Source organism: Molothrus ater, chromosome 5, assembly GCF_012460135.2.
Source record: "Molothrus ater isolate BHLD 08-10-18 breed brown headed cowbird chromosome 5, BPBGC_Mater_1.1, whole genome shotgun sequence".
NCBI classification, from domain to species: domain Eukaryota; kingdom Metazoa; phylum Chordata; class Aves; order Passeriformes; family Icteridae; genus Molothrus; species Molothrus ater.
Genome location: NC_050482.2, coordinates 44,076,909 through 44,221,087, shown reverse-complemented (window position 1 = coordinate 44,221,087; position 144,179 = coordinate 44,076,909). Strand labels below are relative to the sequence as shown.

Here is a 144,179-nt window from a genome sequence, read left to right as displayed (position 1 = left end):
AAAAAACCCCCAACCAACCAGTGTTCCTGACAGTTCCTCTTGCTGCTGAAGGGGTTCCATCTTGTCTCACAGATGGCTGCCACCCTCTGCCCAAAGTAAGGGAAAGAGAGGAGAAAAAGAAAATATGAAAGCAAGGATGAGCAGAACAGTCCCAGGTATGACCACAGCATTAGTACTTGGCATCCTACAGCCAGTCCCTGGGAGGACCAGGGATGTGGGTGATGAGGCCATTCCCATGGGAAAGGACTGACATTGCCTCCTGCTTTTTCAGAGCCTCCTGGAGCCCAAGCACCAGGAGCTTCTACTTCCTTCACGTACCAAGAGCAATTGCTCCTCCCTGAGCAGACAATTTGCAATTGTGCAATACAAAATAGGCAGATGGTGACATGGGTGGTGGTGCAGGAACACGCCCCTGAGGTGGCCTTGCCGCAATGAAGAGGGTGGTGGGAAGAGAAAAGCCAAGGGAAGCTGCTTGGTCTGCTGGTGCCCAAGGCCAGCCCTTGATGCACAGACACCAAAGCAAGCCTCATGGACAAGCATTGGTAGAAACATTTGGTGGTTTTGTTTCCTGAGGCAAGGAACGTCTTTCTCAGGATGTCCTGCCAGCTTCCAAGAATGGTGTTCCATGTCACCATGATTGCCCTGGGACAGAAGATTATTGTGCTCTAGGTTAATTATAATTGACATTTGAATAAAAAATCCTCCATTCGTCACCCTACCGATCCCTTTGCTATTTGATTCCAGTGTGCACATCTAAAATTAGGCTTTTGAGAGTACTTCATAGTAGGGGTTGTAAATGGTATATTTTCATAAGCCTGCTGCTCTTGAGGCTTATGTTCTGCCATCTTATGACTTGGCTAATGGCCAGAAATGCATCTGCGTAAATTTGGGACTTGAAGGCTTGGTAATATGCTGTGACTTCAATAACAAAAGGGCTGAAAAAATTCCACTAAAGTGTATCAAGTTCACTTAAACAAAGAGCATTGTTATTTAGCCCTTACACTTGTACTAGTAAGAATATGGGAAACAAATCGGAGCAGTCAATAATCTACCAGGGTTTCAGTGTGGCATTATCCCCTCCTGAAGTTCCCTTGAAGCATCTATGTGGACATTTCCACACATGGCATGTGATCTCAGTTCAGCACTGAGCAGACATTGGGGCCTGCTGCCACTGTGTGCACTGGGCAGGAGGGAAGTTGCCTTCTCCTTCACTGCTAACAGCCCAAGCACTCTGCATTGACAGCCTCTTCAGATCATGGCAGCTTATTTTTATACATTTTTTAATGATCATCTATTACATAAAAATAAAAAATAAGTCACTAAATCATCTGCACAAATAGGACAACTTTTACGTAGTCAAAGATTTGGCATTTGATCACATTTCAGTGGGGTGCTCCCTAAAGAGTATCTCAAAACAAAACTAGGCTATTAAAAGAAACACCCTTCTATTTTTGTAATGGGTTTCTAATTTTAGTCCCCACTGAGGGGCCCCAGGATTCTTCAGAGTTTTGGACCAGGGATATGCTGATAATAGGGGTTGAGATTCCCCATGCAATCTGCTTCCTCTGATTCAGAGCTTGTTTACTCGAAGAAGGTAGAATGTGCATACTATGGGTGAATGCAAAGGGCAGCTCCCGATCCTTTGGCATTCATCGTGTGTGTGTCTGTAATACATTCCTTTGTGCAGTTTGTGCTGCTCTGTCTGGCAGCAGATTGCCACAAACTGTGAAAAAGCACTTGCAGCGAGGAATAAAGGTGAGGTACACTTGCTCTTGTTTTCTCACTCCCTCACATTCCTGCCTGTGCTCTATCCTGCTTTTCTCTTGACGTCAGGGTAACACCACATTCATTTAATCTCTCTGGTGTGTGGCATGCAACAATGTCTTCTGTGATGCTATATGAGCCTTCTCCAAGCCTGCCTTTTTAGGTCTTCACTCTGCTCCCTGCTTTTCAGCAGCCCTTTACTGTGGCACCATTCTCGTCATTCCTTCTGATATTTTTGTCTTTGAGTTTCTCCACATCCTGTCATTAAGTGATTTCTTGAAGCCACACTACGCACCCCTGTTATTTTCTTTCCTTCTGAGCGTTTGTCTTTGTCCACCATCTCAGCTAAGATAACCAGGATAGTGATTTGGTGTTTACAATTGCTAAAAAAAGTGAAAACCGTAGAGGATTTGGGCATAGCAGTGCTGTGATTTCACTACCAAATCACTGATGGAAGTAGCATGGCCCAAGGGACAAGGGCTGGACAGAAGGGCAGGACATTTACCCTCCAGTTCTGGTGAGAACCAAAGCAATCACTTAACTCACTTTCCTCTGGTTTCCCCAGCTGTCACATGAAGCTGATGGGGTGCCACTAGGCTGTGCAGGAAAGAGGCACTGTAAGTGGCAGATAATTATTAGAATTGCTTGCTTGATTTCAGGCCATGACATTTTGTCTCTCTGGAGACAGAGGTCAGGGAGGGGGTTCACGAGAAGGAAATTCCACATTGCTTGAAGGCATAGATGGCATTTCCATTACTGATGGAGAAGTGTGTAAAATAAATAAATCACACATGAATGGTGTTATATATAATAATTTTCTCCCTTTCTATCCTACTGGTTTGAATTGTTCTCATGTGTTTACTTTGTTAGGTAGAAATCCCCTCAGATTTGCAAATGCAGCTTTTGGTTGTGAATAACTTGTATTGCTCCACTTCAAAGGAAGGCTGAGCTTTTGACTGTATCTCTTCACCAGCTTTAGCCCTGCTGATACCCTTCCCTACAGCTTTGGAAAATGTCACCAGACCAGATGGGCTCTGTGCATGTCCTATGGTCTGGAGGAGACCTCATGTCCTCCTGGGCACCCCCTGTCTGGGGTCCTACCAGCACCTCTTGGTCTGACAAGGGTGAGCTATCCCTGCTTTTGGGCTCTCCAGGTTTGCACTGTGGAGATTCCAGGCCCCTGCTCCCATGAGGTTGAGTGTCACCATGTTCCTGCCTGTCCCACCTGCTGCACCAGCCCTCCATATCTCCACACACTTGTAGGCAGACAAATTCACACATGTGGAAAACCTCACTCCAGTGCTTCCGGCATGAAGACAAGATCATATAAAAGCACTAAAAGAGTCCAAAAAGAGGGGGCCTGCTGTGATGGGGAAATCAGGGATCCTTTTAGCTGCTGGTGTTCAGAAGTGCTGTTGTTGTTTTCTCATCACCATGAAGCATGTCATAGCTTGTGGGCTGGTCCATCATGCTCCTGCTACAACGCACCATGTGCATTCCCATCCCAAAGTCTCTGAGCTGACCCGGCACATTGATAGCAAGATGCCCATGAACAGCTCTCCCCACAGAGGGGGTGTGCCTCACTTCTGCAGCACGGGGTGACCAAAGTCCCTCTTCCAGCCCAGGATCCACTGTCAGATTGATCTGGGCCAATTTTACCTCCTACAGTGTTTGCAGTGCTGGGAGCCCCAAGGCTTCTCCATGCTTCATGTTGAGGGATAGAAAAGGCTTTTGGGATTTTTTACCTTTCTTGGATACATCCAGGTTTGTGCATGCACATGGAATGATGTTTCTGCTCTGACTGAGCTGCTTTATATTTGGCCAGATTTATCTTTTCCCATCTGGACAAGATTTTCATGCAGAAGAAAAGGATATTTCTTAGAAACTCTTGATACAAAGTCAGTATTGGATGAGGGAATGGGTATGTGCCTCATGGGCCTCTGAGGAAAAGTGCCACGAAGAGGTGAATGGATAAACACCATTGGTGAGGGTGAGCAGGAAAAGAGGAAAAGAGCCTTTGCAGAAACCCTGCAGAGCCAAGAGCCAAACACTGGATTTGGAAAGGAGAACTGAAAGCTTGCATGACTGGGGAGGCTGCATCATTTCAGGAATCCTATGGAAGGGTCCTCCTTGTCTGGTGGTTCGGCAGGTAAAGACACAGTGCATTCCCCTGGGACTAGGGGAGATGACTTCCCTTCAGGAGAGTGTCATTGCCTGGCTAGCTCTCATCTAAGCATCTGCACGGAGAGGAACAGGAGATCAGTCATAGCTGGAGACATCCTGCTGCAGGATACAGAAGTCTCTGCCTGCCAACCTGATGTATGCTTGCATTTGGCACTTGGCAGGGATGACCTAGGGTTGTCTGGCATCCGATTGTTACCTTAGCTGCTCTTCCACATGGGCACAAATATTGCTGACAGGGACTTCAAGCATATCTGGAGAGAATACATGGATTTTGGCGTGCTAGCTAAGAGCATGGAGGCCCAGGTGGTTGTGTCTCCTCAGTCTGGCTGGTGAAGAGGAACTGCACCACTATTGAGTAGCTGGGACTTGTTGGAACAACTCACACAACTGGAGTGCTGTGATGGGTGATCAGCTCGTCAGTGATAACAGGCAATGGGACAAGGGGGTGTGGATATGTGACAGAGCAGTTCTGATATAAGGAGTTCTTCAATGGGCAGACAGCAGGCCAGGGGAGAACTTGTGGTTTGGGACAAGTAATCAGTATTTGCTTCAGTCTGGTGGCAGTTTGTTAATGACCACTTAGCTGGCTTGAGGAAGAAGGTGAAGGCTTCCTTGAAGAACTTGAAGATATATCTGGATCACATGCTCTGCTTCTTTTGGGAGATTTTAACTTCCCTGATGTACACTGGAAGAGCACTAGAAAGGGATACAGGCAAGCCAGGAGGTTTTCAGAAGATGTCAGTGCCAGCTGCTTCACACAGGTACTAGATAAGCCAAGCTGGGATCATACACACCCTAGACCTGTATTAGCAAAGCAGGTTTGGTCATTGAGACACTGAAAGAGTGGACCTAAAGAAATTGAAGAAAATGAAGAAGACAAGTAGCAGATTAAAGACCATGGCATGCAACAATGTCTTCTGTGATGCTGGACTTCGGGAGAGCACAGACTTCAGATTCTTCAAATCACTGAGGTCTGTATCATGTAGAAACCAGCTCTGAAGACAAAAAAGCTTAGGCAAACTGACAGGTCTTTACTGACAAACTCTTTAAAGCACAAAATAGTCCCTAGTGTGTGGAAAAAACAAACAGGTATAACAAGAAATTAACCTGACTAATCAGAAAACTCACGACTGAGCTACAATGCAAAGACTGGATGTAGGAAGAAATTTCTTCATCAGAACAGTCAAGAAGTGGCTGCCCAGAGAAATTGTGCAGTCTCCATCCATGAAAGTTTAAAGGTCCCAAGTGGCTGAATTCCTGAGCAAGCTGATTCAATCTTAGATGAAATCTTGCTTTGAACAGAGGGTTAGACTGGAGGCCTTCTGAGATCCTTTGCAGCCTGCATGGCTGCAGTACTGTCATTATTTGAAAGAATTAACTTGGTAAGACTACCTGGTTCTTTATCATCTATTTCATTATGACCATTGAAGCCAAGTGAATTTCCATCATAACACGCTGAGTAAGTGTGAGTCTAAGGCTCTCTTTTTAGCCTTTTTATGTGCACATTCAGGAAGGCAGCAGCTTTGGAAAGTCTGGATGTTGCAGATACCAATAACACTGCCAAAGAATGCTGGAGTGATATACAAATGCCGATGTACATCTACTAATTCTCTGTCTTTGTACAGAAGTAGTTATAAGACCTACCAATAGGTTAAAGGGATATTTTGGTTTAAAAATACAGAATCATGGCATCACTTATAAAGTCAAATGAAAGGTTTCTATTACTGCCCTCAGATTCTGTATCAAAAATCAGGTCTTATTTTTCCAAGAACAGCCCTTTATGGAGTGGTGAGTATTGTTGATTTTTCCAGGATTATGGAGTAAAGCTTCACATCAGTCCGATCTCTTTAATATTTGGAGATCAGCTTATCTTCTTGGGCAGGTTGCCAAAAGTGATCACGACTGCAGAAACTCTACATTTGAACAAGGATTTTATCAAATCAATCATATCTGGACAAAGGCCAAGAAAAACACTGACTGGAGAGAATGGAAATCATGCCTCAAAAATGGGATGAGAAGATGTGGAATTATTCAAAAGCTATGTGAACTTATATATACATCTGCCGGGTGACCAAATTTGCCATCTGAATAAGGCATTATCCCCAGTGAGACCAGGTTTAGCTAAACAAACCGTTCCACAAGGCATAATTTGACATTTTCCATCCTTATAGCTTTTCTATCACGTGTGGATACCCCAAGAGCACTGTAAATTCATACCCTAACTTAATGCACACTAGCCTCTCCTTTGCAGACAAGCCCTTAGCAGCAGAGGTACCTCCTCCAGTATGAATGCAGAGCTGCTTATTTAAATGCTGCAAGATCAGGAAGCAATTCATGGTCACTGCAAACAAATGGGGGTAAATACACCACTGGCTATTGGAGTAGATTACTTAATTTAGTAATTAAGGCATCCATTACATTTGGATTGTTTAGCCAAAAACCGCAGAAATAAATCCATAGGCATCCACTTCATGTATCAGTGTGTGCTCTCCACAGCCTGTGAGAGCACTGAGTGGAGAAGTACTTTCTCAAGCACTTACTCAAGGCTCTTTTTCCACTAATGTGAGAAAAAGGGGAAAAGGAGAGATTTTTTGCATCCCAGCTGTGCCCCACAAAGCAGCTGTGCCCAGTCACAATCACCAGTCCTGCAGAACCCCTGGGGCACCAATGCCAGCTGGGCAGGGTGGGAGGTGTGCCAGCACCAGTGGTAGCAGGAGTGGCTCCAACAGCACCAGGGGAGCACTCGCTGAGGATGGCGTGAGACCACTGCTCCAGCCTGCCTTCTGTAATACTCCAGCAGGAAGTCTGCACCAGCCAGAGGTTCCCCAAGGATTCAGGGGCAGCAAGGGCTGTAAAAAAACACATTACTTGGTTTCAGGCCATGGTCTGCATCTGCATAGCAAGCTGCTGTTTGCACATGGATAAATTCAGGATCTGTATTCCCTTTGCTCATTTCAATACAGTCTGTGAGTTCAGAGAGTGAACATTAAATTCAGATGTAGCTGGAAAAGACTGCCTTTTGAACTAAAACTTCTCTTTTGTTGATTCCTTCTGGAGTATATTGCCTGGATTAAAGCATTTACAAGTGCCAGCTTTTCAATTAATTTCACTTACATCACAATTCACGAATTAGAGATGGAACGTGTGGCCAGGTCATCTATTTTATCTGCCAGTATATCATTCCAGAAAGAGAGGATATAGGCTGCTTTTCATTTGCTTCCCCAATTAGAAAGGAGAGTTTTTTATAGGCAAAAAAAATTCATGTGATATCTTTGTGCCCCTTTGGTTCCTGTGGATTGTAATAGGTATACATAATGGGCTGTGCACACACATTTATGTGCATCAGGAGTAACAACCACCAGGAGGAAGTGAACCAGAATTTAGTGCTTTATATGCATAAGGCATGTCTACACAGATCAGTGCAGACAGATGTGGGCTCCTCTGCAGGGTATGTTAGCTTGGGCAAAGAGCTGCAGGAAAATGGCTCAATGACTTCCAGATCAGAACCGGCTCCCATTTGATCAAATCAAATCAGGGCAGATGTGTGTACTTGTCTGGGCTCATCCATGTAGGCATGCCCAAACTCACCTCCAGACTTTCAAAATATCCCTGGAATGGAAAGGAACTTTTCCAGTTAGGACCTAAAATAAATATTTGCTGGGCTAACAAGCATGCTTGATAAAGTGTTTGAAGTGGAGAGAGACAAAAAGGACAGTAGAAACCAAAATTAGATGATGATGAAACAGGTTGTTTAAGCAGGACCAATTTATCAGGAAGCCATGGCAGGTGTCCAGCTCAGGGTCAGGTATTTATTTCCAAAAATGAAGAGGAACATGAAATTTAAAGAGTAAAATTTGGCAGAGTTCAAGGAAAAAGAGTGCAGAAGGAGGAGAAATAGCAAAAATTAATTCCCTTTACGGGGCTTACAGACTGAGCTATGCTTTGGGTACCTTCGATGCCATTGGCAGTCTTTGTCTCCTTTTCTGCTCTCTGACTTTTTGGGAAAAGAAAGTGTAGAGTGATCATGAACATTAGCATGATCATTGATCAAATTTACCTTAAGCCACCTAATCAGAACTACTGTCTGAAGTCAGTGAAGGGGACATGTCACTCCAAGGAGCTGCATTTAGGGTGGTGAGAAAGGAAATTTAGCATAAGTGACATGAATTACACCCTATAGTTGGTGTCTCTTTCCTTCTTTTGATCTAAATCATGTGAAGTCAGGGGAGATGAATCTCATCTTAAAGGGAGTACAGAAGGAAGAACAGTAAACAGTTCACAAAGGATTCTGCACACACCAGATCCATCTTCATCTCTGGTGTAAGCCTAGGAGTAACTCAGTCATCAGTGAGTGTCAACATAACTGCAAATTTTGTAGATAATGAAAGGCCTCAAATGAATGTCCTTGATTAAAGCAGAATTCAGAGGTAGCACTGTTGGAAGAGGCAGACTCACTTTTGACTATCTCCCCACCCCACAGACCACATGCCTTGTATCTCAGTCTATTGAGATACTTCAAAGTCACTATTTTTTTATGATGGTGTTACAACTCTGAGGTTTAATAAAAAATCACAATGTGTATCATGTGTTTCCTCTGTTTATACAGCTATTGCCAGATCAAATGACTCCATTTAAGAGTCTTAATTTGGGCTTTTTCCCCTATCCAGTTTACTAAAGGTTTAAGGTCAGATGCACCTCCAGGTTTCCTTTAACAAACACAATCCATCTGTGATGTAATCAGAGACACACTGGTACATGCAGTACTGCATATTCAAAAATTTCTTGGTGAAAAAAGCTATTGCTTGCTGGTTCTCTGTTTCTCACCACTTAGCTGACCAAATCTGTCCAAAAGAGTGGCAGATGTAGCAGCATCCATGATCATCCCTACACAGGCTGTGAGCAAGGGCTGGACCCAACACAGGAGGACCAAGGCACACTATAGATCTGTTTGCCTCCCTACTGCTCTTGCTGCTCTGACAAATGAACTCCTTATGCTAGAGAAAATGAACAATAATAAGTGTGCTTAAAACAAAGGCTTTAATAATGTGGTAGAGGGGCCATACTTTCCCCTTCACCCCACAGGTGAGATTAAAAAATGTCAGTGCTGTCATGCCCTTTCAGGTAAAGAAAAAGCCAGTGAGGCTTCCTTGGTAAACAGACTAGCCTGGAAAGGAAGGAAATTTGCTGTGTACCATAAAGATGGAAAGTATTCAAATACCTGGCTGAAAATGCCAGTAAAGCACAGCAAACACAAGAAAGGGCAATCACATGTTTAGCAGCTGCAGCTAATTAAGGCTGCTTGGCTGTAAAGACCTGAGAGCATCACTGTGCTGAGGGATTGAGCTGTCCAGGCCTGTGTTATGGCTCGTTGTGCTTGTGATTGGTAAAGACTGGCCATGGCTAATCCCAGTACTTATCCCCTGCTCTAACTGAGGTCACTCACAGTGCTCTTTGGGAATGAAGTAAACATCCAACAGTGAAACACTTCTTCACAGTGGCTGTCCACCCTTCTTCCCAGAGCAACCTCTGTGAAAAGTCAAAAAGGGGTAACAATTTGGCATCAGGAGTATTTTAAATGGGGACATACTGTGATTAGGAGATGGCTGTCACCTGAAAATCTGTGATTATTAGAATAACTATTGTTAATGTATTCCACTTGGGCTAGACGAGCCATGTCAGAGATTATTGCAGTTTAAAAAAATAAAACAAGAAATCTGAAGCAGTTGTGTTTCTCCAGGAATTTTATTCTTTTTTAATGAGTGTTTCATTTATAAAGTCCAGATTTTAGTATCCTGCACAGCCACAAGTCGACTAGGCCTACCTCAAACTGATCAAAATGGAATTTTTCCATTGGGTTCAGTTGACTATCCAAACATCTGTTTTGTGGTTCACTCAACCTTATACGTCAATATGATGTTAATCTCCTTTATACAGAAAAGCTGAAGCAGTGCCAATGATTTAACTTCCTAGGAAGATGGAAGATCCTTTCTCAAGCTGTAAATCCTTCTGGCCTATGCCCAAAGTGAAAAATGTAAATCACCAGAGTGGAAACATGGCAAACATGATTTTCTGTCTAAACAAGGGCAGTCTTAACTTTGGAAATTAATCAGGCTCTTTATTAAAAACACCTTTAATGACAGTGAAGACAAATCTCCCAGAAAATTACTTTGGAAATTAATCAGTGTCTTCTTTACATATTTTTTCCAGTAGTTTTCTAGATTTGTCTTCATTGCCATTGTAGGTGTTTTTAGGCCATAAAACATTCTCTTCTTCATGAACAGAGCCAGCAAAAGCAATTTTAATGCATTCTAAGCTTTCTTTCTCTATGGTATTTTCTAAATAATCCCATTCCTTTCTTTCCCTGAAACCAAATTTTTACTCTTTGCAGAGGTGGACCTAGTGAGGGGGTAGGAGCGAGAAGCCTTATAGGCACCATCCCTGCCCCCATGGCCATCATTGTCCCACTCAGGAAGAAACTGCTTGCATTTAGATCCAGTCCTACAGATATGAGTCATTACAGCAAAATTCCCAATAAATTATCAAATGTAGCTCTCCATCCCCATAGCTTCTTCATTCCCTGCAGTTTTCTTGAGTGATCCAGGAAAATCCCAGCTTCCTTTGACAGGAACTTCTTCACCTCTTGAAATCTGAGGACTGTCACAAGCAAGTTTTGTCATAGATGATACAGTGCAATGCCAAAGCAGAGTTGGACAGTTTAGCAGCACACACTGAGGGATATGGGACTGAGGCAAACAGAAATCTAGAAGGACTCTGAAAATGCAGCAAAAGTTTCACAGAGTTTTGGTGGGGAGATGAGGTACCTGAAGCAAACAGAAATTTTAAAAGTGTGGCAGCATCTGGAGGGCAGAGGAGAGGAACAGATAAAAGGAGCAGACTGAGAGCTCTGGAGAAGGAGGGACAGGAGTGGCAGGGTGAGGTAGGAGTACAGGAAGATGTGGATGCAGAGGAAGGGAATGTGGAGAGCACATGATGCCATAAACCAGCAGTTTCGGCAGAAGAGCTCTTGAGTCCAGAAGGGCAAACAAAAGTAGATGAATGACACAGGAAATGGGATTGTAAGTAAAATGGTTTGGAAACCGCTGCCAACACATTATTGAAGTTTAGCAACAGGAGAGCAGCTCCTGCTCTGTTTCAGTCTGAAAATCTTGTCATGTCCTCCATAAATTCTGGCAGCAAATGCTTCAGGGGAAGGTGTAAGAGCTGTAAATGGGTGCAGCGGCAATTGCAGCTGTGCTCAGGTTGGGAGGAACAGGCCATTGCATTGCCCCACATGTGGTAGAGTTGCTTGAGGGAGCTCAGAAAGGTTCCTTAGCTCCTGCATAAGAAATGCTTGGGAGACTAAGCCACTTCAGCACCACATGAGTCACCCTGGTACTGTATTGTTAGAGACTGACAGGAGTTTTGGAGAATAAGGTATAGCTGCTCAATTCAATGCTGTTTTCAGTACGTATACTCTCTAGAAATGTACTCTATCCACATCCATACCCCATGTGGCTGTTTGAATCTTATATCCCAGCTAAAACGTGTTCCCATGGCAATGAATGGTCTAATAATAAGTCTGTGGAAGAAAAGGTTTCCTTTTATTCATCTCAGATTTCTTGCTTTTTATGAGTCAGTGACCTATTATTAGAAGGGAGAAAGAACTACTCACATCTTCTACCTAATGTAAATAATCCAGATCTCAGTTTTACTTTCACAGACATCAAGTTTCAGAGTAAATAGAAAAGGAGAAGATTTACTGAAGCATGAGCACAGTAGGATTTTGCAATAGCAGGAATGCATTAATGCAACTTCTTAGCAACTAATAGAACCACCCAAAACACAAAAGGTGGTATTAATGAGATTAACTCCCGCACAGAAATTTGATAGAAAAGGAGCAGTACAGAGACAGTCCTCAAGATTTTGGGCTGTTCCACAAATAGCATTGCATTGTTAATGCAGAGAATGAGGATAGCAACTAGAAGAGAGGATCTTCTTCATTTGCTTGTACATAAGAACATGGAAGGGAAGAAGACCTGTGCAAGTGTGACCATGATATGACATATCCTATAACTCTTAGAAAAAATGAATGAAAAAAGACCAAAATAAAGAGCATGGGTTTAAAAAAGCAGTCTTCAAATTACTCAGAGATCTAGCAGGCAAGATCAACAAAGAAAACAAATGTAAGAGAGGAAAGATTAGGGAAGGTAGAGAGTCCCTGAATGTTACAGTAAAATTCTGATCTATCTTAGTGAGGAGCACGTCTAGAATTAAGTGTCAGAGGAAAACGTGGATAAATCACAAGGCTAAAAAAAGGTCAGTGTATTTCCCATCATTATAAGGGAACAGGGGAATTACAAGGCAATTAACTTTTCTTCAGTTCATAGAAAAATGCTGGAACAAGAAATCACAGATTTTGGGGCACCTGGAAGATAAAAAACAGATAAATGACACCTAACAAGGATCTGTCATGTCAAAATAATGTAATTTTTTTTCTGTGTCAAGGCAACAGGAGGCTTGTGACTTAGAAGGAGGAGGTTAATGGCACGTACCTTTATTTTATTAAGGTTTTCAACACGCCTTGCATGACATTCCCACAAACAAGCCCAGAAAAAAAAGGAGTAGATAAATGTTAGGAAGAACCATTACTGGTTAAAAGCATGTAATCAGAGGTAAGTGCTCAACACTTCATTCTCAAATTCACAAAAAGTATCTGTTGAGGTTCAGCAATATCTGTACTACATCCAGCACTATTCCAGATTTTCAACACTTTCATGGAGAGCAGGCATATGCTTTTTAATTATATGAATGACTAAACTGGGAGAAGCTGCAGTGATGACAGAAGACAAGATGGGAAGGTAGAAAGATCTTGACAAATTGAAGAAATTGTTTGGAAGAAATAGGGTGCAACTGGAAAAGGCTAAATTAAAGGTTTTAATAATTAAATAGTTATAGCAAACTCCAGAAACATAGGAAGAGAATGCCCAATTAATGCAGGGTAATGCAGCTTGGGGGTATAATAGTCTGCAAATTCACTACTAGTGAAGAATTCAGACACAAAATAAGCAACAGCTGTGTTATGATGGATACAAATGACCAGTCCATGAAATATGATGTAATTATTTTGCTATATGTGGTGTTGGTTAGGTTGTGCTCCACTTAGGTCACAGTGACTCAAGATGGATTTTTCCTTTAGGGGTTGTTAGGGAGAAGGGTTGGAGGAATTTGGGATAGTTTGGAGGAGGCTCCTGTGAAAGATGATGAATGCTTAAATATCTCAAAATGACACACTCAAGTTACTAATCGTAAAAATAATTCTTTAAGTATACAAAAGCTAAGTCATTGGAAAGGAATAAACTTCTCAATGTCTGCAAAGGGGTGGATGAAAAGTAATGTCAGACATCACAGCAAGGAAAAGAGGTTACTGCTTACCAGGAAAATTTCTGCAAAGCAAGGACTGTGCAGCACTGAAGCAGACTGGAAAAGGGGAACAGTGAAATTTCCACGATTTGGGCTTTTAGAAATGGATCAGGTAAGCAATTGCCAAGAATCTACTGTATTTAACTCTGTCTACTTCCTTCTTTGAATCACCCATAATTTTGCTATCATACAACTCACACTGATTCCCAAATTATTCATAAACATTGTGAGTAATACAGGCACCAGTTCAGGATCTTCTGTGTTTCACCACATATTTGTAATGAAAATAAGCCTGTAGTCCTACCCACTGCTTTCTGCCTCCTGTCATGATAGTACTCTGACTCTTACTTTCTCACTGTTTATCTGCAGGGGTGATACCTGACTAGAAATTCAAACAACTTACTTTGCCTTCAGATGTTACATTGCTCTAGTTACAATGATAGTTTCAACCAGTTCTGAGACATGAATGCAGCAATTACTGATCATTGCCATATCTTAACCCCTATGTGTGTTCATACTGGATAAGCTTTCCATTTGAAGTCCTGAGGCACACAGTGAGTTTACTTTCTTTCAGCCCATCAGCCTGCTTGAGGAGTGGAGCACCTTCCCACTTGGATAGACTATCTCAAATTAGCAGCTCCCACCTTCTTCAGTTTGCTCCAACACCGCAGTTGTGATATTTTCCCAACAGCTTCATCTTCTCTTTGGGAACAGGTCCAAAATTAACACAGGTGAAGACTTACACTGAAATATAACTTGCCTTGTGCTCCTTCAGTTGCTTCCTTTGGACCCTGGTGCTCCCACAGTCCTGTGGATTCTTTCCAATGACTATCACATTTGACAGACTTAAGAAAACTTCTTTTTATCTGTAGTGGTTTTTTTTTTTTAGTTATATCCCTTTGAAGCCTTTGTTGATCCTTCTGATTTCCTGGTAATTTATCACCTACCATAATTTATAATCCTGTTTATTGCCCTCAGTAGGGTCAGATTTCTAAATGCTGAAGGACTGGCTCAAATTACCTCTTAAATCTTGGGACTTGGCATTCCTGTGCTGTGCCTGGTTCCCTTTACTCAATCCCATGCATATCTTCTGACTGTTTTGAGTACTATAACTGTTTTGAATAGGTGACATTTTAGGGATTTTATTTTAATTTTAAAGCCTTTTAAACTAAATTGCTTACCTGTTCATCATATGTTTTAATGTTTACCAGAGCACTGTCATTTTCCAGTGTTTCATATTTTCCTCTCAGTCCAATTGTATGGTTGTCCCAAATTAGTTAATACTCAGCTACTGTTGTTTTCTTTGAATTAACTGCTGTGTGTTAATTAAGACTGAATGGAGATTAGCCTTCCCTCTGATGTGCAAGCTCTTGGCCTAGTTGCTCTAAGATCCAAAACTTGCATCCAGGAAACTGTCTCTCTGGGGCTGATGTAAGCTCTCCAGCCTGTGGGTAGGCTGCTGAACTCCCCTGCCACTGCCTCTCTCCTGCTGCTGGGCTCTTTTCTCTCTGTACTCACTTTCCTTCCTTTTCATCTGCAGATGTGTATTTTTGCTGAGAGCTTGCCATCAATCTGGCAATGTCACTTTTCTTGGCATTCATAAGCATCCTCTTTCTCCCCAAAGGCTGTGCATATCTGGGTTTTGCTCAGGTTGGCATTTTGTCAGCAGCAGTATTGAGTTGTGTCTGCATCACCCACAGCCACTAATTCCCCTCTTGGCTGAGGGGACCCATAGACCTTGGCAGCAAGGGCACTGTGGCCATGGTATGCTGCTGGCCAGAATGGAACCCCTTCTTCCCCTGTAAGCTCTGGAAAAGCTTTCACTTCCCACCTCAGCCTTGCAGAGGTGAGGAGAGCCTGTGCTCCAGGAGGACCTTTATGGCTGTGTCCTGCTCTGGCACAGGGGTGAGGAAGGACAACAGCTCAACTCACAGTGTTTAACTTGGAAAACAAAGAGTTCTTCAGAGAAACAGTTCCCTGTGTCAGTGGTGCTGGGGCTGGCAGGGCTGGGGTGCCTCTATTTCCATTCCAAGCAGATGATGTGTCTCATTAAGAGGAGAACACAGGCAATTGTTAGTACATCTCTTTTAAAGAGAGTTAATCTCATTAAACCCATCTGCAGCAGCCTGGGCAGTCACAAATGCCTGCTCAAGAGGCTGCCACAATGAGGCACAGCCTTCTCCCTGCTCAGCTTCCCCCAGGCGCGGCCGCAGCACCCCACACTGTCCGTCACGCTGCCAGGGCCGCACGTCCGTCTGTCTGTCCTCAGCAGGAACACACCACACACCGCTCAGCACTGGTCATGGGATGTGCTGGGGGCATGGACACACAAACCCTCCCGTGCCAGGTTATGGGTTACACAGCTCTGTGAATTGTTGGGAGGCTTTCCCTCGGTGGTTCCTTTATATGGTTTATATGGTGTGAAGAGACCATTACTCTTGAGGGGACTTAAAGACCTTGGCCCGGTCTGTCTGTGGTCTTTAAAGATCCCATGACGCTTCTGGAAAGAGCTGGAGAATTAATCTCTTTGTGCTGCTTAAATTTCAACAGGGAGAATTATGTTTTGCTTTTCTATCCTTTCTCTTTCTGTGTTCTGCTTTGTAGATTCAGGCATTATTAATATCTTTTATAGCATTTTAAATGTGCACTGTGTGTGGCAATGTGAATGGAAATCTGAGGGGTTAAAGTCAAAGGAAAATCCCATTGTGAACAGTTTCTGTGCTGGGTGAAGATTGTGGTAACAGGCAAGAGGCAGTGCTGCCAGATAATATATGGGCATTGTGAATATTGAATTAAAAATCACAGGGCTGTTAAGTACATAAAATATTTTTAAATTCTGATATGATTTTAAAAATATTTTTTACTTGGAAAAAATTGATGTTTTCTTCAAAAGCATATTTCTTTGACATTATGATGGAATTCAGAGGATAACTGACCTCACATCTGATATAGAGAATACCATGACTACATGTCATAAACCAACTTGATTTATGTCAGTGTAAGTGAAAGCAGAATCTGTCCTGCAGCAGCACCCACACAACAGAGTGTGTTAGTTGGTCTGCTGTCTCACGCTCAGGTTCTTTCCCAACATTAGAAACAATCAAATGCCAAATTTGTGGAAATCATCTGGCTTTGTGTAACAGGTACACAATATCCATTAAGGAAGAGATGATGAAATGAGAGGAAATTAAATGGAAAGACTTTTTCAGAAATAGAGGAAGGAAAATGGGCAATGAGAAAGAAATAACTTCAAAGACAGGATTTTAAAGTCCTCAATTAATTTCTAAAAGCAATCAGAGGACATGCCTGAAGGTTTTCTACAGTAATTGACAACACTAATTAGGTTACTGAGAAAAGAAAGTACATCAACACCACAGGCTGTGTCTGCCCCTAAAATGGACTTTACCAGAAGTGATGGTACCTTCCAAACCACACTGTAGTTGCTGTCTACACCAGTCCTAACAGCTACATTGTGCCCAAAACATCACATCCCAGAGGATGCTCTCTTGCAGGCAAGCCAGCCAGTGAGCCACCAGCTGCCCACCACCCACCTCTGCTGCCTCACAGCTCCCCAGCACAGGCTGCTCTCCTCTCCAGACTCTGCTCAGCCCCAGGGACCCTCCCCATTGTGTCCACCATGGCTGAGTTTGGGGAGCACTGTGCAGCACCTCCCTCTGCTACAGCAGACAGAGCAGTATAGGAGCCTGCATTTGGGCAGAGGGCTCTTTGCCAAGCCACGGTGTGTGGGGAGCCAACTGCACCAAGCATGGCCACCAGCATAAAGTGAGCTCCTAAAGCACCAGCAAAGAGCCCTAAACTCAAGTGGCATGTTCCCCCTTCTTCAGGATAGACTGCAGTAGGAGCAGGGAGGTGGAATGCTAAAAATGTTATTGCTTCATGTCTAATAAGCAATAAATGAATTTTATTATTTCTGTTAAGTCATAACTCCTCTGCTAGGTTTCAGAGCTGCTGCAACCTGAGATAGCTAGTATATTAGATAATACTGTGTCTAGGGGAAATATATGGCTTCCTGAGGTTCTCACTGCCAAATCACACCCCATCACTATTGTTCAAAAATTGCCTGAGTATTAGAACTGTAACAGATGACACTGGGAAGTTATGTTAAAGCACTGTATTCAAATATCATCAAGCAATCGCACAGTGGGCCATTCTGATTTAACAGAAGCTGGAATTAAGTTTGGAGTTATGTATCCTGTTTTCTCTTTGATTTTACACAGGCCATGACATATGACAATTGCTTCTTCTCTTCCAGGCTGCATGGAGGAAGTCTCCAATCTAGTGGGTTAAAAATCTAATGTGAAGCCATTACAGGAAAACCAGAAGCTTTTAAGGGAAGAAAAACTTCTTCACATATACTTGGGCATGGGTTTGAGACAAATGGATATTTATTATTAAACACAAAAGACAAATAATTATTCAAATTATTCAAATACTTGTCCAATAGACCAGGGATAATATGGTTTGTCCAGGCTGACATGGGTCCAGGGAAGGGAGCTGTGCTTGCAGCTTCTAGGCCACATTTTCCTTCAGGAACCATGCAAAATCTAGAGCAACCAATACAGATACACTTGTTCCCCACTTCTGTTTTGCAGCTCCAGTTTCCTGATGTGCATGTCTGATGTGACAAGAGGTACACAATTGCTGGCATCTAATGGAAGGCAAGAGGGCTTGTGGTAGTCTTATTTGTCTAATAGATGGCATTTCCATTCAGAGGAAAAGAGAGAAAATATCAGTTCCCAAGGACTCAAAAAGAAAGAAAGAATTATTTTAGTGTTTAGGAAACTTCCTTGATTCACTGGGAAGATTTCACAGCTATAAACACGACACCTTCTTTGTGTCTGGCAAAGCTCATAAGCCTTTCCTCTGGACACATGGGCAAAAACCCACCTTGCCAGGAAAGGGGGCCAGCAGCCCCAGAGCCTATGAGGGTGCTAATCATCAAAGCATCCTAAAATTTAATGTTCCAGTACCAATGGACATACCCTGTGACAGTGGCTGTGTAAGAGTGTCTGGGCTAAAATCAGTACTGGAATTTTCTGAGAGACATGCTATTCACTCCATTCTCCCCTAAAGGGATAATTCAAAGCCATCAGATTGTTTTACAGGTCCCCTTTTACAGGGACCCCTCTGCTACATGGCTTGGGCTGCTGCCTCATCTCCAGCCCATAGGAAAAGGGTGGCTTTTTGGAAAGTGTGTTCATAGCAGCTCCTGTACTTCTCCAAACAGATCTTGTGCAGGCAAAACACTGCACTTCAGAGAAGACTGCTTCTTGCTGCTTTTCCTCACATAGCAACCCCAATTTAAGGCTGCAGCTGGACTGGGAGGTAGTTAAACACTTCTCATCATATTGTGCAAGATGGGGATAGACTGTAAAGATGACCCACACGTGGCTCTGAATGATTACACATGACATGTTTATACATCTAAGCCATCTCAGAGCTGTTGGTGTGCAGACCAGCTGAGGAGAGCAGTAAGAGAGAGCTGCTCACTGGAAACCACACTTGCAACCATGAGAATTGCACAGCTTCACTGACTAATGGGCAGAGATTCTAATTCATGGTGTGTATGGTACTGGAAGGAGCTTTAGCTACTGAGAAATGGGCGGTCGATGCCTGAGAATCCCTGTGGATTCTGATGGGTTTGGAAGTGTTGGAGCCCTAAGTGGGGATGGGAATCAGGCTTCATAGGAGGGATGGGATGCTCCTGCTGCCCACCACAGTCAAATGCCTGGCTGGGGACTGTGTAGGACAAAGACAGGATGACACTCAAGGCTTGAAAAAAACTCACAATGGAAAACCACACCTTGTCTTTGATGGGAAAGAGGTAGCAGGACTGTTTTGGGGCAGACTGCTACTTGATGCTGCTGCCTGCTTTGCCTCACTAGCACTAGCTTTAAATAGAGGAGCTTGTCTGATGAAAGCATCAGTTTTTACAGACTTACTAAAAGAAAAAATGTTTATTGCAATTTTGCATAACTGACAGTGTTATCTGAGAAGATAATTGTTGGGTGTGATAGCAAACATTCCTGTTCTCTGCACAGCCAGCAGGTTTTGGGAATGAATAGGGAATTCTTGTTTGAGCAAGAATTCCCTATTCTTGCTCCCTACTGAGCAACCTCTGATGGTTGCAGCTTCTCCCTTGAGACACTGCACCATCCTGGGACACCTCTATCTCTCAAATGCAGCCCACATTTCAAGACTCTCCCAAAGGTCAGCAAGCCCACAAACCAGCAGTTGTGATCCTCGTCTCTTGTGGTTTTTGTTTTTTTTAAACTAATATGGATTATTTAATTATTGTAGTGAGGACCACTGTATAGAAAATCTGGAGACCACCCGAGGTGTGAGCTACAAGACAGTCAACATGGGCTTTTTTCCAAACACTCAAAGGGCCCCCTCACAGCTCTTTCTACCTCCATAGCCACAACCAAGGAGTGGCACTTTGCTACCACCATGCCCATTCCAAAACCAGCCCTGCCTGGGTGAAAGCCATGTCAGGACAGAAGGGTGGTGCATAACAGACTATGCACTAGCAGTCCCAGTGTGTGTCAGGCTCCACACCTGCTTCAGACCAGGTCTGTCAGATAAGCAGGAGACTCCCACTCCTCTGCCATGGGTGTGAGACAGCTGTGTAAGCACTGTGCTGACCACAATATATCAAGCTGGTGGGAGCACAGTGACAGACCATTATGGAAGTGGTGAAATGGGCTTGGGACTGCAGAATATAGCATATGGTCTATGTTGGTATGGGGTTTGGGACAAGGAATTTCTTGCATGTTTGTTCCTGACTGTGAAGAGATGCTTGGTGGAGGCAGAGATGCACTCTGTGGGGTGAACTTTGCTTTTCTAAGGATTAATTTTCTCTTGTCATTGTGTCTTGGTGGTTTTCACAGAATCACTGCAGATTTCTCTTTGTTGCCTACCACTTGGGCAGGTGCTTGTCAGACTGGCTCACCTGATTGTTATTTTTTCCACAAGCTACCTTTCTTCCTTGTATGTTTGTAAAAGCTTGAACTGGAGTGTGAATTTTTGGCTTCTTTCTTAATAAGGCTATCAAAACTGCTGTGTTCCCTTCCTGGAGAAAAAGAGCGTAAGGCTCCCTGCCAAACGCATGAGGGACCAAGCAATGCGTGCTGTAAAAAGCCTTTGTGCATGGCAGCTTCACATCTTCACCAGCATGTATAAATGCTGTTCTAAATTTTTATCTCTACAGGTGCCTGCAAAGGGGATGCAGGACCCTTGGAATTGTTAAGACCTCTGGACAAGTGCTTTGACTCCGCGAAGTTGCTGCAGCCTTCAGGTTATCTGGGTAAGCATCAGGAGTCCAGTGTGATCCCCTGCATGGCTGTGTGGTTCTGTGGGTCCATCCATATGTAGGGCTGTGGGGAGAGAAGGTGCATCCCATGCTTGACAGGAGGGAAGGCTGTGAGCAAGCCAGATAGAAAGACTCTCTCTGAGAGGGAGTTTGTGAAAACTTCCCATGTTCTCTTGAGTGTGTTTTATGTTTGCTAAGGGAGTAGTTACTGCCTTGTCCTTGTGTGTTGTCTCTGTCAATCTTGTTTTAATTTCTCTTTAAAATAGCATAGTCCATAAAATAGCAGAGAAAGGCTTCATTGTGCTGTGTTTACTGTTTCAGGTACCTGCTTCAGTGAGTAAAGGCACAGATTTTGTAATTTTGGGATAAGCAAGCAGCTACTCAGTGTGAGCAGTGGAAGAGAGAGACACAAGAAACCAGTTGGTGGGGACCTGGGCTTAAGAGAAGGGGAGTAACAGGTGTTGTGGCTGTCAGTAGCTTGAAATGGGAAGATGCTATCTTCTTTGGGCCACAAACATGAAAATCTCAAGAAATGAGAAACTCAAAAAAACCCCATATATTTTTCAAATAAGATGTCTGTGATTTTCTGTGACCATTTTTGGTAATGTGTGTGCATATGCACACCACCCTCAATAATAAAATTTCACAAGAAAACCTCTCTGGTAATGTGTTTTTCTTAAACCAGGCAGCAAGACCAGCAGAAGACTCAAGACTGCCTCCAGCAGCCACTTCAGCACAGAATCCTCTGCATCAAGCAGGACATGACAGAGGCAGACAGAAGTGCTCGGGCCCCTGCAAGGCGCCTGGACGGGCCCCAGGCAGGATGTGCTTCCATGCCACCCACTCCAGCACTTGTGCAAAGGTTGAGTGGGTGGCCAGGGTGTGACATCACAAGCCAGCATCTGCTCAGGTCCTTATGCTGCTCCAAAACACCACGGGCTATAAAGGACACAGAAAGCTCGAAGCCATCTCCCAGGGTTTTATCCCTAAAGCCTCCTGAGAAATCAAGCTCTCGTTCCAGACCCAGACTTAGTCTCATGGGAGATGGCAAACATTGAAATGAGTCTCAGAACTGAAGCTCATCTTTTTCTTGTTGACAGCATTCAAATCTCTCCAGTTTTAGGCCATGTTTTTATACTTGTTTTCTTGTGTTTTTTTTAATCCTTTTTGTTATAAAGTCATCTCTGCAATTCGGAGAGATTTCAAACAGAAATGTCTTATGTGAGTGTGGCAGAAGACAGCTGATTTTCAAAATTACCCTTCAAGCCAACCACAGAAAAAAAGCAGAAAGAGAAGACAAAAATGAATCCATTTCACATAAACAGGCATGAAGTTGCCATTTATGCTGCAGTTCATGTTTTTTTATGTGAGTCCAGTATGTTCCATCAGCACTGTCGATACAAGTGTTATTTGATTAGGAAGCTTGAATTAAGTGGCTGCTCCTTAAAAAGTAGTCTCTCAGTCTAAACTAAGGGATTTTAATTAAGGCACTTCCTTATGAGGAACAGTAAAGGGCACTGGTAACATGAGATGTTCAGTGGATTAGCTCCTGAGAGGAGCTGGATCTTTGAAGCATTGTCAGCTGGAGGTCCCTGGTCTGCCAGGCAGGCAGGAGAGTTTTGGAGAAGGAATCCTGGCCACAATATGCTGCTGTTCTTGCTGTCTCACATGCACCACAGGCAAGTCTGGTCCTGAGAAAAGCCCTGCAGCAGCTCACACCATCAATGCAGACATAATCATGATGGCTCAGAAAGGAGCAGCAGTGCAGAGAGAGGAGTCCTCTTTAAAAGGAGGACAGAAAACTGCTGGCATGCACAAACAGGGCTTCTTTCAGGCATGTGGACCTAGAGGACTTCATAAATGTCACGGTCAGCAAGAAGAAAGGTAAAACAATTATATCTGTGGTCTACAGAATGGTGTGCAGGTGATTTGTTGTCAATGGTAGCTAGGCAGGGGTGTCTGGGAAATAGCAAACTGTGCTAACAGGAGATGAATAGATAATCCTCTGAGTCAGTTGGGCAGTTGCTGCGTGGTGGGGAGAAGATGAAGAGTGGAAAATTAGTGTAAAGGGTGTCAGAGGTACATGTTGTTCCAGGTGCAGCATAACAGAGGACATGCCACTTCCTCGGGGATTTGCATTCTCTGTCTTCCTTCCTCCACCTTTGTTCCCTTGCATCACAGCAAATCCAGCACTCAGCTTCAAGTGCCAGTGACAACACCTTGCTACAAGACTTTCAATTCCTCCAATAGCTCCTAGATATCTCGCTCCTCCCACACCCTTATCCTCTCCTGTACCTACTGCTTTCAGTGTCCCTCCACTGTGACCTGGACAGAAGGCAGAAGATTCTATGCTCTTTAGAGCTATTTAAAATAATTTCAATAAAATTATTGCTCCACTGTGATAATAGAAGCTTTCTTCTCAAAAAGGCAACTAATTTGGGCCTCCTTCCTCTCTGCAGCTGCTTGTTATTCCAATACTCGTATAGGATCTTTGAGATTTCCACCTCACTGTAGAATTTGGTGGAATTCAATCAACCTGAACAGATTGATGAAGAAGGGGACACACACATAAGGATTCCACAGTGCCATAAATGAAATTACCATATGAAATCCAGCTACAAAAGATCTTACTGCTAGTCATAAAAGGAAGAAACTGGTTTCATTTGCAAAGAATTTGCAATCTGGCTTCTGCAGTTTTCTGCAGGGGAGACTGATAAAGGTCTGAATTCCAAGTAAGGGTGTAGGCAGAATAAAAGAATTAGTCTCCTCCTTTAAATAATGGGAAACATCAAACTGATTAGCCCAGAAGACTTGTACAAGGAAACAATTTTTATATCTGTACTCAAATAACAACAATACAGTCCATTCTTATAGTATGCATCAGCTGAGGATCTCAAAATGCCTTGGAGCTTGCTGAGCACTCCCACCTCTGCTTAAAATGTGCCATCTTTGGAGAGATACGCAACAGCTGCTTTGCACAAGAGCTGTTGGAAATGTGGAAGAGTTCCATATTACATCTTTCCTAAATGGGGATTGATCAATATACCAAAGGTGGTGTTTTGTACAGTCAAGAGAAAGGCTTGGGTGAAAGGGACATGGGTGTTACCCTTTGTGGGTTACCTCTTTTGACCTAGCTAGATATGCCTACACAACATTTAGACTGTGTACAGAGCAATCCCGTGGCGCCCATGAGGATTTGGCAATGTCATGTCACCAGATGGCAGAACTGAGGACTGAAAGCTAGGATTTGTTGGTGGTGACCAAAAGTTTGTCTCCCAGGATGGCTGTTTCATCACCCATGGGACACAAGTTGCTGATGTCAGTGCACTGCTCAGAGAGTAAGTTCTCAAATTACCAACACTGTCACCAAGGTCAGCACAATTAGCTTTCCTGCTGGTTGCTTCAGAAATTAGCCCAAGGGTTGTGTTGAGCCTTTTCCCACTTAAAATCTCATGGTGTAAATGTAAGCCAGACCAAAACTTGCAGAGTTATGGTGGGTGTTGTTCCTGTACCCTTAAGAAATGGCTGCTGATAGAATTTGGAAGTGTAATAACAGGCAGCCAACCAATGCTGATTTTCAACATCCAACCTCAGCCTTGCTCCAGCCATATCTGAGCAGTCACATCTCATGGATATGTGTGACACTCACAGATACCTTCTGTCTCACACTGGCCCACCCTGAGGTGCCTTGTACATGCCTAGTGCAGAGCTGCTGTTCGGCCTGGCTGGGGCTCGTGCTGGGGTCAGGCACAGCCTCCTCTGTCACACCTGCCCTGCAGAACTGCAGACATGGAGCAGGGCTGCTTCAAGACAAGGCTCACGCTCCAGCATCACCCCACCCCTTTAGTTACCAGTGCTCCAGTCCTACATGACCCAGTACCCCACATGCCATGTTAGAATCAGCATGGTCTTCCCAAAAATAAGCATGCACAGGAATTTTTATGTAATCATGGGTTAAGCTACTCATCTAACTTTGTTCATGCTTTTGCAAGAGGATTTTGCTGTTACTGCCCAGGAAAGCTTCCTATCAGCTTAATTTTGTACTCCTGACCATGGCACACAAATGGCAGGCTCCAAAATATACCATGATAACTTTGCAACCCTGCTTTTGTCCATCAAAGGGCTTATTTGTCCTTTGTCACCACATGTGGAATATTGTCTAAATAGAGCAGAGATCTATCCATACACCTTACAAAATTCAGGCTTTAATAGGTACTTGGGTTTCCAATTGTTTACTTTATTTCTACCTCTGGTTTCCAAAATCCTAAGCTCCTGGGTATGCTTTTCCAAAATTTATCCCAGTTGATAGTGCCACACATAAGCTTCTGTATTACCCAAATAACGTCTGTGGTCGCTACTCCAATGGCTCCTCAAGCACTCAGTGCTTGAAGTGTTTGCAAATGATCTTATTGATTCTGTGTCCAGTTTTAAACTGCTTGCATATAGCAACTAAAAGAGCTTCCTACTGGCTCTGTCTGGAAAAGCTGGCCCTCAAAACCACAGTCCCCTGTGCTGCCAGGCTGTTCATTAACACCCTTGCATTATTAATGCACTGAGAACGGAGCTCTGTGGGAAACAAGTGGTCTCTAAATCTCCCTGTATTCAAAAGAGGGTCCCCATGGCTCAAATCTTGCTCCTCCATCACATTTCAGCTCTCTGGTTCTCACTTGCAGGTGCTAAAGCTTAAGGCTGGGTCCACAATGGGTAGTCAGCAACTGTAGAAAGCAGGAGAAAGAGGTCAGGGCAAGACTTGAGGAACACCCAAATATAATGGTGAAAATTGATACCCAAAACTACACCTCTATACCAGGAAAACTTGAAGAACAAGGGATAAATGCAGCCCTTACTGGCAGACATCATGGTGGGTAAGTTATGCTCACCCAGAAGGACATTGGCAAGTTATCCAGCAGATGCCCATGGTCCTATTCATACATTTCATAAAGAAAGGACCTCAGCTCCTTTTATAAAAGAACAATAAATTTGATAATGATATTTTTTTCCAAAATGAGATTTGGAGTGGCACAGCTAGTGATGCTAAGAAGGGAAAGCCATCAGCTGTGACAGATTACTCTGCTGCAGACAGCACATTAATGAACAGCTCTCCTTTAGATAAATTCCTTTATCGAACCCTGACACTCATGTAGAGGAGTCCCCCCTCCCCTTCCCATTTATACATGTTTCCATAGTATTCTTCTTTTCCCTCCCAGTGCCCTCTGTCTTGTGTTGAAAACATTTACATGTAAAGTGGACTGATATCAAGCTCTGGGGCTCTCTGTAGTCACTACAACAAATTACAAATTATGTGAACTGATGGTATGAAATGAATAATCTCTGCAAATGGCACAATGTGCTAGCCTGTTTGCTGCATTAGTCAGACACTTTGCTTCAGTTCAGCAAAGTGCTGCCAAAAATTCTGACCACACCCAGAAAGAAACATGAAAATATTCCTCCCAGGAAAACAGAAAGCTTATTTTAGTTAATTTTTGAAATGACATGGTAGCCAGCTAACTGGATTTGACACAGAAAGAGAAAAAGAAAGCAGTCTAGCCCTCCTTCCTCAGAAGCAAATTATAAATAATTCAAAGAGTTTTTTAATTATTGGGCTATTACAAAAATGCAGACAAATGATGGATGTGTGCAATATATACAATTCCATGTGCGACTTTAGGGGTAAAAATGTGAATAGATTCTAGACAAGCACATTGCATATCATTAATGTCCCCTTTGAGGGTTTCAGAATATCAGAAGGTTAAAAAAAATGAAAGAAAAAAACATCCCTCTTAGGTCAAACATAGGATTGGCAGAGACTTGTGCAGCCCTGTGTCCTGACTCAGAGACTTACCCAACAGATGCTTTGTAAAGAATATAAGGAAAGAAAGCAAATGCAGAGCAATCCTACACTTCCACACTCAAGCAGGCACTGTGGGGACTTTTTAAGCTGGAGGCTACATCTGGAGCTTGATTTTTAATAGCCACAGAGATGCTTACTGCTCAGGTGGTCTTTCTCTGCATGCTGGGGAGGTTCACCTTGTAAATGGAACAGAGGAACAGCCCCAGGGACTGCTCTAGGCTGATGCAGAAACAGCTACCACCTGCCCCTGCTCCTCCAGGGAGCCCCAACTTCGGGGCCCAATCAGTCCTGGGTTCCTTTGCTGAGAAAGCCAACAAAAGTTATTATCATTAATATAAATTGTGGTGATGGACTCCCTAATTCTGTTCAGAGAGGTTATTATACAGCTATTACACTGCAACAAAATGTGACCACTACTGATCTGGGCTGGTTTGAATTAATGATCCAGAAATTAAAGGCTCTATATCCTATTAACAGTCTGCCAAGCAATGCCAAAGCCCATTACTTTGGTTTATTTGTAACCCGTCAGGAAGGACCCAATGCAAATCCAGATCTGGAGTCAATCCAGAGAAACTCAAAAAGGCATCCCTACAGTCTCTCTCACAGGGCAAAGCAGAAACAACAGTGGGGAAACACTCATTTCCATGGTGTTTTGTTCACCCAGATGCATGCTGGAGGGCGATAGTGGAAAGAGACTGGGGAGAGCTGAAGAGGGACTTGGACCCCCCAAAAAAAACCATCTGCTGCACCAGAGCTGCAAGGTGTAAATTCACGACAATTACCTTCAATTTCAGCTCTGGTCAGTGCACAGCCCTGTTTTGTACTTTGCTGGTTGCAGCTGGCCAAAGAGGGGTGGGTTTGGCAGTGGCAGGTGTGCACCATGGGGACAGGTCCAAGTGGGTACACCCCATCGCCTGTGATGTGCAACCCCTTCCCTGCTGGTCCATTTGAGCCAGCAGGACCCTTTAGCTGGCACAGGGCCACCACAACAGGACTGTTCCATAGCATGTTTGAACCCAGCTCCCCACCCTACTACCCACACAACTGTTGATGCAGGGAGTGAAACTTCTCTACCACAGCAATAACTTTATGTTCTTGTGTTAATTCAAGCAATAATGTGATAAGGGAATACCAAGAATACTGTGCTGGGAGCGAGTTATGATTGTGGGGCCATGTGCCAGTCTTGGCAGCTTGATGCAAGTGATTGCCTATGAAATAGCCCAGGTAGGCTGTGTGTTGGGCTGGCAGCCCAGTCACGTGCAGCACTGCAGGTTTTCTATCTGCTTCCTGCTGGAGACTGCAAGTAAGGATAAGCATACAAGTGAGCTGAGGCAATCTGCAAAAAAGAAATCACAGCTTCCCTAGCCATTGTTACCATTTGATGCGAAAGCAGGAGGAGAAGGGGGAGAAAAGGCAGCCTTTCCTCCAGGCCCCCTGCATCCTCTGCTCCTGAAGGAGCTGATGCAACAGCATCACCACCTCAGCAACTGACTGCAGCCTTGATCCAGTCCAGGCTTTCTGCAGATCCCTACTGGAAGGAAGCCATTTTTCTTGAGTGTATTTCCAAGAAACAGTTGACAGCCTTGGCACAGCTATTCCTGGAAATGTTCAATAGGTCATCTTCTGGAAGAGAGTGCTGACTGATGGAATTGAACAGATCTTGTTCTGCGTGCCGTGCACTGCTCGCTCCCTCTCTTGTGATGTCTTGGCTTGCCTTTGCTCTGTGCCCAGGCCCCCCACTGCCTTGGCCTGCCCACCCACTGGCTTCAGAGGCACACCAGCCAGGGTCCAACCTGCTCTGCACCAAAGTGGCCACAGGATTCAGTGTGCTGGGAACTGTATTTCCCTTCTGGCAGCAGTGCCGTGGTTGTCTTGTGCTGCCAGAACAATTGCTGCTGCATGAAGGCAAATGTCCCCAGCCTGTAAATTCCAGAGCTGCCCCCTTTGCACACAAGCACCAGTGCCATGGAAATCTTGCGCATGTACAGAGAGGGGCGTGTGCGTGGCATGGGGACATTGGGTCCCCTCCTGTGCTGTCCCTGCTTGTCCCCAGTACAAGCATATGCTAGAGATGGGCTTTCAGCTTTTGTGTCACGTTGTTGTTTGTCAGCAGCCAGGTAGCTCAGGGTGAAGTCATGCTAGGAGAAAGTTTTTTAAGGTGAGGCACTCTGGTGAGGGAAAAACACAAGATCCATGTTGGGTGATTCCTTCTGAGCTTCTCCTGTGTTTAACCTGCTTCTGGTGGTAATTGCCAAGGAAGATCTATTCCCTTCACTGTTTTTGGGGTGGATCCTGGCATCCCTTACTAACTGAGGAAAAGGTCTTGGACAATGATCATGGCCCAACCTGGGCCAGGGCAGGTCAGGATGTCTTGCTGGCATTCCCACACAGGGTGAAGAAGTGCTGCCATGTGCCAGGACACCCCCGCTGGCAGCAATGGGGAGGGTCTGGGAGCAGGGACAGTCATTCAAACCACTGTTAACCAGTTTTGGCATGTAGAAATTGCCAAGGATTGTGCCTTCAGGGCACCAGTCAGGAGGTAAGTTGCTTCATTTTAGAAAAGCACTTAAATTTGCTCCTTGCAGAGTTCCACAGCCTGGCTCTGCAGTGTTCCAACCAGCCTGGCTGCAGATGAGGTAGAGCTCAGGACTCCACTGCATCTGAGCTTCAGGGTCAGGCTTGCCCTTCTGCCCACAATAGGTATTTTATATCCATGTTCAGAGAGTTTTAGAATAGCTCAATACTTTTAATTCTGGCCCAGATAGCTTCTTATCTTGATGAAGGATCTTTGCTTCTGTAACAGCACAACCCAGAAGGTATGTGCGGTTACCACCAACAGCAGCCATGTAATGTTCCCTGCCCCTGTCCAATGAGAGGAGCAAAAGCAGGGCTTGTCTTCATGTCCATCCTCAATACTTGGAGATGGGTAAAGCCCTGGAAGTACAGCCTGGGTGTCTAACTAGGATGTGGCACAAAAGAGCTGCCCTGTCGTTTGGGCTGTGGTGATTCTGCAGGTTAAATACTATTTTTCTTCTGCATTCTGTGAATGTAGCTGTTAAATAAAATAACTTTTAAACAACGCTTTGCAGGTTCTACGTTGTCCCACTTCAATGTTATCCACAAATAATGTACTTGCACTCTGACAGGAGTTAAATTTCAGCTATATCTGTAAAAATATCAAGACCCTTTTACTGGTGAGTGGTGCAAGGGGGGTGACCCTGAGCTCACTGTGGGGTGCACCTGCTCTGCCACATTGGCAAAGCTGTATTTTTCCAAATCTATGCCTTCTAGTGCTTTTTTAGAGGCATTAATAAACATTTTAAATCATCATTTGTTACTGACTTAATTACTGGTTGTCACCACTCAGTATTTCAAACAGCTGACAGTGAGAAACACCCTGTCATGAGCACTATGCAAGAGGAACTCTTGGTAAAAAAAGAAAAAAATCCTCTAAAATAAAGGATGAGTCATTCAAAGCAACACCTTTTGGGGTCCTTGCCTCTTAGGGGGTGGATATAGAGAAAAATGCACAAAAGTAATTTATCAAGCATTCATTTTTCATTCATTCTTTCATTTACTCTTAAAAAGTTTTGAAAGGCTCTGTAATTTTCAGGAACACATGGATGCCAGCAGGACTAGCTGCCATGCCTCCCCTGGGGTCTGGGGTTCCTACCCTGGCAGTGGAGGCTGCAATTCCATGGTCCTCCATTCCAGCGCAGTCTTGAGCAGTGGGAGGGCCTCCTACAAGGGCAGGCTTGGCAGAGCTGTGTCCAGCTGAAGAACACACCTTTCACCTGATCCTCTAAGAGACCACTTTCTTTATACAAGACTTGCTGAGTCAGCAGGAAAAGCCATTTATGGCTAAATGCAAGTAGGTCAGGGTAAGACTTGGGGAAGGGGTACAGCAGAAGGGGACAAGTTGAGGGTTTTGGGTAACTGCAGGAGAACTGATTGTCCTCTAGCTGAAAAATAAATTCTAGCCTACAGTCTGGGACAAGATTCACATGGAAGATGTATCTTTAAAACCACACAGTGTTTACTAATAGAAAATCCTTTCCCAAACCGAGATTTCTTATAGCTTGATGTCTGCTGATGGGCAGACATCAGCTAACAGTCAGCATTGCTTTGTCATTTTATTCAGAGGTGAGGGTTTTTAGAAGCTGTTTAGAAACATCTCTTCTATTTTACTTGGCTGTGCATCTCCTCAGTATCTGGACAGCTTGTGGCTGGATAGTTCTCAGTGACTCACAGATAAAACCTATTAAAAAAACCCCTTAGCAGTGACGCACCAGATGTGCAGTGAAATTTTAAAAACATGCTATGACTTTTTAGGAATACATGCAATTAATATTAAACAGATGCCTGAAGTTTCCTGCACAGCTGTTTCTCTGTTATGTGTCATGACTTTTAATGGCACTGAGGTGAGACACACAGACATGAGGAAAAGCAAGCCTATTCCAAATTCAAGCTTTTAAAATTCTAGCAACAAAGGGTATAGGGGGTGGCGGGGTGGTGGGGTGAAGCCAAGCCACTGAACCTCTCACAAGGCACAAAATGGAACATATTTGCTCAGGAGTGCTGCAAAGCAGACAGTCAAGTATCTTGGTCAAGATAACAGATACAATCTACTGCTGGGCATTTTATCACCTTTGTTGGGCACCCTCATCTTTGCTGGTTTCCTCTGAAAGATCTATTTTTGTAGCAGTGATCCACTCTGAGTTTTTACACAGCTGGGACTAGAACTCGATTACAAGGCTGCATTTTGTTCCAGAATCCCTCTTGCTGTGCATGAACTGTTTAGACAAACAGAGTAGGTATTTTTCCAAGGAAGCTTGTCTACCAAGTTTCAATTTCCTTTTATTGGATACATGAACCCTTTATTACCCCCAGAAAGGCCTCCCTGAAATTCACCTTATCAGGATATCCACAGCTGGTGAGATGGCAGAATTAATGCAGCAGCTATCAGCATTGGCAGCCAGAAGCATCAGGAGCTGAAAACACCTTGTCTGAAAAGTCAGTACTTTGGTGGGGGGTGGGGGCATTGATTTAATCTGACACAAGGGATGGGATCTCAATTAATGTACAAACCTATGGATGATCTAGGCATCAATTATAGTCACTGGGGTGAGAACTCATCCTAGGAAAAATAAGAAAAGGTAAACAAATTGCATCCAAAAGGCACTGCCTTCTCTCCCTTGACTGTAAAAGGATATGACAGGGATCGGCTCTGATGTAGTTGTCACTATGGGAGTTGTCTAAAGTTAGGTGAATTCTTTGGCTTTATAACACTAAATGTTTGGCCAAAGCTACACTCCTTCAAGTGTCAGTGAAAAAGAGATCCTTCTAGAAGATGTCAGGCACTTCTACCTGACAGGTGGGCTGAACTGCCTGCCAATAGGGCCCATCTTCATTCTGCTGTCCATAAGAGAAGTGGAGGAAACATGCCTGATCATTAGCTGAAAGTCAGTGAAGCTGGTGAAGGGATGATGTCAGGTCTCCATCTTGTAGGATTTCTTTTCTTCAAGCCCACATCCTCCTCATTCTTGACCTCAGTAAGGCCACAGCTCATCTTTTGGCTGGCACGGCACAAATGTGTCGGTACCTTCGCATTTCCTTGTGTATCTTTTCTGCCTCCAGGGATAAGCAGCTACAGTGACACAGGAAAGCCCCTGGATGATGAGCAGTTCCAAACTAGATACTCTCTGGTCCCTTACATATGGTGCAGCTCCCCTTCCCACCGATCCCTCCCACGGGGATCTCCGTGGCCCCAGATTTCTCCAGCAAGAGCTGCTGTCATTCCCCGTGTCATTTTGGAGGCTTGTTATAGTTCTGATATTTGCTTTCTCACTATTCATCATGCCTTCTGCAGAGAGTCACAGCCAGTTTATCAGTTACCAGGAGCATGCTTTCTGGGCTGAAAAGCAATTTCCTTTTCTCCTCTTATTGCAGGAGCCTAAAGAGAGTTTGATTTATGCCATCAGTTTTAGATTTAAAAATCTTCAGCTTCACCTAGGTACATTTCCTGGAGATCAGCAATGCTTAGTATAGTAAGCATTTAGTAATGCTTAACAGATGAGCAATTCTGTTATGCCATATGATCATCTCTCATACATTAGGTCTGGATTTTTCCTACCATGTTAGTTATAGCCACTGTCAAACGGTGTTACTCTTCTTTTCCTCTTTCTCCTACCAAGCTTATGATCCCAGGAGAAGTCACAGCAGTGAATGTGGCAACCCTGCATTTGCCTCTTCTGATTAGCTGCACTTCTGGCTTGCTATTGTGCAGCACTCCTCCACTTTGTTGCTGTAATAGCCCTTAAAACATAAGTGTTCACCAATGTGCTCACATAGGAGAACACAATGGCAGTATCTGAGAAACATTTGCTGGGCAAGTGGCATTCACCACTGCATGGATGGCTTAAACGCAACTGTTGGATTTCTGCAGGGTTTTTCAGAACCACAGCCACTGTGGTTCACCCTGAGGGTCTACACAAACCCACACTGTCCATGGTGGGGGAGGCACAGGGGTACTGGCCATGCATCAGGCCCAGCTTGGGCATGGAGCAAAGAGGTGCTGTGAGGAACGAGCAGGAACACATCCTCTGTACTGGGCCCAGCACTCACCCCTTAGTTGCCCAGGGAGGAGGTAGATGCCCCAATCCATTCAAGGCCAGGTTGGACAGGTCTCTGAGCAAACTGGTCTAGTTGTTACCCATTGATTGCAACGGGCTGGACTAGGTGGCCTTTAAAGGTCTTTTCCAACCTAAACTATTCCACGCTTCTATCATTTTATAAAACTTCAGAGAACAACCTGCATTTCTATGATGGGACAGTTGAGAGAGATTTTCAAGCAGCTGATACTTCTGTTGAGTTAATTTGGTTCCCAAGGAACCAGCTATTTTGGTTACCAGTGTATTGAAGCAAGGCTGTGCTTTGACTCACAGGCCCATACCAGAGCAGGGCAAGCCCCTCACAGCCTCAGACAAAGCGGATTTCTCCAGCCAGTGGAGCCATGACACCCTCCAGCTCCACCAGAACTGCACCTAATAGCTTGGGCATTGAAACCTGTCTCCAACCCATGGTGTGAAAACCATCCGGAGGACTTGGATGGGATGGCCAAGCCTCATCATTCAGCCCTGCATGGTGCATGTCCTAAAACTGGCAAAGCACTCCTGTCCCCTGTGTGGTAGGACAGTGGTGGCCCTGCACCCCTCGGCCCTTGCTGGGTGAGCAGCAGCCATGGTCAGAAGTGTTTGCTGTTGTTGCCTGTGCTTGACCAAGTGCCCACTGGTGCTTCTCTCAGGGGATGGTTTTGCTTCATCATTCATGGCTTGTCACCTTGCCAGCATGCACACTTTGTGGGATTAGCTTTTGGAAATTGCAGCTGAGTGCTCTGTGAGCAATGTCCCTTCCAACAGGAAAGCATATTAAACCCAGAGCCACCCTGTCAGCTGGATTTCAGAATGAAATCTGATGTGTTGGTAGTGCCTGCCTCGGAAGAGAAAAAAAGAGAAAGAAAAATCCTGCTTTCTGTGGCATAAAGACAGGGGACCAGCAGGTAGGGACCTGGGGCAGCACCAGGAGAGAGCTCTCTGGAAGCTCTGAAGCATATTCCCTTCCTCTCTTGACCCCCTTCATTCTTGTCCTCTACATGCTTATGCACACACGTCCCTCTCTGACCTGCTTTCTATTGCCTGGCTTTACCAGATGCACAACAGCTGACTTGCCAGAGGCCCATGACATGGAAGCAGGGAAACCAGCAACTCCTCACAGGGAGCTCAGTCTGCAGCTGAAACAGAGAAATCACAGACCTCAAACTCACAGCCAACTGGTCAGCCAGACTCACGACTTCATTTCCACTGTGATTTTCTCCAGATCTTTGTTATTAGTCTTGCCTGCTGATATTATGTGGCTCTTGCTTTAGACAACTAGTTTCAGCGGTTTAGTGGATTTCCTTTTTTCAGAGTTCTGTGGAACCCACATATTTGGTAGTGGGTGAGAAAACCTAAGTGTATCACGAGGACGTAAAATCTGGTTGTCTCTTCCAAGGCCCATGTTGACGTGCTTTGTACCATGACTGAGAAGCGCACCCATGCTCCTCAGAGCTCCTCTTTGCTCTGCAGAGGTTTTTGGGGCTCCCCCTGCTTGCTGTACAATGGCTGCTTGCTTTGACAGCAACCCTAAGTGTGTACAATCTCAGGCTCACTGTGCCTTCATCGAACTTTGCTCACCAAAAGTCTGCATCACTCTACAAATTGCAGTCTGAAGTGGTTTCTCAAATGTTGCAAATTCAGGGCCAGAAATGGAGAGCAAGAATATGTAATTATTGAGGCTCATTTCACATGCAGACATCAGACCCAATGCTACATAGAGCCCAGTGAGAGGCAAGTAAAATTCCTTCAGAAGGTTTGCTTTCCCAGGTCCCTTTGTGGCTTGTTTATTAATCCTGAGATTTTTCTCAGAAGTCTTTATTATCCAGAACACGGGTGTGTGCTGTTTGCATACTGCTTCTTGGAAATTACTGGGAGGCAACTTACTGGGAGGTAATTCTAGATGGGAATCTGAACCAAAGGTGTTGCTTAAGCATTTCGAAGAATAATTGAGCACTTGCTATGCAGTTTGTTTAATAACCTGAAAGACGGATCCTTATCAGAAGTCTCCACATGCTTTAGTTACTCAATTACTTTCTTATTTAAATAAAGCCTATCAAATATGTCCATAAAAATAAAAGCACCTCATAAGAGGCAGTTTCACTGAGGTGTGCCTCCTCTAGATAATTAAATTAAATGCTGTATTTTCCTGCTAGTATGTATTTATATCCTTTTTCTTTACAGAGTTGCTGAGCTGGGCTTTCAAGGGCAATGACTGTGCCATGAGTCCCCAGCACTACTCCTGTTAAGGTGCCATGGTGGCAGATGTGGTTAACTCATCCTGACTGGTCTCAACCAAGTGGAAACATTCACAGCCCTTTCCTGGAGTTCACACAGTGAAGCTGGGAAGATTCACTCTCCTGATGGAGAAAGTACGACTAAAAAAATAAACATTGAAGCAGTGTAGGAATCTCTGTGTGCTTGCTTCCTAGAGAATAGTGTTCAGTGTACATGTAAAAAAACCCAGAAACACCCCCCTCTAGTTTCCAAGGAGAACTTAATGATTGTCTTCAGGATAACCCAAAGCTAGTGGTGCAAAGATAGACAAGTATAATAAATGACAATAAAATAGCTAATGATTGAAAACACAGTGAACAGTGACATGCAGAAGTCACAGACAGTAGAATGATTGCACATTTTCAAAGTCAGAAGGGCCAGTATTTGAGGCCCATACCTGAGCTGCATGCCACTGGGCAGGCTTACTTAAGAGCTGCCAAATAACCAAGTGCAAGCATCCCAATGGCAGGGAAAAATTTCCTCTACCAGCACAGAACCCAAACCAGAGAGGAAGTGCTGGACCAATTCTTAATTTAAGAAAAAAAGTGATATTGTTAACCAAAAATTAATCCTGACTCCAGAATTACATCTCTAACTAGGAGCACTGCTGATGGGCACTAAGCTTGAGCAGTGCTCCCAGCTAAGGTGTTGTCCTAGCCTGCCCTGAGCCTGTTCATGGAGGTGACTCTGTCATGCAGGAACAGGACCTTGGGCACTTAAATATTATGCCTTGGCACACATTCCTCAGGACAGCCCTCAGAAGAGACAGAAGTAACTCAGCAGCCAGTGAAACAGCCTTTGAGCATATGTTGCAAGGAGCTGTTAAGGAGGTCTCTGTGCGTCCTCTCCATGTGAATGAACTTGTTGCTGGTGTGCTGAAGGTCTGGCTGTCATCCTGAGAACCCAGTGACCTCTCTGCACAAATCTCAGCAGCCAGAGCAAAGCACAGTACCTACTCTGCCCCAGGGTCTAATGGGTTTGTCCTGCTCATGGCCTGAGGCAGTTCAAGTACTTGGCTCATTTGATCCTGCCTGCCCTTTCCCAAGTCTGACAGCAAGGGCTGGTTCCGTGTGGGTCAGATGTCAAAGTTGTAAAGAAAGAAGAAAGAAAACCCACAGATTTCTATTACATTATGCTTCTTTTGGGTCAGCAGTGGCTTTGCAACATTGATCTCAAGGTGGAAAACTCCACGAATGTATTAATAGTCTCCTGAGCCACCAAATCCCAAGTTTTATGGGATTATTCTCATTCCAAAACGCAACATTATCTTGGTTTTGGACATTTTCAATATCCTTTGCTGCATGGCTCCACTTTTCTGGTTGTGCTTTTTTGTTTTTTTTTTTTTTTTCCTTTTTCATGGCACTTACTTGGAAGTGAATAGTGCAAAGTAGTACTTGTGGCAGTGAAAAGAGGACCCCCTAGCCTAGAATTCCTACTACATCTACAAAACTCCCTTTCCTTTTGATTGCCTCAAATCCAAAAAGCCTGCTTTTTCACAAGGAGATAGTAAATGCTACAACCATGCTTCAGCAGGTTCCAATTAAAGAAGGCCTAATCCAAAGTACACTAAAGTTAATAAGAGACTTTTTGTCTCTTTGCTGTTGGGGCTTGGAGCAGACATCAGCTTCAGAAATGGTACCTGCATCACCTACAGATGTTTAAATGCAGTCTCTTCCTGCAGAAGAGACAGGAATCCTCCTGTGCCATCATCAGCTCTACCCACCAGTTTCAAAAGGAAAATGCAAAAATGCAATTAATCTTTTTTCACAACTAAGATGCTATGTTTGGAAGTGGATTCTGTTAAAATACATATTAATTTTTTTAATCTGCTTTTTTGTTTCTGGCAAATGCTCATTTTTTTCAGGTCATTAGTTAAAAAAACCACAACATTTGGGGGGGGGGCTGGGAAGCCAAATCACTATTTTTAGATCGTTACATCTTAGGTGACAGTAAGGTACCTTGAAAGTTAAAATTCTTTTCATTTAGGGAAATCTGGAGAAAGATTTTGAATATTCACTGTAAACAGAAAAAGGTTTTGTCAACTGTCCTTTTAGCTCTACTTCTACTATGTCGTGACATTGGTCTATGTCTATGGAGAATATGGAAGCTTATAAACAGATTAGCTCTCAGAGAGTGTTTTCTTTTCCAATAAGAAACAAAATTGGCAGCATGACCACATTTAGCATGAGATGAGCCTGCCTTTTATTTTCTTTGAATATAATATGACATTGTTTATTTTTCCAGACTTTTGCAAAATGTTTTATTCTATATATCAATGACTGTCATAAAATATGGCTCCAGATGGAAACTTCCCCCACTATATCTGGGAGAAGTGGCTCACAGATGACTGCATTTTCATTTTACACTCTAGCCACTCTTAAATGCTGGGTGTCTGACATGCTTTTACTCTGAGAAGATCCTTCCCTTGTGATCATTCATACAGCTTATGCAGGTGAGAATTAGTGCTCTTTGGTCTTGCCTATTGCCATGCTAAGAGTCCACTTGTACTTCCAGAGTACAAACCAGATTTTTTTAGTTTTAGTTTTTTAATAGAGCTTCTTTACAACTTAGAAGAGTTAAATGAGATGTCAAAGTCTCCCCTGGAGACCAAGGAAGAAAATCAATGATGACTTCTTTCAAGGACTGGAAGTTATGCCATCTGTTTCAGTGGAAGCTCCAGCAGTGGCCACATTTATGCTTTCCTGTCTTGCAGCTCCTAAACTCTGCCACAAATAAGTAGATACCAATAATACCAGTTTCACTAGTGAGGATTTTTTGACATTGGTTAAGAAACCTGAACACATCAGAGAGCAGTTTCTGCTGGCTCACCTTGGCCAAACTTATGCTCCATCCCAAAGCCCAAAGGGGCTGCATGCCTCACCACAAGTAGTGGAACTAGGGTTCCCCTGCACCAGTCCTGGGTGCACAGTGGGCAGGGAGGACAGGAGCCCCTGTGCAAGTCTCCTGTCATCACCTAAACTTTGGCACAAAGGAGTTTGAGGCAAAGGGAGACACAGGGAAACTCACTGAGTTGCCTCAGTCCTGAACAATACTCAAGTCGCAGGCTTGCCCACGAGATTTAAATAAATAACATTTTGTCTTAAATTAGCAGAAAAGAATAAACATTTTAAGATCTTCTGAGTGTTCTATGAGAGAAAAAGAGGCTGTACTATACATCTGAAGAATTAAATTGTCTTAATTGCATCCTTGTGCAAAATAAAGCATTACATACAGAAGAAAAATATTTTTAAGCGGATGGAAAAATCCACTGGGTTAAAGAAATACTACTGTCAGTTAAATGCATCCCTGCACTTGTGTAATGCAAAAACAAGCTTTAATAAAAATGAAGAGTCTAATAGGAACATTTCCATGAATTTAAAATATCAGCAATGGAAACAATCTCATAAAACAAGTAAACCTCTCCCTTCAATATTTGCAACTCAAGTATTACAGCATTCATTTAGGCCCTGGGAATGTGAAAGCAACTATAAATTATTAATTATATGCTTTGCTCTACAATATGAGAGGCCAGCTTTTATAATCCTTGTCTAGCTGTGGCTCCTATAATTTTAGTACCAGGTGCAAGGGCTGTACGATTTAACCCACCTAAAGAAGTTGGAGAAATTACCTGATATGACACTTACCCATCAGGTTTCCAGTGTCCCATAGCAGATACTCAGACAGATACCTGGCTTGAAAGGAAGCCTTATTTGGCATGAAATTTCATACCTGCTGAAGGTTGCTTTCTTAACCATTAAAAAGACTCTAAGTATATTAGTTATGGATAACCTGACATTGGCCAACCATATCCTGGGTTGCATCAAAAGAAGCATGGCCAATAGATTGAGGGAGGTGAGTCTCTACCTCTTCTCCACTCTCATAAGACCCCACCTGGAGTGCTGCTAACAGCTCTGGAGTCCACATACAGGAAGGATATAGAAGCACTGGAGTGAGTCCAGAGAAGCCCCATCAAGAGGACCAGAGGGCTGGAGCACCTCTCCTACGAGGAAAGGTTGTGATAGTTGGGACTGCTCAGCCTGGAGAAGAATAGGCTATGGGGAGACCTTATAGCACCATCCACTATCTAAAAGGGACCTACAAGAAACCTTGAGAGGGACTTTTTACAAGGACATGTAGTGATTGGACATGGAGGAGTGGCTTCAAACTGGAAGAGGGTAGGTTTAGATTAAATATTAGGGAGAAATTCTTAATTGTGAGGGCGATGAGGCACTGAAACAGATTGCCCAGATATGTTTGGATGCCTCATTCCTGGAAGCATTCAAGGCCAGGCTGGATTGGGCATTGAGCAAACTGGTGTAACTGAAAGGTGCCCATGGTACATGCGTTGGAGCTAGATGATCTTGGACGTCCTTTTGAACCCAAACCATCCTATGATTTCATGAAATTAAGAACATGAAATGCAAAGTTCACCCAGAGAAGAAGGTATCAGGGTCATGTGAGTGTGCCCATTACATTGCTTTACTGCCCAGACTGGTTGCCTCCTTGGAGCACTGTGCTCATTCTGGGTTAACTGGGGATGAACTGCCTTGAAGGCCAGCCTGTGTTCAGACTTGGTCCTTGTTGGTTCAGAGCAAGATAAGGTACTTACATTTATGACACCGGGAGTCAACTTCTTCCTCTACATCACATTTTCAGTAGTTCCTCCTGTCAACCATCTATAGCTTTTTTTCCTCCAAACTGCTGCCAGGAAGACTGCTTTGCCTCTCTTCCCTAATACGTAAACCATGCTCCTGTCAAGCTCACTGTCAGAATTGCTTCAAAGTTCTCATCCCACTCCCTGTGCTGGGCTGTGCTCATATGAATTTGCCAAATGTCTGTACACCTGCTCTGGGATGGTTTTCCACCTAAAAAAGAACATGTTGGCATTAAAGCATCATGCAAAAGAAAAAATAAAACTCAAACCCTAAATAATTTACCTTGTTTATCTGTAATTTTGGATATAGTTAATCTCTGGAAGTAGAATATGCCTAGTTAAGATCTGAGTGAGGTATAACAGTTTCACAATTTTCTGAAGGTCAGAACTCGATACAGAAGATTAAAACCAAAATATTACCAGATTGCTTCAGAACCTGCAGGAGCCAGATCCTGACAGAATATATTTTCTGTTTCCATGCTTCTAAAAACCAAGGCATATAGGATTTCTTTAAAATCTCTTTGTCTTTTCTAATTTCCCATGTATTTCAAAGTTTGCATATAAAAAGAACAAATTTTTTAAAATGAAAAGCAGTGAAGTTCATTCTTGCCCCAGTAAAAACTTCAGACAAGGCTGTTAAGCTGTGAAATTAGAGCAAATTTTGCAGGATGGGAAATTCTTTGGCAATGACTCTGTAGATGAAACAGTCTAAAGTAACTTGCTCATAAATAGACCTTGAAACTCAGCATCAAAATTCTGTTCATCATTTACTGTACAGCAAACTGCTCAGGGAGAATTCAAACGTATTCTGCCTCTTATCAATAGGCCTCAGAGAGTATCTGGTCACTCCCATTGCCTTTGGATATCCTGCAGACTGATCCCCCCTTGCCTGGTCAGCAAAGATCTCAGTATTTTTTCCCAGCAGGAATAAAATCTCCATGACAGAAGAGAAGGAGGAAAAGAACATAAGCTTCACTGTTTTTCTGCATAAAATCTTATTTTCATTGGTGGTACAATTACACTGGCAAAGAACTGAGAATAGCAGTGTCAAAGCTGCCCCCACTAGGTGCAGAAAAGCTGGTAGAAAGCAAATGAGCCTGGTGGATGGCTGGAGAGAAGCTGGAGGGAGAGCACTGGGAAGTTCATTTTGACCAGCAAGGACCCGCAGAATTCCCGACCCTGTTGGGTGTGCAGTGGTCAGAGCAATGTGCCTGTGGATGCTTGACCTCACCACGAAACAAGGCTGCCTGGATACCGAGCACAGTTCAAAGATCGGCAGGCACCCGAGGTCTCCCAGTTTATTAGCAGAGACAAAAATGGACAACTTAGAAGTTGTCTCCTTTTTTAGGCTGCTTCTTGCACAGTTTACCTGGTTCTTGCCTACTTCTGGTCACTTTTCTACTGTGTGTCTTTGAGAACTTCCCACCTGTGACAAGGCATATGCACATAGGGCTTGCCTGCAGAAACCTACACCCATTAAATTATAACAGCAGAAACCCTCACAGGCACACTACATTCCTGCTACTTCCACTTAGGGCCTTTTTCAAAGACAGATCAAAGTGCCAACCATCTATCCTAGCAAGAAACTCTACATGCTGAAACTTTTATAAATGTGAAATTAGCCACCTGCAATAACTGTTGTAAAATTGTTAAATTAGTAATGGTGATTAGTTTCATTTCTTGCTGTTATATCAGGCAACTAGCATGAAACAGCAGTAAAAAGGCTTCTACACAGTCCAGAAAATAAGTTAAACCCAGTCTTACTCCCTCGGTGAAATCAAAAACCTTGCTGAACTCACTGCAGGCTCGCCGGTTGCAAGAACTTTGTCACCCTATATCCCCACTGAAATAGCACAAAAGGGAACAGGAAAGAGTGATCCATTTTTTAATGCCTGCTAAAAATTAATCTGGCATGAAAAGAATTACAAGTCACAAGATGCCACAGAAAACTGGAATGTTTAAGCTTAATAAAATCACAGTTCCCAGCCCCATTTTTTTTTTACAGCTTGAAGCATCCAATCTTCAACATACATTTCCATCCTCTTCACTGAATTGAACGAAACCCGTGGAGGCTCTGAATAAATGGCATGGCTTCACTCAAGCATGTACTGTATCACTGAAGGATCCACTTCCTCTGCCATCAGACTGGAGTGCAGGCTCTGGATTGTTGCTTTTTTCCCCAGGCGCTGTTTCCACAGCACAAATGCAGCTACAATCTGTGACTGCAGGTTGTGAGGGTGATTGACTTTACATCGATAGATGTCAGTGTGGGACAAACCCAAGCACAGAGCCACATGCTCCCACTCAGGTCCCAGCCTCCTCGCCAGCTTGTTCAGCTGCTGATCTGTTGGCGACATCTTCAAAATGCATGGTGCAACTTCAGGGAGGTCTGTAAAAGAGGGGAAAAAACAAAAAGAGAAAGAAAAAGCATGTATGTCACTAGGCAATGCTGCAAGAGTTAATGGGAGACCTTGACAAAGAAGGGAACAAGAATGAGCAAAGCTGAGGCAAAAGAGTTAATTAATTAAAGAAACAGAATACATATTTACCTAGAAAAATTAATAACATGATCAACCAGAAGATTAATCAGAGGAAAACTAATGCTCAGTAGACCATACTAGGGAGCCTTGTGGTTTTCAATGTCAGTAACCCAGACATCAGAACTGTACACCAAAGCAAAGACCTCCAAAAGTAATTATAAATTTTGGGGTAGTGAACAAGAAAGGTTTTCAGGGAACCTGTTTCCAGCAGCCATCATCCTCAATATGCTTGCACCAGTATGATACAGGGACAAGTGACAAACATGGGACCAATAATACCTTATTACTCCTATTCTGGGACTCCATTTATACACTTCAGAAATAACTTTGATTCCTTAGTTAATAGGTATTACACTATTTTTTTTCTCAGAGGGTTGTTCGCAGGAAATTCTGTCCTAAGACACCACTTAACCCTTTCTGACCTGTCATACATGGCAAACTCATCTTGAGGAGACCAGCCTTGAGGGCTTTTCCTCTATTTGAATGAAGCCATAAGCATGGTTCAGATGAACCCAAATGAACAGGGCATCAACACTGTTCACAAATACAAATTATGCTTCCTTATCCCTCAGTTCTTGTTCTCAGATCTTGTAACATTCCTGAAATCAGGCATGCGTGTGCTACAGCTCCACTCATCTGACCTCTTTGAAGATGTTTTCAGGAGAATGCAAGGAGGTCCCCTTTTTTCTCAGAGATTTTTGCCTGATGTTAGGTCCCTTAGGATTGTCCACGTACCCAAGAGAATGCACTCTTCATCCAAAGAGACACTTCACATTGAACTGGAACCTGAGGAGGACAGGATCAATGCAACTACCAAAACAGCCTTCATAGGAAGCATTAGATAGCTGTAATTATCAGCAGTAAAAATCTTGTAGGGACTGAATGAAATTTTTTTGCATTCACAATTGATCTCTTTATGTGTTCCCTAGGATAATCTGATAATTAAAATAAAACCCCAAAAGTATTAATACAAAAAAGTGTCAGCAGTCAAGTGAGAATACATAGTATTCAGAAACATGCTGTGTGGGATCCAGCTCACCTAACTACAGGTAAAACCTCCTGAACTAAATATGCTAGGATTAATTACTGCTGAGAAGAGAAATAGACTCTTCTAAAATACAAATCCTTTCACTGGAAAGAAGATGTCTAAAATAATCAGAATAATTAACTCACTCTAAATGTGCACATTTCTCTCCACTGATTGTAAAAGGAGCATTAGGTACAAGCTCAAATGTTGATGTTGATGCTGTAAACAGCCAGTGACAGCAAAATCATTCTCTGCCTATAAGTTCAAACCATATGCCAGCCTTTAAAAAGGTGCATTTAGAAAAGCAGCACAGAATACCTACAAAGCATATTTGTTCTTTGATAGCCTTTGTGATCAAAAGCTGAAACAAAGAGTCAATGCAGTCTGCAATTGCTGCTCTACTTCTCTTGCTGAAGATACTGAAACAAAACATGGGCAAAATACCCCCTTGAAAAATGCTGATTATAGCCTGTTGGTCTGAAGCAGCAGACTCCCTACAGAAATGCTGCTTTGCAAAATCTAATTTATAGCTCCAATATCACGCTCACAGTCTCCACTACAGCAGAACAGAAACTCCAAAAAGCACCATTCCTTCATTTTATCAAAAGTATTGTTTTTGCATAGAAGACCCAGAGCCTGCAAATGTTTGTACAATTTCAGCCAAATAATACACAAGAACTATACAAAGCTACTTTGAGTAAAGAGAAAATTACTTTCTGAAGAATATTTAGGTCTTTTCATCTTTCTGTCTCCAAACAGCCAAAGGAATCTGGGGCAAGTGCTGGTTTGTGGATAGGGCAGAGGATGCACAGCTTCTGAAGAAGGCTGAGCAATACCTGTGGGGCTGCCCTATGCTGTCACACCAGATGTGATACCAGTTTCACAGGCAAGTCAAGGACAAGGCAGTGTCTTTCATGAATGCAAATAGCTGAGAATAAAATAAATATAGCTACACTGTGCTGTCACCAACAATACTTTTTGGTATTAAACCCTTTCTTTGGCTTATGGTCAGCTACTGTGTACCCACAGCAGCAATACCTGCCAGCCTGGGCTTTTTGCTCTCACACTGAAGTTTTCATACGTCACATCCACTAGCAGAATGATTTTATGATACTGAAATGTGATCAGGCAAGAAGGCCTAACAATAATACATGTCAGCTTGTCCATCCAGCCTTTGATATTAAGCAGACTTTACAACAACAACTATCTTGCCTTCAGTCTGTTATCAGCCCTTTAATAAGGATCAGAATAAAACCCATCCAGGAGATCTTTTCATCTTACACTACCATCTGATTCTAATATGGATGTGGAAAACTCTGGGACAGAAGCCAAATGTTAAATTTAATACAAAGGACTGGTATTTCAGTCCCATTTTATTTTCTGTGATAGCTCATTTTCAGTTCTGATACAAAAACACTGAGGAAAATTGGAGATAAATATTACATGACAGGCAATATTATTTAGAGGTATAGAGAAATATTTAGTGAGATCTTTCAGTTATGACAAATGCAAAATCACAAAAAGATCTCAATATGTTCTAGGATTAACGCTACTCCTAATTTAATAAACATAATGGCATTTGAAGTGAAATAGAAATGAGTTCTCTGTGCTCATGCCCAAACTGCTTTGAATATATTGCAAAAATAATAAAGACACCTTTTTTTAGCTATGTTTACTACAAACTCTCATTTATAATCTCCACTTGTCAGGAACTGCCTGAGGGAGGTGATGAGATTAGAGCAGAAGTTTCAATTATGCAGATTCTGCAGTTGCATTTGAAAGGTACTTTTAGGATACTGAGACCTCATTTCTGAAAAAAAAAAAAAAAAAAAAAAGGTCAAGTTTTTCTTCTGTCAGGCATGCGCTTCCGCTTAGCAAAACGAGGACTGCACTGGTAAAAATGGGAAGATGTGGAAGGAGCAGTGGTGGTGCCTGGGGCACCACCAGAGGGTGTTGAGGGTTGCTCTGGAGAAGGAATTTGTGCTGCTGTCGCCTCCAGTGAGAGCACCAAGTGAAACACTCTGTCCAGCTGTGGGCACGGTCCAGGCTGCAGGGTGCCAGGGCCGCATGCCGCAGAGATTTAGAGGCTGAAGTCTCACTGCTCGTGCTGAAGCCACTAAGATCCTGAGGAATGAGGAGCCAACAGCTCTGTGCTGGGGAGAGAGACAGCCTGGTGCTTTCTTGGGACCACCAGCCACCTGGTTCTTGGGACCATGAAAATCCCCTTCCACAGGGCTGGAGATGGGAAGGACACTCTCTGCACTGGTTGTGAAGTTGAAACTGACCCAGAGAAAGACCTGTGGCTTCTTCTAGTCAAAGCTGTAGCATGAGGGAATGTGCCTCTCCCCATGGCTGCTGAAGGAAGCTCATCCACACTAAGCTTATCCTAATTGTTCCAGTTAAAAAACAGGAGATGTTGACAACTTGTGGCCTATGTGTTCATCTGTACTTCCAGGCCATTGGACAAACCAAGAGTTACAATGGTGCTGGTGAATGTGGACAGGAAACAGAGCTGGATATAAATAGTATCACAGATATAGACCAGACAAAACAGAGTCACCCAAATAACAAAGATACAAAAAACCACATGGGGCAAAGGCAGACAGTCACCATTTTGCATTTTTTTTTCTTCAGAACCTCTGGAGCTTTTCAGTAGGAGACACCAAGAAGATACTGGAAAAATCAGGGGGACAGAAAACAAACTCACCTCAGCTGTGTCCCACTTGGCACAAATGGGAGGATGTAAGATAAGGCCCGCACAGGAGACAGCAGTCAAAAGGGCTGAGGCATTTCTGGGTGACCTGTGAAGTACCCAGCTAATCCCTCAGAACTGCTGGGGCCCAACGTGCCTTACAGTTTTAGCTAAAGGACCCTTCTCCATGTACATGTGACTTCTTGTGCATGACCAAAAGCATTTGTTGGCATTTCAGAGAGACTTCTCCCCTGCAAAGTCATTACATTTTAATACAAACTCAACTTTTTGGGTTTTGGTCCCTGCTGTGTAAAAGGGACTTGGATGGAAATTGCACCTGAATCGAAAGTACTGAAAAAGTCTCAGTCAGTTGCTGCCTAATCCTATAAGAACAATGCCACAGGCAGTTCAGGAGACAATTGAAGAGTCAGGGATATATCATGACCCATCTTTTATCTAATAACTAATAAATCTGTCTGTTGGGAAAGGTGTTTCTGTAGACTGGTCTCTGCTTCCAGCACTTCCTCTGTATTTTATCTACCTAAAGGACCATGTACATACTTGTTGGATAAGACAGAAGGAGCTCTGGAAGAGGAAGGGGGAATCCAGCTATCTCTGAGCTGTACATTCTAATGCTGAGGTGCACAGACACAGTCCATTTCTCTGGGTAAATCATTACAGAAAAAAGATAAAGATTTCGCTGGGAAGGTCAAGAATGCTTCCTAGCCTCCAGTACAGCACCTGCTTGAGAGAAAACCCTCCTGGGAATCAAGCAGTATGCTGAAATGAAGCATGCAAGAGCCCTTGGCAGGAACAATGCTAGGAAAATACTCTAATTTTTATATAATCACATCAGAAACATGTCAGAGAGTCTGGTCTTCAGACCTTCCATAACTGGAATGGGACTGTAAAGAGGAGTAACTGCTTGGGCATGCATCTGGCCTCAGCATCTCCCCGCTAGGTGTGTGGAGTCCTTCGCAATCTGGACTCAAGACGCTGACTGCTCTTCACTGAACCCTCTTATCAGATCCTCGTCATGATTTCTGAAGAGTTCACAGCAAGCATTTCAGAGTCCTCTTTAATCATCTTTTCTGGCATCTGGAGAACAGCTCTTCCCTGAGAAGTGGCTAGAGTTAGATTAAGAGGTTCTACAAGCAGCAAGCCAAAGAAGCCTCAGTTCCCCCACAAGGACGTGAATCCTACAGCTGACTTGCGGTCTTCTCCAGCTGCTTACCTATTCTCAAGACACTCATGAAACTGCTCCTTTACTCAACAGCAAACAGACAGGCTTCTTGATTTTGGACAAGAGGTTCAGAGGCTATAGGGGTACATGCATACACACAACACCCCACAGTAGAGGAGTGCATGGCCCTGGTTACTAGAGGAAATTAAGCTAAAAGGGACTCTGAAGCTCCTCAGAACCATCATGGCTAACATGCCATCAGTAGCATGTAGGGCACTTCAGCTAAAGGAAAACATCCCTAATAATGAATGTAGTGTGAGGTTCTGCTTCCCTCCAGCCCACTTATTCAACTAGCCTGAGCCACAGAGCCAGCACTGGGTACAGAATGGGCATGGTTGCCAAGGCTGTGTGCTGTGTGTTTTGGCAGCCGTTCTATGTTACAGAAATTATTTACCGACTGAATGTCACAACAGCAAACAACGTGCACATAAATAGGTACAATTGCTTTAGAGTAAAATCCCCTTGGAGTGAGCAAAACAGTGAGAGTGTGTGATGAAGAAAGATAACCCTTGGCAGATGAGGTTGGGACAGGCTGTCATGAGCAGCAAGGTGGGGTTGCAGAACCTGAACTGAAGGACACTATGTAATGTTCCCACTAATGGAGAGACTGGAGATTTCTAGAAGCTGCAACTGCCCTGAGCTGCCAGAGATGCTGGATCAAAGGGACAGCAGAGAAGAAGCATTTTGAGGGATCCCAGTAAGTGCTACAGATCACTGAAGTGAACCACAAGATTATGGTGGAGATCCTGGTGAGAAGGATGGAATAAAGAGAAATTCTTGGGTAACTGCAGGGGATGGCTTGGCTTGATTCGTTAGAAAAGAAAATGGGAGGTTACAGTAAGTCTCCATTAGTACAGTTGCTCTGCTGCTTTTTTGTTCAGATGTACTCTCCCAACACTATATTAACAGGTGAAACTGCAGGAAAATGCCTGTCCTCTTCTATATCACATTCAAATTCATAAGCCAGCCTGCAGCCACAAATGACTGGAGTGCCAGAGAAGAGAATTTTATGTTTGTTTGAGTAGTCGTGCTTCACAGTCTCTGTAACTCGGTAACTTCTGATCTGATGAATGCAAACATTATATACGGAATTTACATGAATAAAACCAACTTCTGTCAATTAGTGATCATAAAACACACTTAAGCATACTTCTGTCATGGTAATTTACATTTACAAGTATCTTAATTAAATTATGAAAGGCACTAATCAAAATGAAAGCAAATATGAAATACATTTTTAAGACTGGCTGCATTCTTCCTCATTGTACTGGTTTTAGTGACTTGAATTAAAAGATACTAAGTTCTCTGTCTTATTTCTAAAAAACTGAATCTACCATACATATGACAGCCAATATGCAGAATAAATTGTGACCATGATCCTTTCGTAACCAAATCTATGGCACTTCCCTGAAGTGAAGCACAATCCACCCAAGGTACCAAATTCAGCTCCTTTCTGCCAAAAGCTTGCTGGGACTCTGCATTGGTGGTGTAATTAAAAAGTACATATATCTTCATTTGTTGGCAGCTCTTCTCCTCTGTGAGCTCTAAAATACCACACTTTGTGACGTTAAGTACATTTTGGGTATTAGGGGAAGAAAAACAGCATAAAATTTTGTAAATCTACAGGCAATTCAAGAACACAAATGTTTCTATTTTGGCTCAGTACCAGCAGCTAATTCATGCATTCTTTATCACTTGCTAAGGACTGCCTAGTAGCTGCAGATGTGGAAGCAGACTGCTAAAATCTGAAACATAAACATTCAGATTTCATGACAAAAGTTTTCAGTTGTATTCCCACTATTCAGTTTCAGTAGCTACACAGTTATCTTGGACATGTTTTAATCTCTCCTACAGGTTTTGTACCTCTACAGATCTCTGCTATACTGATAATCTTCAGTATAATCTATATTAAACAGATTGTCAGAGAAGTCTGTAAATGAATTAATTCTCTATTCAATTTCCATCCTTTTCAAGCCATAGGGAACAATCCCCATGTTTAAGGAACTGAAAGAGATCGGGTTTTCACATCTTTGTTCACATTTTACTGGAAAGAGCAGGGAGGAAGTTTCAGCAGTTAATAGTGTGGATGTTATTTTGTCTCCCATGAAAAGAAATTAATTACAATCTCACACAGTACTTCTCTACTACTATATACTGTGAGATCAAATAATTAATTTCATAAATAAGTGGCAGCTGCAGATGCAAGCAAGGAAAAGAGCACCTATGCAAAGTAAACAGAAACATAACACAATATAATGTTTACTCTCTTTTCAGGCAGGATGACCCTACATTACAGTCAGGATTAGATTTAATCATACTGTGGCTTTATAGCTTGCATTTGATGTTGCTCTAGACACTGAAGTAGAAGTAAAATTTGCTTAATATTTCCTATTGATTTCTATATTGTCATACATAAGTGAGTAATATGCATGAGCACTGAAACCACAGCTAATGATGGCATCTTTGCAGTGTACCTTTGATACAAATGCATGAACAGGTTCAGCATGCAGCAATATACTAAGGGAAAAAAGAAATACCTACTGAATTGTTAGGTTCTGTGGAACATTCAAGCTTTCAGGAACTACTAGACAGCACAAAGACACTTGCTAGTCTGAAAGAGTAGAGATGAGAGGTTTTGTTTTCCAGGCCAGCAGTTACAGCAACAGACAACCCTACAAATAATGCTGAAAAAATCAAATTCTGAAGTATGTCACTGCATTTCTATACAGTTTTCAATGCTCTGCAGTTCCTAGTGAATTGAATGGTGCTTGATAATACAGAACTTTCAACCACTAATTACAGATCTGAAGCCCACAGAGCCATAATTTCTTAGTCAAGTTGTTTCTTCTCCACGCTATCACAAAAATAAATGATCAGCAGGTGATTATATGAAGTTGTGATGATCATAAAATACATTCATATTTGTTGTAGATGTCTCATGGTATCATAGGAGGCAAATATTTACCCTTGTGGGTTGGGCAGCTCTGACAGATTAATTCACCCACTCTAAGTGAAAAACAAAGCCAACTGGAGCAATTAATGATTGTTTTGTCAGTGAGGTGACAAAATCATCATGCAACTTTTGTCAAGGGATTGGAAGCTATCTTCTTTTGACAGACATTACTTGAATGCTTATTTCAAAAAGCCTGAGCTGTCTTTCAAAGAGCTGAGGCAAGTGTTAATCCTGCTGCTCCTTTGCACGCAAGAATCAAAGATTCCTTAGGCTTTTAATCTGCTGAGTACAATAAGTGAGTAAACTTTTTTTACTAGCAACTTTTATCAAGAAATCTTTCTAAAGACTACAGCATTTCAGCAATAAAATCACGTGTTTGAACTTCAGCTATCAATACTCCTTTCATGCAACAACAACAACAATGACACTGCTAGTATGAAGGACTGTTTTCTTCTAAAACAAAACTAATCACACATGTTTCCCTCACAGGACTTAAACCAAATGTGACAATAAGCCATTATATTTAGCCTTGACAGAACTTTTCATTCCTCCTCAAGATTTTTTTTTCCTTCAAGTTGGCTCTTCTTTTTGCTTTGGCTCAAGTCATGAGAAATATCAAAGATCTGCACAACAGATGGAGCTTGGTTGTGAAGAATGCCTTTGGCTGGTGAGGATCTTTGCCTGGCAGGTGTCAAACCAAAATTAATACTGCATATATTATAGTGAAGTGAGACTGCATTCCTTTCTGACCACAAACATGTATTAATAGAACAAGCCACGCAGAGCAAGCTAAAACAGTACTATCATTCTGCTGAATCCTCCAGTGCTTGGCATTTTATTTAATCATTTACATCCATGCAAAACAAATAAACAAAGTGCAACAGGTTTGTTTAGTGTCTTTTTAAAGACATTTTGCATCGGTGTAAAAGACTCCACAAAATGCCATAAGCAACACAAACGTAGACCCCTGCTGGTTTCTTTTTTTCTTCCATTTTTTGTATCAGTGCTCTAAATGCTTATGAACTTCAGTAGGCTTTTTAACATTTCAAAATCCACAGGAAAAAAAAGGTAGTAGTATTAAAATACAATGCTCAGCTACCATCAGTTGCTATGCCTGGCTTGCCAAATGCAATTCAACAGCCTGAGTGAGAAGACGGTGCTTTCCACGAGTGTCAGGAAGGAGGGCTTGAGGTGGCATCACCTGCTTCTCTCCATTTTCAGATGAATGGGAGGCTTAGCATCACAACCAGCCCTCTCAAGTGCCAAGTCAGTTGAAGATACGCAAGAAATCAATTTGGAATCTCATGGCTGGTTTCACAGATCCATACTGTCCAACAGCAATTTTAGCTATCCAATAGGGCTGTAATTTTAGAAGGTCACAGCCACAAGACTTTTAGTTCTCTGTAAAGCAAATGTTAGAATGTATTTGTGTGTGTGCACATACATACATGTATATATATAGATACAGATATGTATATAGTATGTATGTATGTATATATGTATACACAGATCCCCCTAATTTTTCAAAATCTTAATTAGAGTATATGAAAGTCTTAGATACATACAAGTCAAATTCATTCCTTTTTTAAAATTTCATTTCTACAAATTCAGGTCATGGATCTGTCACTTGACCCTGGTATGAAAAGGGTGAAAACGGGAGCGTGGGTGAAGTAATTTCCGAAAGCAAGGTCCTAACTCAGAGAGCACTTTACGCCAGCAGGGACTGGATGAGCACTTATTTCCCTCCTTGAGTCAGCAGTGACATAACACCCTGCAGCATGTGCTCAGCTGCAGGGCTCGTGGCTGCCCTGTGACATGGCTGCTGCCGGGTGACACAGCACGCTGATCCTCTGCAGTCATTAGAGATCCCAAGACAGCAGGGAAAGCAAGGAGATGACTCACAGCTGCAACCATGCACTCGAGGGCTGAGGACCCAATTACTTTTCTACTCACTCAGGAATAGCACTTTGCCAAAGGAACTGAAGTAAGTTCAAAATTAAACAAGGTATTGGCAAATATTTGCATTACTTAGGCTATTTGTAGAAGATTTATGCTAGTATTAGTGGGATGATTCATATGCAAAACCTAAACATCTGAAAAAATATTTTGCTTAAACAATTAATTTTCATGTCTCATGCATAGAGAACATTTTCCCTCATAGTTCTGTAGTCTACTAGCTGCCAGGCTTTGATCCAGAATTGAAATGTCAATCATTTTGGCTTTTGTACCTAACAAATCAGAAATAAAAATGTTTTAACACATTTTTATTTTAACACATGAAAAGGCTGGAAGATTGGCAGACCATAAAAGATTTGTTTTACCTGGTTTGGGATTTTTGCACAGCTATGTCTAATCTAAGTACGGCTGAAACAAAACAAAAAGGCAGAACTAAAAACTAGACCAATCTCTTCTGTCCCAAACATGCAGAAATACAAGTGATGTTTGTGTCCCTGAAGGAACTAAACCTGAAATCCTGCCACAAACAAGACAGCAGGGCTGTTATTTCCTTGACAACTGACATCACAGGAACCTCTTAGAGGTAACAATGGAAAGCAAATGTTAAAAAAGGATTTTTTTCTTTGCTTAAGCAAACATCTTTTAAGTTCTACAAACTCAGAAACAAAGAAATCAAGATGCTTTTTTTCCATAATGTTGAAAATGTTACCACCACAACTCTAAACAACCAACCCACCTTCCTTCCTTCCTTCTGCCCCTTCCTTCCTTCTACCCCTTCCTTCCTTCTGCCACTTCCTTCCTTCTGCCAACGTATGAAAACCCAGCTGTGCTGTGTATAAACCACACAGTGCCCACCCACCTAACTGGGCCTTCCACTTGCACTTTAGTGTGTGGAAATATCCTAATAACAGAGGGTTCATGTGCAAGTTTACAAGCACCAAGTACAGAAGACAGATGAAAATTTGGCTGCAATTCTTTGGTGTTCTCTGATCTCAGGAGATTCGAGCTTTCTAAGTCTGTTACAGAGCCTAGGAGTTGAATGCTAAAGCCTATTTAAGTATCTACCTATTTAAGTATTGACCTATTTAAGTATCTTTATTCAGTCTTGCTGATTGAAAATGGGGGCTTCTTATCTACTCAAAAGAGGTTGACAAGAACATGAAGGTACTGCTACAACTCAGGCTTTTCAAGATATGCTATTTACTAGACATTACATACTGATATTTACACTGTATTTGAGACATTTGAGAACTTCAGGCACCCCACGAAAAATGCTTGCTTGAGGCATCTTGGCATTTATACAGGTATAAAGGTTTTCATGTCAAAAATTGCCAAGTAAATGGGAATAGTCAAGCTGAAAACTGTAAAAAGCCTTACTGTTTTCAGGAAGCTCTGTGCAGGCAGATTGTGAGTCTTGGGACAAGTATCCTTAGATTACCTCAAGAAGCCACACCTCCTTTTTAAACAATCCAGGTCTAAAGCATTTGACAAAGAGACTTAACAGACCCCCTCTGTAAAACAAGCAAAGAAAGTAGAAGCCATTTTTAATATGGTTCTTTGTGTCATGCAAGTATTTCCACATGAAAGTAGAGAAACTCAGTCAACCAACGATGCCTGTGTCTGTAAGTAAGGCAGGAGCACAGATTTTACAGGGAGCAAGTCTGTTTGGAACAGCTGAACAAAAGCTTGGTGAAGGAATTTCAAGCGACATAGAGAAATGTCTCAGAGACACAACTGAAAAAAAAAATTGTAGCTCTGTAAACCCACAGAATACTCTTTCAAAGACCCTAAGGAACACAGCTTGAGAATATCTATCAAGTAAGATCAGAGCTACATGCAGGGACAGCAGGAGGCAGCTGAAGCAATCTGCAGCACAGCTCTAGTGGTTATCAGTCTCTGACCCTGAGAAAAAAGATAATTACTGCATGAATGTTCACATTAGACCAAACCAGAAAGCCCAGGAAAATACATATCTCTGCTAGAGAGAGAAAGTGAGAACTCCTCAGGTTTTACACAGTGGTCTACAGCTCTGTATGTCCCAATCCAATATATTTTCTTTGACTGACAACACAGCTGTGGCTTTAATTTTGAAGTCCACATTTTTCAGTGTGAATCATTAAATATAACATCTTTGTGCTCCTCAACAGAAAAACAAATCCATCTCTACTTTTTTATTCCTCTGCAGCCTTAATTTAATTGTGCAACATTTGCTTTAGAAACATATTTGAAGATGTTTTAGATGTGACCTCATTTATACAGCATCCCAGGCTTTCCAGGAACCCTCAACCATCAGCCTCCTAGCCTTTCTTGTATGTGAACTACTGTATTTTATGGCTTCCACACTGTACTGTCTGCATGCTCCCCATGTGACTGGGAGGGGAGATGTTCTGCTAAACACAAACATTTAGGGAGGGGAGCTTGCAGTCTCAGGTGTGGGTTGTGAAAAAGGCTTTGTATGTATTAGGTTATGTACACAGAGTTTGCCAGGATTACGTTCAAATAACTCTAAAGAGCTGAGCCTACACACGTGAAAAAGGAAGAGCACCAGAGGAGCCACCAGCCTAGCAGCTCATCTATCCTGGATTTCCTACTCATCACCACAGCTTTGAAAGGTGCCCATCTTCAGATGCTGATGGAGCCCTGCTTCACCTCTGCAGTTTTAATCAAAGACTTAATTAACCAGGTCCCAGAAAAGTAAATAATAGATTGTCCCAAGTAATCTTGAGTAAGGAACTGAGCACACTAGAATATGGAAATCCACTAAGGTACAGAAAAAAAAAGGGAGCAGACAACCAAAGGGGTCATTTGCTATTTGAGCTAGAAAGGCTGAAATGTTATGCAAACAAATAGGTACATATCTGCACCTCACCTCTACTCTGCCAGCTGCTTCACATGGGATTTTAAGGCATTGGGTTTAATATGGAAAAATATACCTTTGAATCAAATTCTGATGTCTGCATTTACACAAAGTGATAGTTTTTCCAGGACAGTTCACAATGTAGATTCCTTTTGGCCTCTTACTCTTAGCACTGACTTAGTCTATTCCCACCTTCTGCCACCTTCTCAATCTCTCTTCTCCTCCCTGCCTCATGTTACAATTGCTGGAGGATTCTGGAGCTGGGACAATGTGCTACCACCACATCTGCCCACCAGAGAAAGGCAGCTGGTCTGTTCCCCAACCCCTGCTGGGCAGGCATGCAGCCCTCCTGCTGGATAGGTGGACTTGTCTGTCAAAGGTATGTTGCAAGTTTTTCCATTACAAAAATCCCCTCCTACTTTTAAAAAACCCATTTGTTTTTTTCTTTTTCTCCTCCTTTTCCAACTTTTTCTGTCCTTCCCCCATTATTTTGAGCAGGAAGGAGAGTGACACAGAGAATAATGCTTTCCTCAGCTTCTGTTGGAAAAAACCCACAAAAAATTTCCACCAAGAGGGAGCTTTTACTGGTTTGTTTTGTTTGGTTGCTTTTTTGTTTTGTTTTGTTTTGGCTCAGTAAGGTTCAGAAGCCATATTTTAAACTTAAAATTTCCTAAATAAGGGTCCAGTTAATACTGTCATTTTGTGTGGAAGGTAGCAAAGACCTGGTACCTCTGTTTCACTTAGCACAGATTCCAGCTGTGTGGCAAGAGGTCAGCTTGAATTTTTCTCGAGCTGTATTTTTTCAAACCTCTTTTCAGGGTTTCAGTTGTATAAATCAAACCCTGAATCCCAGTGTAGATGCACAGCTTGTCAGGCTTTCCTTCTGCCAGTTGGCTCTGCACTTCCCAGTGTTAATTCCCACTGCCTCCACATGTTTGAGAAGGAGGGAGGAAAGCCCTGGTGAGCAAGGAGAGGACCAGAGCAGCCAAAAGCTGCAGGGGGCTTCCCCTGCATGGAGAGAGCATCACAGATGGGTGCAGCTGGTAAGAAAAAGGTGCTGAGGCCACTGATTTTCCAATGGCCTTGATGGGCAGGGCTGTGAGCAGGTTTGGGACCCTTCAGTCACTGACAAGAACAGTGTTTGTATGTCCCACACACTGGCTTGGTGACAACTCAGGAGTCAGCCTTGTTTCACGTGTGCTTTGTCTGAGCAGATGGCAAAGCATGATGGCTGCTGGGTTAAGATTTTGCTGCCAAACCAGCCCCCAGCTGTTTTCAGACTGCTGCTCTCTTTACCAATGCAAAAATAGCCATCTCCCTAATTTCTTCCTTCAAAGTATTATTTTTGATATTACAGAAGCATACACCTAGCCAGACTATATAATTAACATGACACAATTTTTAATTATCTACCTACAGCCATCTTCCTGCTCTAACTGGTGGTGGTGGTGTTGAAGGGTTGTTTTGCTGGGGGCTTTTTGAGACTACCTTGAAAATTTGAATTCCCAGGTAAAAACTCACTCAGTACAGAGCCTGCATTACCAGGTGTAGAAGGTGACCCATCACTCTAGCTGTACCACATCTCCCATGAAAAAAAAGCTTTTGACACAGAAACAACCCCAAATCTCATTTGCAATAGCAAGTACATAAGGCAAGACTGTCCCAGAAAAGACAGTGACAGAAACACGTACTTATTTAGTTTATTCCTTCATCAGCTGGGGTTTCTTCATATATATTTTTGTCCAGGAATGTCCTATAAGGCTAGGTTGTTAGCTGACTGGGACCCTTCCAGCAGTCTCCAAGTTTGTGCTGTGACCACAGGGCAGCACAGTTTCCTTTGGATATCCCTCCTTCTGACAGCACAGCAGGCTCACTAGCACAGCAAGCTGTAACTCCATGCCACCCCGACCCAGCAGCAGGGTGAAACTCCTGAAACTCAACAACTATCTACAAAACGTGAAACAAGGGGAAATCCAACCTTGTGACCTCGTTGGTGGAAGTTCCAGACAAACCAACACAAATACAGCTCTTAGAAACATGATGAGTTCTGGGGATAAACAACCAGCATCTTCTCTCCTCCATACCTCTGCGTTTGCTTGCTCCTAGAAATAGCAGAAGGAACACCCCAACTGCGTGAATACACATGCACCTCTCAGCAGACCAACAGCAAATGTTGATCCAGCAACTGGAGCTGGAACACAGCAACCCTACACCAGCAATAAAGCACCACTGGGTCAGATGTTATGGTGTCAGTCCAAATTAAGCAGCACGAAGCATGCATCAGCCAAGCCAGCAGTCCTCCTTAGCTTCAGTGAGCCTCGAGCTGTGCTATGTGGAATTGCTACTTTCCACATGGAATATCTCATTCAAAGCAGGGGCTGTCACTGCAGCTGCAATAGCAGCACTGATTTTTGGTGTGATAAGCTGTATTTAGAACAGGAAAGTATTGCTCGGTGAGCTGAAAAGCAAACCAAACCACAAGTGATAAAGTCATGAGCTTCAGGTTTTAATATCTGGTGTCAGTCCCATTTCCCAAAGCAAAGGGTAGTTTATGAACACTGTAGACATTTTCTGTCTGAAGCAATACTAGCATGTAATATCTTTATTTAGACAGCACATGAAGTGTCCTGCATCCCCACCCACACAATGGTCTGATTCTAGATCCACCCTACTGTTGTTTGTGGCAGGAAATCTAGGTGTGTTGCAGAACAAAACCAATGGGTCCTGATATTCTGCAACATCAGACAACTTGTGATTCCTTCCTCACAAGACTCCAAGGTCCTCCTAGACCAATTTTAAAAAAGGAAAGGGCAGGGAGAGGAGGGAATGGTAGACAGATCTGTGGTAGAACTAAAAAGTCAAGATTTCTGGAGCCTTTATCATATGTTGTAATTGCAAAATCATGCCTCCTGTCTTTCACATAAACAGCAAACCTTTTTTTCAGGGTACGAGATGATTAGGAAATTCCCTATGCTCACCTTAATTTGGTTTCTTCCCTCACTTGGAAACATGATTTCAAAAAAAAGATCAGGCCATTAAGTGTAGTCTAGACTATTGTTTCTAAATACTTCTTTCAGCATGGAAAGGACCAACCATGGAATAACCAAGCAAGTCACCCTATTATGCAACAGGCAAGAAAACTATTTGTGCTGTTACAATATGTTTTTAATTCCTCTGAAGGCTGCTTTCCCCCAGGGAATTCCAGTAATCTGACTGATTGAAGTGTGTTTTGACAAGTTACAACAGTCCAGAAAACCCACCTACGAAATTACATCCTGGTACCATCTTCCAAAGTAAACTGAAATCTTGGTATCACAGTTCATTTTGTAAAGTACTGTGCCATAGCTTTCATTTGTTATGAGAACATAGCTTGAGTTTTAGGTGTGGATAACAGGTGGTGTTACACCTATTGATGTACAGCAAGATGTAATCTTCCCCTGTTCCAGGCTTTTGTACCAGCAGAGGCCCCATGGATCGTCTCCTGAAGCTGACCAGAATAAAACCATACTGTCTTAATATATTCTTATTTAATCTACTTTCTTACACTTTAGATGAACACACTGCAAAGTCATCAGCTCACCCTGAAGGTTGTTTGTCCACCCCCAACAAAGTAAATCAGAACAAGCTGCCAGCATAGATGTCAGCCTGTTGGAAAGACAGGAACACTAGCAGAGTCTAAGGGCTAGGCAATGTTATGCTGAGAAAGTCTTTTTACTACTCCCATCAGCAGTGCCTGCAGGCTTCATCGTGTGCCACATGCCAGGCACACCACATGGTTCCTATCACGTAGGTTTTCTGCCACTACTCCACAACCCTACCAGTCTCATACTGTCTTTTGCTTGCCACTGCCATGGAGAGAAAATATTTGACTGGGTATGAAGCTCTTATATATAAAGAACTTATATATAAAGAAATATAAAGGATTCAGAGAGCAGAAGTTTTAAAATGCTAGAAGGGAAAACATTTTAGCAAGTGAGTCCCAGTAAGTGTGGATGGACCAACCCCATTCTGTCTCTGGGCTCAGCTCCAGCCAGGATGAATTAGAACATCCTGGAGACATCAACTAGGAAGACAAAGAAGAGAGAGGCACTGAAAAGCTAGGAAGTCTCAGACTAACATATTTCATTTTTCCATATTTTTCTTCCTGAATATCCCAAAACAGAAAGCAGACAGATTTTTTGCAGAAGTTACTAGGATTTATTAAAGACAGGATATTGATATGAAACATTCATGACCCTCAACTTAGCAGTATTTCTCTTGGATGGGGTAACGAAGTAAATTTATTACACATCAGTGCCAAGAAGCTCATAATAAAAATACAGATTATAGTTCTCAGATTCATCAACTCAAACCAGATACTGTTGAAAAAACAGTCCAGCAGGAAGAATGTCTCATAAGATGCTTGCACTAGCAAAGCAACATATGAAATACATATTTTATCCAACAATAGGATACAAAGCAAACTATTTGATTTAAGGATCCTGACACAAAGGCAACCTGTGAAGACATGAGGAGACCCCTTGTCATGTTATCCCTGGTGTGGAGTGTGGGGAGGAAAATGATAGATATGTTAGACATGGGCAAAGCAAGCAGAGATTTTATAGCATCCTGAGTTGATGATTTTATGAGACATGAAATAAATTAATAAAGCATGGATAAAGCAAGATAGAGAAATAATGCAACTTCTTGGGAAGCCAGGCTTCAGCAAAGGTTCAGGCAGATCACAGCTACAGCAAATCTTCACATCAATTCCACCCATATTATTTAGTCCCCTCTCCTCTTCCATTCCTGACCTTCATTTCTTCTTTACTGGAGCATATCTAGTGAAGAATCAGTAATCGAGGGCTAATTTATTAAATTCCTGATAGTGAGATCTAAATATTTCATTCTGCTTTTGCTGCACTCCCTATAAAAGTAAAGATATCTCTTCAAAATAGTCCCAGAGCTTGCCTGTGTGGCATCTGTATGGCTGCAGGAACACCTAACACATCAGCCTGCTGAGAAAGGAGGAACTCATATGTCCTTAGGTATGATTGAAGGCATTGTCACTGCTGAAAGTTTCCATAAATCACAGTATAACACACCAATTCTTTAACAACTCGTCTCTTCTCATTTCCAGACATACTACCAAGGGGAAAAATTTATTCTGCCAAGGATTTCCAGTGTTTCCAATTCCTCACTTCTTCCATCTCATCCTCAGGAAAAACAAAGCAAAGCCAAAAAATCACAATCCTCCCCCAAATTCCCAAAACAAAGAAAAATTAAACAAACAAAACAAGTAAGCACCACTGTGTTTCTAACTGCCTTCCAAAATACAACAAACAAAAGAGCATTTAAAATTGCTTTAGTTTGGGAAAGTTATTAACCATGAGATCTCTAGTGCGTGTCTGTGTTTAATAGAGAATGTAATGGAAAAATAGAACTTTAGTCACCATCCAAGAAAGATTTCATGAAAAACAGGGTGGAAAGGAGTTTGTTTGGATTTAATGTTTCCCCAGAAGCATCTCTAGTCCAAACATTACACCACAGGTCAAATGGAGGGGAGCCAGAAAGTGAAACACTTTAAAAATAACCCCTAAAAAGGAAAGTGAAAGTGGCCAGTCTAGTTAGAACCATACAATGGTTTGGGTTGGAAGGGACCATAAAAGACTATAAAGTTCCAATCCCCCTGCCATGGACAGGAGCACCTTTAAGTACACCAGGTTGCTCAAAGCCCCATCTAATCTGGCCTTGAACACTTCCAGGAATGAAGAATCCCTAACACCTCTGGGCAACCTGTTCCATTGCCTCATCCCTCTTACTAAGAATTTCTCCCTAATATTTAATCTAAACCTACCCTCTTTCAGTTTGAAACCTTGCTCTGTCACAACATGTCCTTGTAAAAAGTCTCCCTCCAAGTTCCACCTTTTGTGACCATAAAATGCAAATTCTGTGATAAAAACCAAATTTGGGCTCTGGTACCATCACTGAACATCAGTAAATACTGCAACCTACACATGGGAAGTCAAACAGAAAAATATATGTTCAGCTTGTAAAATTCTTCCTGACTGGTACTACTGCTTTTAAGTAAGCTTACATTAAAATACTTCAGTTGGAAACTGACACTTTAAAATACTACAAACTGTCCTCAACCCTCCATTGCAGCCCTTTCAAGATGCCTCCTTGCAGACAGAGAAGCTCAGCAAAGCTCTCCCACAAAACCACCTGCCAGCAATATCAGAAAACCTGTATGGGGCAGGTGCCTTGGTAATATTTCATAGCAATAAAGTTCACCTTGCCAGTCTGTTTCACACACATATGAATACTCACTTTACTTAAGCTGTTCCTTCCAAATGAAGTAACCTATTCAATGTCTGATAATGCTCAGACACTGCATTGTGATTTTCATGTAAGTTCATTTCTCATTTATAGCCTCTCTCTGGATCTCAAGGCTGAAGATGCTGAGGAAAGAGAGAAGGATGGTGTTGAGCACTATAGCAATTGAAAGCAGTCATATGTTGTCCCAGTAGATTCTCACAGGCAGCCCTTGCAATTCCCTTGGTGCCTGTCAAATTATCAAGATCACAAAATGCCAACAAGGAAATTTTTCTCTCTTCTCCAGCTGCTCTTTGAGACAGAGATGTGTGCCATTCAAAGGGGAACCAGAGGATTAAGCATTAAATTGCCTGTCAGACAGAGCACTTGAGGCCCATGCAAGCTAAATATCTTCATCAAGATAAGACAATTTCAAGAGAAGACAATTCCAAGCCTCTTGTCAAGCATGACTGAGAAAGAAGTGATCTTACTAGAGGAAGAAATGACTAGCAGCTTGAAGCACTCAAGCTAGAAATACAAGCTGTAGAGTAAAATGCTGACACAGCCTCAGAGGATGCTGAGAGGAGCTTTGAAAAGATAATTTTTCCTGAGGCTCAGGAAGCTTCAGGGAAACCCCCTGAGAAGTCAGGGGAGCTGTCACCGATCTACTCTGATGTGTCATCTTGCAGGAAATGTTGTAGCCTGACAAGGTAGCAAAGGTAAAAAAATGAGCAAAGACTAGTTCTGTATCTTGGAATTGACTCAGAGTGGGAGACTTGCCCCAATACTGCAAGCAGAGCACTTCAAGCTTCAGAAGTAAGCAAGCTCTAGAGAGAAACAGGCAAATGCAAACAACACTCCAGGGAAAAGATGCTGATAAAAGGTATTGTGCTGTGTGTTAAAAAAGAAAAAAAGAAGAGTTCTTCAAACAGCTGGAAGTTCCACAGAGGTCTGAACAAATGAAAAGTGGTAAGTACAACATGGGAGATTTCAAAGACTGGATTTTCATGGGACCTCCAGATGCTTTCCTGAAGGCTGAGGCTCCCTCTTTGCTGTGCACAGGGTGAATGAGACTTCTGAGAGCATGGTCCACAGCAGCTGGCAGACTGAGCAAGAAACAAAGCAATGAGAAATGCTGAGCCCCTCAGAAACACAAAAGCCTAACACAGGGCCACAAGGAGGTATATCTCCACTCGTGGTTTGCAGCCTAGAATTCTCTTCCAGAACCAGATAAATACTTCATTTCAAAAGCACACAATGTCATAGCCCTTGCAATGAGATATGAGAACTAGTGCTGCTTGCTGACACCCTTCACACAACATTCCTACACTGACAATTCATTTACAAGGAGGTTTGAAACCACAGCCCTCAGTTCCAGAAGACTGAACTGACCTCTCTGTCCCTCCCAGTGAAGCAGTTCCTCTGGCTGCTCTCAGACACCAAGGGCTTGTACAGCTTTCTAGCCTCCTGCCTCTGTTGACAGCCAGTGGTTGATCAAGGGTCTGCAAATGAATAGTGAAACTCTCAATGTGAGCTACTAAAGGAGATGAGTCTTGAGCAAGGTGCAGCAGAACTTTCTGTCCCAGTGGGGCCAATGGAAGCAAGGGAGGAGATGGGAAAATTCAGTCAATTGAGGAAACCATCCTGGCCAGGAATGCCTTTGGTTTCTTAACTGCCTGGTTTAAAAAGAAAAATAAAACAAACAAACAAGTGAAAAGAAGATGAAGAAGGAAAAAAAAAAGGCTGTGGTAGAAAAGGCCCAGTAATCAATTAGTTAGTCATTCCCAGTTCAAATATTTCCAAAAGTGCTTCCAAAAGGCAGTGTTTTTTCTATGTAAGGGACGTCTACTGCTGGTGAAAGATTTCTTAGATGTCAAAGAATTCCCCTTGATGACAAACTCTCCTCAGACAAGCTCCAGTCTGGGCAATTTCCCTTTGGAACCTTTCACAACTTGTTTGTTCAAGCATTCTGAATCTTCTTAAAAGAAAAGCCAGTTGGCTATCAGTATCATTTCCAAACCTGACTCACTGAGAGAGGCAGTGCTGAAGTGTAGGAAAATTCCTAAATTTAAGACACCAGGAGCATACTACATACTTGACCTGAATACTTTACCTTTACAGAAAACATTTACACAAGTCCTTGGTGTGTCTCAAAAGGGTGTACACACAAGCTGTGTTTAAGAATAATTTTATCTGTTACTAAAATTCATTCTAATCTGGATTATAACTTGGCAACTGAAAACTGGCAATTCTTACACCACAAAGTATCTAGTGGTAAGTAAAGAGAAATACTGCCATCTTGTATGTTCTGATAACCTAAACTCCCCCAGTAGTTCTAAAATCTAAATAATTTTATATTGTCCATTGCTTTGAATTTAGACTTCTTACAGAAAATGTTATGGACTTGTAGTCAACCCCAGGAGCTAAAGAGGCTGAAGCTTAGCTCTACTAAACTTCCCAGTCTCAAAAGAGATTTACAAGATAAGGAATTCATGACCTGGCTCTGCAAGCAGACAACAGATTGTTCCACTTATTAAAACCATTTAAGCATATATGAACATCACAGCAGTTCTGCCCTCTTCTGCTCTGCTTTTGAATGGTTGTGTCCTTGAGATCACATTCTGTAGTTTGCATGTTAACCAAATCAGCCTTGCAGGTTTGTTGGAAATCTAGAAGGCTTTGCCAAGAAGCTAGAAGCTGTTCTTCCCTTCCCAGTTCACATCTTCCTCTAAGACAGCTGCCTTACAAGTCAAGCAATGTACATATGAACAGAACACACCTTAGTACAAACTGAAGAGCAGAATACAGCTAAACTCTAAGTATTAATCCAAGAGCAGAGCATACTCTCACAAAGGGACATACAGACCAGCCAGCACACAAGTAGGATTATGAACAGTAATGACAAAAAGGAAAATGTTAATTATGGTACATGTCTCCTTTATGAAAAAAAGTCTAAAAATATCTACTCATTTATTCCCAAACTTCAGAAAGTGGTTACTATGCCAGTAACATAGGATCTTCAATCACAGCATTTGTGGCTTTGTCTTATTTTCCTTTGTTGCTTATGTCTGCAAATCACATACAATGACAGCTAATGAATATTCCTCATACTGGAGAATGCTTTAATGCTCTCTGAAAAAAAGATCTAAATGATGCAGTTTCTCTTTCTTTGTGTGTTTGTGTTGAGGGTTTTTTAGCTTTGAAATGGGAAGTGAAGTGCTCATCAGCTGCAAAGCGTCCCTTTAATATCAGCCATGCAACAATTACCTCTGCAATAACCATCATTATATTAAATTACATGCTACCCTTCCTCAGCTCAGTGTGAAGACTAGCTGTAGAACAAAACAAGGAAAAAAATCCAACCCACTGAAAAGCCATTGTAGAGTACTGTGCCCACACCACAAAGGTAAGTATACTTCCTGCAGGGAAACTAAGTATCAGTTAAAAACTGCCTGTCTTTGTTGGAAGCCTTAAGTGAAACCTAAGTGAAGGCTCCACACCTGTTCCATTATTCATTTCACTGTAATGATGCAGTGCTATTGCTGAAAATACATACATATTGTGGTATAATTCAAGAGTACACAGTTATGAGGAGTCAAATAGTGAAGACAATTTTGCTTTCAGCATTTTCTTAGTTTTTAATAATTTTCTTAGCAACTCAAACACTTTCATGAGGTCTGTTTTAGTACAGAGCAGGGATTTATGAATTCTGCTCCTTTCTCTGAATAACCAGAAATAGTTTGGTTTTTCCTTGTTAATTTTAAAGATATATTTGGACTTGCTGGCTTTTAACAAACACGTATGCCGTTCTGAGGCTTTAAAATGAAATTTGTTTTGGAAAGTGGCTTGTTGAAACTACATTCAAATTTTGCATCTTTTACGTCTTAGTAACTTCCAGATAGAATTAATTCCATTTACAATGTATAGGTTTGGGATTTTTTTTTTTTTTGGTGGTGTCTTTTCTTAACTCTTAGCTTGATTGACTGCCCAGAAGCTGAAAAATCAGGTGCACTCTGATTCAGTTATTAACACTGGTAGTTAACTATGCAGGACAAGACACTCAAAAAGAGAATCATTCAAAGAGAACAGGGCAATGTAAGTAAGGTCAGGCTCAGTGTAGGTAAGAACTCAGCAAGGGGTGACATTGAATAGAAAACAGGTCACAGCTATGCATGCATTTCAGCATTCTGAAAAAAAAATAAAACAGAAATAAACAAACTCCAAGAAGTTTCAAGATTTTGTGGGCAAGGCATGTTCCTTGCTGGTGGATAACTCTGTATCAAGGCCATGAGCAACCACAGCATCATGAGCAGAGGTAGAGAGAGGCTGTGCAATGGAGGTGGACACTGATGGACCTGAAGGGAAAGATGAAGAGTCCTCTTCCAGGATCTGCAGTCCCAGACCACAGCTTGAATAGCAAATGACAAATCTCCTCCATGTCCTTGGACAGAAAGTTTGGATGGGGGGCAGGTTCCCTGTCCACAGCAGTCTGTCCAACACTGGGCTATGTGTTGCACGAACCTTACGATCATCCATTTGATCATAACTTTGTGTAGTTCTGGCTAAGCTGGACCAGTAATAATGACCATGTGGATAACCAATATTTCCTGTAAAGAATGTGGGACTACTTTTGCTGGTTGACATATAACTAGGCTGTGAAGCAAGCACCAGCTGCTGAAGTTTCAATGGATAGAGGGTATTGCCAACTCTATCACAGCCATTTTCCATCTCTGAAAGCAGTCATGACCTTCTCTTCGGCTTTAAGAAACCTTGTTGGAGACTGGGGGAACTGGTTGAGAAAAGAGAGGACCACAAGTAACAAGACAATGATGAATGTCCCTGAACTCATTCTCCTGGAATTAAAATGCTGCTACTGTTGGCACCTTTGGCAGCAATGAGATGCATCACAGGGAATCCTATTAGTGTTTATCATTTCTCTATCAGTTTCTCATGAATTTCCCTTCTACTCTGCAAGGTTACAAGTTTTTTAATTTCTGAGAGTGAACAGCTAGCAGAGATAGTCCACAGTGAGAGCATAAGTTTGCGGGTTTGAAAGCTCTTATGTTTCCAGAGAAAAAACAAATAGGCATCTACTTGATTTTCATGTCAAGCATGACAGAGACAATGTCCATCAAGGTCTCTACTGTGCATTTTTTATAAAAGTAAGAACCATAAGTAAGTACCATATTTATGGTTCAGAGTTCCAAAGTATTCATATGATGTGATGTTTTCAAAATGCTACATCAGAAACTGCATGCTCTACTAAGCTTCCCAAATTATTCTGGAAACATCAATGATCAAATCCTCAACTTGGGAGCCAGTGAGCTAAGAAGGAAAAGTTTCTGTGGGAGTTTAACTCATCTGTCAACTGACAGAACATGAAGCAACATGAAACCTTTTCTGTAAATCTGCTGTTAAAATAAAGAGCAGGTGCACTGAAGTCAGAGCTCTAAGGAACAAAGATAACATCTAGCAAACAGCAGCCCAGTCATGAATATCAAGGTATCTTACAGCACATCAAAGCATATCTAGATAATCCTTAACTGGATTTTATTTCAGGCCATGCAGCACAAATGGCCACAATCCTTAACAAAAACACTTTTTAATCATCATGTTTATCATAGCTCCTAGACAATTTGTCGTCATTGGTTGCATCAGAGATGACATTGCTGCATTTTTATTAGGACAGAGCACAAACTCTAAGAAGATAACATATTCTAAGCTATTTCCAGTTTCTTTTTCATCTCTTGGGCAGAACTCTCAACTCCTACACTGCAAGACAGTAGGAATTTAATAATTTTACATTTCAAACCATGTGGAGGAATCATATACAAAATTTGATTAGTAGTACAAGTTGATTAGTACTTTATTTATTTTGCAACATCCAAAAATTAGATGAAAGGAGAAAAAAAGATAATCTATTCACCAACAAATCTAGAAAGGGCAAATTTGAAGTCTAATAAAAGTAAATGGTTGGATACATAATTCGGTTCGTCTCACTGCCACAGAAAGAAAAGGGGAGTAGTACCGCATTTGCTTTATTCTTTCATATCCTCATTGGAAGGACTCACAGGAAGCAGATACACAGAACAAGAATGATATGGACAAACAATACCGTTAAACAAACTCAAGTTTCCTCGAGTTGAGGCACACAGTGGATGAGTGTCCATCAGGATGGAACAGTAACACATAAGTAAAGGAAAAACAATCTGGCCTCTGCCTTCCAAAGGAGCACACATGATGAACTGAACCTGCCCACAGAACACATCAAGCTTGCAATTACCTGGCATATACAAATGCACCCTGGGTGAAATCTTGGTGTAACTGAAGGATCCTATGATCTCTGAATAATTTAGGCTAGAAGGGACCTCAGAAAATCTCCAGGCTGTCAGGTCAGATCAGGTGAATCTTGAAATCTTCAAGAACAAAGTCTGCATTCCCTCTCTGAACAACCACTGCTTAACCATCCTGGTGGAGAAAACATTTCTCCCGAAGTCTCCATTTCAACACACGTCTGTTAACTCTTACCCTACAACTCTGCATCACTGTGAACAGCCTGGTTCCATCTCCTCCATCACTCCAATGTAAGCAGTGAGGGGCAGATGTCAGGTCCCTCCAGAGCAATCTTTTCTGAGGTGAGCCAGGCCTGGTCCCTCAGCCTCTCTTCAAATGGCAGGTGCACCATCATGACAGCTCTTTGCTGAACTCACTCCAGTTTACTGATGTCTTTCCCATGCTCAAGAGACCAAAACAGGCCACAATATCTAAATGTGCCTTCATGAGTGTTGAGGGAGATAAACCCTTCCCTTGATTTACTAATTTCACTCATCCTAAAAGAGCCCAGGGTGCTGTCAGCCATCTTTGCTGCAGAATACTGTTGGCTTATATTTGCTTGCTATTTATAATATATTCACATTCCCTTTCAACACAGTTGCCCCCCACACTCAATCAACTGTTTTGCTTCTTTTCCAGATGCAGGACTGCACATTTGGTCCTGCCCTAGTTTCAGTCAGGATAGAGTTAATTTTTTTTACAGTAACCAGGAAGGGTAAGTGGCCAGACCCGACTGCTACACAATACCACCTCATGCCATTTGCAATGGGCAGGACTAAGGGACTCTTTCTCATTTCAGGACAGGGAAAATAGTGGTGTGGTAGAACAAGTTGGTAGTTTGTCTTAGTTTTTTTCACTGCAAATAGTTTCTTTGTCTTATACCTTTTGTTCTTAATGTTGTTGCTGTTACTGTTCATTATCTTATCTCATTGCTGTTTCCAGTAAGTTGTTTTTATCTCAACCTGTAATTTTCACCTTTTTGTGCTTCCACTTCACAACTCTGTCCTGGCATCAGGAAGGGAAAGGGGAAGTAGGAGGTGAGAGCAAGCAGCATCTGTTTTGGGAGAGTCTCGGTTGGCTGGGGGCACTGAAATGGGAGCTGCATCCCTAAACCACGCCCTATTGCTTTCCTGTTGGCTCAGTCTACCCAGGTCTCTCCAAATGGCAACCCTGTGCATCAGCACACTGACTGGTTCCCCCAGTTTGATGTCATCTGTAAACCAGATGAATGTGCACCTCGTCTCCTCACCAGGTCTCTGATGTTAAACAGGGCATGTCCCAACACAGACCCCATGCTTGTCACAGACCTCCAGGTGGAACATGACCCATTAACCACTAAAACAGTCCAATCTGCTTCACAGCACCATGGAACAGGATATTGCATTGCTTATACAAAACCAAGTGGGTTTGCAACAGCAATATCTCAAACTGCTTTGTGGGCTACAGTAAGTTTCAAAAGGTCATTAAAAAAGGTATGTTCTTATCTTATTTGAAACTGAGTCTGTGAACATTAAGAGCCACCATCTGTGCAGATAATACATAATCTTCTTTATTATTTCTCCTCATGCTCCCCTCTAGGTAATATTTTCTTCTTTTATATTTAGGACATATCACCATGTCAGCAACACTCACTACAAACAAAGGAAAAGAAAGTCGGATGCATACCACCCTTGAGCACAGGTGCTTACCATACATACCTCAACAGGCTGCTTAGAAAGAAAACACAGTAAGGAAAAAATTGGTTTTTTTTCCTCACTCTACAATTTGCCAAACTCATAGGCACAGGAAGTTCTGGAGGTTAAATAAAACTGAGTTCAAAACAGATTAGATATATTAACAGGACAAACAGTCTCTAGTGACTACAAAACAGTGATCCAAATGCAGCCTTTGGACATAGTGAAGACCTACACATCCCCATCAGTCCTCTTATCAGCCTCTTTCAGAATACTGCACTTGGGTCTTTTTTCAAGTCTCTCTGACAAAGAGGAAATGTTTTAAATACAGCCTCACATTAAAAACCCCAACAAACAAGCAAAACAATAAACCAAAAAACAACTTCCCATCAACATCCTCATGGTTTGATCTTAAGCTCTCACAGAAAGATCCTACCCTTTTGTCTCAGCTCCCACAGTACTCCAGGTTCATGTTAAATATCCCCACCAGGCTATGTTGCAATATTATGCACTGTGACATAAGAAACAAATTAATTCAGAGATCCAAGTCTGGATCTGAATATGTGGACTAATTAAAAGAATGTTTGTACTTTTAGAAATCTGTATCTCCATTACCAGGCTAAGTCAGCATCTTCTATGAGATAGCATCCATTCCCCAAGGAGCTGGCTAACCTGGAGAAAAAAATCTGTTATTTGTTTCAGATAATCATTTTCCATTTGTCATTCTACAACATTCCCCTTTGCTATGCTGCCTACAAAATTTCAGCAATAATCAGAGGACAAAGGTGCTGAATTCAGGGCCTACCATCATGCAGACAAACACCACTTATAACGCACTGTGGAGCATGGTGGTTGGTTTGTTTGTTTGCTAAATAATTGAAGTGAAGTAAATATGGGTTGGGATTTCTGAGAGGCACAGCAGATTTTCTGTTAGATGGCCTAAAAGAGAAATATTTTATTTTTTTCAAAACTCAGAAGACAGAATTGTTTCCTGCTAATTAGGTATGAGGCAATGAAATGTTACATAGGCAGCTGGGCAGCTTAAAATGTAATGAGAAGGAGGGGAAGGTGATGTGATATAGGATGATGAAAGTATTTGGATATGATATTATGAGATAAAAAGTTTGGATAAGATATTTGTAGGGCTATTGTTACACTAATTAGATTCAAAATCCAAAATAGGGGTACATGTAATAAAAGCAGGGTTCATATAATAAAAATCAAATCCAGTGGTTTGATTTACATGGCTTATAAAAGCCCAGGTATGTGGAGCTTCCTCCAAAATGGTGGCTCTTTTTATCTCAACACAACAAGATGATCCAAAAAGTAAGTATAAAAGGATCTCAAAACACTGGTGGAGTTATGCATTTAAACAATCTTCTCTTTGATTTTAGTAACAAAGAAACTTTTTGCTTACATAAATGAATAACTTGCTTTTAGGTATCAAATTATTTATTCTTTGATATGACAGTTTATGCCAAGTATGACTTGGAAGAGGAACCATCTGCAAAATGAAGTTGATGTTTTAAATTTGCATAATGATCTCTGGTTAAGTCCCTAAGCAAATAATAAAACGCATATAATAAAAATAACAACAAAACCACACAACTTACAGCTATGTGTCATAGTAAAAAACGAAACCTCTCAACAAATACCACTTTCTCAGCAATGTATTCATTCCTATCATCTTCCCAGCTCTATGCAGAAGAATCAGAGCTGTTCCTGTGCCCTGAGCAAATGTTTCTAGGAATTATAATTGACTGATTTCTGTAATACATTATTAATGCTATTTTTTTTTTTTTGAGAGATATTTGAATAGACAACTTTTCTCATAGTTGGAGTTTCTACAGGTAGGCCAGATGACAGCAGGTAATCTGCCTGAGATTTCTAGAGAAGACTACTGGAGTTCAGTGGGAGCTGAACCCTGATGCACAGACATGCTTTATGAAGTCTCAGACTTGGTTCACAAATCTGTTATTTCTGATTCATGAGACCATGGACACATTTCAGTATGATGTCAAACACTGCCACTGCTCCAGTGATTTCAGTGGGAGCCTCATAAGCAGTGACAGAACTATGACCTGGCTACAGGAGCCTAAGTGTATTTTCTGCTGTCTTAAGAAGATAATTTCACTAAATTATACGGGTTTCTTAATTTCTCCACACATTATTAATTCACAGCTGACTCACCTTCAAGACTTACCCACACCCAGAATCACAAGAAATAAACAATATGTAATTGTTGTGCCTTCTGTCTGGGGATCAGAGAGTACCACATCCACACTGCCATGCCTTTATTAATCAGCCAAATGTTTTCTGCATTTTACAAAATGACATGTAGAGCTACAGTACTTTTGTTTTTTGCATTTGTTTTTCCAGAAAAGTATGACTGAGTTTAAGAGAAGTGATGAGGTTCACAGAAGAATTACTGTGCAGAATACAGAACCATAATGAGAGGACAGGTTAAACTAGAACCTTCTAACTGCCTATTTTCTCCTGTTAACCCCAGCCTTAAAATGACACTTTCTGCCTTGGTCTTATCACTGGATCATTTTCTGTCGCTTAAGGGCAAGTATGGGGTTCCTCGGCTCCATTCTTGTATGGCTGCACTATGCCAGTGACAGCAACTCTGCTATGAGTTTCTTCCCAGATTTTCCAGTCTTCAGATTTTCTCTGTGGGTAGATCCCTTTGTCTGTCTAAATCATTGTATTCAGGTCTGCCCTATTCAGCATTTTCTCCTATCTAATCCCAGACTACAAACAGACAAGTGTGCCACTAGTTGAACTCCAAGCACCAGTGTTGGTGTTTTAGCAGGGCTACAGCCGGGCTTCCTCATACTCTCCACTGTCCTTGGGCAGAGGGACCTGGGGACAGGTTACCAGCACTAAAGGGGCTCTCTGGCCAAACCTCAGGAGCAGATGTAAAGTGGTCTACATGCTGAACCACTGTTTCTTGTCCTAAGTATCAGCCCCAGTCTTCCCAGAGGCATGCTGCTTTTCACCCCATCTCACAAAGGGTGAGCGCTACAGCAACAGAGGGTGGCAGGCTGGATAAGGGGCCACATGTGATTAGAGTTTGATGCTGAACCCCCCTGCTCTCTCTAGCATTTTGCATTATCACATGCTCTTTTATCACAGACTGCTGCCCTTGCACTAGGTTCAGCTGTGTTGGAATACAGGACAGACTTATGTCTGGCTACAGTGCATCTACCAGGAGATCTTTCAGTCTTTACTAAATAGAAATATTTAATTTGTCAACCAGCAGTTTCCTCTAGAGGTTAGTGACCTCTCCTATTAAAAATATGAACCCTACATCTAATTTGAAATTTTCTGGCCTCAGATTATAGCCACTGACTCCTGTTATGCCTTCTGTTCCTGTGAAAGTGACCTTTTAGCAACCCCTTATTTTTGCATCAGATATTTTCTCCTCATGAAAGCACTTAAACATTACAAATGACCAACACACTAGTTACATTTTAAGAAGAGAACTCAAATGTTAAGCTTAGCATTCTCCTTAAGTAATTGGAGGTTGTGTAAAAAATATCTTGTTGTCCCTCATTTCTACATTCTCTTAATTAGAGCCAAATGTTAGAAATATCCTTAGAAAGACAGAAATAGGCAAGACATCTCTGCTTGGCCTGGTTACACAGCATGACTCACTAGTGGCCACAGATTTGCAACACATTCAAGCTCTTATAAAAAGGGGGAAAAAGAGCACTACTCATGCAGCAAGTGAGACAAAGTTACCCTCTGTAAATCTAGCATAGAATTGAGCACTTAGAAATTGTTAACTAGCATGGAAGTTAAAGAAGTTATTTATAATAAAAGGAAACAAAAAATACCCCAACTGGAATAGCAAAACTATACAAAATCATAAACTACAGATTTTATTCTGATTTAACTTGAGGTAAGAAAAAATTTAATCACATTTGAAGAGCCATAAGATTCCAATGTTACCTGGAAGGAAGGCCTTCCTCCCTTTAATGCCTAAAGATTTTACATGTTATTGCTAACCTGCTGCTGCATTCAAAGTCCCAGAATTATCTTTGCAACATTTTTTTTTTCAACTAGAACTTTTAAAAACTGCTTGAGAAGTTTTACTGGTTATTTGTTAAATTAACTGAAAATACATTTCTTCATCTTAAAAGTAGCCAGATTCAGGCTTAAAATTGCAACTGAGTTTCACAGCTTTGAGAGATTTGACATTTGAGCAGCTAGTTAGCAAATTCACTGGCTGAGACACTAATGCAACAGTGTATTAGCTGTTCTATCCTCAGTGGTTTCCCAACAACCGGGTAACTCAGGCCTTCTCAAAGGAGATGGCTGCTGTGTGGAGATGGGAGAGCAGTGGATGTTGTTTATCTCATAGCTTCAGCAATGCCTTTGACACTGTCTCTCACAACAACTCAGCAGACCAGCGGTGTGGTTTGGTCAGATAAGTGGACAGGGAGATAAACTGACTACAAAAAAACCTGCTGAGCTTTACAGGTTGTGGTTAGCAGCACCAAGTCTAGCAAGACATAGCTGGAGTACCCCAGCAGAAGATCCTGGGGCCAAGACAATTTAGCTTCTTCATCAATGATGTGGATGCTGGGACAGTGGGTACCCTCAGCAGGTCCAGATGACACAAAACTGGGAGCAGTGTCTGATGCACTAGAGCACCTTGCCGCCATCCAGAAGGACACGGACATGCTGAAAAAATTCAGCAGAAAACCCTGTGCAGAAACCTTGCAACAGAAACCTTGTGCAGCTCAACAAAATTAAATACCACATCCTGAGCAGGAATAATTCCAAACACCACTACAGGCTGGGAAGCAGCTCCCTAAAGAAGGACCTGGGCATCTTGATGAACAAGCTCTGAGCCAACAATGCACCCCTGCAGCAAAGCAGGCCAACAGTGTCCAGCAGTGCATTAAGCAGAGCACCACCAGGAGGTCAAGGGAATGATCCCTCCCTTCTCCTCAGTCCTGCTGAGACACGGCTGCAGGGCTGGGTCCAGTGCTGAGATCCCCAAAAAAGAGAGACAGAGGCATGGTGAACTGAGTCAGCCAAAGGACCAGGAAGATTGAGAGGGCTTGGAGCATCTGACAAATGAAGAGAGGCTGAGAGAGCTGGCAGTGTTCAGCCTGGAGAAGCTCAAAGGCATCCTATTCAGCCTAACCATTCCTGATGGGGGAAGCAAAAAAGATGGAGCCAGGCTCTTTTCAGTGGTGTCCAGTTACAGGATGACAAGCAACAGGCAGAAATTCAAATACAGGAAACTCAGTTTAAACACAAGAATACTTCTCACTGAGAGAGTGATTGAACACTGGACCAGGCTGCTCAGAGAGGTTGTGGAGTCTCCACCCTCAGAGATGCTCAGAATCTGATGAGCAACATGTTCAGTCTGGCTGTGATCTCAGCAGGAGGCGTTAGTTTGGATTATGTCTAAGGGTCATTGCCACCTTCAACCATTCTGTGATGATGTGACTATGCATGTGAAAATAGAAACTCTTTTCATTAGAGATATAATTTTGCCCATCTGAGCAATCACTTGCCTTTCACTGCAAACTGTTTTTTGAAACTTTCATGATCTGTAGAATTGTTGTCTTGGCCATTTTAATAAACATTTCTTTTTCCATAACTCATTCACTCTGTTAAGAGGAATTAAATCCTTCCAGTCTAAAAGAGCATAATGTGTTTTCAGGGTGAAAAAGCAGGAAGAGAATAATACTGGATGAATTTCTCATGTGAAGAGAAAATACAAGTGGCTATATTTAGACAAGACAGCAAATGGACTCTCAGAAATGGCTTTGTCAATGCCTGTGATAAGTGGAACTATGCTTGAAGTTAGGCTTGTGATTAAGAACATTGAACAAAGGTCAGAGTATCGTGCAAAGAAGCCCCTTGAATTCTGTCCAGCAAATTGACAAAGTTTAGAGCAACAAAATCAGCCAAACAAGCCAGACTGATATAAATGCAGACATATCCCTGGCTGCCTTTTCACTGCTCATCCCTACTAATAAAGATAGACCCACTAACCCTTAAAGTTACATCTTATGTACATACAGAGTTTCTATGCCACAGATACCAATTCACAATCAGTTTGGTCTACACTCATAAAGCTCTTAGGAAATTATTTTCATTCCAGACTCCTAAACATGAATATCAGAAAAAGACACTAAGGTTCCTAGACATGTTCAGATAGAGCCCAAAAGCTTTGCTACCAGGAAACTGAGGTCACTCTCACACATACGTGTGGATTTACAGTGCACATCAGATAGCCACTGATGTGCATCAGTCATATGACAGACAGAACAGGCTGGACATGTATGACATGCACAACACACCATAATGGAATTACAAGTTGTTTTCTTCATTATAGAACCATCTTAGCAGAAACAGGGAACCAGGGTACCACAAATGTAAGATACTCTAACCTTCATTGTGCTTTAAGGTCAAGAGGACTGCAGGAAGAAGGACAAGAGAGATCTAACCAGTTTCATCATTGCTGACTAATAAATTAGCTTGGCAACTTTTCCTCATTTTAATTTAGATATTTTGGAGGGAAAATAAAATTGTAATTTGAGAACAGAAAATTTTAGAATAAAGTAGTGTTGTGCAAGGGATTCCCACTCTGGCTGCATGTGGTTTGAAGAGTTGGATGTTTTAGGTTTGTTGTGTTGTTTTGGGTGTGCAAGTTGCTTTTCTCATAACTCAACACACCTGAGAGCTCTGTATTTTTATGTTGCTCAGAAAATATCACTTCCTATAAGGCCGGTGAACAAATACAACTTAATGACACTCAGAGCTATTTTTTATTATTATCTTGAACATTTGGAGAATTCCTTTCTATTATTATATTGAATAAAAGAAACATGGGAGGAAACAATTTCTCCCTTGCTTGTTTGCTCTCCTTCACACAAAACAAACAAAGCATCCCCAAAATTATTTTCAAGTTGAACATAAAAATTAAAAAATGCAGCTCAGGTTCCTTATCAAATACCAGTAAATTTTATAAAGAAAGGACTGATCAGCCTTCCTCATCTACTGTAGACAAAAAAGGGCCCCAAGAGGCCTCCAGTTCCCTTTATGTTTTGGTAAAAGCAAACTGCAATTTAGATAAAAAGAGCAATTCCATATTTTGGCCTTGATAAACAGATTCTATTGAAATAAACAAATGAATCTCAGGAATGGGGAGATGCTCTGAATATTTAAGCTGCCTGCTCTAGTCTCTTGAACCTCATAAAGTGCACCTAAGTTTCAAGGAGTTTTTAACAAATCCTGGATTCAGGAAGCTCTGATTTATTACCCAAAAAATTCACTTCAAGTCACTTTTAAATCCTACATGTTGTATAATAAAAATAAAAAGCAAAGCAGCAAATACAGCTAGCAGTGCCTGGTTTCTGTGATCTCCTCTGCTATTTGTATCACCCCACCACGCAGAGCTCACTCCAAATGGATGTTCTGGCAGAGGTCCCAGACACACATGCCACCAAGTCATAAGCAGCTCACCATCACACCACTCTCGATAATGAGAGCTACAGCAGCAGTTCTTCAACATCTTTTCCTCTATGCAATCCTGGGATACATTCCTTACGCCCTCTCCTGCCTTCCCAGCCAGATGGAGAACAGCTGACTGCAGGAGAAACAAGGAAGGGAGAGATGGGCATCTGCAGGCTGCCCCATGAGGAAGAGGTTGCTCTTGCAAGGAAAACCATGGGGAGGGCAGCTAGCAGAGACTGGGCAGAGGTAGCAGGAGCAGGCACCCAGATCTGACCACAGCTGGAGGAGGGTAGGCTGGCAGCCTCCACAGCTGAAGACTGGTACTGACTGGCCACTATTCCCACAATGCTTCTTGCTGTGTTTGGCCTCCTCCTTCATCTTCCCCAAAGAGCTGAAGACTCCCCAGCTCTGCCAGCCCTGCCCTAGCCACCTCCTCCCAGGTGCTCCCTTTGCTCTGCTCTCTGAAGCACACAAGGCACAACCCTCCCCAACCCCACCCCAGTGTATTCCACATTCCCTAACAGACAGAGGTGTGTCTTGGCTTGGCAAGCCACTGAGCTGCATCACTGGGAAAGGAGAACAGCAAAACATTATATGGTGTGAAAAGCTGCTTGGATGAGAGGGTAGGCAGCTGGTATGTGAGAGGAGGAAGATTCAGAGGGAAAAGCTGCAAAGCAAAGTTGAGTCCAGGTGAGACACTGAGTGGTAGGCACAGCAACAGCAGGAGAGAGAAAAAAGTAGACAAAGATCTTCCTTCAAAAGAGCTGGAAAGGATTATGTAGGATTGTGACCACATTTTTCCCCAACCATCCAAGCCTGCCTTCCAGCTAAGCAAAAAATAGGAAAGCTCATTTTTTATTGTGCACAAGGAAGCTCTGGGAAGCTTCTTTTGAGAAGACTGGCTATTCCTCATTCCAGAGACAAGAAACAGAATTTTCTTTTGCGCATTGCTTCAAGCACTGAAACAATCCAGGTGCTAGTTTCCTCCTGAAGCCTGGGAACTGCCCTAAGCATATACAAAATACTGATAGGCTGAGCAGTTAACAAATTCCAGAAAGCAAGGGAAAGGAACAGCAAAAAGATCTACCAGACTGTAGCAGAATATGTTTATGCTGGAAAGTGAAAAGGATGCTTTTGGGAGGGACCAGAAAGGATGACAGGTGAGGACAGGGGCCTTAGCCACACTCAGGTCTAATAGAAGGAGCTGAGGGTTTGGAAACCAGAAAGTGGAAGCATGAGCAGCTTGAGGTTTTTATGAGAAAAATCACAAAGAATGTGACAGCTGGGGGGAAATGGGGAGATTCGCTAAGGAAGGCACTGAAACATATGCATATACATCACATTGTTGCCTTGCTCTCTAGGCCAACAATGTAACACATACATATGTTCTCTGTGCTCCATGCTGGGTACCTGGGTGGGTTTGGAGGTACACTGCATCACCAAGAGGGAGGAGACACTGCTGATCAGGATCTAGCACAGCTCTTACCATCCAGTAGAAACCACCACAGTCCTGAAGCCAGATTTACCATTCTGCTAAATCAATGAATTTGCACTACATACAAGTCAAAGACTAAGGAGGACAAAGGCAGTTTCTCATTGCTTTTGTTTTTGGATGCAACATGAACTTCATTATACAACTTTAAATCAGCCTCTCATGTGCAGGAAAGAGATCATTCTTCCTTACAGGCCCACTAGCTGAAGTGACTGGCAGATGAACTTGTTGGCATGTTTTGAGGTGCTGGTAGCCATTCAGAGGATAGGCAGCATGAAAAATCACCAGGTATCTCTGGGTTATGAGATTTTGGATGGTTTATCTTTTACCCACCTTTGTGGTCAGCATAGCTGAATAGGAGAAAAAGCTGTGGTGTGTTCCAAGAAAAGGAGGCTTCAGAGGGAGAAGAGGATGACAAGCATGAGACAGTCTAGTATGTGCCAGCAAAAGCAGGGACATCATAAGGGTGGAATTTGCTGCCTTTTCCTGATGTATGTGTGAGTCCAGCAGGGCTGTGGCAACCACAGCCAGCACCAAGTCCTGCATGAGGCACTTTTGGAGTGGTACAGCTTCAAGAGTTCAGCAAGCCCCTCCTTTCAAGAAAGATATTGTGCAGATTGCCTGACATTTAAAACATGTTTCATCATCAGGGCATATATTCTTCTTTCATAATTTCAATTATCTATCAATAAATCATTCAAATAAAAATTTGCTTTCTGTCTTGGTTTGGAAAGACAGGAGTCTGCTAAGGAAGGCAGGAGCCTCCCCTGAAATGGAGAATGCAAACCCTCCCCACCCCTCTGAATTGCTATAAATTTTAAATTAAGGGGCTCTCAGGCAAAAATATGGGAGCAGGAAATAACACTTCTTTAATAGGGAAAGGAAAAAAATAAAGGATAAAATAAACAATGCAGTACACTAAAACAACACTGACAGAGTCAGAACCCAACCTGACACCCTGTGGGTCAGGGTGTTGGTAGCAGTCCAATTGGAAATGTGGCTGCATTCCTCCTGAAGTGTCAGGTGTGGTTCTGTTGGAGCAGGGATCCTGTAGAAAAGGGTGTATTCTTCCTCCGAAGATCCAGTGGAAGAAAAGGCAGCTGCTGTTCCTCTGGGAAATCCAGTGGAGAAGCCGTGCTGGTGTCTCAGAACCTCTGGATTATATCTGGGTAGCAATGCTTGGCTCCTCCCTCTGGGCGGAGCATCTCACAATGGGATGTTATAGTTCTTATCAGTCATGCAGTGACATCCAACAGTCTGTTATCAGCAGGTGTCCCCTCCCGAGGGAGGAGTGATTGTGGTCACTCAGAGAGAGAGATAAGGCAAACTGCCCATTTGACAAAGGTAATCTGCCATACAGATGTCAATTGAAAACATCTTGCATTGCAACCTTCAACACTTTCCAAGACAGCACAGGCATTTACTATAACTGCCTGACTTCAGCAGCACAAGCAGAGAATTTTTCTAGAGGGATCTTGGGTTTTGGTGGGGTTTTTCTTGCTATTTTTACACATTTCAGCCAGCCAGAGACCTCTGCCAAATAGAATCATGGTATGTGAAAACACTCTTAAGGTTTAAATAATTAATGTCAAATATTAGAAGTTTAGTTCTCAAAGAGAACCTGAAGAGAAAAGCAAAATCACGATTGATATCTCTATTAAAAGTAAGTCTGCAGTAAAATCCAACTCAGTTGTTCCTCAAGAGGGAGAAATTGCAGGTTTGGAAGAAAAAACACCTTACAAGTACAGGGCTTCACTCAAGTTATCTGTTACCTGAAGTGAAGAAATGGATGTTACTCCTGTCACCTGTAAATGCTACAGAGTGGACCCAAGTCAGTCTCTACACACAACTACCAGTTTCACCATGACAAGCAAAGGCATGCATATTGTCAGCAGTGTCATTTCCTCAGCATTGAAACTATAATTTAATTTACTGTGGTTGACATAAAGTAAACATCAGCTATTGAAAAGGATATTGTCTGTATCATTAGAATGCACTGAGAAAATACCACTGGAGAAAAGGAACAGCTTCGACCCGGGAAAATTCAAGTGAGGAAACAGGAAAGGAAGACAGCAGAAAGATCAATTTTCTGGCCCATCAGTCTAAAAGAACAAGCATTAAATTGTCAAATGGGTTGTAGATCCTGTGTCTGGTTCTGAAGGTATTCTGCAGAAATGCAGGAATTATGTACTGCTTACTTACAATGAGCTTGGCTAAAAGCACACAGCTAGTGTGTCCTATGATATTGGGCCTTGAGTGGAAGAAGTGTGAAATGTGTCCCAGGATACATGCCAGGAAAAGGAGTAGGAAGGTATTGCTTTGGGAAGCAGCAAGTCTTAGCTTTTTGAAGGCTGTTTCAGGGAGGCAAGATACAGGCTCATAGCAGTGGCCTGTGCATGCTGGATAAGCTGCCAAGAGACAGGTTTGATGCAGAGGGAAATAATGAGTCTTCTGCAGAGCTATGGAAGAGCCGATTTCACTACTGTGAAAAATGCATGTATTTTATGATTGGCTTTTCGCAAATATTAAAATGAATATTATATGTGTTGTGTTAGAAAGTAATGCTGTATTAGTTTTCTTAAGTAGTGTGTTAAATATAGTTTTAAGTTATAAAAAGTGTTAAAGTAGAAACTATACTATGTAGGATACTTTTTTAAAAAGGAAGGACTCACAGCGAGATAGCAGCCACAGGACACCTAAATCTTTCAGTGAAGAAGAATTTATTGCCCTCTTATCAGAAGAAATGAACTTCTTCCCACCTCGAAGGCGCTGTTAGGATTTGGAGGAAGAAGTTGACGATGACCAGACAGAATCCTGTGTTTGAATGGAATTTATGCATCATGTATGAAGTATATGAATATGTAACAGGCTATTGTTTTTAAGGGTTAATCCTTTGTTAATGGGGGTCCTTTTTCAGGCTCGTGCTGCCCAGAAAAAGGTACCCGGACATCCGTAACTCTTTGTCTTTATTGTCTCATATTGTCCTAATTCAGTTTGTCCAAATTATTATTACTCTAATTGTATTACTATTTTTATAACCATTTTATTACTATTAAACTTTTAAAATTTTGAAAACAAGTGATTGGCGTTTTTAACAACTACCAGCTGTTGTCTGCTTTGGACCTGCTTTCCCCTTAGATACTGTTGGAAAAGACCCTCTTTGCCCACATCAATAATTCTACCTCATAAAATAAACCTGGACTATAATAAATGAAGTACTTGTTGCTGTGCACTGGCTGACTACCAGAAGTGCACTTGTACTCTTGATTGACCACTCAGTTAAGCTGAGCTCAGAGTCTTCCACCAAAGACATTATTCCCTTCTCTCAGATGGCAGAAACTATTGCAATCCCAAGAAGGATTAACAGAGCTGCATCATTTCACATCATGTGGGAACCAGACTATTTACCTTAAACTGCATTTAGGTTCATAGGCCTCTTATTTCAGCTTTTCCTAGGAGTTATTATTGTGACCCTGAAAAAAGAAAGAGAGCTACACTGTGTATTAGGACTCAACAAGGCAGGTTTGGCAGCTGAGACACATTCTGAGATAACAGAGCAAGTGAAATTCAGTTCCTAAAAACAAGCTTGAATTCTGCTGATGTGATATTTTCTTGTGTTTCACATTTACTAGTCTAGTGTTTCCTTCCCTCTTCTCTCTTTTTTTTTTATTTAAAATAATTTGTAAAATAGTAGGCAATAATAAAAAAATCTCTACTTGCAGCCTCCAGTGACTGACAGAGGGATTGACTTCCTCAATAAGAGCAGGATAGGGAAGTGCAAGCTTAAGGAAAATACTGCCATGGTTTCCTCTGAATACTGAGCACCACTGGACTTAGGCCCTGATTAAAAACAATGAGAGTGGAGAGAATATGAAAATTGCACAAAAGGACTAAAGACAGAATACTTCTAAGGAAACATCTGGGAAGGCAAGAGTATAAAATGAGAGAAAGATTGGCTTATTTAATGCAGAAAGTAATTAGAAAAATTATAGGAAAGAAGGAACATTCTACTTTCATAGAAGCCAGTAAGAAGAAAAAGCCAGTATGTTTAACAGAAGAACAGCAAATGGCAACAAGCTATTGCCTAATTTCTGTATCTTAAAAAAATCAATTTTAATTATTTACTTATCCCTTCCTTCTTTTGTTTTGTTAGTAAAATCACTCTCTTTCAGAGGGAAGTGCTTGTTTGTTTAATGTAGTAAGAACAAATCTGCAATTACTGTTTGTGGGGTTTTTGCCCCATGAAGTATAATTAGACCATATTAAACAATTTGAAAATAATACATAGAGTAAAAAATTAGAAATCTCTGTTTCACTGCTTTCCATGCTTAAAAATAAACTCAATTAATTGATGGCTTTATGTTTTCAAATTCTAAGTAGAACATTTCTTAGTTCCAGAATTCCTGGAAAACAGTAACTAAGAAAAAAACTAGGAACAGCAAAAGCTCAACAAATAGCAACTGTAACTTAATAAAAATTTACTTAATTTTGTACTCAGCTGCAGGAAACACCTGCAATTGTAACAGAAATTTTGGTCTCTTACTCAACTATCAAACTGAAATAGTTCATCAATACTTTAATATGTTCTTAATGTGGGTTTTGCTAGGGAGGAAGGATCATCCACTAATTATTCAAAAGCTTTAAACTTTCCTATTCTACAGTAAAAAAAAATCCTCAGTCTTGAGAAAGAATAAAAATTTAAAGCTCTGTGATTCCATCAACAAATAGCCTTTAATAATTTCCCACTTACTGTAAAATATTTGCATGAATGTTAAGAAATAATTCTGAATGTTTCCTTCACCTTCAGGCTCAAATGCCCAATGAGAATTTATCATATTAGAATTAATCATATTAAAGGAATATGCTGCCCTCATCTATTACTTAGACTTTTTGAAGGCTTCAGACAGTAAAAGTCAATTTACAGAAGTATCTTCATTTTTCAGGAACATATTCTTAGAAATTGCAGCTTGTTAATACATGCAGTCAAATATTAAAATGCTTTCCTGCAGTGCTGCTATGCTGGGGGTTTTTGGTATGCACTGTAGTCAGATGTTCTTTCAATACAATAGCAAACAATAATAAATTTATCAACTTTTACTATGCTGTGTGCAACTGCCCAGTGTTAAATCTTTCTAGTAAGCAATTCAGCAAATGGCTGGCAGGGAAGAAGACTGGCCAGGCTGAATAAGAGTTTTGGCTGGAACTCAGGAAAAAAAAGAAAAGGAGAGTTTATGACCTTTGGAAGAAGGGGGAAGCAACTAAGGAGGATTACAAGGATGCTGTGCGGTTATGCAGGGAGAAACTTACAAGTGTCAAAGCCCACCTAGAACTTAACCTGGACAGTGCACCCTTGGTAAGTTTGCAAATAACACCAAGTTAGACAGGAGTATTGATCTGCTAGAGGGCAGGAAGGCTCTGCAGAGGGATCTGGACAGGCTGGATCAATAGACCAAGGCTGCACGTGGGTCACAACAACCCCATCCAGCACTACAGGCTGGGGGAAGAGTCGCTGGGAAACTGCTCAGAAGGAAAGGACCTGACTGCGCTGGCCAACAGCAGCTGAACACGAGCCAACATGTGTCTTGGTGGCCAAGAAAGCCAAGGGCATCCTAGCCTGTGTCAGCAACAGTGTGGCCAGCAGGAGCAGGGCAGTGATTGTCCCTCTGTACTCAGCACTTGTGAGGTCACAACGCAAGTATTGTATCCAGTTCTGAGCCCCTCACTGTAGGACAGACATTGAGGCACTGGAGCATCCAGAGAAGGGCAGTGAAGGTTAAAGGTCACAAGCCCTATGAGGAACAGCTAAGGGAACTGAGGTTATTTAGCCCAGAGCAAAATGGGCTTAGAGGGGAACTTATCACTCTCTACAACTGCCTGAAGGAGGTTGCAGACAGGTGTGAGTTGGTCTCTTCTCCCAGGTAACAAGAACAAGACAAAACAGCCTCATGTTGCACCAGTGGAGGTTTGGATTGGATATTAGGAAAAATTTCTTCACTGAAAGAGTGGGCAAGCATCAGAACAGGCTATCCAGGGAAAAGGCGGAATCAGCACCCCAGGAAGTACTCAAAAAACATGTAGATGTGGTGCTTAGGGACATGGTTTAGTGGTGAACATGATGGTAGTGGGTTAATGGTTGGACTTGGTGATCTTAAGGGTCTTTCCTAACCTAAATGGTTCCATGATTGTATGAAAAATCTCCTAAATAAAGATGATCATGTAGGCAAAGAATGAGCAGCAGAGGGAAAGGGGAACATGAAGAAAATGGTAAAAGGGGAAAAAGAAGGAACATGAGCAAGCAGGATGCTCCACTGACAGTAGAAAAGATGGAAGACAAAGGATTTGTGCCTAAGGAAGGAGGTACACATGATGGGAGGCTGTCCTTAACAGCTGAAAACCTGTCATCTAACTGGATCTGCAAATAAGAATGGCATATCAAATGGATATGGAATTTGGAGTTAGGTTTTTGAACAATACTGCCCTTAAAAGATATGGCAGTGGGCAAAGGAATGTTAGTGAGTAAAAAAAATGAGAAAGAAAACAGATTCGATACTATAGAGAGCAGATTCAATACTATAGAGTGCAGTAATTGAGAGGAAACACAGGATTATGCCTAATCCAGTACGGGAAATGGATGTGGTTAGTGAGAAACAAGTGAAATGATTGTGTACCAATACTTAGGTCATAGAGCAGAGAAGAAAAAATGGAATTTCAATTGCTGATCCTAAATGTGAAGCAATATATTGCGGGAATAACAGAAAATGCAATCAGGATGGGAGCACGACTATGTTTGGGAAAGCTGGAAAAAAAAGTAAAAAATGGTGGACAAGAACTGAACATGAATAATGGCAATGAGATGAGAAGGAATAACATAAATAATACAAAATCCTTTTAGAAGGAAGACACTGTGCAGTATATTCTCAGTTCCTTTGAAATATATCTCTTCCTCTTTTCCCCCAAAGAAATTTTTACCTGACACTCAAAAGACACAATTCATAGTAGAAAACGAGATTTTAAATGATGAGCTAGAAATAACAAAACAAATGGATCTAGTAGCAGCAGAGGCCCAGTTATCTCTGGATGTGAGATTCTATGTTCTTCATTAAAAACAGTTAAACAAGTAGGATGGTGGGTTTTCTTAAGGTTGATTTTGGGAGTAGCAAAGTTTTCTGTAGAACAATTGGATTAAGAAAATAATGAGTTGTGAGACCATTATTTGGGGTTTTTTACACTAAACAGAGGGATAATTAAAATCCTTGTAATAAAAGTTCAGGACTTCAAAGGGGCAATTCTGATAAACTAAATATTCACCTGGCCTGAGGAGGTATCAGATGGGAAGAACTATCTGAGGTCTTGAGGCATTGCTACAGAACTACAACTAAAAAAGCAAGACCAAGAACAGAAGGACTGAAAGCCAAATTTATCCTATAGACTGGAAACTCATAGCTGGAAATATCAAAGAGAATCTCATAAAATCGCACAGATAAAATTATATATATATATATATAAAACATGACATTATATCACCCTGATATAATCATAAAAGACAATGCCACTGCTGAAGTGGATCAGATGTGCTTCTGCTAGACAAAGGTCAATGCAGTGCTCTTGCTGTACAAGTCAAGAGCTCAGCTCAACCACTGAGCAAAGGTGCAGAGCAAGCTTACCAGGGTGGTCAAAAGAACAGATAAGCTTTGCCTAGACAAGAAGAGGAACCTTGGTTAACCTTGGAAGAGGTAGACTTCTAAGAGAGTTACAAGGTTTGTTTCCATAAATATTTTGCGAAGGCAGTAAAAGAGCTATTTGAGCCAAACAACAGTGCTATCTTAAGAACAAGTGGATATAAACAGGTCACAATTAAATTCAGTCTGAAATTAGAAGAGAGCTTCTAGCCTGACTGCACAGAGGTTTTGGAACATAATTTTAATGACAGCAGTGAAGACAAAGAACTTAACAGGATTTTGATCACTTTGCAAATGGCATAGCAGGAGGAGGTTGCCTGGAATAGTGAAAGAACAAATGCTAGGATCAGGAAATGTTTTCCATTCCTAATTTAAATTTTAAAAAATGTTCACTGAGACTTGGCAGAAGCTATTCAATGCTGTGTTTTAATGGCTGTCTTTGTTATTTCATGAAATGCACTTAAAAGGATTGTTAAAAGAAAAACCTTTCTGTTGAAAGACAACATGGTGTTTTTATGAAGTACAAACAACAAGTATCCTGGAATCCTAGCCAGCATACTGAAAGCCCATTAAAATAAGTTGCAGCAAATTCATTAGGAACAGTGATAACTATAAAAATGAGGATTATTGCAACAGCCCAAAATTCATGTATTCTGGAGTTATGTATTTTGGTAAAATTGATGATAGGAAAAACCATCTGTGGTTTGGACAGTGGACTGGGAGTTAACAGTTCAGTTCCTGAACCTGACATAAACTTTAGGGAAGCCATTCATTCTACTGCTTAATTTGCTAGCTGTAAAAGTAAAATAATTATCTTCTTTTCCCTTGCCCGATATATATCAAGGTCTCCACACCTGGAGATGGTGACTTTGAGAACACCAGGGCTGGTTCTCATATTACATTTCTCATGTTACTGCAACCAGCAAATCGATCATGCAGGATGACTTTGGCTCTGCTGGTTTATTCCCACTGTGCTGGCTTCTAGCAACAGACTGAGTAGTGCTTTTACAAGTAAAATCATACTACAACTTGGAATCCAACCATGATAGAAGTCAACCTTTCTATATCAACCTGAAATATCAAAGCTCTGGCTTGTAAATGAATAATAAGTAAATGGAAGACAGTGCAACTATAACCACTCCTCACACTGTCAGTCACAAAACTCTCATATTAATAACTCCAGTCTTCACATTCAAAGGTCCAGATCAGTCACACTCTTTAGATTTAAGTAAAAAATTAAACAAACATTACCTACATCTTTAATATCTTTTCATAGAATATACTCTATATTTTAAGATGTCTCTTTGAATGCTTGTTTTAGACAACTTCAGTATCTCCCACCAACATAACAAAAGGAAATGGGACAAACCCCAAGGATTTCAGTGTAAGCAGAAAACCTTGCTGCACGTCTGAAGAAGTTTATGTGAAAAAACAAGGTAATTCTTGCAAATTCACATTTGCATAAAGGTTGACTTGTTTTAGTCCATATTTTGCCATGGAATTTCATAATTCTCTTGCTTATTATTATTTCTACAACATATAAGGAAACCCATTCTACCTCTTATGAATTGAACACCTACAAACTTTCATCTTCATTTAAAAATCCCAGCAGCTATGCATTAATAAGCCCTACTTAACATGATGCAAGACTGTATCTATCTGGCATCTGCAAGATTGTACCTATCTGGCATGCAGAGAGCAGAGTTTTATTATCTTCCTTCTGCCAAAAAAATCCAGTGAAGAGATGAAGCAGCTCTTTGGATAGATCTGGAAGACTGCCCATGTTACACAACGCTTACTCAGGGCACACATTGTTTCGGGTTACTGCTCAATGGCTACGTGAACGGTGCAGATTAATCCCGTGCAGAAAAAAAAAAGAAACAAACAATGCTTACAGTGTGCAAATCAGAAAGCAGCCACTCACGGTAACACTGCTGGGGACTATTTTATACAAGGGAGACAGACAGATAGACACTGCCTTTTTGCATATGAAGGTGGTTTGTCATGCATTGCACACAGGCCAAGGGAAATGCTTCAGGTCTTTGCACAAGGCTTTATGTAAATAACACCAAACTGACAGCTTCAGCTAGTCATGTGCCATTATTCTTCATCAGAAGCATTCCTAACTTTACAGGTCCAATCCTAAAAGCAAAAAAAGTTCTCTTAGGTCTCCTGAACCTAGGAAGAATGCTGATGAATGAAGAGGAGATGAAGACTAAAGAGAAAGCGTCTTCCTGCATACAGCTCTTTATACAACTGGAATTTGCCTTTGAAGGCTGATGGTTTTATTACATGGCCACCACAGGCAGCATCCTTGGTGAGAGTGTACCAATCTCTCTCCTTTAAGTCAATCATGTTTGGGGAACAGAAGTGCATCAAATGCAGCTCAATGGTAAAGCAGATCAAAAGTTAAATCTATCACAATCTCCAGGCACCAGATTCCAACAAGCATGTTCTCAAATTAAGGGAGGGGAAAAATCATGAAAGGCCAGGCAACACCAAGATACTAACTGCAGCTCATGAAGCTTCTGAGTTCCAGCCTCCAGGAAAAGCATGGCAGATACCTACCGCTATGGACAGGTCTTCTAGCAGCTTTCCCTCAGCCATTGGGCTACAATCCTAACTGGAAACAAGTTGCCGAGACAGATGGTCTGCCTTCATATGACCATCCTTAGACCTCCTGCAATGAGTCCTCAGAAGAGCCATGAAGATCACCACAGGGCTGGAATTGTATGAAGACAGGCTGAGAGAGTTGGGACTGTTCAGTCTGCAGAAAAGAAGGCTTGTTGGAGACCTTATAGCACCTTCCAGTACCTTAAGGGGCTACAAGAGAGCTGGAGAGGGACTTTTGACTAGGGCACATAGTGACAGAACAAGGGGGAAAGGCTTTACACTGGAAGAAGGCAGATTTAGATTTAAGAAGATGTTTGCATGCAAACAATCTTCCTAACATTTATTTATTAGGAAGAAATTCTTTCCTCAGAGGGTAGTGAGGCACTGGAACCAGTTGCCCAGAAAAGCTGTGGATGCCCCATCCCTGGAAGTGTTCAAGGCCAGATTGTATGGTGCTCTGAACAACTTGGTCTAGTGAAAGGTATCCCACGAGCCCCCATGGCAGGAGGGTTGGAATGAGGTGATCTTTAAGGTCCCTTCCAGCCCAATGGTTATTCTATGATTTTTATGTTCGTATTTTCTCAAAGTCTGTTCGCACACACAAAAAATATGCTTTTTCAAAGAGTCAACACATGGTTTAGTAGAAATCAGTGATAACTTCATAAAATACTGCCAACCCCGAGGGGTTTACAAACAAAATGACAAAACAAAATAAAAATCTGGAAATAGCAGAGGGAGAAGAGGAAGTTTATCTCACAAATTTTTGACTAGCTAATTTGTTTTTCAAAGTTTGTTTCCATAATTGGTAGGGGTGATATTTTTACATTATCAAGAATTCTTTGCAGGATTCAAGCTCTTTTGCCATAGGAAATTTAAGCTCTAAAACTGCTACAAATTGCATCAGTACAGTATTCAGCATGTTTTACTCCCTAAGACTGGAATTTCCTTGGGTTTTTTTTCTCTTCTGGTGGTCCTCAATATTAGCTCACATAATGAAGATTGCAAGCGTAAACTGAACCTGCTGATGAAAAGGATGCAGAGCTCTCCCTCCTACATCAAAACTCAGGAAAGGTTTAGGAAGAAAATCAGGGCAGTGTTTTATCTACTGCAGCATTGAGACTTCTCTCCCTCTGCTTATATGGGGGTAACCTGAAGAAGATTCTCAAAATATTTCCTTGATTTTGGGAAATCTCTGGAGTGCCACAACATCATGGGACTATCATTTCATTTCACAGCCATAAGCCTAAACCATGAACATGACTTCGGGGAAGCTGCACCTGCCCTGGCTTGCAATAGGATTCTTGCTGGCACACCTACAACTGCTTGCTAAATGTCCTTTCCTAAGCTGTATGGCACCAACAGTAGGACTGGCACCAAGAATCTATGATAAAGGGCAATGTTCTTCCCTTCAGTCTGCTCCCACCATGTCAATCTGAGATCCTTTTGGCCTATCCTGGGCCTGGGAGAAGATACAGCTCAGCCTTGAATATTCTCTCTGCCTTTTCATAGTAACGAAAAAAATCAATGACCATAGGAAAAGTATTTGTCTATAAGGGCATTCTGTACCACAAGAACAAAATTCCTGAGAATCTCATGCCATGCCAGGCAAACTACAGACAAAAAGACAGAAGACCCTCCTGGTTATAAAGCATCCTGTTAATCTTTGCTTTGCTCTTCCTCTTGGCAAGCAAAACAGTCTCAATGCTAGGAATTTTACATAGTTCATTTCACTGCCAATTAACTCAAAATTCTACTGATTCAGATATTAGTGGGGGGTGGGGGGAGGAGGAGATTAACTTCTCCCCCTTCCTAGCCTCAATTTCCCTTGTTTTCCATCACCCTCAGTCTGCTGGAGGACAAGCAGCACAGGCAGCTGGGGGAGGCAGCTACTTCTTTCTGCTGTACCTCCCTTATTCCTTCTCCCCACATCTTGCTCTTCCTGCCCTTCTGAGGACCAGGAGTGGTCCTACAGACATGTCCCTAGTCATGGTCCCTTTCCAGATGTCTCCTCCTGCTTGCTCGTGGCAGCTGCTCATCTCCAAACACAGGTGGGTATGGCAGTGGGGGCTGCTTACTGACACCCTCCATGGGGCACCCCACAGCCTCACTCAAACCTCCTAACTCACACCCCAAACCTCACTAACAGCGAAACCCCAGAAGCCAGGGTTGTTGTAATTTCAGAAATCACGCTGTGAGCCCTTCTTTTGAACCAGCAAAATAAGGGAAAGAAACGGCGAGAGGCCAAAACACGCATTGCCCAGGCATCTCCGAAAGCTGCAGCAGCTGGGCTGCTAACGCACACAGCTGACATCAGCCAGGCTGGGCTTTTGCAAGCAACTCATTCTGGTTTTTCCAGACAAAATCAGTTTTAGCTTCAAAATCCAGTTGTCCAGGTGGGTATCTGGTTTGGGGAAAGAAAGGGGGTGTTTTAAGCATGGGGAAAACGCACTGGCAGGGTGTGGGAAGGGAATGCTGCATCTGCTGGGTTGCAGTTGGCAGAGTCACACCAGCAGGACTGTGAATTTTGTGCCAGTAAAACTTTCAGGGTAATGCTCCAAAAGTAATAGCTGTAAATATTTATCTTTTATGCTTAAAAAGCCTGACTGCACAGAACTGCTAGATGCTAGTGCATGCACTGGAGGGATAGGAGAAGGGGAAAAATGTCAAGGCCCGGCAAGTTGTCTGCTAAGGTCCTTCTAAGGTAAATTTTCTGTAGCCTGTTAGCAAGAAATCGTCCGTTTTAGAGAGAAGCACGCATTGGAGTGTTTTGTTTTCTCAGAGAAGTGTGGAATTTGAAGCCAGGTCCTTTGGCTTATCTGTTGTAAACCATGACTGTTTCTCAGCACCACACCACTCAGTATTTCCTAGAGAAGGGATTCTGAGAAAAAAGAAAGAGCCCCAGTTCCCTAGAAGCATTAAATTAACACAAGGGATCTGTAAACGAAACAGCAGAGGTTTGAAAGCCTTACCCTTTACTGTTTCCTGCTTTCTTGGAAAAATCTCAGTATTAAAACAGATTGGATTACATTACAGGACTAGTTGCTGCTGAAGAATTTTATTTTGGGTTATAAAACACAATGTTTGCTGTTTTTCTAATTCAATTTGCTTTTACCTTCCTTATGTCACACTGTTAGTAAGGCTCCTGTGAGAAAATGCAGGTTGTTATTGCCTGCAAACTACCCCAATTATCATCTGCTCTCACTTTGTAATGTGGGTAGAAACCGTGTAGTAAGTATAATGCTGATCTAGAGAAGTATGTTACAATTTTAAATCCATTTACAGCTTTTGCTTTGGGTATATAAAAAAATGACGTTAAGAACTTGTTTCCCAACAAAATCCCCAACCTTGGAAGGTTAACATATCTCTAAATTAAAACAAACAGTAATCCTAATACTACCAACCAGTTTACATCTCTGAATTATAAAATGTGAACAAGGGATCTTGCAAATTTTATTTTCAAGGGTTTGTGCCTTTGTAGTGAAGTTTTCAGCTAGAATAACAACATCAGCAGCCTCGTGTGGACTCGGAATAATTTCTCCACAAACGGCTGACTGTAACTGCAGCCCTGTGCCTGCAGTCCTGACAAGGAAGACTCGCATTTAACACAGTGGGAATTTCTGCCAGGTGATAGCTACGGGATCAGGCTTCCTGGATAGGATAAAAATCTAAAGCGAATTTTTATTTCACGTTTAAAAGTTTTAAGTAGGTGAAGTGAAAATTCTTGGCTCTCCAAAATGACATCAAAGATTGAGGGAGGAAAAATCCAGGAGATTCTTGGTAGCAATATATTTAGCACCTTTCCTGGAATGTAATTGTTACTGGAAACTTTGGGGGTGTATCCATATGCGTTAACCGCTCTTATACAGTAAAGTCTGGTTTCTGAACTCATAGAAGTATTACACAATAACTACCTCAAGAGGCCTGATAATAAAATCGTAGCATTTCACAATAATTCTAAAGATAAAGAGAATAATCAATTTAAGCTGGAAAAAATATTCCATTGCATATGTTACTGCAATTACAATTTCTCTGCATACTGCAGTGATGCTTCTCACATGGCAAGCATGATCAGAGCTAAAAATATAAAAGTGGCAGGCCTAGGCAAGTAATTGACTCTGCCAAATTTACATATGTGTGTAAAAATTTGATTTAGTTATGTCTTTTTCTAAGTATCCATGGGCTTTGTGAAAAACGGGGGACAAAGGGAAGCTGCAGTGAAAACAAGTGATACAGGTCAGGATCAGATTGCTTTTCCTGTTGTCTCTTAATAATATGCGTCTGTTTGGCTTCATCTTCCTGATGCCACCTGTAAGCTAAAACAGTGAGCTTTTAATGAAGAACATTAAATGATACCATAATGCCCATAAACATTAATCTTCTTGAGATGGCACAGGACAGCACAGATTTGAAAAAGAGGGAGCTATGTGACTGAAAATCTATATCCACTGCCCAGTCTGGAGTGTTTATAAGCAGTTTTGTTTAAAGGTAAGAGAACAACAGGACAGTCCACAAAAATCTTATACATTCCTCTTGACAAATACTCTACCACCACTACCTTTTTTTAAAAAAGGACATGCATCAATGTGAAATCAAACTGCCGAGCCATTTTTAAGCTAGACAGGAAGAAAATATAAATGACATGGACTAACTAAGGAAAATGATGCAAGAACTCTACAGATTTTTAAATTATTTATTCTGGTTCTTCTTACATACTAATGTAGTTTCTAATATCATGAGCAGAAAACATAGACAACCAAACACACAGTTATTACAATATTAAATAATTCAAGTGAAAAAGTTTCTGCATTTTCAACTGAAATACTATGATCTTTTTCAAAAAAATAAATACAAAAATTATTGCTCAGACTTGCCTGCAATTTGCAGGTGACTTAAAATGACCTGAAAAATAAATTAAGATACTATTCACCAAAATGAATTCCTATTTGAGTATTCAAATCAAACAGCAACAAGGACAATAGCTCATATTATCTTTTGAATGTAATTTTAAAACTCATGCACAGAATTATAGTAATTTTTGAGAGCAGAAGGAATAATTATGGTTCATACAGAAGTCTTTCTGTCTCCCAGCTGCACATGTATATATAAAGTTTATCATAAAGTAACTAAGTACTTGCTGAAGGAGAAAAAAAAAATAATTTTTGTTGTTCAATACACAGTATGCCTGTTCAGCTCTTAACACTTTCAGACTTATTTTCTTTTACTTCATCTCCTTCAGAATACATTCACCACTGACCATCAGATATTTCTAAGTGCTGCCACTGTCTGCCTTTGGACATGAGGGGTGCTCCTTATTATAACAACTAAGTCCCAGCTGCATTAGAAAAAGCCATTAATGGACTAAAAATATGCCAGGCTGTCACAACCAATAAATATCCATGTCTGAATGTTTTTAAAGGAAGTTAATGTTAAATCTAGGTACTCTGAGTCGCAATTCAAATAGAAAGGAAACTGTCTGAATTCTTCCCTCTCTTCTAGAATGCAATCCCTATAAACTTCTGGGAACTTTGGATTTCAGGAAAATCAGACCAATATTACACAAGCATATTGAACTATATGGAAATTAATTATTTTAAACTCTTTGTAAGTTTCTACACTCACTTCTTTATATAGATATCTATGCGGGTAGATGTGCACACAAATCTATTTTAGACATCTGCATATGTCTGATTTCTTAAAAAATCTTAAATATTGATCAGATATTTTGTGATTAACCTAAGTGCCAAGCTACCCACAACCAACAACAATAAAACTATTCTCAGAAAGCATTTTTCTTAGGCTTTTGTAATATTTGCAGAAACAGTTCCATATTTTTAATATTTATAGCTAAAAAATATTCCACTGACAGATTTATGTAAAAACACAGACATACTAAATATTTGGTAAAAGTCTTTGAAATAAATATGATTAGTGAATATGGTACAGTATTAGCTGTTTTATATAAACATTCAAATTTTTAGACTATTATGCTTTTCTTTTTATAAAGAGGCTGTGCTAACAAATAGATTTTTAAAACTTAACAAATATACAAAATATATTTATTTTGCAAATAATATGCTTGGAGGAATATACTCCCAAATTAAATGTGGATGATCTGACAAAATATTTGCTTTAAGAACAGGGAGTGACCGAATTAGAAAAGCAAATTCATTCTGTCTGAAATATTTAAGCAATTTAGTGGCTTCCTAGTCTAAATCCTACTCACAGTATAGAATATGAAACAAGTCAATAAAGCTTGGCAATAAAGCCAGAGATAGTGCTGTAACTTATGGTCTTGGGTGCAAAGGAATAAATGGCTTAAATGCAGAACGTAGACAGATTCTCAGTTGATGGCCCACTTGTTTAGCTGCTTTCAGTGGGACTATGACAATTTAAACCAGCTGAAGACCTACCCCACCATTTTCTTGTTCAGACAATTCAATATGATAATGAAGAGAAAGGAGGAGGAGAAAGGAGGACAAGATTTCTAATAAAAGGAATACTACCACCTGATTTTGTGTTTTCTTTATTTTTTAAAAAGGCAGAGCTCAAAATCAATAATAATATCCCATTGTAGATGTGGGACTGAAATCAATAAAACACAGTAAATTCAGTTATGGGAAACAGCTTTGAATGGTTTTAATTATATTTTCCTAGAAAGGCTTATAGAACGTTATTGATATTTGACCTGGAAAGTTCTGTTTTCTATTACAAAGTACATAATATCAATACAGCACCATATATGTCTGCATTCAAAGTCCTTAACCCTTTGCAGTCCCCCAATAAAAGGAGAAGCAGGTGGATTTAATTTTTTTTCCTTAATCTGAGTAAAACAAATGTCATCAAACCTGTCACCTGTCATAAAGCATTAATCCTCAGTTGAAGTAAAGAAGTAGTGGGGTCTGAAACACCATCGCATTCTAGCATGATGAAGAAAGAGAGCAGACTATTTGTCTATGATGGTAGCTGTACGTTAACTGCTAAGATATCTTATTTTACAGCTGTCTCATTCTTTCTCTCTCCTAAAGCTGGCTCGTTTACCTGGCATCTCTGGAAGCCTCTGCTTTATTCCGCTTTTCTAAGTACATATACCAGCTGATTGAATCCTTTATTAAATTAGATACTGATGGAAAAAAAAAAAAAGAAGAAAGAAAGAAGAAAAAAAAAAGCCATATAGCATGAGCAAAGAAATCCAGTTTCTCAGTACTATAACTTTCAAATCCATCTGGTCTGGGAGGGGGACAATAAAATATATGGAAAGTGATTATGAAGCACTCCATAACAGCCACTCTAGCTAGCTACCATGGGTCCCTGGGTCCATCCACCCTGTGCATTCATAGCCCAGCTAAGCAGCTCCACGAGATGCATAAATGAGTATCATTGCCTCCAGTGAATGTAAGAGAAAGCAAACCAGCAGTAACTTGCCCAAGGCAAAGCTTTAAATCAGTGTTAGAACTAGAGTAAAATTCCCAAATCATTCTCCTTTCCTGGTTTAGGCACCATTTAGTGAATCTCAACACACAAAAAAAAAAAAACGCAGCACACAGACAAAATTTACAGTTTGGTATGAAGGGAAAATTATTTCAAGACAGGAGCATAGTGACCAAGCAAACAACAGCCAAATAAATGCATTCAGGCTCAATCAGAGCACTCACCTAAAATGGGACTGCTGATAATCCTCAGAGAAAAGTGGGTAATTTAAAAGCCCTGGGCATTATGAGCGCACCAGTTCAAGAAAAATGCAGGCACACTGTGGCCAACAGTAACCACTTCTTTACTTACAGTACATATACTCTATATACATATGTTTGTATAAAAACACACACACACATATATATATGTACACACTCCCATAGACACAGAACACAGCTCTCCACGATGACTCAGTAAGGTTAGAAGTGAAAAGGAGCTGCACAGTACTTGAAAGGATAACAGAAATGAATGGAGACAGCAAGGCTCAGATGCATGCCCCAGTCAGACATCTGCAGGATACAGAAAATCAGAGCTATAAATAGAGGTTAGAAATATACAGGAGTCACTGGTACAATAGGCTGAGGGATTTGTTTCAACACCTTGGCATGCTACGTAGAGCGATCTTTAAATCCATTACAAAGGGAATATATAGTGAGAGTGAAAAGGCAGCAAATGTAAATGATTAAAGGAAACAACCTCCCACCCAGTTAATGCTCTGCTGAGTTATGTCCTGCACCAACACAGCTTCAAACTGATACCAAGGGGACACCAACACACAAAGTGATTTTTCTTCCTCTTTTTCCTCTTTTCTTTTTTGTTTTAAATACTAAAACAAGGTTTCTTAAGAGCCACAGTTAAAATGCAACTGTTAGCCCTAAGAAGGCAGGGAAGGAATTTTTCATGAGTGAAGTTTTATTCATAACTCAGTAATCCAGGGATTCTTTCATGTTTCTCAAGAAGCTTTAAACTAACCAGCTTGATATTTGGATGGATGGCACATATGGGAGTGGTTTGAAAATGCCATTTACTGAAGTGTAATCAAAAGGCTCTTCGGGTAGTTTTTTGATGCTTGAGGAGGAAGTCTTTGGAGAGACCATATACAGTGATATAAGGGCAGGGACTAAATTCATCAGTCTTAAAGGAGAAGGGAGTTGTAGTGTCCTCAGACTGTGACAATCAGTCTTTACAAGTGTGAGATTTAAGGCACTTGGGTAAAGGCACTGGATCAAGCTAAAACATAAATCAAAATGTAGATGAGACCACAAAGAGGGTTCAGAGACAACTCAACAACAGCATGTCGGGAGATGGCTTGTGACCTGCAAGACAGGATGTAAAAGGTACAGTTAAGCCTGGGTGACAGAGCCAAGAAGTAGGAATGTACAGAGTTACCAGATCCTTTAAAGAACACAAATCTTGCTCATTTACCACAAACAAAGGGAGATCTGCATGTCAAGGAAGGGATGAATTAATTGGGGCAGCAAGACTGCAGCCTGAAGAGGGAGCTAACAGGCTCCAGAAAGTGTTGTCCACATCCCACCCTCCCCTTTGCTACTGGCCCAACACCAGCAGCTCTTTCTCCACAGGAACAACACTTTTGGTTGCTCTGCCTAAATGCCCATCTCCTGGCATCATTTTACCAAACACCTTGGCTGTCCCTGGTTTTTGTGAAGAAAGAGCCCTACATTCTCCACCAAGAGAAAAGGCAGAGGAGACTTGAAAATGTTAACCCCTCAAGAGTTAGAAACTAAACCATGCATTGCTCCCTGTGCCATGCTTGCAGCATGCCCCAAACACCCCTCCAGACCATGCCAGGCAGAAAGCAAATGGTCTTATGCATGGCCTCAGCAGAGAGCAGATTTCTGGGATCCTGGTTTGGCACCCAGACAAAACTTAGCCATGGTCCAGATCGAGACCAGAGCTCCCCATTTAAATCTCTCTGTACAGGCATAACTGTCATGTGAACAATCATTTAAACCCCATTTTCTTTGGTAATATTTTTAGGAGGAGAACAATGAGATGGCATGTGTGACTGCAACCCATCTCCCCCACCCGTGGGAACAGAGCAAACAATGAGCTTTTTTACATAATTTTTTGCTGTTGACTTAAAAGCAGAAATTCCTTTTTCAAATAATTTTTATGGATAGTAACTGTGTCCTGGACAAAGATTAAGATCCACACAAACTACAGATTAGTTTGGAAAATTCATCTGTCATAAATCAGTTGGATCAGAAATACTGAAAAAAATAGCATAAAGCAGCAATGATGCTTGTTGACAGAGCAAACTGAAACCCTTTAAAAGAGCAAAAATTCCTGAAAAGTCAATTATGCACTGTCAGTTTTAGTAGCCAATTCAAGACAGAACATGACAACCAGACGTTACCAGCTGCAAATCTTATCTCAGTCCCAGAGGAAGGGGGAGAGACAAACTTTAGCTAACGTGCAATATCATACAGACAAATCAAAATAAGTTGAGTAAAGAAAGTGGACGTTTAAGCAGCTACTGAAACCATGAGCTCAGCAGAATGACATGTGACATGTGTATGTCACACTAGTTTCCTCTTTTCCAAATGCAATACAAGGTGTTGTCACAATCTTCTGAAAGCTTTAAAAACCTGTGCTGCAGTTAGCAAAGATTCTGTGGTAAGTTATGAATACCTGGGTACGTGCCGGTGTTAAAACTCTTCTCCAGCAGCCAAAGGTGCTTTGCAAGAAAAATTCAAATCTTTGGAAACACATCCTCTGAAACATCATGCTTCAGGGCCCCTGGGTCCCAAGCATCTTCAGTATTACAGCAGTCAGCTGTATTTTCATTTATGAGTTTTAAACACAAACTACAGTAAAAGCTTCAAAGCCTAACAATAAAGAGCTTACTCTAGATCAAAGCTTTCAAGGTTTATATTTATGTACCTGACAAAAAAATACATCATATTTAAGATGCCTGACAGCTATGTTCCTTTAACAAGAGCTCCTTCTCTAGTCCCAGTGCTTGATGGGAATGTGAGACATTTCTACTCTGAGATGTTACCTAACACTAACTGGTCTAAAGTTCAGATTTCCCATATATGTTCCTTTGGCCAGGCCACAGAGCAGACCTGCAAACTAGCACCTTCATTTTAATATATACATAATAAAAGCCAGCAGATGATGCAGTGACTTCTACTCACTAGACAAGATTCTTTACAACAATTTAAATAAATTATTAGCAAATTAAAAGATTTTTCATGTCACCATCCAAAAGTCCTTCACTATATTCCTTTACAGATTACAATTTACCTTTTCCTCCATAGTAAGAACAAAAGCAGAACAATATATTGTGGAAAAACAAAGGGGCAACAAAAAGACAGCCTTGCCTAATTCATAGAAATGTGTTTATTTACCAAAAAAACTTTGATAAACAGGTATTTTCGACCTGTGGTTCATATTTCTTATGGTACAAAAGAAAATAAGAACGTTGTATATCAAGAACACATTTTCCTTAATCTTCCTTTGAAATGGTTCATTTGTGCTCAGAAAAAAAAAACAGCAATAAAAACAACCCAAAACTCAAATCTTCAACTTGCAGAAGAGTTATGACTGGCTTTATCTTCAAACAAGAAAGATCCATTAAAGTTCCATTTCAAGACTTTGTAATGAAACTACAGCAATTATTGAGCTTTGAAGATTAATTTAAACTCTATAAAACAGCTGCAGACAACAGGCAAACTTCAGCTTTTCCTCTGGATTTAGTAATGAAGAAAACTGCCCTGAAATTAAATTCTAGTGCATTTTACAGTATAAATGTAACAGACACACACCTTCTGTACCAGGAAAAAGCTCCAGCTGCTATGTATTGTTTGTTCAAGTGCAAGACTATGTTCACCAGGGTGCTGCCTAAAGCAAAACACTCAACTTGTACAGAGGGAAAAAAGTAAGTGATGCAAAACAATTCTAAAGATAAGCCATTTACCTTTCTTCAGTACTGAATATCATTCACTTAATGCGGATTTCCCCCTTTAGAAAACACCAGGAATAGCAACAGTTTCAGCTGCTTTTCTTCCCATAGTCAAAGGGTCACCAGCCAGCCTTAGTACACCACAAGGTAAGAGGATCATAGTCTGCCAGAAGCATCAATTCTCTTGAACAGCCTAATTTCAGTTACTAAAATATATTCCTTTTCCATAGGAAATAAACTACTTAGGTATATATATACATTGTGAATTCAAGCTACCAAAGTAGGGTGACCCATTCAAAGCTGAGAACACCTTTCATCACTTCCTCATAACTTGTAGACAAAAACATGTGTAGAATTGGTTGCAGTTCTGTCAAAATGCTACATGCTCTCTGGCATTTGTCTGCAGATGCTAATATTTATTTTATAAATCTGAAGTGGTTGGGGAAAGCTTTGTAATAGCACATTTCCCATATCTTAATCCTAAATCATACGTTGTTTTGAGTGATTGTCCTCTGCCTCTACATCTAAGATAATTAATTTTGGTGTTCCGGACATGGCATATGCATTTTGTTCACATAAATGTTGTATTACTTTGCATCAAAATAGTTATGACTGTGATATTAAAAGACAGAATTTTTATTAGCTACCTCCAGTCAAATGAAAAAAATCAAACTGAGTAGGAAAACCTATGCCTAAGAAGGCAGTCACTGAAAACACTAGGTTTAAATGCTCATTTTCCACTTATCCTTTCCTAGACTACTGTCCTGACTGGATTTCCTACCTGGGACAGGCACCAGAGGGCTAGATGTGGAGAAACCAAGAAAATCACTGCATATGACTACACCCAGGGCAAACAACTAAATAACTGTTTAGTGCAATACAACATCAAGGTAAAAGAGAGGCTTGAGGGTCACGGTGTTCAAAAACTGTAAGAGCAGAGGGCCAGAGGGGAGTTTGAAACAAGGCATCTCTGATGCCATTTTTCTGTCTGGAGACAGGACAGTGAAATGGAGTGGAAAGAGGTCCTATCACACCGTTAGGATTCCCCCGTCAAGCTTCCCTCTCATGGCTCTGTGCATATTCAGCTTGACATAGCTTGGCAAAGGTTAACAACAGGTTCCTTGACACCACAGGTGTATTAAGCAAAAGAGACCCAGCATGGCTGTCCTTTCACTGTCTCTCATCCCAGTGGTTATACCACAGAACTGCTGAACAAAAACTCAGGCATCTTTTTACAGCTAAGACCTGATGGGTTAAGAAAGTTTTCAGAGCAACTGTAAGTCTGCTATAGGGGAAGGAATATTACAAATAACATAATAGATCCTACAGATGGGGAAAAATCATCAAAGCCTTATACATCCCTACAACTCCAAGGCAAGGCAAAAAACACTGGTAAGTTTGTAATGCTGCTTATACAAGGACAGGAAAGGATAAGGATTCCATCTGGAGAAAGCCCTTTCTTTAAAACCAAGATGAGGAAATCTGTAAAGCATAGTATGAGGAGTAAGCCCACCAACTGTGGTCAAGAATCAGTGGGTATCGCTACACAGCTGCAATGATGTAAGAAAAAAGCAGTAACTGTAACAGTGCATTAGAATTTGCATTTGATATATAATATCCTAGAAGAGATAAAAGATCATCTCAGCAAGCTTGAATGTCACCTCTGCAAAAGAAAGATGAACACTTTTGTAGAAGGTTACTTCAGGGTCATTTTGGTATTGACAATTTTTCCCACAAGGAAGAAATAATATCCAAAAACTTAAACACAGTATCCCATTTCAATGTCATTTCCTAATAACCATGTAAATAACTCACAGCAATACCTCATGGTGAGGCAAAGCAGACAGCTCTTCATACTTTATATATTCTATGTGTCAGTGACTTTTTTTATACCTTGTGATACCATTGGACTCAGAAGGCGGCAAGAAAGAACATGAAGTAATGATGTACTCACTCCAAATATCCTTATGAAGGCAGAACATGCAATCCTAGAGAAAGATCCAATTAATAACTTTGCTTTCAGATCATTGAAGATGCAATACAATGACACTCATTTTACTCACAGAAATTACATTAAGCTTTTTCTCTGGTATGCATGGCCAATGCACTTTGCATGCCAGAATTAAATCAACTATATGTTAAAATGTTGACTGATATATAAAATGGTTACGAACAGGAAAAGAGCAAACCGAGAATGAAAAGTCTATCTAGAATGGAGAAAAGGCTCAAAAGTTGTGGCACAGGCATGACTGGAATCAGGTAAGGAGAAAGGAGGCTCTTAAAAATTCATGTAAGGGGGCATTCATGTAAAGAGGACATTCATGTAAGGGGTATAGGATTTTATATCCTATTAGTTTACTCAATAAGCACAGGACCTAAGCCATTCAGAGAGTAGCTCTTCATTTTTAACATGATGATATAAATGCTTTTCTTTATGCACAAGATTAAATTAGGAGTCTGAGTAACTAAATAGTGAGAGCTCTATGGGAAGAAAAAGGGCAACAGCTCATAGAGTCAACAGAAACTGAGCAATAATAAAGGCAAAAAGCGACACTTACAGCACAGAACAGGAGAAAAGGATTTTGTTTATTGGTACGTATCTGAGAGGTATACAAATGTTAGCTAGTGCTAAATCAGAAGGGTAATTAATGCCTGGAAGTAGAGAATCTCTTACTACCTTCCTCTTCCCACCAAGAACAGGCATGCTTTGATGCTCCAGGATTAATTAATTAATTAGAGTTATTAGATCCCAAATTCCAGGATTTCTGGTATTTTCCAGCCATGTGTGGAAAGAGTTCATAATTAACCCACAGGCAGTAATGCAAGACAGTGATGAAGTCTGAAGAGCTCTAGGCTTGTGTGGATATGTGTATCCCAGATGATGCTGCTGACATGACAACTGTCCCAGAATGAACCTATGAGTTAAAGACAACACACAAAAATAGCGTTTGTCTGTATGTACGTAAATGGGAGAGTTTGCAATTTTAAGAAGCAGCATACTATTTAGTACAAGAAGTACTAGGAATGATGATTGCACAAATAATTCATAACCCCACCAGGAGGAACCAGTTGGCATGAAAACGGTATCAAGACATAGACATTCTATATATTTCTTCAACCTAGAGCTCTGAAGATTCACAAACAAAACTTACCCGATATCTGATCATATTTAACAAAAGCATGCTGAAGTTGAAAAACCAAGATGTAGTTAGTGTACTTGGTCTTGAGGGGCACTATTACCAGAGCTAGACACTAACAAATACACACAACCTAAGACCTAAGTAAAAGGTCTATACACAAAAGCAAAAAGCTAGTTCTGCCTTTCCTAACACTTACAGGTAATTTAAACACAGAAGACTTACAGAGAAAGTAATGGGATTACTGTTGCTATAGTTATCAAGATTATTTTTCTGCAAGTCCCTAAGTAATTTCAGCACTTGTCAAAGAACTTTGGAATTGGAAGAAACAATATATTTGTGCATACAGAAGAAGAGAAGGAAATCCCAGAACAAGGCCCTTTTAATCAGACAACAAAAATATTCCGATACAGGAGGAATTTTACCAAGTGTACTGAGTAGTGAAAGCCAAAGCTGTTAAATCATAAGTTCAAGGCAGTAAATCACAGTTCCCTTCATATCTGGCTTTGTGGGAAAAAACAAAAACAAAACAAAATAAAAACCAAACAAAACCAGGGAGAAATTCTCTTAACCAAAGCCTGGTATGCCAAGAATTTTGTAAAGGGTGCACATACCAATGGCAAAATGAACACTGGAGTGGACATTTAATCACACTAGGAATGTCTCTGATCAGCAGTATCATTAGTGAGGAAAACACCTTGTCATGCAGCAGGCTAGAACATGACACTCAAGTGAACAGCAGAGTTACACTCCAATGCTTCATGATATTAGTCTGAATAGAAAGGCACCACACTTTTTCTCTAAAATAACTTGATTTTATTCTTTACTGTAGGTGGAAAATTGCAAAACGAAAGAAAAATGCTAACAGAACCCAAACAAGACACATACAACCCTGTAATATTTCCCTGGACTCCCTGTGCTTCCTTCAGTGGAAACACAGTTGGTTTCACTCCTACAGACTCTTTATACACACATTATAGCCCAATCCTGTGGCTAATTAAAGTAAACTTGGAGCAAGTAATCCCACTGAGGCCAATGAGCATGCTAACAAGCATACAGTCACACAAACAAATGTTTGCAGGTTGAGTCTGACAATACAAATATATTAACCCAGATCTCTAAAATTAGTTATTCCAATTAAATTTTAGCAGGGCACATGCTTCCACTGATTGGAATATGGACAGCATGCAAGATGACTATGGCCTTCTGGAGACTGAGGAGCTCCTTTCAGGACTTTGTCTTGTGCAAGGTTATCAGATCAATGTAGTGCCATGCCAGGAGCTGCACAACTTTATCTTATCTCAACAGAAGCATGGTAACAGCCTTCTAATAAAAAATAGACATTGGTATTAATAATTTCTTCTTCTATATTTGACCCCTTTGTCATACTGGAAGCTGCACAATCTCTAACATATGTTACAACTTTAAAGAGACAAGTGAAGTGTGTGTATCTACCCTCTGCACAGGAAAAGCAGTGTTGCACTCAAGTAAACAACATAAAGATCTGTTTAACATTGCTATGTATGGGAACTAGGATGAATGAAACACAATGATAAATGCCAGCAAGACTCTTAGTTACAGGATCAATTCTACTCCATTCAGGTGCAAGGCAGAGACATAGTTTTATCTTCAATCCCCTTACCCCAGAACAGGTCCAAATTATTTTGCTGAAATCCATGCACGATTTCTGAGGAAACTTAGGGGAATTAAGGAGGGGAAGCACACCACACAAAGGCCAGCACACCAACTCAGAAGCTGCCTTAATTAGCCCAGGTGAAAAAAGGAGAGGAACTCAACCCTATCTCTTCCTAGGAATTAAAATTCCTTTCAATTACTGGAAAGGACTTTACTCAAATTTCAATATATGAGCTCTCTCTTGGAGCTATGCCTCCACAAAATATATACAAACACAGCTGAGGGGGCACTGCTTATATAAACCATAGATGAGCTTACCAGGGAAGTGTCTAAGACATTAGGTCACAAGGAGGTATCCTACCTGTCACACTGTGGGGCGATATCAACATGACACTATTCCATGTGAAAAGCTGCACCTCACTGGCAGGACACAGCCCTAGCTGCCAGGAGGTGCTGCAAACACCCACAGGGCTCAGCACCGTGGGTGAAATGGCCACAGAAAGGCCTAGCCATGCACCCACCAGCAGTGATGAGAGAGGCACTGCACTGCTTGGCACGGCTGACAGGCAGCCTGGGACCTGCCCAGAGCAGCCTCTGCAGTGCCTGGGCACCTGGCTGAAGGCACAACCAGCAGCTTGCTGGGGAACGATTTAAGGCTCCCCGTTTAGAATCCAGGTGTGCCTGCAAGAGGAATGCCCTGAGAATCCTGAGTTAATTTCTACTGCAAACAGCTGGATAGCATTTCTAGCTATAACCTGAAGTTGCTTTTAAAACAAGCACTTTGCAGATGTACTCACCAGATCCACCAAAAGTACATTAACCAAGGGGATGATGTAAGAGTGTTCTGCCACCCTAACTGCAGCAATCGCTGGTCAAGAATATGGATATTAAACTAATCTTATGTGGGATGTAGGAGAACTGGATGACAAGTAAATAAATGACTTTTTAATTAAATGGAAGAGGAGTATGAATAAAGGACATGTCAGTTTCAAAAGCTGAGCAAACAAAGCCATTGCCTACAGTGAATAAAATCATAGTTAAATAAATATATTCTTTGCATAGAGATTCTAAAAAGTACTGGCTTTCCTTTTCATTCCAGTTTTTCTTTCTCAGTGGTTACTTTGCCAAGGACTCCTATGCCCCTGCTTAAAGGGAGTACCTGCCTGTGGAGGGAGCCTACCTGCCACCAGAGCCAGCTAGAGAACCCTGGGGCTGCCAGGGCTTAGTCAGTGCTTCACCTGTTGAAGTCCTTTTACTCATTCCTAGCACGTATTTTATTAGAAAAATCAAAAACTGAAATAGGCTGTTTGTTAAAAAACTCAACATATCATTAACTACAAATGAAACCTAAGACTTTTCAAAGCACATGCACAGGACTAAAACTGCCTTCTTTAAAGCCAAGGGGAGCTTACCCTTGACCTCAACAGGAGAAGGGTTGAGTGAGCTTGGGTTAATGATGAGTACTTTTGAAAATCTCAGGCAAAGTAATGAAACAGTAAGATTAAGAAGGCTGACAGAAGAAGTGGTGCACTAGTATGGATTTATTTACCTTGATCCAGTGCATTAATGCTTATTTCCTGCACATACAAACCACCTTATATAAATCAAATTGGCTCCTTCTCTAAATGTAAACTGGAAGGAACATGGAAGCTTCACTTCAGTTTGCAGCAGTGGAGACAGTCAAAACACTTATACCACTCCTCACCAATACATCAAAATATGAGGTTTTCTCATTCCCAAGAATGAATTACTCAGTTACAAGTTTCCTCAGGTACTCTGGAGCATGTGTTATTGTGTATGTGAGGGGCACAAGGGACATTAATTAGCATCAACAAATTTATTCACAGAAAAAGCAAGAGCAGGAAGAAAAAAAGAAACTGACATTATACTGAAACAATGGCCTAATGGGAAAAAGAAGCAACAAGACTGGTTTTTCCATTTACACGATTGCAAAGTAGATAAAAATTGGCTTTAAAAGTCTTGTATACAAAACAATAAATGTCCTAACAAGGTAAACAGTATCACTTAGAGGTAATGAATGATATTTGGGTGCTCTAGTTCTCCTTCACATAAACAAATATATGACTGTAAACAGATATGGAATGAAAACTTAGTTGCATATGGCAGTGCAGGGAGGGCTTCAAGATGCACTAGCCATGTGTTATTAACTGTATCCCAGAGGAACCTGAGAAACATAATTCCTGATTAGCCACCAGTTAGATGGACATCAAAGCTGCAACCACGATCCTCTTAGACCGGTGGTCCAACCTTTCAACCACTGTGCAGGGCACCCATTCAGTCCATACCTTCCCAGCTAGCCACAAGAATGCTACAAGAGTGTGCTGAAAGCCTTGCTGAAATCAATTAAATGAAATCTGCTGCCTATTCACAGAGGCAGATGTTTTATTATAGAAGGCAAGAATCAAGTTGCTTAAGCTTGTTTTACCTGTGGTGTACCCAAGGTGGCTCTTCCCTGTTACTTTACTGTATTTTGTGCATTTAGCTTACCACAGCTGACCAAACATGACAGAAAACAGCCTCTCAAAGACATAGTCCAGCTCCCTCAGATATATCCCATCTAGCTCCATGGATTTGTGGAGAACACTGCTTGGAATCAATCCCTTCATATGAGATCACCAAGCCCTACAGTCATCTTTAATCTGATGAAGTATTATAACAATATGAGAGAGCAGCAAAGTCTGATGATTGGCCAGGTCTTGGCAACCTTTGTGATCCAGTCCTTTGGGAAGCAGCAAACTTTGGAAGGCATCAGATCTGGTCAGCACATGGAGGTCTCCACTTCCTACACCAGGGAGTCTTCAATACCAGTTACCGATTGCTTCCTCTTAGTGGCATTGGTTAAGAGTAGTTGATTGAGCACAGCTGGTCTAAACACCTCTCGTGCCAGAACTCACTCCTCCTTTCTTGTTTCCAGGCCTATATGTTTTATTAAATCTATATTATTAATATTAGCCTCACATATTTGTGTTACTGAGTACAACACCAAGTATGGGTATATCTTTCCATTAACTTACCTGAAAGAAACTGCTTGAGGCTGGAAACAAGACTTCCTAACACCGATGCCTAAAATTTAGGCCTCTCAAAGTGAAAAAGTAGGATATAAGCAGCATAAAGCCAGCTACTTATGAACATGACAAAAAAATAAAGTAAGCAGATGCTACTTAAATTGAAAGAAAAAGAAGGAAAAAAAAACTATACACATATTAAACCAAAAATACATACATAGAATGCTCCATAGTACCAGAGATGTCAATGACTTGTCCATGTCATGATGCATACGGTTCATATTGAGTGTGTGCACAAACCTTTACTGCCAGACTTCACAGATCTCACTGCGGTCAGGAACACAGCCAAAGCCATAAATGTAACACCCGATTTTCAGGGGAGATGGGAATGTGGAAAAGAGTTTGGGAAATTCTCCTATGAGGATGCCTTTGAACAGCTCCAGATAACCAGAGGACATTTCCTGCAGCCTCCAGGCATTAGGATGTGGCACAAGGGCATTCCTTCATCTCCAGGTCAACCAAGTGAGGCCAAGACTGCTAAGCCCATCCCTTTCCTTCATACATACATGGGAGGAAACTCCCCCTTCTGCCACTAGACTATACAAGAGAGGGGAGGGAAAGAGAAGAAAGGAAAAAAACTACAGACTTATGTCCATGATTTTAGAGAGAGAAAAGGGATTCCTCAGCTGCTTTTCCTATCTGACATCTAAATGGAAAAGGCAAGATATCAGGCTGTTTCCTTACTGCATTAGATGGGAGAGGAAGCAGGATAGGAAGAAGGCAGGAAGCAGCCAACAAAAGGTAAGAAGAGATACTAAAATTATGTACTAATGCTTTTGCATTTGAATCCAAATTCTTAGAAATCCACAACCCAGCTGTGGAAAAAGGACTTTGGGAAAGCTGGGAGGGGATGGAGGGAAGTTTGGCTTTCTCGGGATATGTACATGTTTTGCTTTGCTTTGTATCTGCATGCTTCATCCAAAGGGTTAAACAACATGAAGATTTCTACAGCTATACAACAACACACACTCCCCACACATCCAGGGAAAAACCTCAACCAGGCTAAAATTTGTTCAAATGAACACCCAAGTCTAGCAGGACGCTAATGTTTACCAGGTACCACAACAAAATTATGCATTAGAAAATATTCCCTGCCTAGTTGTGAGAGTACAGCTTTCCCATGGCAATTCTGATGCCCTAAATTCACTAACATTTGCCAGATAGAAGCAGCTGCTCTAGGACTCCTTTGGCAAACACCGTATCTCACTTTTTTGTTCTCAGTATGCTGCAATTTCCTGTGGAATGAAGAAGTCATCTATACTATAAAGAGGTGCAGTACTAACACTTTTAGAAGTAAATTATTTTACAGCACATATATTATGGAGAGAAATAGAATACTTGGGCTGAGAAATTCCCAAGCAGAGAGAGATTAGAAAAACAATCTGATAAACAAACACCATCAAAACTTGTATTTTTTTTAATTCAGTGCAAAATATATTGGGTAACTGTTGCTGTTCCTAGAAAGAAGGGAATTCTGTTGCCAACAGCTGTAGTTTTTCATGGGAATTATAAGACTATATTGAAGATTTATGCTCCTGACAAAGGCATAAAGCTATCCAAACTAGGGCAGAAAAACCAGAACAGTCATTTCCCAATGAAACAGACACACATTACTTTTGTTAACTCTTACTATGGCAGAAATTTTGATCTTCAAAACCAGAAACTCATGCTGTGGTTGATGTTTATAATGATTAAGTCTTGCAATGCCACTCTGCACAGGGTGAACTGGCTTATCACAGGTTGTTATACAAGCCAGAAAGATACCCTATCACCTTTAAATCAATTCAAGTCATAAATACTTACCTCCAAAAGCACATGACTTTAAACTCCCTTCTTGAGATTTTGGAGTTTTACAACTATGCTTTCCCCAGGTTATGAAAAAAGAATGAGGGTTCCCTTACGAGAAAGGGGACCCTAGGCAAAAGGCTGTCTTTGCATGAAGTAAACAAGCAAGGGGAAGAGATCTTGAGTCTCTTTGCTTCAGTTACACAGATGCAAGAGGACCTATCTGCCTGCACATCACCCTCCTGATTCTCATGGAAAAACTATTCCTTGTGCTCTGCAGGATTAAGGTCTTCTGTGTTCAATGGAACTACATTAGATGACAGAATACAGAACTATTATTTTTAAGTCAACTGACATTTAGCAATAAAACTCAGGATATCAGAGGTTTTAAAGTTCATTTATTTGCAAGCAGCCAAACAGCATAGTCTGTGTTGAATCCTGGGCCAATTTACAGTTCTACTCTATGCTGTTCCATGAAAATTACACTGAGTTACACAGCTTGGGAATCAATAAAGTCATTGCCTTGAAAGAATTTGCTCAAAGATTCACAATGAGTCAGTGGCAGCATCTTGCCTAGATCTCAGACTTTGGCTTCCATTTTGCAGTTGCTTGGTCCACCAGATCATATTTATACAATATCAACAAAAATATTTTTCTTACTGAAATTGCTGTTTGTTTGATTTGTTGGTTTGGGCTTGTTTTTTACTAGGAAAAGAAAATAAACTAAAAGTTTCTAAATAATTATGGTTGTGATTTTCTTTAACCAACTATACTTCTCAGCTGTAGGAAGGACAGAAAGCATGATCTCTTTGAATAAAATGCAAAATAATTCAAAGGCCTACATAAAAAAATCACTGTGTACATCCCAGTTTTCAGGTTCAGACAGACATAATCTAACAGTCTATTTAATTACTAACTTTAAAAATCCTACATGTAACCTCAGAGAAGCAAAAGATGAAAATAAAACCTTCCATCAAGGATCAATTTACTACCACTCCTTAGTCCTGCAAAACGGTCTGTAAAAACAGAGGATATTTTCCTTAGCAGAATCTTAAGTGACCATAAGCAAGTGAACAGAAAGCATTCCATTTCCATAGTATTTATGATCCAAAGGAAAAAAAAATTAAAATCTGGGGACTTAAAACCAACTTCCATTTTAAAAGTTTTAGGGTCTAAAAGAAGAATAGTGTATATGTGGCAAGCTTTTTTCACCACAAATGGCTTCTTTAAAATAAATTACCATTGACAAATAATCAGTTAGAAGAGGAGTTTCCAATAAGGCAGAAGTTAAGTTATCTAGCATGGCGCTAGAGAACACACTTAATTTTAAATGTGCTTATAGTTTTATTAGAGCCAATGGTTTTTTCCATGCTTAAGGCTAAGCATATGTTCGTGTACTCCGCCAAGACAAAAGCTTCCAAGTCTGTTGTTAGAATGCAAAGCGAAGCTTTTTATCCCAAACCACATTTTCTTGCATGTAATCAGCCCTGATGCTGCCACCATAGTTTCCAATTCATTCCAGGGCGCACTCAGCATTTTTGAGGGCACAGATGGTGCTCTCTTTCTTGGGTTTCTAAAGAACATGCCTAAATATTAAAACAAACTTGGCTTTCTGCCTCCTATCCTATTCTTACTCTCTGTATTGCCACCATAAAAGTAACAGTAACCTTTGATCTAACCTGGAAGCCTTTTCTAATTAACACAACTTGGCTATAGGACTATCAAGTACTGTCAGCCCACTCAAAACCAGAGAACCTGATATGCAGAAATCCAGCACACTAGTCACAAGTGATCAAGAGCAGGAACAAGCAGTCCACAAAACAACCAAAAGGACAAAAATTGGTAACAATTTTTTCGGTAACAAACTACATGATCCCGACGGTATTTAATGGCTGTGTATGTCTGGAACACACACAAGATTATTCAGCAGCTTAAGCAGCAATTATCAAATAAAGAGGCTGATTTGTAAGGCAAATAAAGAGCACTAGCATGACAGTATTTAAGTGAGCAAGGCCTTTTCCAGCACACTCAATGCCATAGTTTGCATTATGCTGAGAACTTTTAGGCAGCACAGGACGTTTATTCCCAAATTTTGAAAATTATTTACTCATCTCCAAGCACGCACACACCAACGTACACAGAGACCAACAGAAAGACCAGCTGTCAGAATATTCCATGAAAAATGTCCTAAGGTAAGATAATCTCAGATTTGTCCAGCAGATCTTGACAAATGTTCTTGAACATGCAGCTAACTGAGACGCAGGTGGACATGATGGTCAACAGGTCTTAGCCACCCTTCTTCACAGGCTTTCAGTCTCACGCAAAGCACACTGACACTGGAAAAATCACATGTCATGGGCATCAAAGTAGGTATGACCACACTCCAATGGGGGTACAGCAGGAGGGAAGGGCTTGGAGAAACATTGATCAGACTGCTTGGAAAAAATGTTCCCAAGTGAGGACTATTTCACTACCTTGCTGGTAACACGAGGTTAGCAGCCAGTGCATGCTGCCAGAAATGTGCATTTAAAGCAATTATCTTGACTTCAAAACAGCTCAGCAATTGCATGCATAAACTGGTAAAGAAATCACATCTGAACAAACATCTAGTCTAGAAAACTAGTTTTAGAAGTACATTTAAATGCCAAAAAGCCATAGATTATAGTAAATAATCAGTTAGCTCCTAAATTTCTTTTAAAAATAAGCAACAGCTAGTAATTTTGCAAGTAATGATCCTAGATATTTGCACTCCACTAAATATAATAAACTAAATAAATCTAAATTAGCATATACTACTAAATAAAAATTACATTAAAATCATAATAAAAGTAAACAAATAAAAACACTGTAAATATAAATGATTCCTGAACAAACCACTGTAAAACATACATAAATGAAACAGTATTGATATGGATGGCAAAGACACTGTTCTTCAGCTAGTCAAAATTACTTTTTATAGCCCATTCCCTTTGAGGCAATGGATTATGGGTCCTCCTATATCCTAGCCTCTCCCAAGGTAGCCTTTCCTGCTGTCTTCTTGTGTCCTGAAACTCAGCCCTGTTCATGTCTCAAACTTTGCAATATTTCCTGGTGTTTGAGTAGCTTCCAGGAAATTAAGGCTGTTCCCTTTTCTTGGTATCATGAGTTTACATGACACATGACTTGAAATTACTGGTATATTCAATACTTTTGAAATTATGGCTTGAGAACAAGCTTCAAAATAGCAGCAACAGCAACCCTGGCCTTACCTGAAGGATCTTGTATTGTCATTTCCTTACGCTTCCGCATCAGCTTGTCCTTAACCCACGGGAACTCCTGCAAGGAATCCAAGAACACATCAAAAGCTTTGGGTCCTCTGGTGGGGAGAATATCAAGGAGCATCATAGTTTTCCTCTGACTAGTGGTTTGGGCTTTTATTTCTTGAACATGACTGTCTGTGAGAATCCCTTCTTGGTAGAGATACTGAATAACGAGTCCATCCACCAGCACCTCTGTGCAGAGCTCCAGGCGCAGGGAGCGTAAAAGCTGCTTGTCTCTGGCATCCATCAGGCAACCTAGAGTGTGCAAAAAGGAGTAAGGAAATGTGTGAAGATTAAAATACTTCAACCTTTAACATCCAGAAGTGATTTCTGAACATCTAAAAGTGATGTCTGACACCTGTCAACCTTCAGAGAAAACTCCAAACTCAGAATCACCAACCTGGCAAAACTACTAATGATCCCCATCATCTTCTTTCCACTCAGATTTCACTGTCACACAAGGTAAAATGATCCAGTTTCTGGGAAATACTAGACAAGAATAGAACATTTGGCATTGCAAAGACCAGTCCTTTGCTGGAGTGAAACCCATGCCAAATAATCCTGCTAGTTTAGGTCCGTACTAAAGGCAGCTAGGGCACTTGCCAGTCCTTAAGAGACACTAACCCCCCCAAAATCAAAGAGATATCACACCTGACCACTGATACAATTACAAAAACGGCAGCAGTACAGAAGCAGCAGGGACAGAATCAGCAGGTATCTTTGGCCTACAAGATGCAATTCAAGTTTAAGAGGGGTAGAAACATACCTTAGGTATCAGGTCATTCTCACCCCTGAATCATCCTGGAAGACAGCTCTGGAACTCAACTGTTCTGATGAGAAGAAACTTTCTTTGAATTTCCACCTCAAATTTGTCCCCTTCTATTTATAGGCATTTCTTCTGCCAAAACTGTTCCTTAGCTTAAATAGCTCTTCTCCCTCTCTTCTAATGTGTTCACAGGAAGGCATCAGATGCCCTCTGCCAGCTTCTATGTCACTTGACTAACCCTCTGACTAGACAAAAACTGAAAAACATGCATTTTATAGCCACTCTTCAAAAGAATAATCAGGGTCCAGAAAGACCAAGCAGCTCATCCAAGATCAAGTCAGCAGTCCATGCCAGACCTTCAAACCAAATCTAAGTGTCTCGCCCAGTCCTTAATGACAAACATATCACTGGGCCCATTAATGGCACTTGAAAAAGAAAATGACAGGACAACACAATTAAATACCTTCTCATTACTAAATAATGAAGTCAAAAAATAGCAGCAAGTGTTGAGTGTGATTACCAAGAGGGTTTCTCACAACTAAACTAGACAACTGCTGTTTGAACCACTAGACCTTGCAGAAACTCTACTTCGTTCAGCTTGAGGATAGAAGCAAGGAGAGACAGAATTTTCAAAGCTTTTGCATGAAAGCTGATGAGGTCTTTTTAAATCAGAGGTGCCTGCTGACTCCCAGGGCCCCATCAAAATTGTGTGGTTGGCCTGGTTGTTAAAATCCAGGAGGGTCACCAACAGAACATACTGGCATGTATGCAGCACCTTGGACAGAATGCAAGAGCACAGAGTCATGAGAGAGAGACTGGAAAACCCTGTCTCACCCTGACATCCTCTGACTTTCCATAAATGCTTTCATCAAGTGTCAAAAGCACTGCTGGAAAGCATCTTGCTGGAGGACTCCATCTTTCCTGGGCTACTCAGTGCATTTCTCATCTACTGAAGTGAATTTCAAGGTGCTTACCTTCTGTCTAGGGATCATGTGGGAATCAAACACTGCTATGTCAGCCCATGTCCCTAAGAAATGCTAGTTTGCCAAGCACAGTTCAAACATCAAACTCCATCATAGACTGAGGCAGTGCAAGCAAGGAGACGGAAAAAGAGCAGGCAGGAAAGAGAACTGGATTTTCCCACTTGATGTTAGGTTGCTAATTTTGGACAGGTGAAGCTGAAGATTCTGGTCTCCAACACATAGAACCTTTACACTACAGAGAGCAATCTCTGGACTAGAGCAAAATTCAGGCAGTAAATCCTACTACTTCTTCCTTCTAGGAGAACACCCTTGAGCTCATGAAGCACTTGCAGAGTTCAAGAAAGGCATCCAGCAGCACCTCTGAGGGTGTCATCTAAACCCAGGCAGAAAACTGCTTCAGATACTACAGAATTTTTGTGTTTCACATTCTGAATGGGCCCCAAGAGTCCCCATTCAGGAGCCTCCTCACATGTTGGATGACTGTACAGAACTTGTCAAGTTCGTCTTCTTCCCAACCAAAGCAGCCAACACTTTTCAAAAATAAAGCTCTTACAAACCAAAGGTTTGCACCTTTGAGCATTGAGAAATGCCTGTCAAGCCAAGAATCAGAAGGGAGAATTTCTGCTGTAAAAGCCCTTTGCCTTGCTGACTGCAGAGGGCACACAACTGAGGGTTTAAAAGTCCTGGCACTGGCCTGGTAAATTTCCAGGATGGGGCATACTGATTTCTAAGGTCTTTTTAAAGATAAAGTATTTCTTTGTGCATGCTTACTGTGAGAATCAAATGTCTGAGTTATGAACTAAGCAGCTAGATAGGGAAATGTATCAGGATTTTGATATGTAACAGTGTTGGGACAGAGTGCAACAGCTTTAGTGCAACACAGAATTAACAAGTTCATTTTAACCACAGCCTGTATCTAGGGGTTCAAAGTAAGCTCTGAATTAAATTTAGTCGAGTAATTTTACAGAAAATGAAAAATATGAGATGTCCATTTACCCAAAATATGACTCAAGCATTCCCCAGATACGTCTCAAAATTGACCTTTTCCATTATAAAGCCAAATTTTAAGAAATATAGCTCATGACCTGCTGAATGAGCACACTCCTTGACTCATCCCCACACCAACACAAGCAGGTTTGCATTTTTCTGGATCTGACAGAGTAACTGTCCATGAAGGGGGACAAAATTTTTGGTAAGAACCCCTTCTGACACTAAAAAGGCACATTCACTCAGTTTTCTTGCTAGAAACATTTCACCGTTTTCTGGAACACCCACTGCACTCACCTGCCTAACCCATGAATTATTCTGGCTACTCACAGCAAGCCTGTGGGTCAAAAGTCTTACACATCCCCCCACCCCGCCAGAAATTAAAAATAAAATTTAAAAAAAATTTAAAAAAGAAGCAGCAAGTTTTGCTTTTAACGTCTTCCCTGCCGAGGAGCGGCAGCTGCTGCTCCGGTAACAGCCAGGGCCAGCTGCCCGCACGGCGGCCCGAGCCCCCTCAGGCAGCTGCAGCCCCCGGCCTTCCTCCCGTCCCGGCCTCCCGCCGGGCAGGGCTGCGCCAGTGGAGGCGGCCCCGCCGCCCCGGCCCGGCCCGGCCTCCCCGCCGAAGCCCGGCCCCTGCCCCGGCCCCCGACCGGCTCCGCGGCACCGCTCTGCCGCTTCCCCCTCGACGGCGCCTGGGGCGGGACGGGACGAACCAAGTGGAGCCGTCGGCAGCGCCCGGGGGAGCGAGCAGTGTGCGGGGAGCGAGCAGTGTGCGAGGAGCGCCCGCCGCTCCCGCCCCGTACTTACACGAGGGGAGCGGGAAGCTACCCAGGACGCGCCGGCGCCCGCGGAGCTTGCGCGGGGAGCACCATCTTTGTTGAAGGCAGGAGGGCTCGGCCGGAAGCCGCCGCCGCCGCCCTGCTGCGGGCCGGCCGAGGAGGGGCGGCCGCTCCCGGCCCGCCAGCGCGGGAGGGGCCCGCGGCCGCCATGTCAGCTGCGGGCAGCCGGGCCCGGGCGGCAGCAGCCGCGGCTGGGGAAGGGGCCCGGCGGGGCCGCCGCTGCTCGGGGCCGCCGCCGCCGCTTCTCGGGGCCGCCGCCGCCGCCGCTGCTCGGGGCCGCCGCCGCCGCCGCTTCTCAGGGCCGCCGCCGCCGGGGCGGGGGCGGGAGGTGTCTCCGCCAAGGAGGCGCCTTTCCCGGAGTTCGGAGGACCTGCTGCGCTCTCAGCAGTCAGGGCGGTGGGGTGTTTAGTGAGGGGAGGGGTTGTGTCTAAAATTAAATTAGAAATGACGAAATTAGAGTTTTAATGACATTAGAAACAGCTGATCTCATTACTCTCTAGGCACACTGGTTCCTATTTTTGAGTATGCGCTAAACTGAACTTCATCGTGGTGCTGGCATCCTCATATCAAACACAGAGCAGTATTATATCGAATACTGTACACATTTGGCTTCATTACTTTCACCTGGACAGCCTAAAAATGAACAAACTTTAATAGATGAAAATAATTTGTTCAAGTAAGAGCTGGCCTGGGTCTACCACATTGCTATGCACACTCTTGTTGTTTTATTCCTCTATTACTGAATACTGTATTATTCACTTAATTTTATACGGATGCCTGGAAGTGAAATACAGTAGAAAAGAGAAGACGGTGATTCACAGCACTGTAAAAATGAGGCAGTGGGCAGTGTCACTTTCACTCACACATCATGAAATAACTTTTTTCCATCTTTGCATAGGTGTCAGGTGTCACACGGGATTGAGTGGTGTCAGCCCTTTTTCTTTCATGTCGGGACCGCAATGGCGATGAAAGGGGAAAAAAAAAAGATCTTCCAGTGCTGGAACGTACTACCTTTGAAGCTGCAGGCAGGCACAGCAAGCTGGCTGTGGTCTGCACAGCGTGCTAATACCTACCCTCTGGAAAAGCAGGAAAGGTGGTTGCTGCACTGCTGCTAGAAACGTCATCACCTTGTGAATCCCATTTGTACACTCTGTTTGGACTAATCGTACAAATTTAAGGGTATTTCAAATACTTAAGGGTATTTGGAAGCTGGTGGTGGAAACCTTTACGTGCCTTTCCTAGATACTGTACCCAAGAAATACTTGCCATGGAAAAATGTAGCCAAGAGTAGAGTTCACATTCTGCCTATGCTTAACATGATATTTATCTACAAGATTTTGCATAAAGATAGGCAGCCACACTCAAGAATCTTAAATCCTTTTCCTTTGATTTTCCTGTGGCTGACAGTTGAGAATTTATGTAGACACAGAATGTAAATCAGCCTTAAAGGCAAAGTTTGTATGCTGGTTTTAAGAAATGTTTTTAAAAAATGGATACACATATCATGTGGCCAGCTTCTGCAGAGATGCTACTTATTTGGCAGTTTTCAAGCAGTGTTTTGGTTTGATGACATAACACTTTTATCTGTAATTATTTGCAGGTAATAAATTGGATACAGGGGTTCAAATTGCTTGTGAATAATTGATAAATAATATCTTATTACAATACGTCTGATAAACCAAGGTAAATATTTTTTTTGTCTGAGGCACATGTTAGTCTTCTAGGAATGCAGACATAAAAATATCAACTGCTCCTCTGGGTTGTTTCAGAGCAGTGCTTTAACATATTTGACAACACTGGAAGCCACACAAGTAACTCATCGTCGGTAACTCCAAGACAAGAAGTATGCTGCTGTTGTAGCCAAAGTGCAGCTGAGGTGGTTTTAAATTTTCTAGCCATGACGTTTGTAATAGTAGTTGTGAGGAGATGCATTTGTGAACAGTCCAGAGCAGCTCTGGGGAGCAGAGACACCACAAATGTCTACACGATCATTCCTCAGCACAGCACTACGCAGCTACTGAGAGCTTCTTGTCCCTTCTTGTACTTCTGATTGTCACTGCTGCTTTTTTTTTTATTTCTTTCAGTCATGATCTAAGGAACTGTATTATATCTGGAATTGGAGTGACCAAACTTGGAGACTTCAGAGAATCTCATCATTGCAATCCTGACAGCTGCTTTTAATTGCAGATAATGTGGCTGCATTTTAAAATAGAAAATTAGAACAAGCAGTTACATCACTTCATTTAATGTATCTTTTTGCCAGATGAGGCAATTTGGTTTTTTAATTTTATACTATCCAAGAATGTCTTAGAAAGTTAGCAAAACATATGGATATGCACAGAGCAACTCCAGATTCCACCCAAGGAAATTACAGCAGTTACACAGTCAGCGTTTAGTCACGTATTTGCTTGCAGCCTGAACAGAGATAGAAAGAAGGAAAGCAGTGAAAGGAAACAGATAAGCCTAGGAAGGAAGAGGACAGCACCAGAGGTCCAAATCTCATTAAGGGAAAATCTGACATTTCCTTTTCCTTCCACTAGTTAATAACTAGTGCTGCAAATTTATTTAGTGGAAACTAAATGTGCTACTGGTGTTTTGAGTTCATCTTTAGCAACGAAGCCAGGTTTTGATTATATAGTACAGGTACAGGATAAAGACCCACAGACCTAATACTTTAAATCCAAGGAGAGAAGTCCTTAAATTCTTTGTTTTGGTCCCATTTGGGTTCAGCCCTCACTAAAGGTCTTCCACTTCCGTTCTGATCCAAGTTCAGTAAAACTTCTGAGATATGGTTTGGTTCTATTTCAGTTTTAAGGACAAATACATACATGTATTTTATATCTATTTGAGCCAGTTTGGTGTCAACTCAGTGCCCCACTAACTGCTCCAATCTCAAAGTTTACCGTGTAGATCAAAAAAACATTTCTGAGATCACAGATCAATGGACCATAATAGTCAATCCTGCACATCAGTATCCTCAGACTTTTTGTCTTAAAAGCTTGTTCTGTCTGGTTCTGCAGATTGAGGGGCCGTCAGTGGTCATCAGGCCACACTTTTATGGACTGCTGAGTTCAAGGTCTCAAGTCCAAATCTCTGGGAACCAAGCTAAGCAGCATCTCTTCTGACAATGCTGTTTACTTTGTAGGTTATTCCGAGTCATAATCCCAGATTTTTACATTTATTATGCACTTCTAAAAGCTCACTTAAAAGTCACAAACCTTTTAGAAACTGCATCAGAATAATGAGTTTTTTTATAAACGCTTTTGAGAGGATCCTTTATGCTAATTAGAGTCAAGCTGTATCCAAGCATGTCTGTAATTTGTTTTCTACAGACTAGTTTGTTTTCTGCTGATAACAAGAGGCCAGATGTGTTCTTAAAACTGGCACAAACAGATTTAATGTATTAGGATTGGGCTGTTTTCAATTGTCTGCAGGACAGCATTCCAGCTTTAGGGACAAAAGAAAAAATAGGAGCCTCTAGATTTGTTTATTAAAAGCACATCTAATTGGTTAAATCTCTCACAAAACCTCAGAAATTAAGAAGGGAAAAGAGAAACATATCTTGTCTGCTTGCCTGTCAATTTTAGAAAGAAGAGCGCAGAAAACATTTCTGTAAGTGATATGTCTCAAAAAGAGTGGTAAAATGTAAGGGTGAGCCACACTGGGTGGCCTGAAGGCCAGATGAGGGTTTTGCAAACCATTGCTGTCCACTGCTGTCCCAGGCAGTAACCCCTTCCCTTCCTGCCTCTTCTCCTCCTCCTCACCCTGGCCCCCAATGCCCTCCCCTTTGCAGCTTTGCCCTCTGTAATGCTAACATCCAAATCTCCTGTGCCACTCACTGGAAACCTGGCTGGTGCCAAGGAAGGGAAGGGTTTGGGATAGAAAGTTTCCCCAAACTGTAGACCAAATCTTAGCATGCTGTGCTGGATGCTGGCAGGGTTTGAGGGCACTAGGTGATCAGTTGGGAAAGGGTCTTGCTCTTCAGGTGGCTTTTGCTACTAGAAAAATTATTCCTTATCCCTCCTAAAAAAGATGACAAGCAGGACTGAAGCACATCACTGAAAGGGATCAGCCTTGGGCTGCTGTGTAATTGTTCTGATACTTTGTAACTTCCATTCATTTAAATAATAAAGACTTTAAATTCAATGCAGATCAAAGAGAGGAATTAATATAAAATATAGGTGACACGTCATGAACTTCTTCAAAAGTAGCATTTTATTAAAAGGCACATCCAGCACGTAGATAAAATATAACACACCGAGTTCTAAAGCATCTTAAAACATAGGGTTTGAAGCGACTCTGTAGTGTCTATACATTTACATTTGTTTCCATAATAAAAATATTAGCAGTACTGCAATGAATCTTAGTGCTTTTTACCATGATACAAATAATCTCTAGCAAAAAGTTGAATGAGAAATAGTTATAAAAAGGAAGCAGGCATCCACTGCAAAACTTTAGTATACATTTCATTTTAAAAATCTAGAGAATTGTAAAAAAAAAGTGTAATTAATACTTGCAAAGCATGACTCAGTATTTCTCAGAATTTGTAGTTCTTTAAATATGAGTTAATGTAGTTCTCTATTTTTTAAGTTTAATTTAAAGATTCTTTGAGGAGACAGATGAAATACTGCAAGCTTCTTATTATTTGTAATTTATTCCAGACTTATTAAATTATTTTTTAAATGTAAAGCACCATTTTATTAATATGAGAACAAAGAAAATTCACAAATTAACCTGAAAATCAAACATTGGCAAATAACTAAAACTAAATAAAGATTGAAGTCTGAAATCTTTTCACAAAACCAACTTACTTTACTTGCAAATTACAGCATATGAAATGGTTTTCTAATATGTTAGATAAAAGACTGGAAGGTTGCTTATGTTTAGGGGGAGAATAGCTATTGCTTTTTGCTATCTTCTATTGCTTTCCCTGGATTTGAACTGGACTCATGTACTATATTTTGAAAGGTTCTTACTGTAAGGTTAGACTTCAGGAGCTAGCAATGATTCATGGAATGTTTTTACAGATAGCCTCACAAGATATTTGCCACTGCTTACACCTTTCCCATGCATCCTGTTTTCAAACAAAAAAAAATACTCTTCTATTAAAAATTCACTTCATCTATTTTGTTCCATTTCAAAATGAAACCTGCCTGCCTGCAGGCTTGTGAAGCATCCTGTAGTAGGCACTGCATCCTCTGTCAGGGGAGTTAAAAGAAACAGATAAATTTCCAGAAAGCTTCTCACAAGCAGCTTCTCTCACAGAAAAACCACGTCTGAAGCATTCCAGCTCAGGAAGGAGCTGTGCCATATCCACTGCAATCTAGTTCGACGAGGATCTCACTTTCCTAACTTACTTCTCTCTTTTTAGCAGTGCAGCCAGTCAAAGGTATTGCCCTCCTTGCAGCTTAAGTTCCTATCAATGTTATTTGTAGTATAAGCCACTTTTCACCCCATGCTGAGAAATTACAGAATGTTGAGTCTACCGCTTTACAGATGGATAAATTGCAGCTCAGTCTTTAATAGTGCTCTTCCTACGGAAAATCAACCAGTTCAAAATCCCTTGAACAGTAAGAGTTGATCCACAACTTCTTCTGCCCTCCAGATGTGCCAAACAGGGTAAGAAAAAAAACAAATGTGTTTAAAAAGGTGTCCAGAGCAATCTCTCAAATTTGGAGATTCCCCCTGAGGCAGAGTGTGGGTACAGTGAGTCAGCCCGACAGATCCTATTTCAGGGCTGCAATCTAAAGACAGTTAAATTGTAACAAAGCATTTTGAAAGGGGATTTTTGCCCTTTCAGCTACCACATTTACAACTATTCTTCGTAAAATCCGTTATCAAGCCTGACCCAAATAGAAGAAGAATTTGCACTGGGCTTTGAATCTTGCCCTGTGTCTAACATGCCTCTGCATTTACTATTTGTTAGCTAACAGTGCACCAAGTTGCAAACCTCAGCTATGAAACATCAGTTACAGAATAGTTTGACTGGAATCAAAAGGATTTACTTACATAAAGCCTGCCCTCCAGTGAAAGAGAAATCAAGACAGAAGCACTGAATTTGTTTGTTTGGGGTTTTTTTTAGTGTATTTTGTTCTTTGCACTACTCACCACTAAACTTTTTCTGGATATTACCTGTTTGAAGTTTTTCCTACTAAATGCCAGCTCATTCCTTATGCTAATATAAATGGCTTTTGCTCCAGCATTATATTCCTCCTTAATACCATAAAAAGGAGTGGTATTATTTTGGTATTTCAGTTCCTGGAAAAAGAATGGCTCCAATTCTGGAAGAAAACAAAATGAAACACAGGTGCAATCCCTTTTAAAAAATAGATTCTAAGTAGAATGAGATACACAACTTATCAGGCAGCTTAATCAGCATAATTATGGTGATATATTTTTGTATTTCTATAGACTTTCTCAGAGGCACTGGCTAATTTAAAGCCCTGCAGATAACCTGATCAATAAACACAGTTAATCCCTCTCCTGCTTGGTAACCCTGGCACCAGGACATACTGAATTTGCCATAACTACTTTTTTTTTCTCAAAATTGAGCAATCTAGCCAGACTTTGTCTATGTGTGGATTCAAGCTGTACTGATACCCAGGACCTTTAATCTCTACTAGTACACCTTTCAGCATTGTACTCATCCAGGTGGTTAGTTATTTGATACACCTTGTGAGAAGTACCACCTCTCATAGGAGCTGCTGGCTTTTCCATGTCCTTTCCCTTCAGTCCCTTCTCAGACATGAAAGCCAGACAAAGTAATCCTCAGAAAGCAGAATATTTTCTCATCTTGTTCCTGGCAGCTGTGTTTCACCTAGCTTGTGCTCTCTAAGACAGGAGATAAGGACCAGTGACGGTCAGCACCTGAACCAAGTGTGCCTCTCCCTTCCTTTGACTGATATTCAGCCTGTTGTAGAAATGACCCAATTTTAGCAATACTGTGGCAAATGGCCATGTTGTTGTAAACAGACCAGTTACGTGTCAGGGGAATGTTCTTTCCAGGCATTTTCAGTCATGCTAATGGCTTAGCAAAATACTGAGACCTGCTGAATCTAATGCTAATAGAGAAGTGCTTTTCAGGAGCTAGGCTGAGATACCAAAGCAGCTTGTCATTCCCACTTCCTTTGTGTATACAGAACTAACCAGCTCAGACCTTTCAACTAACTTCTATTATTCTATTTAGAAATTCTTTGGTTTAGATAGTAAAAGTTTCATTAATTTCTATATTTTTAAAATAAAATTTCTCCTTTCAACAAAGTTTTTTTACTGTTATTGAGAATTAGCAATACAGTTTTTAGAACCCCTCAAGCCATTGTTTCCTCTAACAGTAAATATGATATTTAAAATTATTTTAATGACTGCAAAGTTGGCAGAAATTTTATTTTGCTTTATTTTAAATGACTCTTAGACATGATACCAATGTCTAAAGATATCTCTTCCTATTTCCATTATGTGTTTTGGCTTAAGGAGAGCAAAGCCCTGATATCATTTGACTTACTTTCCACTAGAGCCTAAGATTATAGCCGAAGGAAAAATCAATAGGATCATTATCAGGAATACAAGAAAAAGCTATTGAAAAGAGCATATAAATAAATAAAGTTTTTTAAACAATCTTTAACGAGGTAATTTACCTGCAGGGACATTTTGCTAAAACATGAGAGTTGGCTAAGGTACAAAATCCACACAACTACAGAACTCTGTCCTCCCTGTCAGATGTAGATTCTATTTTCTCAAGGTGATGAGACTTAGTCTCATTATAGGAGTAAATTCCTCATTGTGTAAGATATAAAAAAACCCCTTTGCCCTCCATATTCTGGTGAACAATTTTTCCTTCTTGCTAATAATTTTATACTGTTTATCTAGAATGTGGTTACATAAAATATAATTAGGACAAGAATGACGAGATCAGAATAAAATAAGATTACTTCTAATGCAATGAGCACAGCTGCTTGGTTACATTCCCATTCTACCCATTCATCTTGTACTCAAACCATTTTCTATCTCAAGTGATACTACCAGCAGGAAGATACCCACACAACTAAAATACTGCCCTAGTTTACACTTCTGCTAGGTTTAGTGCTAAACTAAATACTATCACCAATTCAATTTTCATCATTCATATTGCAATTTTGTTTATTTTGGTTGGTTTTTTTAAGCATCACCTTTTAGGATTGTAGGATTCTCAGATTTCCTTTAAGTAAAGTGAAGAGGTTTTCTAACATTCCAGGTATAAACTGGAAAATCTGAAACTCCAAGACTCAAAAAAGAAAAACCAAATCAATACATGGGGTGAAAAAAAGGTTAGGATTAAAGTCCTTATCATGATTTGACTCATGGGCATTGAACCTGTGAAACTGGCTTTGCTGCACACTCTGTACTAGCAATTCAAGATTATATATATCAGTTAGAAGTAATTTTTATAATCTGAAAGGCCCACAATTTAAAAGCTAGTGCTCTAAACAAGCTACAACATCCATAGGGTAAAGAAAAAAAAAGGCACTGAAAAATTTTTTAAATGTTTGAACATGTCTGAAAATTTTATGTCTGAAAACTCACAAAGTCTTCATGCAAGATCTTTGTACTGCTGAAATCAAATCATGTTCTATCATCAGATTTTTTGGACCAGAATAAGTAATTCCTCTGTGCTGCATTAGAAAGAAGCCAAGCTTTGTGCAAGCTAAACTGTGGTTTAGTTTTACTAGTGCAATGCATCAACCCTAGGACTGGCATCCTAATGAGGACAAGAACTGTGCTTTCATACAAAGAGGACTAGTTCCCCCTCCAGTCTGTTTAAAATATTGTTCACAGCTTCCAGCACACACTGTAGTTACAGAGCCTACTTTTCCTCACAGGAACTGATGCAAATGATACAGTCGAGGTCAGTATGCTCAATGTTTGGTGACTTGGTTCCACATCACAGAACCTTGATTAGTCACAAGAATCGCCACCTTTCACTTTGCCAGCACTCCTTGTTCTCAGCCTGCCATTTGCCCTTATGCTTTGGAGAACTGTTATTAAAAAAACCCAGCAAGCTTCCCTGCACCTGCCCCTTCTTGTTCCTCAGAGCTTGGCTCTGCTGTGGGCTACACTTGGCCTGTGACTGCTCACACAGTCTGCCACCAGCAAGCCACAAATAATTTCTTATATTTGCAACATAGCAGTCTCATTACACCCCAAAGCTCTTATCTTCTCAGTCTGCTTGCTCCAGCACTGGTATTCATGATGTGAAACCCCCAGGGATTTATTTTAAAGGTCCTCAGTAGAATGTGTTTACCATTGAGACCCCAAGTGTATCACCCTGGCTGAAAAGGCAGAGTAGTAGAATGTTAACACAGCAGCAGATTAGAGGGTTTGTCACTGTGATGGAAGTTATTCCCTATAGCAGTTCTCTCACCACAGGGTAAAGCTAGGCAAGAACTGTAAGAAAAGATGCATCAGAATGAAAAGTGTTCCCAGGAACACAGTTTTTTGACAGGCTCTGCTCACAGGAAAAGCTCCTCAGCCTGAGGGTGGCAGATCTTAGCAAGAACTGATGACAAGAACCATGTAGTTATGACACATACCCAGAATACAAGAGCTCTTTGGGCATGGCAACCAAAAGGTGGCTACCATATAATGTGAAAAACTTCCAAATACATCTTGGCAAGACATGGGGAAAATTTTACGTAACAAAATATTTTGATTTGTTTTTCAGAAAAAAATTCCTCCCATTTCTATACTAAAGCTTGAGTTTAAAATGGGGACAGAAAATTTGAGCCATGGAGGAGGAGAAACCCACCTTTTCCACAGAAAGAACAAGAACATATCAAGTATATGTCATATCAAGGAACCATCCACTCTGCCTCATGTTCTTGGTGCCTTCTATTTCTCAATGGCTCTGCTACTCATTTCTGCCAGCATGTTACAGACAGACAGAACTGAGTGTGTAACACTGGGAGTTTAGATGCAACAAATAAGCTGGTCAGGGCCCCAGAGTTTATGAGAAGGGACAGAACATCTTGAAAGTACAACAGAGCAGTTAAGTCACAAGGAAAACAAGATTATTTTATGTTGTTTCTATTTCAGCCTGGGCAAAGCTAGATTACAGCAAGTCTTGACAACCCTCCTTGTTCAAGCACAGGTCTTGGCTTTGATCAACAAATAAGCTTGGGAAAGAATTAAAACTTTTAATTTGTTGACTAAGGGTGAGGCTCTATCCTTGTTTTTCTCTTACTGCTTTCCTATTTTTCTCATCTTGTGTGTTTCTTCTATTAAATACTTTACCTTTAGGCTGAAGAATGGGTACTGAGGGTCTTAGTCCTCTCTTCTTGTTTGGAAGACTACTGAAACAGAAAAAGCAATGTCCTGTGCTAATACCCAACTACAGGAATTCAGCAGGCAGCCTCTAAGCCACTAATCTGAATGTAATTCAGCTATACTTTTGAGCAGCACCACAAAGGCAAAGCAGGGTTATTCATCCTCACTGATACATGTGCATCTATCTGAGTATTAGCTGGGAACTTATATAAGTTCCTATATAAGAGCACTCTTTCCTGAATGGTAGCAAATCCATACATAAAAAGATTGGGAGATTGTTGTGCACTTTGATTTACTTTATTGAGTAATCATCTGATAGCTACAATGGTGAATTGGAAGTTAAAAATAAATAAAATAAAATAAAATAAAATAAAATAAATAAAATAAATAAATAAAATAAAATAAATAAAATAAATAAAATAAAATAAAGAAACAAAAAGAAAATTTAAAAAAAGAAGAAAAAGGAAAACCAACCTCTTTATAAAAAAAAAATCCACATCGTATTTCCCCATATTTTGGGAAACAGGCTGAAGAAAACATTCTACACTGTAGAAGACACATGTAACTGCTGATACCCATGTTTTGACATTGGAACTGCAAGTCTGAAGCATATAGTTCTAAAGCCTCAAGCAAAAGAGGCTTAATAGTAATAGCATGGATAAATCACCACTGTGAAGATGTTAACACATTAAGGATCCTGGGATACCAGTCTGGTATAATCAGCAATATACTGGGTTCCTGTGAAAGATGTGGCATTTCTTCTTAAGGTCAGCTTTCAGAGATCTTTGAAAAACAATGTTCTAGACTGATTACTTACAGTACTCCTTTGCTTGCAGAAAAGCAGGAGAGTAGTTCAATAAAAACTGAATACATGATCATTTTTCTGACTGGATTTGATTAGTTGCATAACTTAAGCAAGATTATCACAGTGTGTGATCTAGTTAAGCTTTTAGGATTATATGAACACCAGCACCAAATTAATCTTAGAATCAGACAACTGAGATACTTGTAAACTCTCATATGTCTCTGACCACTTATGAAGTCTCTCCCGGTCCCACTGCTTCAGTAAGCATTTGATAGTTAGTGCAGCATTTTATTGACAAAGCAACACAATCTGGACAGATTCCTCACTTCTCTCTCCTTGCAAGAATAGCATGCCACCTTGTTGAACCCCCAAGGATGCAAACTAGGATTATTTTACATAAAGTCTCCCTTTGTAGCATCTGAAATAAAAACCTTTCCCCCAGAACTGCCACTGTTTTGATAGTGAATTCCATGCTGAGTTGTACAACTGGTTACTCAGTTCTTTGGCCGATTTTAAGAATTGCATTCAAAAGTTACTCTGTGTTAGAGGCATTTAGAAAATATATTTATACCTGGTATTGATACTCTTTCAAGTACTCTTTTAGTCTTGTTGGTAATGGCAGCTCCCAGATCTGATTTGTGCTCTTGTTTATAGCTATTCTGCAGCGGTGTTGCAGAGATGGAGCAGATGTATAGAGGGGTTTGTTCAAGTAAAGATGAACTGTTCCATTTGAAGGTGTTTCAGTTCTATCCTTGCACATGAGAACATAGTACTCAATCAAATGCACAACGCTGTTGAACTGTTTAAGTCTAGATCTGACACAAGTGATAGAGTCCAGTCTAAACTTGCCATCTTGATATTCTATACGTAGATTGGTCGGTCCCGCTGACGTTTTTACTGATATAGTCAGTAGATACTCTGAGTGCGAACTATCCCTAACCAAAAAGGTCCCTTCAGGGGCATCCTGTAACCTTTCTTTGGCTTCAGCAACAGTCATGTTGCCCCAGTACCATCCTGTTAAAAGATGAGAAAAAGAAGGGATTTGTTTATTCCTGTTTGTTTTAAAAGCTGCTCTCTAGCTGATATACTTCTAGTCACCCATTTCTTTTGTTTGAAAGTCACCCATTTCTTTTGTTTGAAAGCTAAAGTCCTGCAGGCACAGTAAATTTTTATTTGCTATTTAAATTCATTTGTTTTACAACGCATCCCGTTTTGACAGAGCTTTCCAGGTCACTTTTTATTTACCTATGTATGCATACACATGCACAAACTTTCCCGCAGAGTCCTGCGGGGCCGACACCGGAGCCGCCGACCCGGCGGGCCGCCCCTGAAGCAGCAGGGACGCGTCCCGCGGCTCCCCGCTGCTCTGCCGCCGGGGCCCGCGCCGCGTCCGCAGGGCACGGGCTGGCAGCCCGCAGAACGCCCGCTTTGGGGAACTCTGAGCAGCCTGCTGCTGAAATGAGCTTTCGCAAGCGATCGAAAGCTAAGGGATAAGAAAACAACTTCGGCGAGGTAGCTGCGGTCCTGGCGCGGCTGCGATGAAGACAAAAAGCTCTTCCCTCCTCCCGCAAGCGAGCCCCGCGTCCTGCGGGGCCGGGCGAGCCGCCGCCACGCCGGCGAGGGGAGCGCAGGTACGCGGGGCCGAGGGGATGCGGCCGCCCCGGCCGGCGGCAGCGCCCGGCCCTAGCCCGGCCGCAGATCCTGGGCTGCCACCGGGGCGCGGCGCTGCCGGCGCTTTCGCTTCGGCCGCCGCAGTCCGCGTAAGGTCGGAGTCGTCGCCGCCCCTCTCCGCCGCGGGAACGCGACCTCGCAGCGCCGGGCGGCGATGGCCAGGCGTCGCACCGCCGCCCGGTTCCCCTCGCCCAGGGGGGGATCCCCGCCGCGCCGCTCTGCCTCCCCCTGGACAGCGCCACCGCCCCGGGCGCTTTCCCCTTCCCGGCCGCCCGGGCTTACCTGCCCGCCGCAGCTCCTCCATAGCCGCGGCCAGCTGCTCCGCCTCACGGCACTCCTCGGCAACGGGCGCCGCCGCCCCGGGGTACCCCCAGCGCTCCCCGGAGCTCTCCGCGCTCTCCAGGGACTCGGCGGAGCGCAGGGTCATGGGCGGCGGCGGCGGGCGCGGCCCCGCTCGCCCGCAGGTCGGGGGCTGCCGGCAGGAGAGAGCTCCGCTTCGCCGCCGCGGGGCTCAGCGCCGCGCTGGGTGCATGGTCCCGGCCCCCGGCCCGGGCGCCGCCTGCGAGCGGAGAGAGAGCGTGGTTAGCGGCGAGCCCCGCGAGAGGAGCTCCCGACGCAGAGCGTGTTTCTGGCGATCCCGCTTCGGAACTTCCCAGCATCCAGAGGAGGGACCCGAGGCGAGAGATCACCTCCCGGCGGAGCGGGGGAGGGACATCTCCTCCTCCCCCCCGCCGCCCAGCCTGTCCTCGGCTCTTCTCCGCCGGGGACTCGGCGGAGGCGGCGTCCCGAGACGGTGGTCTCGCTTTGTCGCAAAGCTGATGCTCCCTCGGCTGGGGCAGGCGAGCCCGGCCGGCAGCTCTGGGACTTTTGGGGAGGGAGGAGGTCGTGGGGGAGAGCCGGGCACGTAAAGGTATGGGAGAGGAGGGGTAACCAGTGAGGCAGTGGTCCCCGGTGCTGCCCGGGTTCCACGCTGCGGTGCGTACGGACGCCTTCCAGTAAGGTCATCCGCGAAGTCGTACCTGTAGGAACGGGAACGGAAGCCCGGAGCGGGCCATGCTCCCGGGATGGGAGACCTGCTCTCGGGCAGCGGAGTACCCGAGAAGCTGCCGAGCGAGTGCGCCGGCAGCGCCGGCTCCGGGGGCTCGCCGGCCGCTTGGGAGCGGAAGGGGCAGCGCGGTGGAGGACGCGCTATAATTAGCGCGGGGCAGGAAATATGCTTTTCCCGCTCCATTAAATGCTGATATTAGGGAGGAAAAAAGAATCTTTCCTCTTGGCCGAAGCTAACGAGAGGGACAAAAAGAGCTTCTTCTCTCCTGGGTGCGGCGACCGCCACATCAGGAGCGACACAAAGCCGGGCAGTACCAGAGAGGGGGAGCCTATCTGGTTTGGCTGGAGTGGAGGGACGGGGCTCACGGGAAGACCGGGAGCCCCCCGCCGGTGCTTGCGAACCGGGCAGTCTCTGCCTGCGGGTGCGCAGCAGCCGCCAGGTGAGGGGGTTATGCTGAGGTGGTTCCTCCCCTAACAAGTTCCGCAGCGGAGCTCAGAAACTTTTCCAAATTAAACTGTAGTGCCAACTGGTAGGGTGTTCTGATGGGTTTCTACCCCAATATATGTAGGCAGACGCGCGGGAACCCCTCGACAAAGCCCATCCGCTCCTTCCCCCGAGCAGAAGCTCCCGCCGCCGGCCGGGTGGCCGGGCGCAGGTGCGCCTGTCACCGGGAGAGGCTGCGGGCGCGGGGCTGACGGGTGCAGGTGGGAGCAGCCCTGCCAGCGGTGTCCGGGCGCGACCCCTTGTGAAAGGGAGGCTCCGGGAGCGCCTGGCCGCGAAGCGCCGCCGCCACGGGAGTCCGGTGGGGACGGAAGGCTGGCGAGGCGGTGGCGGCTGGCTGCAGCCGGGCGTCCCCCGGCCGAGGCGAGGAGAGCCGGAGCAGCCTGCGGCCGGCTGCGGGGAGCCTCCATCCCGGCGGTCGGCAGCGCCGTACCGGGAGCGGGGCGGCGGGCCGCCGGCTCTCGAAGCGACGCATGGCATCGGGCGGAGGGGGCGACGACAAGGGGACTCACCCGGGCTCGGCGGGACGGGGCTGGTGCCTCCGCTGCCGCCTGGAGGTGGGGCGGTCAGGTTGTTCTGGCTCCCGGCGGCGTCGGGGGGCCGAGGGGACACGGAGAGGCGTCGAGGCTGTGCCGGGGCGGACAGAGGCTGCCGGAGGAAGATGGTGCTCCTGGGGAAACAACACCCTCCTCTCCCCCGCCTCTCCCCGGCGCGGGCGGTCTGCTCGCCTTTGATTGCGAGGCGAGGGCATCCTGCCCCCGCCGCTCCCCCCTCCCGGGATGGTTACATACAAAGGCTGCTTTCCAGGAACTTTCCAGGAACCGCATCATGTGACAGGACCCGCTCCGGCGCCTCCGCCGCGATCGCGGCCAGCCGGGGCCGACGCACCGAGCCGCCGCCCCTGTCACGCCGGGGCAGCGGCCGCCGAACGCTGCCCCGCGGCCCCCCCGCCTCCTCCTCCTGCGCCCGCGGGGCCGCGGGCGACGCGCAGGTCAGTGCCCGGGGCTGCGGGGGGACCGGGCCTGCGGGGCCGTGCGGGCCGCCCCGCGGGGCGCGGTGGGACCCCGGGGGGAGCGGGGCGAGCGCGGCCGCCGGTCCCGGGGCCGCAGGGGCGAGGGGCGCCCGGCCTGCCCGGCGCCGGGAGCCGCGGGCACCTGAGCGCGGCGGCGGGGCCCGCCCGCAGGGCCGGGAGCGCGTCAGGGGCCGGTGCCAGGAGCTCCCTGCCAGGGACTTGCGGCGGCCGAAGCTCCTGGGACACCCCACCCTGGTCTCCACCCCCCTTCACCCTCCGGCGCTAAATACCTCGTTGCTACAAACAGCCATTGCCCGCCGATGCGCGCGCCGATTTCCTCCCCCTCCCCCCCTTTTTTTAATTATTATTCTTTTTTTTTTTAATAACCACGAGCTGTTTTCCAGCGTAAAGATGGTTGATTGCGCCCTGGGTGCTGCTCGGTAACCAGCCACCTTCCGCCGCTGCCCCGGCGGCCCCGAGCCGACTTTAGAAAGAGACACACACAGGGAAAAAAAAAAAAAAAAAGGAAAGAAAAGAGGGAAAACAAAGCAAAAGTAGCCGTAATAGTCTCATCCCAGCCCTTGGCTGCAGGTTAGGGCTCCCTGCAAATTGTACGGGGGTATCTGGGAGGGAGAATTGATGGCAGAAGGATTAAGGGGTGTCTTTTTAAAGATTTCAGGAAAGAAGCCCAAACCTATAGCATAATAAAAGATAGTATCTTTAAAAATCGGGGCGGGAGGGGCGAGAGAGCCTTTGTTATCAGAGGAGTAAATGAATATGTATTAGGCTGCCCTGTCTGGCTGAGGGAGCGGAGCAGCTCCCCTGCGCAGAGAAACAGAGGAAGCTCCCAGGCTGAGACGCTGCCTTGGGTCGCTGCCTTGGGTCGCACTCCCCAGTAACGTCTGAAATGCAACGTTTCTTAAAAAAAAAAAAAAAAAAAAAAAAAAAAGGACTGAGGAAGGATTACAAATCCTGAAGGATTTTGTAACAGTTATTGCTTATAATTCTTTAGCATCAGAGGATAAGAGAATTAATAGTTCTCTTAAATTTAAGTTCTGTATTTAGTGATTAAGTAAATTCATCTGAGGAAAAAAAAAATGTACTTTGTTAAGTGAAATATTGGCCGGCATGATTTCATCTGTTTGTAATGCCTGGGTGCTTTTGAATTTAATTTATTCAGTTTATGAAAAAAAGGTGGTTTTAATCACTGGCAGCAGCACAGATTTAAAATGAGGTCTGAGAAACAAACACGGGCTTTCTTAAGCATTCTCAGAAATGGTTTAAAACAATTTAGGTCTTGAAGGTCATTCTTGTTCCTGTTTTTGTCTGTGAAGTTCAGATAGCCTCAGATCCAGGCTCCAGTGACACTTGTGGAATTCCCACTAAGTTTTTTCGTTGGATTGATGTGAAGAGGGGAGAGAATGGGTTTGTGCCCCTAGAAATTTAGTTGACAGTTCAGCTACCTATGACATGAGATCTTGCAAAAAATCTCCATTACTTTTCAGAATGGCACTGACTTCACTATGTTCAGGAGAACAATAAAAAATTAATATAGATCTATTTTTATTACTAAAATAATTCTGTATATGTAGGCACACAGCTTTTGCTCAAAAACTATTTTGTTCCGATATCATAGTGTTCAAATTAAGGTTATTTCCTTGAAGTTCATTAATGCATCTTGGAGAAAAGGAATACATCTTGTCTAGATGCAAAGCTGCTTTTTTACAGCTTTGCTGTAGATCTCTTTCCCTATGTTATTTTATTAATGGGATTTTTATGTGGATAGTCTCTCAAGACTTCCTTTGCTTCTGCTGTTTATTTGTCACTTGAAGTCATAATAATTTGTTTCTAAAACCACAGCTGGCTGCTATAAAGGCAGAGGGAGGAAGACCACGATTTATGTGGTGAATGAGAAACAAGAACAGAAGAATGTAATAAATGTTTGTTACTTAAAACTTCAGATATTGTTATGAAAAAGGTAGCATAAATATTAAATAGGCAGTATATCAGCAGGATCTTTCCTAAACAGAGTTCTGTTAAATTTTTTTTTCATGAGAACCTAATGTCTCTTAAAAATAGCACTAAATATCTGATAAACTTACAAGAGTAATGAAATTCAAACTTAAAAACTGCAAATGGATCTTTAAATGACAATCCTGGCACCTCATAGGAGTGCTCTGGTTTACAGTTACCTTTATTCTCTGGCTTGAGACATCTGAAAGTGCTATAGGCTCAGTGGGCTATGTTTGTATTTTACTGTTTCTTTCAACAATGTTACTTGCTCTTTTTCTCCTCTGTCTGCCTAAGTCTTCCATACAGTCACAAGAGAGAAAAGAAACAACTGTAAGGGTAAAAAAATGTGACTAAATGAAATTACTTTTGGGACTATGGGCTGTACGTAGTGCATGAAACTACTTAAAGCTACTTTTTAGTTTTTTGGCACTGGGATATTTAATACAGGTTTGGTCTGCCTGAAGAGTTTTACTTTATAAAAGTCAGAATGGAGTAGGAGAAAGATGTGAAATGGAGAAAGAGAAAAGAAGGAGCAGACTCAGAAAACTTAGTTTTCCATAATAGGGTTTTTTAATCTGCCATGTAACAAGCAGGAATTCTTCTAAACAGTCACTACTACAAAAACTATATACAAGTGAGGATTTAAAATTAAAATTTTATGTGCAATTCAAACCAAATGCTTTATTTATTTTTAATCTGTTGTTTTGGGGTAGCAATTCTAGGAGAAATATTGCTGTACATATATAAATATGAATGCTTCTGAGCCAGTTTTAGAGGCATATCATCTAACTGGAGATGAAAGGCGTCAACTTAAGCAATCCCTATTTTTTTTCCTGATACTACTATTCATGAATGTTGGTTCTGACTGTATATTATCCATATAGTAGATATTTTTAATCTAGTTTTGTATTAGTAGTGAAAATATGAACATTAAGGGTTCCTGAAAATCACAAGCAGAATATATTGTTTGAGCTCAAATGCATATGCTCAAGACAGGGAAGGATGAGTAAATTTATTTTTTATTTTTCCTTTAGGCAAAAATCCCTTTCATGACCAAGGAAGGAGGCAACAACATTTTTACAGTCCTGAGAAGTGCCTGTTACTAGAAATGATTTTCACTTTGTTCCTGAAAAGCATGCCAAGTTTACTGGTGAGCTCGTATGCTGATTTATTTATACAACATGATGTGAGCAGAGGGGGGGCGGGTGGGATTTTGACTCAGCTGATTTTGCTAAATTTGCTCTGATTCACTGAAAAGATTTACTGATTCATTAAGATAGATTTACCTACCTACCTGGAAGAATACAAGGGGCCTTTCCCTGTTCTCTTCATGCTTAACTTCCCAAAGATGCAGCACAGAATATCTGTTATCCATGGCATACCATTTGGTCAGTTAAAATCCCCTTCAGTTAAAAGGACAGCTATTGCTTATCACATAGCTCTACTTACTGAACGTATTTTGACAACTGTTTACCTGAACTAGTCTAAACAACAATGTACAGCTGCCATGGTTTCCCTGTCCTGGGACTGCAGTCTGGTTCTTGAGCAGAGAAATGTGAATATTGAGCCTTTGGCTCCAGCAAATTGGAATGTGTTAAGTGTAACTCCACAGCACGAGAAAGGTCTGCAATGTGAACTCTTTGAGGATTTCTCACTTAGCAGTTAGGAGAAAGGTTTGCTTATTTCACAAAGAGTTCCTAAAACATAATAAATAAAACATAGAGAAAACAAATATTTCAGTGTGTCGGATCATCCTGCCCTTTCCAGCTGCCTGAGGAACAGAATGTTTTGATGAAATAGATTAAGATTTATACCAAACAGTTTTACTCTTTACCAGCTGCCCCCTTATTTCCTGCTATTTTTATCTATTCACATGTGAATGCTTTGCTTTTCTTATTATACATTTGGTAAAGGAGAATAATAAAAGAATTCAGTGAATAATTTCTATAAATCAGGGGTGCTCTAAAAGGAAACCAGCACTTGTGATTTAAAAGCAAACATCAAAAGATGGCATCAAGAGAGTAATACTTTGAAATAACATCTGGATTCTTTTCTTTCAGAGACAGTTGATAAAAAGAAGGATCATTCCCTTTGGTTCAGCGGATAGGTAGACAGATAATCACCGTCAAGCACAAAACTGACCATAAAAAGGTGGCATTTAAGTCCATCTCTGATCTCATCCTGTGCTATCTACTGTCTAAAAGTAAAGGCCTAACCTGCATTGAGTAAAAGGTTACCTAGCCACTTGGGATCTTCAATGAAAAAACTTAAATATAGTGCTTGCTTAGTTTCTCCAATTTACTATTTACAATTTAAGGTAAAACCAAATTAACATAAAAATACTTTCAATAGGCATATAAAGGAAAAGTAGAATGTGGTGACACAGGGTACTAAGTATAAAAAAACAAGGAGAATTTACACAGCAGTTTTTACTTTATGCTATGCTAGGCTTCCTTATAAATAGCAGAATTCTGGTCTATCACTGTGTTATTTTGTGAATTATCGAGTTTCACTCTGACTAAAAGTAGCCAAATATTGCTGAAAGTTATTGGAGAATAAGTTGTAAATATACATGCTTTGGTAGCATTTTCCTCCCATTCATGCTTCCTTCTCACCAACAAGGTAGAAAAAAGGACTGCTGGAAAGGACCAGTTTTGGTACAGTCTTCAAACAACTACAAGGAGAATATTTTATATGGATTTTAATATTCAGATTGTAGCATAAAATGCTGTGACTGTAATATTTATTTACCTTGTTTTTTTGGCTGAGAAAGAGCATGTAGGTATATATGTGCACTACACCTATGCACACACATGTTCAGAACCATGCTCCTTGAAGTTTTGGGTTTTTAGAGAAACATACACTCTTGGGTTTGGTTTTTTTTTTAGAAAAATCCTAGAGATAGCACAGCTGAAAGCACTGTGAAATCTTGCATTCTTGTCCTAGATGCTGCCAGAAAAAACAAGCCTTTTATGCTTGAGGAGGCTTGAGATGTTTTTCTGCCAGTTGCAAGTCCTACGCCTCAAAGTAAAAGAAAGCAAGTAATGTCTGTGAAAAAAGTTTTCCTGACAGACAGCATGAAAGCAGCTCTCCTATGCTTTGCCAATCCATAAGTAATAAAGTTCCTTTGTTGGCAGAAAGTCAATTTTGAAACTAATAAGGAAAACTAAAACAGGTGATGCAGTGCCTATCTCTAAAGGGGAGATTTTTGAGTGAAAAGTGAAGTAGAAACTGGGTTATGTGTCTCTGAATAAATGGGCCTCCCATCAGAAAAAGATTAATTTTAAATCACTGTTCTAGTTCTTATATTAAGGATAGTTTAATTCACCCAGAGCTATTTGGCCTTGAGGATGAATTCCTACAATTAAGTGTTTATGATTGAAAGTGCTGCCATGGAGAGCAGACAGATGAATATCATTTTAGGAGTACTGTGAATCATTAAATGAGTTGTAGAACCTTTTTTTGGGCATGAGCCACTTTTAAATTTCAAGCTAAGGCTATAATAGACTTCAGCATAAGGCCTGACGTGTTGCTGTCCTTAGGAGTTTGAAGAACAGGATAATCAACGTTTACTAATGTATTTATATAACCTTAAACTTCTTCCAGTTAATTGAAAATAGGTTGCCTGTTGTATGTGAATATGCTGCTGGGTTCAAATACATTTTTCAGATTAGTGCATGAAGTGTTAGTGTCAAGGTAATGAACTTAACCTGCCTCTGACGTGTTGGCTTCTTTTGGCTCAAGATAGGTATGGCTGCTTTCCCTGCTTCAGTATAGAGGCTGCATGTGGAATGTCATACAAACCTGGACAGATGACAAGAAAACAGTGCTAGCTGCCAACTACCTTCTCTGTGTTTGTCAGGATTAGTGCTTGCTTTTTGTCAGGATGGCTCCACGCCTCGTCCTGTATCTGACTGGCATACTGGGAGGACGCAGCCTGACGAAACACTGGCCAGACAGGCTGTCAGTTTTAAGGCTCAGGACAGGAAACAGACATAGGGCTACTCTTTCTGGTTTAGGAAAGACCATTGGTCCACAGCTCGCCTTTTCTTGGCACTGCCTGTCCATTCCCAGAATTTCTTGCTCCTCCTGTAAGCAGTTTTTCCAGGTATGTGGAAATTAAAGCTCAAACAGTAGTAGATAAAATTGGACAGGATCCTTGAAGCAGCATCTCCCACTGTACTGTACCCAAAACCATCCTGTGGCTCTGACAGAGCTCTGCCTGCAGCAGGGAAGAGAAATTAACTCGTGCATCTCCTCCTTAACAACTTCAGCTTTCAGATTGGTGTTTTAAGAACAACTCCAGTTTCAGTGTGGCTTCAAAACTGCCATCCATCAGGAGCAGCCTCGTGAGCTGTTTGGTCTTGAGGTGGCAATTCTGTCCTGAGGTGGGGTGAATGGCTTGGGGGGAGAGTAATAACTCCTTCAGCCATCTGATTTTAATCCCTGACCATATGTGACTTGAAGTCCTTAGATGCCCTCTACTGCCATATACCAGAATTAACAAATGGCTCTGTGTAACCAAATTCAGATTTGCTTAAGTTTGTTATTCTCTCTGTCCTTATAAATGAACAGAGAAGGGGAAATAATACCCATAATTATTACAAAATATGCAAAGCATTTTATAAAGTGTGAGTTTGGGCTAGACATATTTTCTGACTTTCGGTGCCATTGCCCTACATTTCAAAATTTAACACTAATTTTAGCAGTCTCTTCAGAGCTCATTTCTCTGATAAATTATTCCTCTGTGAATAAATGTAATCTGGAAAGATGCCTGAGGCACAGCAGAATTTTTCCCCAGCATTTCATGCCACATGATGTCAGACAGGAGGAAGCTGCACAGCCTGCTGCTGTAGATCAGCCTTTGTTCTGGGGAGGAAGGAAAGGATGCATTTGGCCCTTGGACATGTCTTTTGCATAACACAGAACAGCAGGTAAGAGTGTACCTAAAATGGAACAAGAATGAAATTTCTGTCCTGCCTTTGCCTGTGTTATGAGAGGCTTTGTGTGCTGGCAGGCACAAAGCAATCCTAAGTCAAACAGAACTAATCTTAGAGGAGATCACTCCCCAGGCTCTTAAGAATCAAGTGGCTCTGTTGTGCTTGGGCTTTAGCTGTGTTGGGTATGTCAACTCCTTTTCCTTCTACAAGGAAAAGCCAGCAAAACAATCCCACCTTTAATACCCTGTCCCAGCTTCCTATCACTGATTTGAAATGAGTGGGTTTGGGCCAAATTAGCAGCCATATTTTGTGTACATTTTTAAACAAGCCTTACCTTTCCTGAGGAGAGTATTATTTCTTTCTACTCTAGGTGTTTGCTGGTGATGTTACAAATAGAAGCAGGCCTGGCAGGAGGGAGCATGAGCTTTCCAGTGGAACCTGTGACAGCAGGGACTTGCTCCAGGTAAATGGAGGACATGCAGGAGAGCCTCTGCCAGGCCCGTAAAAAGCCTGATTTCATGAAGGGTGAAAATTTCACCCTGTGCTTTCTTTGCCCTCCAGCACAGTCCTCTACTTTCAGGCACACTGGTCTAGAATATGCTGCTTACATTTTTCAGGAGCTTTTATAATTTTTTCAGAACATAATCTCAAACTAACATAAGTCCATAGCAAAATCTTATTGAGAATGGGGGCTTTGTTCTGGGAGACTATTTTTGAAAATGCCAGGTTATCAGCTAGCCATTGTGTAAAAGTCTGAAACAGGAATTTGTTCATATGCCTTTGATTCAACATATTCATTCCTTCAACCCCTCCCCCCAAGAAGGTATTCTCTTGTATTTCTTCTCCAAGAAAGAAATGGTGGCAAACCTGGAAAGCTTTACCAATTCATACCACCCAACAATGTGGTTCATTACATGTATTTTTATTAGATCCCCATTTTCCCAGTTTCTTTAAGGGCATTTCAATCTTTCAGTGGCTTTTTTTCTTCCCCTATCCATCAGGGAGTGAAATCATGTGTCCACAGAATGTAAATAACAGCTGTTTCTATTCAATTTGCATTTATATGCTTAGCACTTAAAAATAGCTTATTTCTAGAGGCTTTCATAATCTATTCAAAATTTCTTCTTAGTCAGAGGTACTAGCAAGATGTTAATGAAATCCCTTTGGACTGGCTGATCAAAAAGGCACAGCAACAACAATGAAATTCTTCAAATGACTGATCAGTTATGCTTCTGAGTTACACTTCAGCAATTGACTGAATCTTTTAATCTCCTTGGGCATTTTAAGATCACTTCCTTGGGCTGCTCTAACAGGGCAAAATATGCCAGGTAAGGAGATTAATGGTTAAAAAAATCTGTGCTGAAATGGTAGTGTATTTCTAGAAAAATTAATTTATCATACAAGTACAGCTGAACAGGGAAAAGAAACAAAAACAACACCTGGCAAGGTATTTAAAGGGACCAGCTCATTTGCTAGTGTCACAGATCTTTGGATAAACAAACCCCTTATGCCCTGAGAATAATTGAAAAACAGCTCTTTGATTTTTATACAATTTTCTTTTGTTGACATGCCTAAATTAAGATTCTAAGAATTATGTCCAATTACTGTGGGTTTTTTCCTCCAGAAAACTTCTGAAGCCTTTCACCTCATTATTTTGCCAAGTGTCTCAACTTGAACCATTTCTTCAGATTTCTTTGATCCTCTGAAGACTGAAAATTACAGAACAATGACATTTAGTGACCTTTGGTATGGTTCATTTACTCCAAGGTTGAATGTGTAAGAAGATGCTTACTCCTAAATGCAGATTTTGTTTGGTATTGCAGAAATGCACTTTCTTCTCTCCATAATTGTTTATTCAGAAGAAAAATCCTTTTATTTTTACAGGAGTCTCAACTGGGGCATCTCTGAATGGGAGACTCTGGACTGGTGACTGAAATTGTTTAGAAAATACTAATTACATGTGTGAGTTGCTATATGTATAAGCCTGTGCCAGACTTATTCAGACTTGGTACTCTGAACAAAGGTAATCTAAGATCAGGTAGTCTCTAAAAATGCTGTGGGTTCACACTACCTGATTTCAGAGAGCAAGCTTGTCTTTCTAAATTTAAAAAAATGTCCCTGATGTCAAGAAGGGCTTATACTGAGAGGTAAGAGGAATATAGATGGCTTATATTCACACTAGCTGTGCTAGTCCCCTCTAGAGCGGACTGCTGTATTCACATCCCACAGTGCTCCTTGGACTCCTTCTGGTGCCCCTCTGCCCAACATGCAATTGTGATTTTTCTGTGTTGCCTTTCAGTTTGAAGTTTGTGCAATGGTGTGAAACTGTCCCTCAGCCTGTGAGAAGGGTGCTCTCCTGGCAGCAGAGGGAGGGTACGTGCTGCACCTTCTGGGATGCGGTAAGCTTTGAGGGCACAGCCAGCCTGGGTGGTTTAGAAGAGCACATCCTGTGAAGTCAAAAAGGATGAGACCTTGGGAGCAGTGCTTGGTGCTGCCCCTGCAGCAGTGGGAAGCCATTGCTTTCAGGAGGGCTTCTGGAGCTGTGGGAGCAGCAGCAGCAGCAGGGGCCTGAGCTTTGCTCCCCGACTGCCACATAACAACGTGCCCAGAGGGATCCTGAAGGTGTCCCTGCTGCTGGCACCACCTCGGTGTGGTAAAGCCCAGGGCCCTGGTTTCACCTGCCAGAATTACACAGGTACTTTCACTGCAGAATAAATGCAGCACTGCTAAAGAAACACACGGCTTTTCTTGCATCATTTCCACAAAGTCGTGAGTTAGAATCTTGGTCGTATTGAAACAGAACACTCACCCAGTTCTAACAATTCAAGCTTTTGTCCCTGGACTGGACAAGGCCTGGCTAGGCACTGTGAAGGTACTACCCACTGCTGCTCTCCTCTTCACAGCCCATGGTGTCACCTTTCAGCCTTACCAGTCTTACTTCAAATCTTTCTCAAACAAATATGGCCATATAAAGCCAGTGAGTTATAACCGCATGCAACCAAAACTAGATCGTGTTTCCTTCAGTATTAAAATACAAATATATACTCTAGAAAGGCAATTTCTCTGTCATTTTTCTGACCTCTGCTTATGAGGAATTTTCCCTGAATTTTATTTCCTCTGTGCTTCTACTCTGGATATCAAATCCTTTTTTTCTTAATCTAGTTCTAAATTTTGTGGAACTCGCCATCACTGTTACTCCATCACTAATGCCAGGGTTTTAACTGTAGGAAAAATGGCATGGGGGAAAGGGAATTCTGTAAACACATATTCTTGGAAAATAACAAATGAACCTATACTGAAGCCAGTCAGTATTAAAAATTACAAAATAAATTTTTAAAAGGATATGAAGCCTTATGTTACTTATAACATCCAAACAAATGTTAACTAATTAAGGGTCAAGGAAATTTTTTTTCCTAGCGTTTTTTTATTATTCAATAAAAATCATCACTTTGTCTTAACTAAAGCAAATGTGAAGACCACTCCTGCAGCACAGCTCTGATGCAGTGTAACTCCTACAGACGCTGGCTTCAGAAAAGCAGTACTTAGCATATTATTTGTTTAAACAAATCAAACACATTTGAATGAGAAACTAGCAGTGTTTAAGACAAGAAACCTCAGCAGTGTTTAAAAAACTTGGTGCTAATGACTAGGATTGTTTAAGAAACACTAATCTTTGGATTAAACTATTAAGCTCTGTTTTGTTACCATTAGTGAGTAGGAAATACATGTTTATACAGGAGGGTCATGCTTCAATAGTTTAATCTTTTACTTAGGTTAATTTTTATTCAACATGGTAATGGCTTAGTGCAATTACTTTTCACTGTTCTTTGACTTTTTCTCTGTAACTCTCATGGCCAACATTTTATTAGTTTTAGCAGAAGAGATGCTAAAAAACAGTTCTTGCAGAATTTTTTTAATCATCTCACATTTTGCTGGTAGGGGGATCCTTTTGCTGAGTAATCAAACTTTGGTAGCAGTCAAAACTGGTCTTATTTAAAAGGTAAACTGCCTCTGACCTGACACTGTTTTTTATCTTGACAAGCAGTAAAGCTGAATATAAGCACAACCTTTTTCTGTATTTATGTTTGATAAAGACCAGTTGGCAAAGCTTCTTAGTTCTATTGGCTGTGCCAACATCTTGTGTTGTCTCCATGCAATGAAAAACTGTGTGATACGTACACCTAGATCGTGACCTTTAATAAAGTGGCATGCCAGGCCATAAACTTCTACTCCTCCAGAAGCCCGGAGATGCAAAATTGCTGACCAAACATGCTGATTAGTTCATGCAGCTTCCACACACCTCCCACTGTCTGATCTGCAGTGTTCCAACAGCTGTAGTTATACACAGTGGAACTAACATTCTGTATCAATTGTATTTAAAGTTTCAGGTTAATTCCGTGCAAATTGCCCAGTAAATAATAATTTATCATGTTTGCTTTTGTAGAAGTACCAAAAGATAACAGTTGAAATAATAGGCTTATTTCATAAGAGGTACCAGAAAGATATATAAATAAGTTATTTCTCCAAACAGCTTATTACTTTTAGCATTACAGGGTTGATTAAATACAAAGTGAGATTAAAATCTCATACAGAGTGTACATTTACAAATTAAATGTGTGTGAATTACTCTATATAGAAAACTGAGAGCTCCAATATACAGACTATATACTACTGAAGGCTAGCAGAAACATCAAAAATGGTTTTATCTGAATTTTAAGAGTATTTTGCATAGTTGTGCTCCTACATTAAAAAAAAAAATAGAAATACCCCAATATAGATAAAAAATATCATCTTCATCTTCGCTTCACAGAAAAGGAAAATGCATCTTCAGAGGACAATTGCGTGACATATTCTAGACAATAAAATGTTAAAATAAGATCAACTGACTGTTGCATGTACTTTTTCTGTGCTGACTGACCATAAGGGGAGCCTTTGAAGATTAACTCAGGTTTAGATGTCTAATTAGTATCTGTGTCAATCTTGGAGATAATCCCAAATTTTA

The 144,179-nt window shown here is 41.7% G+C and overlaps 2 protein-coding genes across 2 annotated transcripts; both read right to left on the bottom strand.

Moving 5' to 3' along the window:
- Nucleotides 1-42,002: 42,002 nt before the first annotated feature.
- On the bottom strand, nucleotides 42,003-117,049 carry CRADD (CASP2 and RIPK1 domain containing adaptor with death domain). The gene is made up of 3 exons (XM_036401279.2): nucleotides 116,857-117,049; nucleotides 113,263-113,568; nucleotides 42,003-42,522 (listed from the first exon to the last, which is right to left on the bottom strand). Exons 2-3 carry the CDS (start codon nucleotides 113,558-113,560, stop codon nucleotides 42,227-42,229), a joined length of 594 nt encoding a protein of 197 aa, XP_036257172.1. The 5' UTR covers nucleotides 113,561-113,568; nucleotides 116,857-117,049; the 3' UTR covers nucleotides 42,003-42,226.
- An 11,485-nt stretch (nucleotides 117,050-128,534) lies between these two features.
- On the bottom strand, nucleotides 128,535-131,911 carry SOCS2 (suppressor of cytokine signaling 2). The gene is made up of 3 exons (XM_036400411.2): nucleotides 131,725-131,911; nucleotides 129,946-130,222; nucleotides 128,535-129,006 (listed from the first exon to the last, which is right to left on the bottom strand). Exons 2-3 carry the CDS (start codon nucleotides 130,088-130,090, stop codon nucleotides 128,558-128,560), a joined length of 594 nt encoding a protein of 197 aa, XP_036256304.1. The 5' UTR covers nucleotides 130,091-130,222; nucleotides 131,725-131,911; the 3' UTR covers nucleotides 128,535-128,557.
- Between the last annotated feature and the right edge of the window lie 12,268 nt (nucleotides 131,912-144,179).

Bases quoted from the DNA above. Each gene is read 5' to 3' on its own strand.
- CRADD (XM_036401279.2), bottom strand. From the start codon at position 113,560: ATGGATGCCAGAGACAAGCAGCTTTTACGCTCCCTGCGCCTGGAGCTC. The intron at 42,523-113,262 runs GTAAGGCCAGGG...CCTCTTTTACAG, and splicing joins GACAATACAAGATCCTTCAG to ACCTCCCTGAAGTTGCACCA.
- SOCS2 (XM_036400411.2), bottom strand. From the start codon at position 130,090: ATGACCCTGCGCTCCGCCGAGTCCCTGGAGAGCGCGGAGAGCTCCGGG. The intron at 129,007-129,945 runs GTAAGCCCGGGC...ATCTTTTAACAG, and splicing joins GGAGGAGCTGCGGCGGGCAG to GATGGTACTGGGGCAACATG.